This window comes from Culex pipiens, chromosome 2 (assembly GCF_016801865.2).
Source record: "Culex pipiens pallens isolate TS chromosome 2, TS_CPP_V2, whole genome shotgun sequence".
NCBI lineage: Eukaryota > Metazoa > Arthropoda > Insecta > Diptera > Culicidae > Culex > Culex pipiens.
This window is the reverse complement of record NC_068938.1, coordinates 187,545,630-187,689,477: the sequence shown is the minus strand read 5'-3', so window position 1 is coordinate 187,689,477 and position 143,848 is coordinate 187,545,630. Positions and strand designations below refer to the sequence as shown.

At 36.2% G+C, this 143,848-nt stretch overlaps 10 protein-coding genes across 18 annotated transcripts in view; 5 read left to right on the top strand and 5 right to left on the bottom strand.

Moving 5' to 3' along the window:
- Positions 1-2,488, top strand: part of LOC120430727 (ATP-dependent RNA helicase DDX42) — a 12,462-nt gene extending 9,974 nt beyond the window's left edge. The window contains exon 5 of the mRNA XM_052709086.1: positions 1,244-2,488. Within this exon, the coding sequence (XP_052565046.1) occupies positions 1,244-2,198 (955 nt within the window). The 3' untranslated portion in view covers positions 2,199-2,488. The remainder of the gene's footprint in view (positions 1-1,243) is intronic.
- A 5,492-nt stretch (positions 2,489-7,980) lies between these two features.
- On the bottom strand, positions 7,981-21,923 carry LOC120429994 (uncharacterized). 4 transcript variants are annotated; one of them, XM_039595089.2, is made up of 5 exons: positions 21,530-21,923; positions 16,734-17,596; positions 16,321-16,672; positions 12,339-12,514; positions 7,981-12,274 (listed from the first exon to the last, which is right to left on the bottom strand). In XM_039595089.2, the coding sequence occupies exons 2-5, from the start codon at positions 17,558-17,560 to the stop codon at positions 8,194-8,196; spliced, it is 5,436 nt and encodes a 1,811-aa protein (XP_039451023.1). In that variant the 5' UTR covers positions 17,561-17,596; positions 21,530-21,923; the 3' UTR covers positions 7,981-8,193. The 4 variants fall into 4 exon arrangements, with proteins under 4 accessions (XP_039451023.1, XP_039451022.1, XP_039451024.1 ...); XM_039595088.2 differs by lacking the exon at positions 21,530-21,923 and adding an exon at positions 17,820-17,972; XM_039595090.2 differs by lacking the exon at positions 21,530-21,923 and adding an exon at positions 17,710-17,835.
- A 5,685-nt stretch (positions 21,924-27,608) lies between these two features.
- LOC120429996 (histone PARylation factor 1-like) lies at positions 27,609-29,264 on the top strand. Its single transcript, XM_039595093.2, has 3 exons — positions 27,609-28,468; positions 28,529-29,024; positions 29,089-29,264. The coding sequence occupies exons 1-3, from the start codon at positions 27,702-27,704 to the stop codon at positions 29,140-29,142; spliced, it is 1,317 nt and encodes a 438-aa protein (XP_039451027.1). The 5' UTR covers positions 27,609-27,701; the 3' UTR covers positions 29,143-29,264.
- A 3,880-nt stretch (positions 29,265-33,144) lies between these two features.
- LOC120429997 (COP9 signalosome complex subunit 9-like) lies at positions 33,145-33,758 on the top strand. The gene is made up of 2 exons (XM_039595094.2): positions 33,145-33,573; positions 33,646-33,758. Exons 1-2 carry the CDS (start codon positions 33,432-33,434, stop codon positions 33,687-33,689), a joined length of 186 nt encoding a protein of 61 aa, XP_039451028.1. The 5' UTR covers positions 33,145-33,431; the 3' UTR covers positions 33,690-33,758.
- A 2,930-nt stretch (positions 33,759-36,688) lies between these two features.
- On the bottom strand, positions 36,689-73,344 carry LOC120429995 (transcription factor Dp-1-like). The gene is made up of 8 exons (XM_039595092.2): positions 72,569-73,344; positions 58,455-58,582; positions 49,479-49,545; positions 49,309-49,385; positions 43,592-44,532; positions 43,436-43,518; positions 43,280-43,363; positions 36,689-37,722 (listed from the first exon to the last, which is right to left on the bottom strand). Exons 1-8 carry the CDS (start codon positions 72,618-72,620, stop codon positions 37,544-37,546), a joined length of 1,611 nt encoding a protein of 536 aa, XP_039451026.1. The 5' UTR covers positions 72,621-73,344; the 3' UTR covers positions 36,689-37,543.
- A 3,479-nt stretch (positions 73,345-76,823) lies between these two features.
- LOC120430002 (F-box/SPRY domain-containing protein 1) lies at positions 76,824-94,792 on the top strand. The gene is made up of 4 exons (XM_039595100.2): positions 76,824-77,434; positions 88,522-88,688; positions 88,753-88,950; positions 94,441-94,792. Exons 1-4 carry the CDS (start codon positions 77,118-77,120, stop codon positions 94,533-94,535), a joined length of 777 nt encoding a protein of 258 aa, XP_039451034.1. The 5' UTR covers positions 76,824-77,117; the 3' UTR covers positions 94,536-94,792.
- A 9,865-nt stretch (positions 94,793-104,657) lies between these two features.
- On the bottom strand, positions 104,658-111,389 carry LOC120430001 (uncharacterized). The gene is made up of 2 exons (XM_039595099.2): positions 111,108-111,389; positions 104,658-105,455 (listed from the first exon to the last, which is right to left on the bottom strand). The coding sequence occupies exons 1-2, from the start codon at positions 111,148-111,150 to the stop codon at positions 104,968-104,970; spliced, it is 531 nt and encodes a 176-aa protein (XP_039451033.1). The 5' UTR covers positions 111,151-111,389; the 3' UTR covers positions 104,658-104,967.
- Positions 111,390-117,381: 5,992 nt separating this feature from the next.
- LOC120429999 (leucine-rich repeat-containing protein 40-like) lies at positions 117,382-118,558 on the bottom strand. The gene is made up of 2 exons (XM_039595097.2): positions 118,403-118,558; positions 117,382-118,336 (listed from the first exon to the last, which is right to left on the bottom strand). Exons 1-2 carry the CDS (start codon positions 118,420-118,422, stop codon positions 117,586-117,588), a joined length of 771 nt encoding a protein of 256 aa, XP_039451031.1. The 5' UTR covers positions 118,423-118,558; the 3' UTR covers positions 117,382-117,585.
- Positions 118,559-122,039: 3,481 nt separating this feature from the next.
- Positions 122,040-127,437, top strand: LOC120430000 (uncharacterized). Its single transcript, XM_039595098.2, has 2 exons — positions 122,040-122,807; positions 122,866-127,437. The coding sequence occupies exons 1-2, from the start codon at positions 122,610-122,612 to the stop codon at positions 123,229-123,231; spliced, it is 564 nt and encodes a 187-aa protein (XP_039451032.1). The 5' UTR covers positions 122,040-122,609; the 3' UTR covers positions 123,232-127,437.
- The window catches only part of LOC120429998 (transmembrane protein 164), a 117,258-nt gene continuing 97,143 nt past the window's right edge, over positions 123,734-143,848 (bottom strand). For 4 of the 6 annotated variants that reach the window (XM_052709092.1, XM_052709088.1, XM_052709089.1 and 1 more), the window contains 4 exons: positions 134,091-134,787; positions 133,838-134,036; positions 133,681-133,781; positions 123,734-129,075 (listed from right to left, as the gene is read on the bottom strand). In XM_052709092.1, the coding sequence (XP_052565052.1) occupies positions 128,680-129,075; positions 133,681-133,781; positions 133,838-134,036; positions 134,091-134,690 (1,296 nt within the window). In that variant the 5' untranslated portion in view covers positions 134,691-134,787 and the 3' untranslated portion in view covers positions 123,734-128,679. Of the gene's footprint in view, positions 129,076-133,680; positions 133,782-133,837; positions 134,037-134,090; positions 134,788-141,201; positions 141,381-143,848 lie in introns of those variants that run through there. The other 2 variants (XM_052709091.1, XM_039595095.2) reach the window with 2 other exon arrangements.

The following is a 143,848-nucleotide window of genomic DNA, read 5'->3' as shown; positions in this document are numbered from 1 at the left end:
CTTGTTTGTTACCTCTTTTTATTAACTATTGTTAATTTCTATATCTACTTCATAAATTACTATATTCCTTTTACTATTGATTCTTTACAAAGTATGTTTCCTTCACTCCTTCATTGTTTTGAAACTTCACCTTTTTCTTAAGCAAGTGAGGTTCGAGCCCTTGCTCAATTTATGGAATGATTAAAGGATTAACACAAATATTACTATTGTACTTTTGAAAAACTTTTCTAAGATGCTTAGGACCAAAATATTGTAACAAAACACCGCGACAAAAGAAATAGCAACAGATAAACACGACTCAACAATAGGAAAGATTTCAGGAGAAAACAATACACAGTAAAATAACAACTAGTTTTTGAATTCAAACTAAAAATAAAACAGTTTTTGCTTTAAAGAAAGTTGATAGGCACACTTTAAATTTGCTTTAAATGGTTAGGCGCTTATACTTACATCAAACCCTACGTAATGTACCACCCCCGGCCGAGTTAAAATGCGTAACCGGAAAAGAAGGTGTGCATGCCTGGCACGAACACTCAAAGCGTGTTCTAGCGTGCTGCTCGTACTGACTCAGAGCAAGGGTGAGATGTAGGTGTAAGGGCAGTGCGTGTTCGTCGGGAACCTAGTGCATAAGATCGGTCAAGGCCCGTTCTTACACTGAAAATTGCGAATTGCGAATTGCGAAAAATCAGATGTTTAAAAATTAAAAAAAAAATTGGATACAAAAATGTAAATCTCAAATTCTTAAATGCCACCACCTTAGATTACAGAAAATCTGGTAGTTTTGGAGGATTTTTTGAGTCATATTTTAGGTTAGATACATTTGAGAAATATAAAATATAAATTTCATGTTTAGAATTCGATATTGGACAATCAAGTACGAACTGTGGAATAATTTTTCAAATTCTTGATTTTGAGTTACCTACCTTCTGAATTTTTTTTTTATGAGATCTTTAGATTATTTTATTTTTGAATTTTCAATTATTTTTATTATTTTGAATATTTTTTTAAAAGTTTTTTAAAGAATGGCACGGGTTGGGTTTTAAGTCAGTAGGGTTTAAGGGATAGGGTTGCTGAAAAGTTCAACACATCGAAAAGCAATATTTTTTTAAGCTTATCTTGACGGCCAATAACATTCAATCCATGAACAAAATTTTCACAGAAAAAAAAACTGTTGACCGTTATGAGAATATAGGCATCAGAGTCACAGGAAAATTTTATAACTTCCATATTTTCCTTCTTCCAGCATTCGCATCATCCACGGCGACCTCGGCGAAGCGAACCAGGACGTAACCCAGCACGTGATCATGTTCAGCAACCCGGCGCACAAATGGAACTGGCTGCTGGCCAAAATGGTCGAACTCCTGTCGGACGGCAGCGTGCTGGTGTTTGTAACGAAGAAGGTCGAAGCGGAACAGGTCGCCAGCAGTCTCCGGCTTGCGGAGTACGATCCGGTTCTGCTGCACGGTGACATGGACCAGTCCGACCGAAACATGGTCATCACGCGGTTCAAGCGGCGCGAGTGTGACATCATGGTGGCGACGGACGTGGCCGCGCGTGGTTTGGATATTCCGCACATTAAAACCGTGGTAAACTATGACATTGCACGGGACATTGATACTCACACGCACCGAATTGGGCGAACTGGCCGTGCCGGCGAGAAAGGAACCGCGTTCACACTCATCACCGACAAGGACAAGGAGTTCGCAGGGCATTTGGTGCGCAACTTGGAGGGCGCCAGCCAGGAAGTTCCGGACGATTTGATGAAGCTGGCGATGCAGAGTTCATGGTTCCGTAACTCGCGCTTCAAGAACAACCACAAGGGCAAGAACTTGAACGTGGGCGGTGCCGGTCTTGGCTTCCGCAGCCGACCTCCCCCGACCCAGGTCAAGCACACTGGTCCGCTGCAGTCTTCCGCCGACGGTGGAGCAGCTTCGTCGTCCAAGGGCCCCGCCACGGATCGCTTCAGCGCCATGCGAGACACCTTCCGGGCCCAGTACAACAGCCAGTTCAAGGCGTCCTCGGATCGCACCTGGGAAAACACCCTCCCCGAGGGAGGAAACTTTGCGAAGCCGCCCCCGGGCATGGCCGGATTCGTGCCAGCCTCGAAACCAGACGAAGAGGATCGTGACCAGTTCCAGGGTGGTTCCGGCGGTGGTGAAGACGACAGACCGCGCAAGAAGAGAAGCCGCTGGAACTAGGAGGCAACTTGCCGGGCGCGTTCGTACAATTGTATTTCACTTTCTCTATGTCTGTGTTTCCTGCGCCACTAGGACGACGCCCCCTTTGAAATTTTGTCCCGAATTTCCCCCGGTTATTCAGCTTCCAATTGTATAACTTCTTTGTGTCACATTTAACATTACAGCGCAGAAAGTTTAGTAAAGAGTGGTGGGTGGAATTGTGTGCGTTCAAATGGGAATGTTTTAAATGTTGCGATTACGTATGAAATAAAGTCTTCATAGCCGGCATGCTTGGTCTTCGAAAAGCAGAAGCGAGTTTTGTTTGCTGAAATAGACTGCCGTTCTACGCATAATTGTCCCATGTTCAAAAAGATGCAACTGAGAAAAACGCGATTGAAATTTTTCGACCGATTTCTAGGTTTCTACGCATAATTGTCCCGTGGGTTCCTATTCGCCCTATGTGTCCCTAATCGCCCCAGTTAGCAGTTTATCACCCTTATTAGTGATCATCTTGTTATACAACAGGTAAACAAGGCATAATGCTTAGTAAAACTAATGATTCCGTGTAAGAAAATACTTGGTGGGACAATTATGCGTAGAAGTTCAACGATGGGACAAACAGACTTGGTGTTGTTTTTGATGAGTTTCCGAACAAAGTACCAGATTTTATGTGTTTTTCTTAAAGTACGCATCAGACTAAACTTAAAAATGGCATAAAGTCAAAATCGTCAAAAACTGACATGGGACAATTATGCGTAGAACGGCAGTAGAGCAAAAGAAAGTTTGATAACATGGTTTCTAACACAACAAGCAGAAGAAAAGAACGCTACCTATGTAAATGAACTACAATCTACTACAATCAGTATTTATCTTTATTTTGTTTTTAATATTCAGAACGGGATTGCAGTTATCAATAATAACTTATTATACAAATTTTTCAGCTTACAGGGTTGCTACGGATGGCGCGTTTCGCGCGAATTTTAATGTTTTGGTTGAGTACAAAAACATTGATTTCTTAGAAGTTAGTAATAAAAACAAGAACTCAAATATTTGTTTGTAAAAAAAGTATAAATATTCATCAAGAAAAGATTTTTTTAAATGTTTTGTTGAGGATTTCTTAAATAAATTTATTTCTAAACTCAACTCATTTTTTTAACTTCTGTTTTAAGTAATATTTTTTAACATTATTTATTAATTTTTTATACTAGATAAATTAAATTTTTATTTATGTGAATCATATTTCAAAATATTTTCCCGAAGGTACACATTAGGAATGGTTCACCCTTGCTTTTTGGCTTTAGAATGGATTTGGACCAGCTGGCAAGAGCCTTATGAAGGACGTCAAATAACATCATGAATTTATTGTATTTTTCGAATAAGAAGAAAAAATCTAAATTTATTGACAAAACCACCCAAATGTTGTTTATTTGGAGGTTCTTAAATAAGCTTTCTCGAAAGTAAGATTGTTTGAAAAACTTTGCTCTATATTTATAATGTTAGCAGGAGCTATTACAAAAGTAACCAAACAACAACGTAACCTTTAAATCATTAAGAGCCTTGGTGGTGGAAGTGTTAAATAAAAATCCACTTGAGGGCAGAATAAACCACCCTTTTCCTGCCTTATAAAAACTATCAAAAATCAAATTTCACACCTGGTAGGGGAACATCATCTAATTCCAGCGTGCCTCTAATGTTGGCAGGTCAGAACTTCTGAACTGAAATCGAGTGATAAACAGCTCAATAAGAAGTGAGCAAGCAAGTTTCTATCAAAAGTTTTGCAAAATTAGATGTTTAAATAGTGAAAATCAGTAAATTGGATGGAGTTAGGAGTACTTAACCTGCCAAACATACGAGAATTTCCCCTAGTTTCATGCAAATCGGAGCACATCGATACAACCTGTTACATATTGGTAAAAAACTTGTTCTTAAGCGAATTTCAGTTTATTTTTCCTTTAAAATTGTCAACAATTTTTTAATTGAAAGATTTGTTTTATTTTCATAAAAAATAGAAAAAAATAATTAGATTGATACGATCAACGTGAAAAAATACTTTAAATTTATTAACCTAAAAAAAATAAAAAAGGAGTTGTTTATATCAATGTTTATACCTGGAGCTATTTTTTAAAGGTCCAATAAACCAAATTTTTAGTTTTTGCTTTTTGGGTGTTTTTTAATACCTCTGACTCAAGACGGTTTCAAAAACTGGCAAAAAGCAAAAACTGGAAATTTGGTTTATTGGAACTTTTCAAAAAAACTCCAGACATGATTTTGTATTCAATATTCGATATCGAATCTGAAAATGCGGAAAAATAAAAGGACGTATTTTTTATTGCTCAGAATTTAGTAAAACAGAGAGATAAACCATAACAATAATCATCCTGGCAAAAAAACACACACACACACACACACACAAATCCAGCAAAAAATTGAAACTTCAAAAAATAAAGTTTTATTTTCAAAAATTGGAAGAGACCAAATAATCGGATACTTGAAATTTAAAAAAACAAGTATTCAACAAATAAAAAAAATCTAAGATTTGAAAATTCTGAAATTAAAAAAAAAAATTATAGGTCTATGAGTATTAAAATTTTGAAATTCAAAAACTCAAGAACCTAAAAAGTCAAAATTCAAAACATCTTAAATTAAAAATGTTAAAAATTCTGAAATAGTTAATTAATTAATTCTGAAATTCAAAAACTTTCAGAAATTAAAAAAATTCGTATAATCAAGTTGAGCATGTTTAATTATTCTCAAATGTGGGTCTCTAACCGAAAATATTTAATAGTAATAAAAGAAAATGCTCCAAAATTACCTAATACAGTCCAGACTGAAAGGTTTATATGGGACTTCGGATAATGGAATCACGGAAAACATCGCATTTTTTCAATTTCTTGTTTTTAACATCAAATTCGAGTTCTGCGACCCCGTTTCAGTCAAATTTGAGTTGCTGAATGCCTATTTTTTTGTTAAAAAATAAAATACCTTTTTTCAATATTAAATCACCGCCATCTTGGATTCAAAATTTCTAAATCATTTTAGCATAGTCTAAGAGTCTTACTTAAGTTCGACATAAAAAAATTAGGCAACGGAAAAAAAAGTTTCCGGTATCGAAAATTTTAATAATTCAAGACATTTTATCATTAAGCATTATTTTTTTAAATTTGTTATATTTTTGAGTGTTTGAATCGAAGATTTGATATTTATCAGTTTTTAAATTTTCAATTTTTATATTTTCATATTATAATCAAGATGATCATGATTTTTTTTTTATCTCACTTTAGCTATTGCACCCTTTTCACACTGCCGTTTCCATAACATATGGACTTTGTTTTATTAGGTTTTACGCCGACTCGATTTTTAGGTTAGAAATTTGACAGCTTGACTGCACTGTTTACATTTTTTGCACGAGTGTCTAGGTAAAAATGTGTGTGCGTGTGCGCTCGTGACGTCACGCTGTAAAACCTAATATGGTCCAATAAACAAATGTAAACATTGAATGTACCCGGATCAACCAATCAATTTTGACAGCACTGTTAAAACATTAGGTTTTACACCGTGACGTCATTTGACAGCAAGTGTGCACTGTTTACATGGTCTTCGTCGATTGTCGACGAATTCCCCCGAACAAAATCGACGACCGCATCGAACTGTGCTTAGTCCATGTCTGGGTCCATGTAAACAGTGCACTCCTTTCTAACCTCCAAATCGAGTTGGCGTAAACCCTTATTGTCTATTTTTGGATTTTTTTTTAAATGTCCAATAAACCAAATTTTCAGTTTTTGCTTTTTAAGTGTTTTTGAAACCGCCTTAAGTCAGGGATATTTAAAAATCACCCAAAAAGCAAAAACTGAATATTTGATTTATTGGACCTTTTAAAAGAAAAACTCCAGATTTACTCTTTTACCTCGGATCTGATGTCTGGATTCTCTCCTCTGCATCATTGGTCGCGACATAGTCTACAAATATTCCCAAACCGGGCTTCTCGGACAGATTGACAATGAAAAGCAGAGTGCTCTACCGAAGAATCAACAACCGCCTGGGCCAATGGTGGCCAGCTGATGTTTACATTAGGAACGAACAGTAAATACTCTTTGTTAACACTTCGAATTGGGCCAAATTACAATGTTTTGCTGTGTCCGGTGGTGGTTAGCGTGGTAGACTCTCACTCCAGTAAGGCCTGGGTTCGATCCCAGATAGACCCGGTGGAATTTTTCGAGACGAGATTTGCCTGATCACACCGGTTGAGGAAGTAAGACGTCGGTCCATTTGCGTAAAAGAGGTTTTGAGGGACTTACCACACATAATCTTCGGACGCTTAGAAATGAGCAGAAACTTGCAATAGAGACCACAAAAGAATCGGGGGTCGTTAGAGTGGATTGCTTTGCTTTTACATTGTTTCGCTAGAGTTTTATAAAAAACTAACTTAATCCACCTATGTGGTTGGAGCCTTCCTCACTTATTACCAACAATTGCTGATATGATGGAATTGTACAAAAATTTCATCTATTTTTAAGATCCAGAATAAAAAAGTACATAAATATCACTTAAGTGGCCATACCTCGAGACAGGGTTGCCAGATCTTCAATGTTTTGGACTCATTGGAAAGGTCTTTTGATAACCTAACCAACGATGGGTTAAATGGTGGATCCGGACATAGTTTACATACATTTTAGTGAGATCCGGCTTCAAAAAAGTACATAAATGTCACTTAAGTGGCCATATCTCGAGACAGTGTTGCCAGATCTTCAATGTTTTGGACTCGTTGGAAAGGTCTTTTGATAAACTAACCAACGATAGGTCGGATGGTGGATCCGGACATAGTTTTCATACATTTAAGTGAGATCCGGCTTTCAAAAAGTACATAAATATCACTTAAGTGGCCATACCTCGAGACAGGGTTGCCAGATCTTTAATGTTTTGAACTCGTTGGAAAGGTGTTTTGATAACCTAACCAACGATGGGTCGGATGGTGGATCCGGACATAGTTTACATACATTTAAGTGAGATCCGGCTTCCAAAAAGTACATCAATATCACTTAAGTGGGCATATCTCGAGACAGGGTTGCCAGATCATCAATGTTTTGGACTCGTTGGAAAAGTCTTTTGATAACCTAACCAACGATGGGTCGGATGATGGACCCGGACAAAGTTTACATACATTTAAGTGAGATCCGGATATATGTGAAAACACATTTTTATACATAACTTTTGAACTACTTATCGAAACTTCAATCTGTATAAAACTCGATCTATGGGACCCTAAACCAAGTCGAATGCAACAGGTTCGGGTCAAATCGGTTCAGCCAGTGCCGAGAAACATGAGCTAGTTTGTTGGTCACATACATACATACACACACATACACACACACATACACACACACATACACACACACATACACACAGACATTTGTTCAGTTTTCGATTCTGAGTCGATATGTATACATGAAGGTGGGTCTACGACGTTTTTATACAAAGTTCATTTTTAGAGCAGGATTATAGCCTTACCTCGGTGAGGAAGGCAAAAAGGAAGTTTTTGGATTCGACCAAGGGACTTATTTTAAAAACTTCATTGGTTTTATCCTATGTTATATAGGATAATGGAAAATAAATAAAACATTTGTATTTTTTTTTTCACTCATTCTTTATTTACCTTTTTTGCCTTTTTCACACAATTTCGACGTGACACAGTTTCTCAAACATTTGCAAAAATATAATCAGCTCAGATTTTGTACCATTTGTTGTGTTGCTTTAACGTTAATTTCTATCATTTTGATATTATTCTTGGTTTTAGAAAAGGCAAGTATTTTTCATTCTTGATTTTTTATTGTATTTCTGCACGTGTCGCCGACACTGCCCAGGGTCAAACTCTTAACATTACCTTAAATAAACTGCGTGATGAAATAGTACAATTAAATTTCGTAAAACTTTCGGGTAAAAAATACGTCATTAAAAATAGCTCTACCTTACAATTTAAGCGAAAATCTCTCTCTTACAATAAATTAAGAACACGCTCGCGTCACGTGCTACCACTTCCGGCTTGCTCCGTCCGACTACTTCCCACCACAAAGTACTCCTCCAGCAGCGCCATAATCTCCAGTTTGCTCTTCCCGTGCACGACCCGTCGCACAAAGCGATCCCGCATCGCCGCAAACTCCACCCCACCACCGCTAGCTTGATCGATACGAGTCAGCTGGTCAAACACGGTCTGCAGGACACGTGTCCGCTCCTCCTCCTGCTGGTCCTGCTCCTCCTTCCGCAGCGCCTCAAACACAAACTCCGCCATCGTGGTGAGCGAGAGTCGGGCGCAAACCATGGCCGACGAGTTTTCCTGCACGGCGTGGTCGAGGAATTCTGCGGAATGTCGCTCGGACAGTTCGTCCAGGACGGTGTGCTTCGTTTTGGCGTCCTTGGCCATCAGGGTGGACAGTTCGCGGGTGAGGAGGCGGGCCGTTTTGTGGTGTTGGAGGGTTTTGCCGGCGGACAGGTAGCGTTCGAGGATTGCGTCCAGGGAGTAGGTGGAGATTACGTGGGTGAGGACTTCGTCTTCCGAGGGGAAGTGAAGGCTGGTGTCGGGTTGGGGAGGGGGGACTTCTTGGGGGGCGGGTTTCTTGGGAGAGGGTGCAGGTTCGGACTTGGGGGAGATTTTACGCGGGGAGGTTCGCTTGGGCAGTTCTGCGGGGGTTGGTGGTGCTGGTTCTGGAACGGGTTCGTCTGCCTCTTTCATCTCGACGTCGTCGTCCGGCACGTCGGTGGTCACGTGCAGCGCCTCCATCTGGTCGGTCGTGTTGATGACAAAGTCTCCGTCGAGCGATTCCGGCGAAGAGCCAATTTCCTCTTCGTCGTCCTTGGCGGCCACTTCCGCTGCCGGAGCTTCCTCCACCTTGGTGAACTTGGCCAACTCGACCAGGCTGTCCGCTTTGCTCTTGCGACGCAGCAGGAATTTGGCCTTGTCCGAGGGGGACATTCCACCCGAGCCCGAACTCATCTGCAGGCAGCGAATTATCGACGGAGATCGTCCCAATTCCTCCTCCTGCCGGATGTACTCCTTGGTGATGCTGACCGGCGGGTCGTGGAAGCTGACCCGTTTGCGCTTGTTGGCCGGCGATTCGTCGTCGCCGCTGTCGTCGTGGTTGTACTTCCTCTTCAAGATACTCGCCGCAGGCGATGCTTGCGGCGAGGGTAGAACCTTCGTAAACACCAGATAATCCTTCTCCTTTTCCTTCTCCAGCAGCGGTTTGGGTTGTTCCGGCGATTGGGCGACCGTTGTTGCGGTGGCCGAGGCGCCACTCGTGGCCAACTTGCGCAGCATCAGGCTGCGATCGCTGGGCGTCGACGGTCCCTGCTTGGGCGTGGACGTGTTCGGCACCGGGGTTGAAGGTTTCGGCGAACCTTCGTGCTGCTGGTTACGGATCAGGTTGATGAGCTGGGCGCCGCGACCGCGGAGTTCGATCCGGTTCGCGCTGGGACTTCGCGGCGTCATCTGGGGTGTGGTGGCCGCACGGGCCTTGAGGTTGGCGACCGCGGCCGGGATGACCGGCGGGGAGTTGCGCGTGCGTCGGGTGACCGTCGGCGATGGCATCACGGCCTTTTCCCGGTCCATGATCCGGCTGGAGGCGCGCTTTTCACCACTACCTGACGTTGGTTGACTCGGTGCAGCTCCTCCGGAGCTCGCCGACGGCGTCGACGGTTGATGCTTCTCCTCCGGGATCGGCGAAATGTTCAACGTGCTGTTCAGCAGATCCGCCTCGCGCTCGTCTTGCCCCACGCCGTCCGGCGACGACACCAAACTCCGGTTCAACGCCTTCGCCAGCGGCTCCATCTGTTCGTCCAGGTTGTCCCGGATCGGCGACAGGTTCGGCGAAACCAGTGCCGCTTCCTCCTTGGGCTTCTCCGGCGATTCCGGCACGACCTCCATCGGTTCCGGCGCCGCCGGACTCAGCGATCGCTTCTTGGGACTCTTCGCTGCGCGAGCAGGCGAAGCCGACTTCTTGACCTCCTCCTCGACAACCGGTTCCTTTCGCGGACTGCGCGTTGCGCGCGCCGGCGAAACTTCCTTCTTGGGACTCTTGGACGACACCTTCGGCGTCTCCTCCACGACCTCCATCTGCGTCTGCGTCTCCGGAATCTCCGTGTTCGGCTCGGTGTCCATCTCGGCAAGCTTCTGCGCCGAACTCCTCAGATTTTTGCTCGGCGATTGAAGAGCCTCCTCCGCCGCCGGAGGCGGCGTATCCCCGGCCATCACCACATCCTGCTCTTCCTTGGGTTTGCGCGGGGTAAACTTCCGGGTTGGCGGCGCAGCCGCTCCAGGACTCGCCTGCGACGACTCAATAACCTCGTCAATCGATTCGTTGCTGGCTTTGGCCTTAACAGGCGAACTCGTGCTGGGGGCTTCCGTCGCTGCCGCAGGTTCCCGGTCGACGACGTTGTCAAAGTTGAGCGATTTACGCGGGGAGGTTCGCGGTTCGGCGGGACTCTTCGGACGATCCTTTTTCGGGGACGTTTCCTGTGTTAACGACGCGGTCAACTCCGGTGCCGATTCCTGCTTGATCGGACCGAGAGATTTTCGAGTGCTGCGACGGCTCGCGGACTGCGTCAGCTCGCGCTTCTTCGGTTCTACCGCCTTTCTCCGCGTTGGTGGACCGGACGGTTCTAAACTTTCCGACCTCCTCGTTCGAGCTAACCGTCCCGCTTGCAGATTCTGCCCCTCGATCGCGTCAATCTTGAGACGATCCAACTCGCGTGCCACCCTAGATCGTTTGTCACCGGTCGTCGTAGCCTTCTTCCCGTTGGTCCCACTACCCTCACCCTCCTTCTCGTCAACATCCCCGCCATTCGGGACGTTCCCATTGTTGTTCTCCTTGTCGATCTTCTCCGTCGTCGTCGTCACCCCCGTCGATCCCTCCTCCTTCGGCACCGACGCCTCCTGCTGCGCCTCCCCGTTCATGGCCGCCGAGCTGGCGTCGGTATCGTTCTTAGCGTTCGATTGCGCCATCTTGTTCGGCGTCCACGGCTTGATCACGAAGCTGTCCTGCGATTGGCTCATGTCGTTGTACAGCGCCGGGATGTCGTCCCGCTTTTCGCGCATTCGATCGCGCTGATGTTCCGTCAACTTGTCCGGCGTAAAGTTCCACACCTTGTTAATCACCACAAACTCGTCCTTCTTGCTACTCTTTGCCGGCTTGCCCGGCGTTTCCTTCCCCTCGCAAACGTCAACCAACTTCCGCAGTTCACCAACCTTCCACTGCTTCTGCATGGCCACGGGAAGTTCCAAAAACAGCCCCACCAACATCTTGCAGTTCCACTTGACCTCCTTCGGTTGACTCCGCACATCCGTGACAAACTTCGCGCTCACAAACCGATCCGCGAGCAGCTTGAACGTACTCCGAACCTCCTCCGCGATCGTTTCCCGCTCCACGCTAATCATCTCACTGACCACGTTCCGAATCGGCATAATCACCGCCAACAACCCCCTGTTCGACATCCTCTCCAGCAGCCTCCGGAACTCCGCAATGCTCTTCGCCACCTCGATCAAGCTCTCCTGCAGGACCACCCCCTTCCGCATCAGATCCTTAAACACCTCCAGCGTCTTGATCGGCGGATGCGCCATGTCAAAGTCCCCCGGCACCGACTCCAACACCACCCGAAAATACTCCAAAATCACCCCCAAATTCGCCCCGTACTTGGCCACGATCATCGCCTTGATCATCTCGCTGAACGCGCACGCAAACCGCGTACTCCCCTTCTGCCCTGCCGCCACGACCGCCCCGTAAACGGCCTGCCACTCCTCGCGCAGCTCGCCAACCTGCACGAAGCGATCGTACTCCAGCGGGAACAGCAGAAAACCGAGCGCGACCGGCAAAAAGTTCTGCTCAAACTGGTCACCCCCGCGGGGACATTTGTTGATCTGTTCGCGCAGCAGCGGCGCCATCGTGCGGTAGATCTGCGTCACAATCCACCGATAGCGGGCATCGCTCAAGAGTTTCGCGTCCAGATCGGCCAGGTACTGAACGGTTTTCTGCAGCAGGTCCCAGTAGCCGCGGGGTGTGCTCGTGTACCGTCGCAGGTCGAACCAGTGGGACAAGATTGTGCGGCAAGTCCTGCAAAAAAAAAGAAGCCTGTCGTTAGCGACCTCAAAATTCGTGTCTAAGAGGGACAACTCACTCTGGTGGAAAGGGCAATTCGGCGTTGAGAAGCAGCGGCATCATCAGCTTGTAGTTGTTCGTGAGCTGTTCCGGCGAGTCCTGGCCGATCGTGACGGCCATCAGGTTCGTTTCCGCCACCATGCGAACCGTGTCGAAGGTGATCTCTCGCATGGCGTCGTCTCGACGGAGGATACTCTTCAATTAAAAAAACAATTATTATTTAAATATCCCAAATTATTCACGACTTCAGAGGGGTTCGTTCCCATATTACGTAGCACAACAAAGGGAAGAAGGGGGTTTACATGTCGCGTAAATACATTTTAATATGAATACGGAGCTGGTTAGAAACGCATCCAAGAAGAGTTACTCATTCTTTTCATGACCATACATGTGCTTGTGATCCTTAATAAAATCAATAACTGAGAAACATAAAAAAAATAAGTTTTCCTTTTTTACAAATCAAAAAGTTACAAAATTAAAAAACTTAAAAATTATAAATACTTTAAAAAAAGTTCAAACAAATGATACAATCCAAATTTTGATTTTTGTCTCGATAATTTAAAAAGCTTACATATTTTAAAATTTTCTAAAAAAAACATACATTTTCACTCTTCATAAAAAAATCTTAAAATCTAAAATGCTAAATTTCTAAAATTTAAAAATTGTGGGATATTAACATTTATATATTGCTTACTTTTTCAAAAGGTCCTATGTATATAGGAAACCCATGACGCATTGATTGTTTTGAAAAAGTTCCCTAGATAATATAATATATATTTTAATTTTCATTTTACAAAATCCCAAAATCCCAAGAGATTTGTATGCCTAAAAATAACAAAAATTCTATATTTTTTGATTTTATAACTTTTTTTTCTTAATTTTAGAATGTAGAATTAAGATTTTAAGAATTTGACAATATATAATTTTGGAATTGAGAATTTTTGAACTTAGAATTTTAAAATTTCAGAATTAAGAATTTTAGAGTATTAGAATTTTAGAATTCAGAGATTTAGAATTTCAGAATTTATAAATTTAGAACTTTTAAAATTTTGATTAAAGTAAATTTGAATTTATGAAATTTTAAATAAAAAAGGAATTGAAAAATCTTGAATTTTATATTGTTGAATTTTAGAATTTTCAATTTCACAATTTAGAATTAAATTTTCAGAATTTTGAAATTCAGAATTTTATTTTAAAATTTAAAATTTTCAGAATTTTTTTATTTTAATTAAGAAGTTTAGAATCATCAAAGTCTACAATTTTTAATTTTTGATTTTTTTTTTTTTTCATTTATGTTTGTTTTACAATTTTAGTAATTTTCGAATTTCAGGATGTTATGTTCAGATTTTCAGAATTTTTGAATTTGAATTTTAAAATGCAAAAGCAAAGCAATCCACTTTAACGACCCCCGGGTCAAAACCTCTTTTACGCAAATGGACCGACGTTTTACTTCCCCATCCTATAGAAGGCCAGGAGGATAAGGCGGGAATCGAACCCGCGCCCCATATCAACTTAGGGATCGGCAGCCGAAGCCGCTTACCACCGCGCCACGAGGCCCTCCATGTTGAATTTTAAAACTTAGAATCTTAGAATGTTACATTTTTTTATTTTATGGATTTCTGATTTTTTACTTCAGAGCTTGGTGTTAAAAAATTAGAAAAAATTAGAAAAAAAAAGTTTTTCCTTATTTTTGTATTGAGAATTACAAAAAATCTATTTTTTTATTTCAGAATCCAGAACATATTTTTTGGAATTTGATATTTCAGTTTATTGATTTATTATTTAAGTTTTTTTTTAAATATTTACCTTTTAGGATGTTTTTGAAAACCTGCCCTGCCTTTGAGAATTTAAATTTTAGAATTTTGAATTTTTAAATTTTGACTTTTTGAATTTTGAAATTATAGAACTTTTATATTATATTATATTATTTGAAATTTTGAATTTTATTATTTTAGATTTTTTTAAATTTGGTTTGAGAATTTTGAATTTTAGAATTTTGAATTTAAGAATTTTCAGTTTTAGAATTTTAAATTTTCAATTTTAGTATTTTGATTTGAGAATTTTGAATTTTAATTCAAAAATATAAAAGTACAAAATTCTCGAATCAAAATTCAGAAATTCATAATTCTAAAATTCATAATTTTAAAATTCAAAGTTTAAAATTCAATACTCAAAATTAAAAATTCAAAATTCAAAAACCCAAAATTCTAAGATTCTAAACTTTAAATCAGGGGTGCTCAAAGTTTTTTGCGGGCCAAATTCACAAAATAGGGCAATAAATAAAATAACGTTATTTTTATTTAAAAGACAAGAAAATACATCTATCAGTTGATGTTCTCAGAAATTTCTGTTTTTTTTTTCTAATATTTTCATTAATCAAAAATAAGTTTTCAATCGGTATTTTGATTGTATCATTATAATTATTTTGAAAAAGTCTTTTAAGCTGAATGATCTTGTGTTTTCAATAAAATTTTAAAGTTTTTTTTTATATTTCGAAAATGGTGACATGTAATCAGAACAATTTATGTAACGGCGTTATTTTTTGTTTAAAATTTGTGTGAATAATGAAAAATCGGCCAGAATTTCAACAAGTTTATGAAAAAAGCTTTGTAAAATATTTTCAACAATCTTTTTCCGATTTCAACATTTTGTCAGCCTGAATCAGATGGTAATCAACGCATTTCGTTATCCAACTGTCATGAGTTCGAATCTCTAGGGAAGGTTTGTAAATAAGTTTGAGGGACAGTTCATAAGAGGGTTATTACGACTTTTGTATTAGGCCGATGCAAATATTTAAAAAAGTTTTTGTCCCTCGGCCCTGGCCAAGGTCAAGGGGGGGGCAAAAAAATAAAAAAATATAAAAATTTAAATAACAAGCCATAGTCTTCACATTTCAATGAAAAAAGTATTTTAAAATGCATTTTACACTAGTTCAGTTGTTTTGCAATCATTAGTTTTCAAAAAATCTAAGATCTGACAAAACAAAAATTGTATCGAAAAAAAAGATTTTGCATCGAAAATTTTCAAAAAATCTTAAGATTTTTTAACAAACCCAAACATGCTAAAAATGATTTTAAACGCAGTAGAATGTATTTTAATTTGATTTCAGCTGGTTGCACTTGAATTTTCATTGAAATTTTGAAGTTTATTGTAAAAATATTTTTTTTGCCCCCTGATTTTTCGGGCCAATTTCGGGGACAAAAACTTTTAAAAATATTTGTACCAGCCTTAATATAAAATACTTAAATTTTTGCAATTATTACAAATTTCTAAATATTTCCAAAAATGTTTGATGAAACTTTTGAGGATATTTACTAGTTTCACTCACATTGAAACGTGTGAAATTATTTTCGTTATTAAGATTTTTGAACAAAATATTTGTGTCCTAACATGGGGTTCAAAACATTAATTAAATAGTTTAAAAAAAACCTTACTTAAAAAAAATAATAACTTTACAAGTGGTCAACGGGCCATTTAACATGATCGTTCAATATTGGTCCGCTGGCTAAAAAAAATCACCTCGTGGGCCATGTTTGGCCCGCGGGCCATACTTTGATCAAAATTAATTCAAAATTCAAATTTCTCAAACCAAATTCAAAAAAATCTTAAATTATAAAATTCAAAATTTTTAATGTCAAAATTCTTAAAGTCAAAATTTAAAAATTCAAAATTCTAATTCTAAAATTTAAAATTCTAAAATTCAAGTAAAAAAAAGATCTCTTAGCTCTAAAATTCTTTAATTAAAAATTCAACAGCTCTAACAATCTTTAATGCTTTAAATTTTAGTTTTCTTTTGTCGAATTCTAGAGTTTTTTTTAAGGTCCCTTAAAAAACTCTAGAATTGCTTATATGACAAATCCTCAATCGCTTTTTCTCCGTTGCAAGTTGTTAAACGTGGGTCAATTTTGCGTAGAACGGCAGTGCAGTTGTTGACTTTTCTTCTATCAAGCTTTGCCTTTCTTACCACCCCCGAACCAACCCTCTCTACACTCCCAACTCACCAGCTTGACCAGCGCGCTCAGATTCTCCTGCATCCAGGCGAGCATCTCCGGCTTCGTGACGCTCTCCTCGCACTCGACCCGCGCGAGCAGATTGCGCCACAGGTTCCGGTTCAGCTCCAGGTACGGTTTGTCCTTCATCTGGGCGAGCAGGACGGTGCACTCGAGGCACGAGTTGAACAGCAGCTTCAGCTTCTCCGACACGAGCCGGGCCGGGATGGGCTTCAGCGGGATCAACAGGTTAAAGCTGGCCGCGCAGCCGTTGCTTTGTTGTAACAGCGATTCGGTGACCTTGTCGGCGGGCCCGAGCATGTGGATGAGGGCGATCGCCGAGAGTTGCTTGATCGAGTCGAAGCTGTTTGTAGATTGAGAAATTAGAATGATGGAGTTTGGGGTAAGCAGCTCTTCAAACTTACAACTTTCCCGGCGTGCCGTACTCCTGGTAGCTGTCGTCAAAGTAGTAACACAGCGGCGTTTTGAATGACGGTCCAAAGCAAAAGTAGATGAACGGCTCGAACACGGCGTCGGCGAACTTTTCCAACTCCTCGCCCAGTTGGTTCACCATGAACCACCAGATCTCAAACTTCCGCCGCGCGATCATCTCCGTCTTTGACTTGGAACTCTTGAGCGGAATGCAGATCAGTTTGACCCGCTTCGGGCTGTTGATCTGGCTGTACTTGGCAAAGATGAACGTCAGCACCTTCCAGCAATCAAACGACTGCTCCCGGACCTGCAGTTCCGCCGACCTGAACCCACTCTCGACGATGGCCAAGTACGCGTTGATGATGGCCGCCCCCTGGCAAATCTCCTTGTCCAAGATCCGCACCATAACCTCCCACTTCCGGTGCCATTCGGGATCGTTCCGACCCCGCGCCTGCTCGAGCAGGTTCGAGTACGTTGTGCTAATCTGCTGCCTCAGCGCTGGCCATGCCGCACTCTCCAGATATGTCGTCTGGGACAAGTGTGCACTGATCGCTTCCGACGCCTTCAGCGCCAAATCCCGCGTCAGCGCGTTCTCCCAGTCAAACAGCAGCCGCAGAACGTCATTCAACCAGAAACTCAGCTGGTCATCGTCAATTTTTACCTTTTCCGCCGCAGCATCCGGCCTGGTCGCCGTCTGGCACGTTTTGACCAACTGCTCCAGTGCCTTGTCAATCTGGGACCGATTTGCGCCCTGCAACGCCTTCCGCACCTTCTCGTACTGCTCGTGGCCCGGAAGCTGGCCGGCCGTCCCCGTCGTCATCGTGCTGTTCCGGGTGGCGCGAACCGATCGCAAATTCTAAAAACAAAACAAAAAGAGAAAATCTAGGTCACACAACAGTACACAACACAAACATTCTTACATAACGGGATTTAAAGGGCCAAAGCCAAGAGCAAAACAAAGAACATCACAGCCCAGCACAGCTGGAGGGGAAAGCGTCGAAATTTTCCCGCAAATTTGTCTGCCAAAACCAAAACACGACCACGACACCCCCCTGACGAAAAACAAAAACAAAACCAACCCCCGTCGACGATGTCGAAGCATGCTGCGGCGACGGTAACTTTTTCTTCATTTTCTTTTTTTATAGTGTGATGATTTTCTGCGTCTTTCCAATTTCCACGCTTGCTGTGTTGCTGTCGAGACTCTTGTGCGTTTGTTGTTTTTTTTTTCTTTTCTCTCTGCTGCAGCACGATGACTGTGGCAGCGCAAGTGTTGCCAGAATTTTGTTTGCGTATTTTGTTTTCATAGCAAAACTTTAAGCGAAGAATAATAAAGCATCCAGTTTTAATTAAATTACATAGAATATAATTGAACATTATGTTTAAGTCAAGATAAGTTAATGTATTATGCCAGCAATGGATGGCTTACATGGTACTGCCTGTCCTGTTCGGGTAGAATTGGTTTCAATTCCATTTAATCAGTTTCTAAGCGAACTGGACTAGACAATCATCACATAAATATGACGAAATCCAGACGATGTTTTGGGCTCTTTGGGAAGGTCTTTCAAATACCTTTCATAAAATGTATAACATGACGGTGTTTTTTTTTTTTTACAAAAAACATCCTTTTACGATCTTACAGATTTTCCCCAAAATGGCTTTTTCAGCATAACTGTCGAAGTACTTTTCTAAACTTCATAATTTTTAATAGGGACTTATGGGACCCCAAGACGGGCTGAATGAGACCAAAATGATTAAAATCGGTTCAGCAAAAGCTGAGATAATTTAGTGAGAATTTTTCGGTGTACACATCCACATCCAAATTTTATAGCCTTTCCCCAGTTTATTGTAGGATTTTTTCTCAGAAATAAACACAATTTTGTAAAATGTCCAATAAAAAAACATAAAAATTTCCTCATCTTTAAAAATAGCCTTTTGGTAAACAAAAATTTAAAAGAGCGAAAGAACCGTTTGAAAGAGCCGCTCAATTTATTGTTTTGTCCACCTCCAGTCCATTCCTCCAAGTTCCAAGTTCATAATTGGATTTAATTTCAAAACTTGGTCAAATTATGGCAACAAAAGGCCAGTAGGCTAATGAAATAAAAACTTGATTTAAGTTGACAAGAAGTGATACAAATAATGTGTGTTAACCTTTTTTGATCCATTCCTCCCTTGGCTAAAGTTCAAATTTCATTTCTCTCTTTTAATTTTGAAATTTATTTGAATTTATTTCTAGGCAATAAAAAAAATGGTTTACACTGACAACAATTTACAAATATTTCAAGCATATTTTTTTTTTCAGCTAAACATTTTTTTCAGGCATATATTTAACAGATTGCAAAATCTTATGAAAAATATGTGTCTTGTATGACATGAATCTTGATTATTGTTAAGAAAAAGACAGCTGCAAACTTTTTGAATACAGAATAAATTCAAATTTTCACAAATATAAACCTTCAAAAAATGTTCTTAACTATGTAAAAAAAATAAACAGCTTATGATAGAAACAATAGAAAAACTTGAGGAAATTCTTATATTGTTTTATATTTTTAAGAATTGCTCATTTTGGAATAACTTAAAAACTTACATGAATTCTTTTTTTAAAAAATACAAATAAGTGCAGCCCTGTTTAGAAAACAAGAACAATAATATTTAAGAACTGCTATTGTTACAATTTTCAAACAATGTGGAAGTTCGCAGGAATTGATTTTAAGAAATACAATTTGAATTGGTCCGCTTGAGAAAATGCGAAAACTCTTCTAAAAAAAAGTAATAAAAATAAAATCTTTAGCAAATTAGGCCGCTGCAAATATGTTTTGGAGTTTATGTCCCTAGACTCTGATCGGGGTCGAGGGGGGGTCTCAACATTTGAATGAAAAATGTGATTTAAAGTGCATTTTTCACCTGCCCAGTTGTTTTGCAATCATTAGATTTCAAAATATCCAAGTAATGAAGAGATTTTTTTTCGACGAATAAAAAACTTTTTGCGGTGCTGTACAATTGAAAATATTTTTGATCGATCCCAGACATGCTTAATATGATATTGAACGCTGGAACATGCATTTTTAATTGTTTTCAGTTGGTTAGACTTTTATTTCCTTTAAAATTTCGAAGTTTTTTGAAAAAATATTATTGTTGCCCCCTGATTTTTCGAACCGATTTTGAACGGGGTGGGGGGGGGGGGGGGGTAGAAACTTTAAAAAATATTTGCAACGGCCTTACTGCCGTTCTACGCATAATTGTCCCATGTTCAAAAAGATGCAACTGAGAAAAACGCGATTGAAATTTTTCGACCGATTTCTGTGTTTCTACGCATAATTGTCCCGTGGGTTCCTATTCGCCCTATGTGTCCCTAATCGCCCCAGTTAGCAGTTTATCACCCTTATTTGTGATCCTCTTGCTATACAACAGGTAAACAAGGCATAATGCTTAGTAAAACTAATGATTCCGTGTAAGAAAATACTTGGTGGGACAATTATGCGTAGAAGTTCAACGATGGGACAAACAGACTTGGTGTTGTTTTTGATGAGTTTCCGAACAAAGTACCAGATTTTATGTGTTTTTCTTAAAGTACACATCAGACTAAACTTAAAAATGGCATGAAGTCAAAATCGTCAAAAACTGACATGGGACTATTATGCGTAGAACGGCAGCTTACTGCTAATAAAAAAAATCGAAAAAAAAACTGGAAAAACATATTTCAATATTATAAAAAAACATGCACCTTCTTGATTCGCTTTCTGTATAATTGGGTCCTAAAATGAAGCTTAGATTGCTGATATTGTTTACAGCGATAAAGCTTATTTTTCTGAGTACAATGACCCTTTGGATGACCACAAAGAGTTTAAAATGGATTTTTAAATCAATTTGGAAAAATTGACAAAAATTGGGCTTTAGTACCCAATTCGGAGGACCTTCGCATTTTTTCCGAGAAACATTTCAGAATAATAGTTCAATAATTCAGAATAATTAGTTTAATAAGCTATATTTTTAGCAAACTTTATTGATGAAATCTAAGGAAATAGAAAATTCTGTTGTTACTTATCAAAGGAATTCACATATCAACGGTAACATTTCAAAAGGCATCATGTACATTTTGACACTTTCTGGGTTATTGCATATTCTAAAAGTATTCCTAATAAGCTACCTCTCCACCAAAATTGAGCAAAAGTTACTTCAGTAAAGTCTGTTTAATCATGATTTTAAATAAAGTAACATAAACAAAATCTCAGCCATCATCAGTCCCTGTTTATATAGCCCTGTCAACCTGTCAAACAAAAGACTACATAAACCTCGTGACGAAAAAAGCATCATGAACAAAGCGTCATGTACATTCGGCGAAGAAAAACGAATCATAACAAAGCGTCCCCCTCAATGACAGCAGGGTGATATAGACGTTGGTGATTTCAAAAGAAGTTATGTTTGTTTTTCTTAAATAAAACGACGGAAATAATGTTTTATTGAATTCAATGAAAGCAACGTTTTTCATCGTTCGTTATTATTAGAACATCTTATTTTGCTTTTATATTAAAATGGGAATTGAAAATGGATGCTCAACATTCAAATGCGTTTTTCTCAAAACGCATGGTTTGTACATGGTGCTTTTTGAAATGTTGGCGTCGATATGTTAAAAAAAATGAGAGAATTTTAAAGTTTAAAGAAAGAATTTCCATTGCCTTCCCCCAGAAAAAAAATATCAGCCAAGCCAATCCAAGACACAAACCCAGCGAAATCTTTTCTTGATGGCGAAACCAGCATGATTTCGATTGGCTTCTTCTTCTTTTTCACATACCTTCAGTGGCGGTGTTGCGACTTCTTGATTCTATTCTGTTCTTCCCCCAGCCACTAATGTTGTAATTATGCTGCGATTCCTTGAACTTTTGACGAGTCCTTGAAATATCACTCAACTGAACCTATAGTTCCGCCTCGGGTTGCTTTGATTTTTGGGGGCAAGAATTTGACACCGTCATAGAACTTTTTCTTCACTTTTCTTCTAGTAAACTTTCAACACTTCAATATGCGTGTAATTTCAACGTTTTCATATAAGCACACCCGCCTTTCACTAGTTAACAACGCCGTTCACCGTTTCCCGAGTAAATAACTAACAAATTACTCGAATTTAACGCAAAAATTTAACAAATTGTAGAGAGCATCTTCGGCGGACGCCCGAAAGGTGGAAGAAACAAGCACGAAAACACAAAACAGCGAGGGAAATCTTGGCGCGAAAAGTCCTCTCTCCGAGATCGCGCGAGCTGTCAAGTTGTCGGAGTGGGTGAGAAAACTGCAAGAAAGTGGGCGGGTTTGGCCGAAGAGGTCGAAATGGGTTCGAGGGGTCGCACGATGTGTTTGGTTGCGAAGCATTTGTTTAACTGCACTGAAATAAATATCATGATTGCTGCTATTAGTTTCGCATATAGTTTTTTGCAGAATGCCTTTGCATTTGACCGGTATATGCGTTGCACATGAACTGTGTGAGCACTGCATATAAATGGATAAGAAATTGAAATATGCTACTGCATATAAAATGTATGTTCTCGGCACATGCAAAGTATATGCAATGCTCACAAATTGAATGATTTGGGGATACACTCAAACCCCGATGGTTTGACACCAACTGTTGTCAAACGAACGGGGTCACTTTTTAGTTTGACACCCCATTTACACGGAGTTCACACACACTATCAAACGTTTGTTTTGATAGTGTGCGTGAGCGCCGTGTAAAAAGTGACAGTTCGTCACTTTTTAGTTTGACTTTGACCAACCAACGGGGTACAAACTAAAAAAGTGTCAAACGAAAAAGTGACCAACCACCGGGGGTTGAGTGTATGCACCCGCATATCCAGGTTTTTAAGCGAAGATGGCGTTCGAATGGTGAACGCCCGAAATGTCAAAATCGCGCAGTAGCACCAACATTAGAAAAAAAAATGTGGCTGTCATGCCATGGCACACTTTTTCCGTAATGTTGGTACCACTGCGTGATTTTGACATTTCGGGCGTTCACCATTCGAACGCCATCTTCGCTTAAAAACCTCGATAGCATGTAAGATTAACACTCTTGATTTTTAATTAATTTTCAATTGTATTTTAATAGTTATGCATTTTATTAGTATGGATTACTTCTCATGTGTTCTCATGTTGAACTGAGGTTTTATTTTTCTTTCGCAATTATAAAAAAAAAGTGTTGATCAAATTGTTAACTTTTATTAGGCTACAATGGCAGGACTTGGAGTGCTTCGGCGGTTCCTTGAACAGATCTGTTTGTTGCTTGGAGGAAATCGCTTCGAGTGTGACCGATTCCGGGCGTAGAGTCTTCTCGAGCGGCTGCCTCGTTGCTCTTTGTTTCCGGCCGGCTGCTTGAAGTGGTCCTTCAGATCTTCAAACACTCGATCTTTCTCGAGTCAAGGTTGACCGGCAGCGGTGGATAGCCTGGAAGATTGTACTTGTCCAGTTTTAGATCGATTGTTTTAACGATCTGTAAAAGGAAAACACTTTTAGCATCGTTATCACCACAAAACACACTTCTCTTCTACAAACCTGGTTCGGAACCACTCCGACGATGCGGTTCACCACCTTCGGATGCAATCTGCACGGCCCGCCGTTGTTGTGCAGTCCCGGAACCAGCGTCCAGTTGATAGTCATCTCCACTTCCTGAAAGGAAATCACAATCAGCATCCACGATCACGAAGCTGCTATCAAAGTAATCGACGTGGCAAAGCCGGAACTTACCGGTGTGGCCAAACAGGCTCTGATTGGTGAACTGGACCCTCTGGACCATCTTCGTGCTGGAACTTTGGCCGGAACCGTCTGCCATCTCGGTCCGCGGAGAATCAAGTTTGAGACACACGCGCAGTTTAACAAAAGACTAAATGAATCGCGGCTGTTGCTGCTGGCTGACATACACGTGTACACATTTTGGCTCACATTCATAAATGTTGTGAACCTTGCATATAAGTTTCATGTAAAAAAGCACACTGCAAAATTCTATCCAGATTTTTAAGCGAAAATGGCGTTCGAATGGTGAACGCCCGTAATGTCAAAATCACGCAGTGGTACCAACATTGCGAAAAAAGTGTGCCATGGCATGACGGCCACATTTTTTTTCTAATGTTGGTGCTACTGCGTGATTTTGACAGTTCGGACGTTCACCAATCGAACGCCATCTTCGCTTAAAAACCTGGATAGTATCTCGCATATAGATGTTATATGCGGAGCTCACGAATCATACTTGCCAAAGCAATAATTTTCATCTAGCATGAATAAAATTCGGTTATAAGCATACGCATATAAAATCTAAGAAAATTGCTTGTATATAATATTTGTTAAGCATATAGAGATTAATATGATGAGTCATAGGTTTTATTATGCTACATTGAAGATTGGATATGTGCAGTGTACATATATAATCAATCATGAGTTTAGTTTCAGTGTGGATAATAATAATAATTATTCTTATAATCTTGATTATAGGGTCCTAAATCCCTAGGTAAATTTTTATGTACAACGGTATAAAACACGATTAAAAACCATTTCTGATCACTTTTTTTTCATTTTAAAGCAAAAAAATAATTGACAAGACAACATTTTTTCGATGGATCATACCGCGGTCATCCCACATATTCGGAAAACTTTAGTGATTATTTCTTGGGTAATTTACTTAAATTATGTTTTTTTTCTGTCGACCCCGCAATAAGGTCCTAAAGGACTATGTGAGTTTTTATGAACAACATGATTAAAAACCAATGTTGATCACTTTTTTTATTTTGATGCAAAATATTATTTGACAAGACAATTTTTTTTTGATGGATCAACTATGGTCCCCTTGGAACGAGCTGCCAAGTAGGACTTATTATTGTCCGTTTCTCTCGAAGGTACTCGCCGCGCGGCCTTTCCGAATGTGCCGCAGACACTAGGTCTATTCCCGTACTTGCAGAATTGCAGAATTTCTGCAGCTTCTGCAGAATTCTGCAGCCAGCATAAGTCACTTTTTTGCAGCACGTTCCCGTACTTTTTAGCTTGCTCTCTTCATCTCTCTCTTTTGCAGAAGTTCTGCAAGTAGAGAAGCGGCAAAAAATTTGCCTGGGTAGCGCGTTGCAGTACTTTTTCTGCAACATTGTACACAGTTGAGTGGAGTTACTCAAATTGGGTATTATTTTTTTTATTATTTCAAAATATTTAAAAAAATTGGTTGATTAAAAAAAGTAATTGAAAGAAGTTTACCTATAGAACTGGGACATTGCAATGCAATGGGAATGCAGCACAATATTTTATTTGAAAAATTAGGATGTATTACTTATTAAGTAACTAGAAATTAATTATGCTTAGGTAGAAATCATATATTAGAAACAACTTAAAGAATTTACATTAGGTAACAATTTTACAAATGAGAGTGGCAGGTACGTTTAATAAACATGATTTGAAAAAAAGACAAACAAAGGTTTAATTTAGAAGGGACCAAAAATACATGTTTAGTAGCAGAATGTTTGAAAGATTATTCAGGATAACATAAATAAATTATGACTGGATGTCACATTAAATAACAACGGCGAAGCAGTAAAATTGACAAATAAAAAAATGATTACAAACTCAAAAATTTTGATACACATAAATTAAGCAATCTGGAAATTAAGAAATCCATGATTAAAAATATAAAAAAACTAATATTTCCACATCAAGAAACATTTAAAAAAACATTAAATCAGATATTTGAGAAATTTATAAATGCAATTTATAAATGCAAAAAAACAAAAAATCACAAATTCAAAGCTTAAAAAATCAAATAATTAAAAACCAAATATTTCAAAATGATTGAAGTTCAAAAAATCTTTATTTAAAAAATTCAAAATAAAAAAATGGTTGAAAAAATTCAAAATAAAATAACAAAGTTTTTTTTTAATATTTATGAGTTCAGAACACAACAAATTCAAAAGCTCAGTTGAAAATAATAAGATAGAAACATAAAGAAATTATAATTTCAAATACAAGTAAAATTAAAAAATTCTGCAAATCAACATTTTCAAAACTCAAATAAAAATAAAATAGGAACATTCAAAATTTTCATTCTTTAAATGCTCTAAATTTTAATTTCTAACCTAAAATATGACTTCAAAAAATGTGTATTTATTATGATTCAAGATGGCGTAGAAATTAAAAGTTCAAGAATTTATGAATTTAAGAATTTAAGAATTTAAGAATTTAAGAATTTAAGAATTTAAGAATTTAAGAATTTAAGAATTTAAGATTTTAAGAATTTATGAATTTTAATTTCGACAAATAACATTTTTTTCTTGGTTAATATAAGAATACAAATTGGTAGCACCGTTAAAGGTATAATTTATTATTTGCCAATTAAACTTACTTGTTATTTAACACACATATTTAGTATATTCTGAGGTATATTCAAAAACAATTGAAGATCAAAAATTATTCCTAAACAAATATTTATTTGAAATTATTAAACTCAAAAGAAATGTGTCTTTTAAAAGTGTTTTAAAACAATTTGTTTCTTTAGTACAATTTTTTGTTGGGGTACTAGCCGTGCTGTCACACTATGGCTTAAGTTATCAATGTTTTATCAGGTAAAAATATAAACACTAAAAAAATCGCTATATCATTTACAAAAATGAACTAAGCCTGAAATCGTTTACATAAAAAAATCGTTCTCAATAAAACCAGAAATTAAAAAACTATCCCAAAATCATTTATTATTACAACTTATAATAAAATGCTTAATTTCACCCAACTTGCAGATTTTATGTAAGCGTGTAGCGAGGCGTGTAGTGAACATCCATCACACCAAATTGCAGTAACTTTTCAACAAGAAAGAGAAGAGAGAGCTTGCAGAAAAGTACGGGAACGGTTTTGCTGCAACTTCTACCTCTCTCACTGCAGAAGTTCTGCCTGAGAGAAAAGTTACTTTTGTTGCAGAAAAGTACGGGAACGCTTTGCTGCCGTTTTTGTGCAGAATTGCAGAATTCTGCAGTACGGGAATAGACCTACTGTTACCAGCGATTTTCTGCACTTTTGGAGCAATAAAAAACATAGCCGGCAACAATGCCATGCAATTCGAAGAAGAAGATCAATTTGCTCTCACGGCCTTTCAAAAAACGTGTTTAAATGGGAAAATAGGCCATAAGATCGATGTCGCATCGCCCATTTCAAATGTGGCTCCGGATTTGATAAAACCATTTTGAAAATAAAACAAGTTATGCTAGAAAATCGATAATTACATTTTATGCTGCCAAATACACATTAATGTTGTTAGTGTTGTTAGAGATTCAATCCCTAACAACATTATTCTTAATTCAAAACAATACAGAATTTTTTTTGTGCAGGTGCTAACATAATCAGGCGGCTTAACCTCAGGGCATGCCCCGATAAGCGTATGCCTGGGCAACAGGTTCGCCAACGAGGGGGGAGCCTGCCCGACTAAGCCAATAACGCCCAAAGTGCCTCCATTCGACGGTACGGTACAGCTTATCGGGAAGGTCGCAGATTCCGGCACCAGTACGGATGCCATCGAGCCGGCCTAGAAGTCAGCTAAAACCAATAAGCAATCGACAGCCAGCTTTGGTCACTACGATTTTAATTTTTTTAAGATTGACAATCAAAATGTTTTTATTTTTTTTGTCTAAGCCTACTCTCTTGGCTTCTCCATAGGTTTTCCCATTGCGGCGGTATCTTTCTGCGGCGATTAATTGAAGCGCAGGATTCTAATTTTTCTTGACATTATTAATATAAATCGCTCAGAAATTTTATTAATTTTCTTTATGCCTTTTTTTAAATCCGACATCGACACCAATATTTCGACCAATCTGCCAACCCCAAAACCTTTGTTTATGTTTTGATTTTTTCCCTCTGGATTTTGACGCTTTCAAGTTTATTCACGTTGCCGGTGCCAGCTGCAATTTTTTTTGAGTGATTTTTATATTTTTGAACAGTTTTCAAACCAAAAAAATAAAAAGAAAATGAACAAGCAGGACTGCAAGTACGGCGCGTCCTGCTACCAGAAGAATCCGGCCCACAAGGAAAAGTACCGCCACCCGACGAAGGAAACCAGCCCCACTAAAGAACCGGAACCGGAAACTTCCTCGAAGCGCCGATCGGATTCCCCGGTGGACGACCCGACGGCGGACATCCTGGAGGACATTAAACGGTGCAAGCGTCCGGCGACGCCGGAAAAGGACGATGGCAATCGGGAGGAGGCGGAGCAAGGGTCGGAGTATTACGGGATAACCCGTCAGCGGTACACGTTGCCGGAGGTTCCGATGGACGTGGGGATGATGAGCGACATTTACGACCCGCAGATTGAGTTTTCCAAGAAGGAGGAGTATAAGGAGCTTTGCGCCGATCCGGTGGAGTTTATTCGGCACAAGTTTTTGGTGGCGATGCCGGCTTGTTTCAATTCGCTGTGGGAGTTTTGCACGGGGAAGAGCCAGGACAAACCGGGGGAGGTGTTTGAGAAGTTGGGATTGAGGTTGGTGGGGCCTTTTGATGTGCTGGCCAAGAAGTTTACCGATGCTAAAATGCACGAACCTGGAGATTATCTGCGACATTGGAGGTTTTACTACGATCCTCCGGAGTTCCAGACGGTGCTGGTCAAGAAGGGCTCCGGTGTCCATTATGGGTACTGGAGGGACCAGCCGGAGGATGCCAGCGGACTGGTGGCGCTGAACGATGTCAACAAAGGTTGCGAGATCAAAATGATTGGCGAGAATATCTTTGATGCTGTGATGTAAGTTTCATCTTTTCTCTAGGACAGATTTCTTAAAACTTACAAACTTCATATTCACAGCCACTTCCTGGAGCACGAGGTCGCAACGACCCCCTTCAACAAGGCCCAGATCGCCACCACCAAGAAATCGCTCGAAGAATTCGCCAAACAGCACGACATTCCCCTGAAATCAAACGAAAAAATCAAAGCTCGCGGCAAAAACGTCGTCTGCAAGACATTCCACAAGGCCGGCATCGTGGTCCCGTTCGACCGGAAGCAGGAACTCGGTTACCGCGAGCTGCTCGAGAGTGACGCCAGCCTGAAGAAGATCCTGGCCCGGTTCGACAAAATCGACAATGCCGCGGACAAGATTGAGTTCACCGCGGCCATGACGGAGCTGCAGCCGATCGTAACCGGGGCGTTTATTGCCGTCGACGAGTGTGACTTTGGGACGGCGCTGGAGCTGGCGACGGATTTGTTCTGCCACGGGACGGCCAACCTGCACGACGTGATGAAGCCGCTGTTTATAACAGCGTACTCGCAGTTGAAGCGGCCGCAGTTTATTGCGATTATAAAGGTGAGATTGAAAGATGCTCAAAATACTGAATTGATTAACGAACATTATATTAATTTCATTGCAGTCTCATCTGGAAGATCGTCGCAAAGGGATCGATCTGGATTTGTTAACGAAGTGAAAGCAGCATAACCCTACTGGCCTTATTTATGCACGATTGTAATCATCATTTTATCATTTGAAAATCATAAACTTATTGTATCTTTTAAGCGTTCAAAAGTAAATAACCTGAATTAATACAAATCCAAACATTTGTTTTATATTTCCACTCGAAATCAATTTCCTAGTCAACCTAATTCGAATTCTGAAACAGAGCTCGATTCTAATTGATTTTCGTTTCAGAATTCTAAAAAATGAATTGAATGTGTTTCTCTAATTAGGCTCAAGCTAAGTACGGAGCTCAGAAAAGTCAGAAGGAACGCGGTTTAGAAACGTTGCACATTCTGTTCGTGACCAATCCAAAAAAAGACAGTTATAATCTCACATTTAACACACAAAAAAAAACAATATTTTAATTTTCTAAAAAAAAAAAATCAAAAAAATCTCAAATTTTGTCTTAAATTTGTATGCTGATATTTTTTAATTATTCAATATTGAATCCTTAAATTCATCAATTCAAAATACTTATTTTCATTATTCATTCAATTTTTGAATTTGAATTTTCTATAACTATTGAGAGCGAGTTGTGGCGCTATAACCACGGTAAATAGTGTCCAGGGCATTCGTGGAATACAATGTCCCCATCCCAGAGGGTCCCGGAGTACCGAACCTTCTTAGCATGGTGCTCCCAACAAATACAACCAAAATCTCGGAGCGTATGGTGGTGTGTCCCCACGCTTCTTCCTCCCCTGTCGATTCAGAATTGTGTTGTTGTTCGAACACTCAGTGCACAAACTCAACGAATCATCTCTGCGATACGGCTTTACGCAGTAGGCCTGGCCGCTTTAACGCTTGTGTTGTTTCAATGCATTCCGATGCAATGGCGCACTACAAATGTTAATAAATGACAAGAAGAGTGCTAGGCGTCATCTAACCTAAGGCACTCTCCAGGATCCCTTCGAAAGATTGGCTGCGCTAGGGTCTGATTAGATTAGATTAGATTGAATTTTCTATAACTATTGAATGCATAAATTCTTATTTTTTTTATTTATGTAAAATGTTAGATCAAATTTCCAAATTTCTAAATCCTTTAAATCTAAAATTCTTGAATTTTTAAATTCTTCATTTCTTTAATTCTAAAACTTCTTAATTCTCCAATTTTAAGTCTAAAATTCTTAAATTCTTAAATCCTTAAATTGTAAAATTCATGAATTTTAAAATTCATGAAATTCTTAAATTTTGTAGTTCTTACATTCTACATTTTCTGTTTAATTCCTTATTCTTGAGTCCTCAAATCCAATCACAATAAAAAAAATCATGAATTACAATTTTATTTCTTAAAATGTTTAAATTCCTAAATTCTTGATTTCTAAAATTCTTAATGCCGAAAAAATCTAAATTTCCAAAATTCTTAAATCTCTAAATTGTTACATTAATCTTGAAATTTATGAATATTTCAAATTCTTTGATTCTATAATTCATAAAATTCTCATGTTTTTAAATTCTTGAATTCCTTAATATATTTTTTTTAGTTTTACGGTCTTTAATTCTTAAATGTAATAATTCTTAAATTTTTAAAATTCCTTAAATTTTTCCAGCAGTAAATTTTGAAATATATTATTTTATTTCATATTATATTTTGTGAAATGTTTTTTTTTATTTTCTGATTTATTTTTTTCTATTTCTCTTCTATATGTTTAAACTTTGAAAATTTTGAATTCTGAGAATTTAAAATTTCTTTATTTAAAAAAAATATGGAATTTATTTTTTTAAACTTAAAATTTGTGAATGTCTTTATTTCCAAATGTTTAAGTTTCTGAGTTAGGTTATAGAATTTGTTATTTAAGTATTTTTGTTTTCAAATTTAAATATTTTTATATTTAATTTATAAATTTTTGATTATTTGCTAGAAAATTAAGAGTTTATAGTTAAGGTTAATCTTAGTAGGGTTTATCCGACGTCGCTTTATTCCTTATTTCAACTTCATTCTGAGCAAAAAATAAAATCCGTCTTTTTGATTTTTGCTTTTTGAGATTCGGCTTCATGATGCAATTCTGGAACTTAAAAATTATTATTAATATAGAATACAAAAATATTAAAAAATGTGTGATTTAAATTAAAAAAAAAAACGTTTGTTTGTAAGGAGGATTCCCAGGAATTTTCAGCAAAAGTGATTAAAGTTGTAAGTACTTAAGTCGTTCTGAGAGAAAATAATAATATTATTTGAATATTATTATATAAATTGTTCTTTCCATGAATTGGTTCATAACCCTAGACAAAGCTAACATTAAGTTTAAGTTTGTTATATTATTTGTCACAACAACAAATGTTATTTTCCGCAATTCTGTCGTGAAATTACTTATTTTTCCTGTCATTCTCGAACGACGATAAGAGCTTTTCAAAACCAAAAGCTTGAGTGCGGAAAAATTCACTAGATTTACCGACGTTGGTTTTTCGGTTTTGTTTTAAGAGCGTAAAAACCGACGCCTTACTTTTCAAACGTTTTTTTTTTGAGACCTGAAAATAAGGCCGATGCAAATATTTAAAAAAGTTTTTGTCCCTCGGCCCAGACCGTGGTTAAGGGAGGGGGGGGGGTCAAAAAAATAAAAAAATATAAAAATTTAAATAACAAGCCATAGTCTTCACATTTAAATGAAAAAAGTGTTTTAAAATGCATTTTACACTAGTTCAGTTGTTTTGCAATTGGGTACTAAAGTCCTATGTCAATTTTTATGTACAACGGTAAAAAACACGATTAAAAACCATTTCTGATCACTTTTTTTCATTTTAATGCAAAAATTTTTTTTGACAAGACAACATTGTTTCGATGGATCAACTATGGTCCCCTTGGAACGAGCTGTCAAGTAGGAGCTTTTCTGTCAAGAAGGACCGCGAGGTTAATTTTTCAAAATTGATTTAAAAATCCATTTTAAACTCTTTGTGCTCGTACAAAGGGTCATTGTACTCAGAAAAATAAGCTTTATCGCTGTAAACAAGAATATCAGCAATCTAAACTTCATTTTAGGACCCAATTATTAGTTTTCAAAAAATCTAAGATCTGACAAAAACAAAAATTTAATCGAAAAAAATGATTTTGCATCGAAAATTTTCAAAAAATCTTAAGATTTTTTAATAAAAACATGCTAAAAATTATTTTAAACGCAGGAGAATGTATTTTAATTTGATTTCAGCTGGTTGCACTTTAATTTTCATTGAAATTTTGAAGTTTATTGTAATTTTTTTTTGCACCCTAATTTTTCGGGCCAATTTTGAAGGGGGTAGTGACAAAAACTTTTAAAAATATTTGTACCAGCCTAAGACTCCTAAAATCATTTTGTGGCAGGAAATAGTAGTTTATGCAGTAAATTACAAAAAAATGATTTTTTCAGAACGAATCGTGTAAATTGCGTTTTTTTTACCGTTGTACATACATGCGTAAGGACCCTAATAGGGCGCGACAAAATAACCCACTGAGAATTTTGGATCGAGCCTACATCGACTCAAGGCTCGAGCCAACATTCTCAGTGGGAAAAGTCTTTTGAGAGTTTCTCGAATCTTGAGTTAACCTCCCGCATAGTCAACAACCATACAGTCACCATTTGTCGAATGATTTTTCCTAAATGATCTTAATAATACACCAAATAGGGTGCAACTAGAGACCCTAAATAGGGAGACTGGTCTAAGTTTGCTAAATCGATCTGGCAACGTATGTTTTGAGCTTGGCAACACTGATAAATTTTGCTGGGCGTAAAGGCAAATGCTCGTTTGGATACGTCAAACTCGTGTCTGTTTGGGTACGTCAAATTCACTTCGACCAGTCTCCCTATTTAGGATCTCTAGGTGCAACCGTACATTTTCCAGCTGGTTAAAATGAGTTATCGTAACAATTCACAGTGTACGCGATATTTGACTTTTGCTTCAAGGCACATCACAAACGCTTACTGCTGCATGGGCCCATTTTCCTCGCAGCAATTTTGTTTACCGTTGATGTTCGAAAAAAAAAACTTCGCTTCAACAAACCAAAACAACCGCGATCCGTCAGCTGTCAAAAGTGCGTGCGCCCTCGACCGAAATCAAAACAAATCAATTTCCCACAACGCAGAGACGGTGCCCCGAACGATTCCGGAAGCGTAAAATTCGTGCCATTGCTCAACAGTGTTCTTCCCGTTTGAACCCGAACGCGCGCACGATCCGTCGTCAGCAACGGCATTCAAAATTGAGAACAACAAAGCGAAGCCGAGCGCGGGCAAGTCGTCTTCGAAGCCGGCCAGCAAACAGCAGCAGCAGCCGAATCAGCACCAGGTCGGAATCATGAAGCCGACGGTCGTGGCGGACGAGATGTTTCCGGAGGGGCCGGGACCGTTTATGGATTTGGAAGAGGCGGGTGGATCGACTGGGCTGCTGATGGATTTGGCCGCCAACGAGAAGGATGTCCACGCGGATTTTTACAATGGTGAGGAGGGGGTGGGGATAATTATGTAAAGAAGGAGTTTTTTAATGTTTCAAAATTCTTTTGCTTTTGCAGATTTTGAGGACCTTTTCGACGAGGATGAGGAAAACATGGTTTAAATTTAATTGGAAAGCAATGATAATTTAATTTGATGTGAAGAATGTTCTGAATAAATCGATATAACTTTACATTTATACTGTTCACTCTTGAGAATTTCCCTGGGATTGATTAATATCCGTATTTTGTATTTGCTTCAAACTTTGAAGATACTTGTAAGCTATTGTCCATACAAGTTTCTTTGCAAATTTGATGGGTGGTCGTATAAAATGCCTAGCTAATGATCAAAACTCTGTACCGTCAACTTAGACGAATTGAGACTTTTTTTTTGTTTTTTTTTTTTTTTTCATTTTCTTACTTTTAAATAACATTAAAAATTGAGTTTTGCGATCCCTTCTTAGAAATTCGAATTGTCATACGTCGTCGGTCCTACTGAAACTCGAGATTAAAAATAAAACAACGTTTTTTTTGTCTTGACTGTATTCAAATATTGTGCAGTAACAAGGCTGAAACTGCTGTTCCAATTCGTCCCATATTTCCCGATTCGCCCCAGATGACGATCATATCATGAGAAGTAATTTTCTGGGCGATTTGGAGTCTTCGGCAAAAGCGAAGTACGGAGATTGAAAAGAACTTGGTCAAGAAAAGCTGCGCATTCCATATAATTTTAAAGCATATTTTTAGAGAAATTTAGAAAGAAGTTAAAATTTTGTTATTCGACCATCCACAGTGAAATTTTGTCGAGATTTTTTTTTATCTTCAAAAAGATTTCTTACTTAAAATTTTTGAACTTTTAAATTTTGACACATAGACAATTTTGGGGGGAGGGGGGATTATGCAATAAAATAAAATTTCTTAAATAAAAGAACTGCAATTAAGAAATTATTAAATTCTAAAACTAGAAATACAGTACTTGTTCGGTAACTGGGCTGAGAACGTAGCCCAGTTACCGAATGCTGCTCGTTAACTGGGCTGAACGAAAAATAACGAGGGGACCACCGATGCATAATATTTTCCTGATGAAATAAAAAAAATAATAGTTTATCAAATTTGTTTACAATGCTAACTTTTCATATTTTTTTGTGACTTGAAATTAAATAAAAGTTTGAAAAAAAAAATTATTTACTGAACATGATTTTTGCATCCATTAACCCCTAGGTCATTTCGGTTTGTTTTGGTTTTTTGACGTTTGTCTGCTTTTTAACTGGGCTACGGCCCAGTTATCGAGCGCCCAGTTGAAAAGCAGCCCAGTTAAACAACGCCCAGTTAACGAACAACTACTGTACTAAAATTTTAAAATTGAAAATATGAAACTATAAATTATGAAATTGTTGAATGATTATGAAATTATGTAATTATAAAATTATGTAGTTATTATATTATGAAATTATGACTTTATAATGTTAGAAAATTATAAAATAAGGCTGGTACAATTATATTGAATGTTTTTTCATTATTTCTTAATTTTTACGTTTTTAAATATTGGAATTTTTAAGTGTTTTTTGTTTTAAATTTGAAAATTTGTTATCCTTAAATTTTTAAAATTCTTAATTTTTTCTTCCAGAGTTTTAATTTTTTTCATTTTGGAAAATCGAGTTTTTGCATGTTAGAATTTTGAGGTTTTCGTAAATTTGTATTTTCGAATTTCGTTATGTCAGATTTTTAAAACTTTTTAAATTTCTGGTTTTGATTTTTATTTTTTTTTTAGCTAAACTTTTTCGTTTGACACTTTTTTAGTTTGTACCTACCCCGTTGGTTGATCAAAGTCAAACTAAAAAGTGACGAACTGTCACTTCCTTCACGGCGCTCACGCACACTTTTAAACAAACGTTTGAAAGTGTGTGTGAACTCCGCGTAAAAATTGTGTCAAACGAACGGGGTCGTGCGACAACAGTTGGTGTCAAACCATCGGGGTTTGAGTGTATTGAATTATGGTGCGTTCGTTTGAACAGCCGGTGCGGCACTGGTGCCAGTGCCGAACGTCATTTGAATTCGCATGAAACTGAAAAAAATATCGAGTGCGGCACTAGAGTTTCAGTTCCAAGATGGCGGCAAAACTCGTGCGGAAATACAGTCGACTCTCTGGTTGTCAATATCCAAGGGACCGTCGATGAAGAGAATCATCAGTTTACAGAACGATGCAAAATGAAGACTCGATTGAAAATGTTTTTCTTGATACCCAGCTATGGGAGAGAATCATGGCAACGTCCAGCAAACAATAGGTCTATTCCCGTACTTGCAGAATTGCAGAATTTCTGCAGCTTCTGCAGAATTCTGCAGCCAGCATAAGTCACTTTTTTGCAGCACGTTCCCGTACTTTTCAACTCGTTCTCTTCGTCTCTCTCTTTATTAGAATTACATTTCTAAGACAAAAAAAGAAATAACTAAGAATAAAGATTTTGCTTATGCGATAAAAATAATATTTTTTTTTCTGCTTCTGTTTCTCTTCCGTCGTCAACCTGCTGTTTGCATCTTTCATAAGGGGTTGTTGTTCGGTCGCTACCGAGCGATATACATAAAGACTAAAAAAACATGACAATAAAAGAAACTTAAAAAACGAGAACAAAACGCACTTATAAATAAATATATAGATTTCTATTGATGCAGGGGGTTTAAAGAAAAATTATATTTTTGTTTGTTGAAGGTTGAAATAAAAGTTTTTTTTTCTGTTTGTTTTCATGTGCGAGTTAAACTACATTATTCTGAGTTACTCAGTGTTACAACTGCAGCAAGCTTTTTTCACTCTTTTTTCTTCGTTTTAGTTTTTTCAAGGGTTCTTTCCAATGTTTGCTGCTACAATTTTAAGCCCAATGAATATGTACAATTTCGTTCTTTTTTGTTTTGTTGGTAGAATATTGCCAATGGTGTTTCCCCCGCTCATCCCATTTGACGAGAAGCAGGAAAACAATTTGTCTTTTTATTAGTATTCTTAATGTTTGTAGCGTTCAATATTTTTTTAAAACAGAAACATTCAGTGGTGAAAATTAAAGAAAAATATGGGTTTGAAAAGCGCTTTTCTCTACACTGCAAAAGAAATAAACACGATATGACACGTACGATGTGGTATTTTTAATAGTTATTTTTCTTGTTTTGTTTTCTTCCTACGGCTATTGTTGGGGTTTTGTATTAGGTTGTGTGTGTGTTGAAATATGGTTAATGGGCGCGACAAATGCGAAAAAACTCTCTACTTTTGATTGATTGTTGACAGAAACTTAAGCCTGAGATGTTTGCTCTTAAAAAATTGGGATGTGTTCGATGCAGTTATTTTTTCTTTTCTTTTCTAACATTTAGTGTGTTGTTTGTTAAGTTTGATATAAAAATGGTTTTGTTTTGTTTTGTGTGAGTAACTTCTTGTTGATGGACTTTTCTCTGTTTTCGGCTTTTCGGTTGTAAAAAGTAACTTCTGTACTTTTGGGTGCATTTTCGTTATCAGCTACGGATCCTTTCAGGCCAATCGACACGGTTAAGCGCCGGTTCAAGATGAACCAATTAGAGAAAATTGTTTCCTTTTGTTTTGCACTTTGCACATTTACTACGTTTCGCATTCCTCTTATAACGATATTCATAACGGATTTGTTTTTGTGTGTTTTTCATTTCTTTTTTTTTCAGTGTATTGAGTTGCACTTGACGTGCAACATTTAATGATCTTTGCTTAAGAGTAACATTTGTGGTTTCCTTCTTCTTGTTTTGTAATTGAAACTGAAAATTCAACCCCTACAGCTCGTTGCGGCCGTAGAGTTCTCAATTTGTGTTGCTTAAACCTACCTTACTTCCGACTTCCAGCAACTTTTCGTGCGTGCGTGCGCGTGCATCTCTCCCATCCCACAACGACGTCAACCTAAGGCCAATAAAAGAAGTACGAACGAAATCCTTTCACGCACCACCACACGCAGATTGCAGATTGCGACATGCCGCTCTAACCGTCCTGGCCGTCCTCGGAGATCAGGTCGTCGTCGTTGAGCTCGCTAATGTTGTCCTGGTAGCTGGACACCAGGTCCGTGCTGTCCTGCACGCTGTCGTCGTAGTCCTGGCCCCCGTTGAACGACGACGCCATCTCCCAGTCCTCGGATTCGTTCTCCACGCCGAGACCGTACGCTGGATGGTTTGGAGTTAAAAAAAAAAGCATTACTTTACATTACAAAATGTTATGTTTCCGAAAAGAGTCCACCCAGCAAAAATCTGGTTCATCAAAACTAAACACATCCTGCCTTCTCGCTCGTTGAATGCTAACTGAACGCGCCTGTAACGAACGTCATTACGAAGCGATCGTCACTGAATGCACACGAAGTCGACACGAACGAATCCGAGCACAACACTCGAGCAGCCGCCCGTCTTGAAGCCACAAACTCGTTCTCTCTTGTTTTCGCGTGCGGTGCAGAATGGTGACGGCAATCATTTGAATGCAGTCAAGGGGAAGGTGATCGGATTTTTTTTCGAATTAAAGCAGGTATTAGACTATGACAACCAAACAAACTCGCACTTTTTCGTGTTTTTTTTCTTCTGAAGAACACCATTTTCACCGATAAGCAATACTCTGAGATTTCGGTCATTCGATTTTTTTTTGTATTTTTCAATCCGGCTGAAACTTTTTTGGTGCCTTCGGTATGCGTATGCTCAAAGAAGCCATTTTGCATCATTAGTTTGTCCATATAATTTTCCATACAAATTTGGCAGCTGTTCATTCAAAAATGATAAACGAAAATTCTAAAATCTGTATCTTTTGAAGGATTTTTTTGATCGATTTGGTATCTTCGGCAAAGTTGTAGGTATGGATATGGACTACAATAAAAAAAATGATACGGTGTGAAAAAAATTGATGATTTTTAATTTCACTTTTTGTCACTAAAACTTGATTTGCAAAAAAAAAAACAACATATTTTTATTTTTTTCATTTTCTGATATGTTTTAGGGGACATCAAACGCCAACTTTTCAGAAAGTTCGAAACGGGCAAAAAATTTGCCCGAGTTATGAATTGTTGAATCAATACCGATTTTTTCAAAAAATCGAAATACTGGTCGAAAAAAATTTCAACTTCATTTCATGATATAAAATCAAAGGAGAATGGGCGGATTTGGTCCAAGGATGTACACGAATGAGAGAAACTTTATTCGAAAGATCTTGCCGAGACACGAAAAAAAAGTCTTCTGGACGAACTCTGTAAACCAGGGGATGCCACCTCGGGAAAAAACCGGGAAAACCGGGGAAAAAACCGGGATTTTTATCAACCGGGAGAAAACCGGGAAAAACTCGGGAATTCGACTGAGAAACCGGGAAAATATTTTTAGTTTATATAAAAATTGACAAAAGCCTCTTTAATGTACTCAATATGTTCTTTTCTCAAATAGAATATTATTCCTGTTATTCTAAATGAAGACTTCGCGAAAACTATGTTTGAATTTGTGTAATAGATTGTGTATAGAATGCTTCTTGGTTATGGATGATTTTTCTTTTGTATCCTATGATATTTTTACATGTACATGTTACCCTGGGAGTACCACGAGCGGTTTCAGGTGGTCCGGAAGACAACCCCGTAATGGCGGACATATGTCCCAAACTAAATATTTAACAGACAAAAAATATCAAATTGATTTGAAGCAACAAACTAACAACCATATTTAGGGTGCAGTGAGTTACGGGTGAATTAAAAAATATTTAAATGATAAACCTATAATTTGCATTCGTTAAGCAATTTTAAGAATTAGAAGTAAAGTGCTCCGTTTTTGAGTTTGTTGTTTTTTTTCTACGAATATTTGTTTCAAATTTACAAATTGTGCCAACTACCATATAGGTATTCAAAACATTCGAAATGTTAGTAAAAATATCTTATGTTTGAACGAAGTTGACTTAATAGCTGTCGGCAACCATTGCTGGTACCAACCACTAGCGTTTTCCTTTTATCTACAAGGAGCTTATGTTTTAAAATTTGGATATTCTCAATTCGACCTTTCTTTGCTAAAATATTAGTTCTGCATAAAATTCAAATCAAGATTTTTTAAAATTTAAAGATCAAGATTTTTCTTTCAAATAGTCACACAAAATACACTCTTTTAAATATTTTTCGTGGCCTGTATCTCAGCAACAAAAGCATGGATCAAAAATGTTCAAAAATTAAAGCAGTTAAGAATTTTCTCAATCATTCTTTTTTAGAGATAAAATAGAATTATTCTTTATTGAAAACAGCTACAACTTCTGAAAAGTACTATTAAATAGAATGTTTAAATCTAAAAACAAAACAGTTCTTGAAAATCTTTTGAATGTATATTTTGAGCAGTTTAAAAAATCTCTGTTTCAAAAACAATTCGTCCGTCATCAGAAATTTACATTTAAAAAAATAATATGGGATATGTATGTAGAAATGAAAAAGTCAATGAAAATTTGGTTTACAAAAGGAATATCTCTGAAAATGTCAATAAAGACATTTTAAGAAGATAGTTTAAAAGAAATAAAGAAATACATTTTATTTTGAAGCTTTACTCAGAAAACTGATTTAAAGAAACGACGTTGTTTGGCCTATCCAGTACAAGTAAAAAAAAAATTTCAACAATATTTAATTTAGCATTGAAACACATTTTTAACGACATTTTAAATGCTTTAAAATTCAGGTCTTAATCAAGCATCAATTGAAAATTTTCACATCCGTGCAAAAAAATAAATAAAAAATATAAAAAAGCAATAGTCTCAACATTTGAATACAAAAAGTTTTTAAAATGCATTTTACACTAGTTCAGTTATTTGGCAATCATTAGTCTTCAAAAAATGTAAGATTTGAGGAAAACAAAAATGTCAAAGAAAAAAAAAAAAGATCGACCATTTTCAAAAATTCAAGAGACTACCCTAGTAACATTTTTAAACTTACTGGTTTTATCATGGTTCTGACAACCCTCATACGACCTAAATAGGCTTTTATGGCCTACTTAAAACCTAAAATGTTACTAGGGTATTAAATCAACCCAAACATGCTTAAAAATGATTCTAAACGCAAAAGAATGCACTTTAAACAGATTTCAGCTGAATGCACTCAAATTTCCATTTTGATGTTTTTTAAAAAAAATATTTTCAACTTCAACTTTCAAGGGGGGTACAAAAACTTTAAATAAAATTTGTATCAGCCTTATGTGTTGTTGAAAAAATCGCAGAAAGGTCATTTTTTTACGATTTTTAACATTTTGTGTTTTAGGTTTTATAGAACTTTTTTTTCAGTAAAAATTATTTTCGAAAAATTCCAAATTTTATTTTTTTCCCATCAATGTATGTATGAATTTACCAAAGATAATAAATCGATAAAAAAAAGTCTCAAGGTACTGATTTTTTTACATTTGTATAGCACTTTTCCTGCACTGCTGCCAAAGTGCATACATTTTTGTTTGGACTAATGAAGCGAAAAAAACGAAACTATTGGCACTACGCCCCCCGGGGCATGGCCTTCCTCTAACGTGGGATTTCTGCTCCAGCGCCTCTGACGAGACAGGAGAAACCGGGACCGACGTTTTACTTCACCATCCGATAGAAGCTCAGTGGATAAGGCGGGAATCGAACCCGCGTCTCATAGCATCATCGGGATCGGCAGCCGAAGCCGCTACCCCTGCGCCACGAGACCCACGGACTAATGAAGCGAAAAGACTTAAAAAAAAGTACTCACATAATATAAGCCAAAAAATAATAATTAATTAACAGGAATTGATAATTCTAAGAAGAATTCACAAAAACTTTTTTCAAAGAAAATTTATGAGCATTTATATAAATGTTGATATCAATGTATTTTTGCAAATCTTTTCTTGTAAATTCCATTTTCTGCTTTCTAATAATAATTCATGTTATTCTAAAAAATAAAAACTTTTTTTTTATTTTGAGTTTGTAAAATCTATAGCATGATGATGAAAAATCCCAATCATTAAGGAAATTAGAGGTTTGGATTGGAAACAGATAAAAACGGCTTCGTTTACAACTTACTTTCTTTGTTCTCAAGATATTTGAAAGGAATTCTTTAGAAATTCAAACTTTGAAACAAATTTATGCGTTAAAAAAGTATGTTAATAATAACGTTAGCCTGAAAAACATTGAAATTTGGTTTAAAAACATTCCGGAAAATTTCTTCTGGTATCGGGAGAAAACCGGGAAAAACCGGGAAATTGAAAATCGAAATCTAGTGGCCACCATGTGTAAACCCCGGGGTTCAAAAGTTACAAGTTGTTGAAGTTTGAGTAATTCGGGTTAAAATGTACAAAAAAAATGTATTTTTGCTATTTCTAAAATCACTTATAAAATCCTTATTTTATTATGGATTTCGATCATCTTGACTTCATTCGACGCGTATAAGTAATAACTATAACTTGTCTAAGGCTAGTATGGAGAACGGAAGGAAAGGGGGTCAAGAAACAGCTATACGAACAGCAGAACAAAGGAGAGGGAGCGTTTTCTTGGGGCTTTTCTTCACCCTCTCTGGCTTGCTTTCGCTGCCGCTGCTGCCCATTTGAAATTTTTCTTGACCGATTCCTTCCGATGTGCGTATACCGCTCTATATAGAGGAGAAAAGCAACTCGCGACAAAATTTTGAGGCTAGGAATTTTGACAGGTATGATTTTCATAAAGTATTCGCCTCCTTTTCTCTCCCACAGAAAACCTGGGAACGAGGTAGCTGTCAAACTAGGCCAAAATGTTAAAGTCACTTACAAAATGAACTTTGAGTGATTTGAGTTCATTTCTGACGTCATGATTTTCTCCCCTATCGAGAAATTTAAAGTGAGAGTGTGTGCGTGCCACATGGAGTTAAATTTTTCGAAATGCCATGGGAACCTTCACAGCAACTGCACAGAAAGTTTAACTCCATGTTGCACACACTCTCACTTTTAATTTCTCGATACCAGCCTATACGAGGAACCCATAATGTAGAATGAACTCAAAGAACTCTGTGTTTATTTTGTAAGTGCCTTTTGAGTTGTTTGACAGCTGACATCTGGTGCAACATTTGAAAAAAAAATTAAATACAAGACAATTTTTTTTTCGATGAATCAACTTTGGTCCCCTTGGAACGAGCTGTCAAGTAGGAACTTTTCTGTCAAGAAGGACCGCGAGGGTCGTGGTCGTACAAAGGGTCATTGTACTCAGAAAAATAAGCTTTATCGCTGTAAACAATAATATCAGCAATCTAAGCTTCATTTTAAGACCCAATTCTGAGACAACAGGTAACTATTTAACAAAGTGTTGGAAGGTAGCTGGAGAGGCCAGGTATTGTTTAACACTTCGAGTTTTGTGAAAAAGCAAAAATTTGCAGTTCAAACTGTCAAAATCCCTATCCGCCATTTTGTCGTGTTGCTCCAGACATTGCTCTTCTCAGAGAATATGCTTTTGAAATTTTTCCAAAAAAGTACATTCTAGAACATCCAAAAATGTATTACAAAAAATAAAATGTCCAGCCATACTGCGTTGTGTTTACCGCAGAGTGGATTCAAAGAACGGATCACATTTCACAGAATCTACAGCGGAGGAAGGACGCGTGGACATACCGTATCAAACGCTCCGATTTATGATTGTTTAGGTGTGTTGTGTGTAGTAAATAAAAAATCATTTAATATTTTTGCCTATTTATGATGTGTGTCATGTAACAAATTACCCTCGTAGTTTAGCAAGTGGAGATAAACAAAAATAACTTACCATCAATGTACTTTTCCAGCGATTTGGGCACCATCGATTTGATCTTGTTTCTATCTTCGATGGTGCACTCTCCCTTGTCCAAACCTAGGGAATAAACACAAAAAAAGCAAAATAATTAGAACTGTTGTTGAACCCGACAAACTTAGTAGAACTCACCAAGCAGCAGTCCCATCCGCTTGAGCACTTCCAGATCGTCGTGGATTTCGAACGTGTTGTCGAACTTGAACGAGAATTCCGACCTGCGAACGAAAAAAAGAAAAGAAAAACATTTCAGTTACAAAGTTTCCCACACCAAGAATCCCTCCCCCTTACTTGTCGTTCGAGATGCTGCAGTTGATGTGAGTTTTCTTCTCCGTGTTGACGATGATGAATGGCAACTGGATGGCGGAGTTGGAGTTGGGCACCAGGCCCCGGTCCTCGTTTTCCTGGTTGCGCGCGACCAGCGACTTGAACGCCACGTGCTGCAGGATGAGTTCGCGCAGCTGCTGCTGCTTCGTTTCGATCCGTTCGCGGGCCCGTTCGTTCTCCTTCTCCAGGTCGTCGCACTCCTCGACGCTGCTCGTGGGCAGTCCGTGCCAGCGGATTTCCTTCTTCTCCTTCGAGATGATGTTCATCGCCATCAGGACGTTGAGCGCGTCGTACACCCGCCGGCGGATGTTCTTCTGGTCGTACGAGGCCGGATCGGCGCCGGCGTGGCTCTGAGTTTCCTCCGCGACTAGCTCGTCCGCGACTTCGTTGTACGTGGTGGTGCCCTTTTCCTTCACCTTTTCGCACACCTTCATCGAAAAGTGCCTCAGCCCACGGCCGATTTTGTCCGTTTTCCTTCGGCGGGAGGCGGGCGTGTGAATTTGGCCACTGGCCGCGGCCTTTTTGCCGTAATTGTACTGTGGCTGGTGCTGATGATTACTACTGTGGTGCTGCTGGTGTTGCTGCTGCTGCTGATGATGATGAGATCCTTTTACGTGGTGGGCTGCGGCGGGAGAGGCAGGTGGCGGGAGTTGGGGCATGACAATCGTCGGACTGGGGGCGGAGGTCATCATGTTTGTGCTGTTGCTGACGAAGGTCGCCGGCGAGGACGTTGAAGAGGACGTCGAGGCCGGTGATGATGTCGCCATGCCGGCCATTTGAAGGCTCGACGTGGACGTTGACGGGGACACCGATGTGGACGGTGCCAGCATGGCGGTTAGATTTCGGCCGGAAATCGTGGAGCCCGTGAAGTGGCCACCGGTGTTGGACACCAGCTTGAACTGACTCTGTGGGACGGAGAGGAGGTTTTGAAAAGAATTTAATTTCAACACATTAGCATCGATAGATGAATAAAGAAAATTCTAATTAGTTTATAAGACCTTCGGATTTGTTTTTTTACCATCTTATAGTTAGCATTAGCATTTGAGGAAGCCCTATCCACGGATGGCTCCACAACGCTTATCCCACTGTTTGGTGTGGTTTTATTAAGGAGCTATTACACTACCTCAAACAAACAAACAAACTCGCGCTTTTTGTGTTTGACAGTTTGCCGAACCAGCAAACTCGCTTGCAAACTGACGTTGAACAAACAAATCTGGAGTTTTTTTTAAAAGGTCCTATAAACCAAATTTTTTTTTTGCTTTTTGGGTGTTTTTGAATACCCCTGACTCAAGGCGGTTCTAAAAACACCCAAAAAGCAAAAATTTAAAATTTGGTTTATTGGACCTTTTCAAAAAAAACTCCATAAATCAAGTTTTGTAAGACAGCTACCGAACGATGCACAATGGACCATCCATAAACCGCGTGGAGACTTTTTTGAAAACTTAGCAATTCCAGCTCAAATCAGGAACTTTAGTACCCGACCCTCTCCGATTTCAATGAAACTTTGTAGACATGTTAAAAAAAAAAACAATTACTAAACTGTTTTTTTGAAAAGTGGTTTAAACGTCAAAATATTAAAAAGCCGATAGTAGGAATCGAATTTCCAGACAATTTTACATAAAAGTCTCCATATTGACCAAGTCCAATCCTTGCAAAGTTACAGTGGTTTTAAAAATAAAAATGTCGAAAGAACTGCTTTTTTGGTGGGTTTGGCTTTTTCTATATGACAGACTTGATTTTTCAGTTTCGAAAATATTTTTACCGGAAAGCTCGTCCAATTTCCCATAAGTTTGCCTTTGACAGCATTTCAATTGAATGTAAGGGCTTACAGATATAAGCTTAATTACATTGCTTATAACTGAAAATAGAATATTTTTCTCAGTGTGGTAGAAACCAAGATAGTAAATTTGTAAATCAAATAAAGTAAATCAAAAAGCTGTCAAAGGCAAACTTATGGGAAATTGGACGAGCTTTTCGGTAAAAATATTTACGAGACTGAAAAACCAAGTCTGTCATATAGAAATTGCCAAAAACCACCAAAAAAGCCCGTTTTTTCAACATTTGCATTTTTAAAACCGCTGTATCTTCCCAAGGATTAGAAATAGGACAATGGTCAATATGAAGACTTTTATGTAAAATTGTCTGGAGAATCGATTTCCACTAGCGGTTTTCAAAAATTTTGACGTTTTGACCACCTTTAAAAAAAAAAAAGTTTTAGTAAATGATTTTTGTATTTTTTTAGGAGAGACATACCATCTTGCATTTTTCGTCAGTCTTTTGGTTATATTTTAGGCTATTTCCTCAAAAATTTTGAACGAAAAAAAAATCGTGACATCACCTTTAAATTTAAGTTTTAGACTTAAAAATCAAAAAATCTCATAGATGTGGCGTGTATTTTTGTTTCAGTGTATTTTTTTTCAGAAAGCCCGTCCAATTTCCTACAAGTTTGTCTTGGACCACTTTTTGATACGACGCAACGGCTTCGAGATACAGTAATTTTTAAATTACAAAATACAAAAATATTGAAATACCTTACGCCCTTCTCAAATGTTATTTTCGAGTACTATTGGCTCTATATACACAAAAATGTCTTATATAGGCCTAGGATAACATCTCTACAAAGTTTCATTGAATTCGGAGAGGGTCGGGTACAAAAGTACCAGACAAATTCCTGATTTGAGCTGGAATTGCTCCAAACAAAATACCGTAGTTTTATGAAAAAAATTTAAGTATTTTTAAAAAATACGGCATTTTGAGCAAATTTTAGCATTTTTAAAAAGTGAAAATGAAAAAAAATGATGTTTTGCTTTTAAGGTGTTTTTGAATGGCCATGAATGGTCAGGACCATGGTGGGGGTCGCGTTTTTTTATATTTTCTTGCTTTTAACATGAAATTCGAATTCTGCGATTCCATTTTAGTCAAATTTGAATGATTGATTGCCTCAAAAATTCACGAATGAATTTTCTCAATCTTGGATTCAAAAATTATGGATTAGGGGAAGGTGGGGCAAGACGACCATATAGGGCAAGAGGAACAATCGCTAGTATGGCCGTAATTTTTACAATTTTGATTATTTCCAGTATGAGGAATTGTTGCTAGCAATGCAACTAGCTGATTCTACTACCACATAACCACCAAAACGACGTAAACGCCACGGGGCATAATATTGAATGAAGTTTTTTTTCAAAACCTTTGTTTCCTTATAATATTTGGAAAGTACAAAATAAGGCTTAGGGTTCGTTTTAAGGCTCATTTTATCAAAATGCTATTATTCGTACACCCAAAGGAAAAATATATCTCAAAATCTGCAACAGTGGATTTGCTGCAGAAAATGTCACATTTTAAAACATTTTTTGCAGCAAGCCCCTAGATCATTTTTGCCCGCGTGTAAATATTTCAGCGATCTGCAGTTCTCACCAACACATATAAAGCTGTGTTGCTCTAACATATACAGCTGGCCGGTCCCCGAGCAACAATCCAAAGAGCAAAATATGTTGGTGCTCTTTCACTCTCTTATCATCAATCATCCATGGCGCGGTGGTAGCGTGTCGGATTAATAACCAAGAAGTTGGTGGTTCAATCCTCGTTCTGTTAAGGTTTTTTTTGTGAAATACAACCAAAAAGCCGTCGGTAATGTCGATAATTGTCGGTAACGGGCAATAATGTCATACCCCTATATCGCAAAAAATGCATGAGGACAGTTTTCATGCAGATTCTGATATACTTTCATGCCGCCATGCATCAAAATCATGCGACCGCCGTTTGGGTGTAGATCAGTAGTGTCCCTACCGATGACTTGCACGTATTATAAAGTATGATTCATGTTTTGGTTATTTTTGTAGAGAGTTTTTAAAAAATCTTATTTAGGTGGGGCAAGTGTACCATATGGATTTTAAGTATGGAATAAATACGAATTGCTGCAGCAACATATTTTATTGTGAAAAAAATACATAAAAGTTCTTAAAAACTGATAATCAGTTGTTTAAATACTTGTCCATGCACGATACAATAATATCATAATTACTATTTATCATCTAAGTCATATTTTCTTTTTCTTAAAAACGGTCAATGTAAAATATTATTTTTTAATCTAAAAATGAAAGAAACGTTTCAAATACATCCTAATCTGATGTATCTAAGTGATAATAGTTCAATTGTTAGTAAATTAGCATGTTTTTTCATGCTTTGTTCGTCTTGCCCGACTAGTTGAGTAGAACGTACGAAAAATAAAAAAAAAAATCATTTTTTTACATTAAAAAATAGATTTTTTTTTAAAACTTGTTCCATCAAAGTCTCAGTCAAGACCTGGAATAAGATGATTATAAAAAAATCCGACAGATTTTTTAACGTTTTCAATGGGTTATAACGAGCATTTCCTTAGCTTGTTACACTTGCCCCACTTTCCCCAACTGTAGAGTAGTTTAGGATAATCAAAAATAAGACAATGAAAAAAAAAGTTTTTTCGTGATTCGATTATCCGAAGTAAAATTATTCCGTGGCCTTCGGATAATTGAGTCTGGACTGTACTGCCGTTCTACGCATAATTGTCCCATGTCAGTTTTGGACGATTTTGACTTTATGACATTTTTAAGTTTAGTCTGATGTGTACTTTAAGAAAAACACATAAAATCTGGTACTTTGTTCGGAAATTCATCAAAAACAATACCAAGTCTGTTTGTCCCATCGTTGAACTTCTACGCATAATTGTCCCACCAAGTATTTTCTTACACGGAATCATTAGTTTTACTAAGCATTATGTCTTGTTTACCTGTTGTATAGCAAGAGAATCACAAATAAGGGCGATAAACTGCTAACTGGGGCGATTAGGGACACATAGGGCGAATAGGAACCCACGCGACAATTATGCGTAGAAACACAGAAATTGGTCGAAAAATTTCAATCGTGTTTTTCTCATTTGCACTTTTTTGAACATGGGACAATTATGCGTAGAACGGCAGTGTACTTTTTCGAAAAAAAATACGTAAAAAAAACTCTTATAAAATTAAAATGCATACAAAATTTTGCGTTATACCCACATTGCAATTCCTGAAAATTTTAATATTGTCGTAAAAATACGTTATTTCGTGATAAATTTTATATTTTGCATCAAAAATGTAATAAAGTGAAAAAGTTTACTAAATGTCACTAATTATAATAATTTGAGTATTTTCGAACAATTTAATTTAGCACGATTACCTTTAAGTGTTTAAATTCCCTGACCCAGCATAAATGTCGTGACTTTTCCATGTCAAATTAAATTCCCTATCAAAGCCAGGTTTTCCCTGACTTTCCCAGAACTCGACACCATTTCAAGGGACATAAACTAGGAAAAATGTTTTCATCGGCCTAACTTTATTTTATTCATTTTTATTAATCGCATGATAATTTAGAACATTGAATCATTAGAAATCGTGTTTGCCATTTCATTAGGGCGCATAACTATTTTAAACAAGAGTGTATCCCTTTCACACTTTATGAAAACTGTCATTTGAGTGAAAGGGATACACTTTTGTTTACTAAGTTGTGTGCCCTTTTGAAATGTTAGGCTCCAAATATTTTGTAAAGAGGACCGTTAATGAATTGAAACTAAAAATAAAAAATAAAATAAATTATAGTTCTACTTATTTCTAGTTTTCTAGATATGTTAACCGATATGTTAAAAAATCTCCAGAAAAACTTACCAACTGTGAGGGCGAGATTCGGACCAGGGGTTTCCCGCTGGCACTCTTGGCTGCGGGCGAGTTCAGTATCTGCAGCTCTGCAAAAGGAGGATTAAGTTGTGTGGTTTTAGTCGGCGACTAAACAAAACAAAAAAAAAACACGCTTTCGTTTTGCACAATTCGGAACTTACTGGGATTATTCATTGTGATAATTTTCTGTCCGGGCGCGAGCTTCTGCATCACAGGGGTGGCAAAATTCTGCGAAAACAAAATAAAGAACTAAAGTAACGTGAAAAAAACAGGTTCAACCCAAAAGATAGTGCACAAAACAACCAAACAGCCGAAAACTGCTGGCTGGCTGGTCTGTGTGTTAAGGTATAATGTAATAACTCGATAAAAGGTGAACCCGCAGCATCGTCGATAGAAGCAGAGAGGAGGTCAAAAGAGAGCGCGCGAAAACGATTTTTTTGGCGTTTGGACCCCCTCTTGTGAAGAGGTGATTCATGTGAGGTGGGGGGCACACACCATTTTGGTGACGTACATGAAGAATGGGACCCTTTAAAAAAAGCAAAGGGCTCTCCATTCAGAACAACACACCACACCATTCCCAGGATGAGAGTGAAAAGAGGGAATCATCAAATACTTTGAAAAAAGACAAGCGCGTGTTTGTAATTGTAAGAGCAAAAGGAAGAGTGAAGCAGTTTTGGAGGGAGAAGAAGCTCGAAAAGAATGCAACATTTCGTATGCAACGGCGTTTTAACCGAATGCAATGTGTTTGGTGTACGACGAGTAATCGCGCGCCAAACCCTGAATTTGCCCCACTTGGAAACCTGCAATAGAAGGTGGAATTGGTGTGTTTGAGAGTGACAAGTGACACACATACACCGTAGAACAAGCAGTAGTGCACAAGGTGTTTACCAAAGATTACATCAAGTCAATTGCATCATACAAATAATGACTCACAAATAAAGATTCGACTCAAGTTGATGACATATGAAATGCGATTGAAAAGGACTTTTGTTTAACTCAATTCAGAATTACTTTGTTCCAAAGTTCTGGAAGACAATAAAAAGTTTTTAGATCATCAAAATAAAGTGAGTTCGGCTTAGTAGGCCCAAAATAGGGAAAATTACCCTAATAAGATTTTCTGTAATCCAGGGTTGTTACGGAAAAGTCGAAAAAAAATCCGCACCAGATCCGCGCCGACCCCAAAATCCAATCCGCGCGAAATCCGCGCCATATAAAAAAAATGCGACAAGCATAGAAGAGAGAAACATAATGAATGAAACTTAAAAAAAAAAAAAAAAAAAAAAAAAAAACAGAAAGCATTTGTATCAGTACCGTTGATCAGTTGTGGATTCAAATCCCACCTGGAGCAGGAATGGAACCTTTTTTGCCATTTCTGAAACAATATTAGCATTTTTTGTAACACTTTAGATATCGTTGCTTTAAAAACAAATTCAGGAAAAAAAATAAATAAAAAAATAAAAAAAAATAAAACCATAAAATAAATTACCAAATTATACAATTTTATACTTGATAATTATCGCCAAAATTTTACTCTGGAAAATCGAAAAACGAAATTTCTATTATTTTCTTCTCTAAATTTCTCTAAACTAAAATATGACTTCGAAAATGATCCGAACTAAGAAGATGGCAAAAAATAATAATTTAATAATTTATTAATTTAAAAATATAAATATTAGATAATTTAATAACTTAATAATTTAACAATTAAATAATTTAATAATTCAATAATTAATTAATTAAACAATTGAAAAATTTTAAAATATTAAAATTAAATAATTAATTAATTCAATAATTAAATAACTAAATCATTATATAATTTAATAATTTCATAATTTATTAATTTAATGATTTGATAATTTAATAATTTAATAATTTACTAATTTACTAATTTACTAATTTACTAATTCACTAATTTACTAATTTACTAATTTACTAATTTAATAATTCATTAATTTAATAATTTAATAATTTAATAATTTAATAATTTAATAATCTAATAATTTAATAATTTAGTAATTTAATAATTTAATAATTTAATAATTTAATAATTTAATAATTTAATAATTTTATAATTTTATAATTTTATAATTTAATAATTTAATGATTTAATAATTTAATAATTTAATAATTTAATAATTTAATAATTTAATAATTTAATAATTTAATAATTTATTAATTTATTAATTTAATAATTTAATAATTTAATAATTTAATAATTTAATAATTTAATAATTTAATAATTTAATAATTTAATAATTTAATAATTTAATAATTTAATAATTTAATAATTTAATAATTTAATAATTTAATAATTTAATAATTTAATAATTTAATAATTTAATAATTTAATAATTTAATAATTTAATAATCTAATAATTTAATAATTTAATAATTTAGTAATTTAATAATTTAATAATTTAAAAATTTAATAATTTTATAATTTTATAATTTTATAATTTTATAATTTAATAATTTAATGATTTAATAATTTAATAATTTAATAATTTAATAATTTAATAATTTAATAATTTAATAATTTAATAATTTAATAATTTAATAATTTAATAATTTAATAATTTAATAATTTAATAATTTAATAATTTAATAATTTAATATTTGGCTCAAACTTTGTGGGGGCCTTCCCTATGGCCAAATAAGCTATTTTGCGTCATTGGTTCACCCATACAAGTCTCCATACAATTTTGGGCTGCTGTTCATACAAAAATGGTATGTAAATATTCAAACAGCTGTAACTTTTGAGTGAATTTTCTGATCAATTTGGTGTCTTCGGCAAAGTTGCAGGTATTGTTGAGGACTATTGAGAAAAAAAAATACACGGATAAAAAAATGCTGTTTTTTTAATCAACTTTTTTTTTCACTGGAGCTCAATTTCCCAGAATACGTATTTTTTGATTTTAGAGATTTTTTAATATGTTTTAGGGGATAAAAATCCGGAACTTTTGAGCCATAGAGATACATGGTCAAAATTCTGTCGTCGAGTTATGATTTTTTGAAAAAAAGTGATTTTTGGAAAAAATCAAAATTTCTTACAAAAACAAATTTGACGTTATTTTTTAACGTAAAATTGAATTTGCAATCGAAAAATACTTTACAGATTTTTTGATAAAGGGCTCCGTTTTCAAGAGATAGCCAGCAAAAGTTTGATTTTAGCGAAATATTTGCAGTTTTTCGATTTTTAAAAATAGTGGCCATGAATGACCATTTCTAAAAATATTTTTTTTGAAAAGTTCAGAAAGTTTGCTATAAAATTGTCTAAGAGACATTGAAGATTGGACCTCGGGTTGCTGAGATAGAACCGCTTTAACAAAAAAAAAAAAAAAACAGGAAAATTGAAACATTCGTGAAATTTTCCGATCTTTTTGAAATAAATATTTTGAAATTTTTTAAATCAAGACTAGCATTTAAAATGGGCGTAATATTCAATGTTTGCATAAAATTTCAATTTTTTTCAAAAATCACTATTTTTTCAAAAATGTATAACTCGGCGACAGATTTTTTGACCATGTTTCTCTATGGCTCAAAAGTTGCGGATTTTTATCCCCTAAAACATATCAAAAAATGCCCACCCGCAGTTGCTACTCCGTTATTGACCAGGACCTCCAGAAGTTACATCCTCGAGCTGTGGAAGATGAGTGGGCGCTATCTTTCCTCGCTTCGCAACTTCTCAAAGGCTCATCATGCTGATTATGCTCATGCTGATCAATACCGGCGCCGGCCACGACCAGTGGTAGAGTCACGGGGAAGTGGATGGGAATGTTAGTCCGATACTACTTTGGGAAATTGAGTTTCAGTGAAAAAAAAAAGTTGATTAAAGAATCTGCAAAAAAAAATTTCCGTGTACCTATTTTTTTTTTCAAAAGTCCTCAACAATACCTACAACTTTGCCCAAGACACCAAATTGATCAGAAAATTCACTCAAAAGTTACAGCTGTTTGAATATTTACGTACCATTTTTGTATGGACAGCAGCCAAAATTGTATGGAGACTTGTATGGGTGAACCAATGACACAAAATAGCTTCTTTGGTCATAGGGAAGGCCCTCACAAAGTTTGAGCCAAATAAAAAAAATACAAATAAAATCCATTTCCGGTTTTGGTAGAGAATTGTTCAAATTTAAAAAGCATTGGAAAGCAAAACTAGTAAAATTATAGAAAATTTTGAGGTTGGAAGTTTTAATTGAAAAATGTCATTCTTTTAGGGGTCAACTTTGGCTGTGTTTTTTACTAACATTTCCTATATTTTAAGTAAAAAGAAGCATGCAGTAATTTTGTGTAGTGTCCCAGACTATGCTTCTACGCTTTTTTTTACAATTGAAATGATAATGGTGCCATTCTATAGCAGAAAATAAGAAAAACAATTTAAAAAAATGGAAAAAGTTACTGAAAAACATGAAAAAATGGTGGTGGTGGTTAATTTATTTCAGGCAGCTTTAACAATGTTTGTCATTCGCTGCCTCGTGAAAAAATGAGATAGGAAAAATCTAATGAAAGGAGGTGGTAGAATAGGTCAAATACTACCAAAAACAAACATAAACTAAACAAGATAAGTTCAAATTAAAATCATAAAATTAAAACAAGAAAAACATAAACCAAGAGAAGTAAAGTATTTCGTAGAACAAAAGTTACTCAAAAAGACACGGGAAAAATAAAAAAAATTGGACAGTATAGGGTTAGAAACTCTGAAGTTCTTTTTTAAAGGGTACAAAATTTAAGAATTTAGAAGTTCTTTTTTTAAAGATCCACAATTTAAGAATTCTGCAGCAATTTTTTTAAGGTTCACAATTTAACGGTGCACATCAACCAGAGCGTTTGCAGCAAGATTTTTGATACAGATATTTTACTATCTTCAAAACTACGGGAACTATCGATTTAATTTTCTATTCATCCCCTAAAGTACTGCCTACAAAATAATTTACAGCAAAGTTAGAGTATTTTTACAGTCAGATTGTTGCAGGACTGGGTCCGTAAATTTGTCATTTTTGGAATAAGAAGACAACAACTTCCTTGGTTGCTGTGCACCCTAAAGAATTTAAGAATTTAAGTATTTAGGAATTTAAGAATTTAAGAACTTAAGAATTTAAGAATTTAGGAATTTAAGAATTTAAGAATTTAAGAATTAAAGAATTTAAAAAAATTGAGAATTTAAGAATTTGAGAATTTAAGAATTTAAGAATTTAAGGATTTAAGAATTTAAGAATTTAAGAATTTAAGAATTTAAGAATTTAAGAATTTAAGAATTTAAGAATTTAAGAATTTAAGAATTTAAGAATTTAAGAATTTAAGAATTTAAGAATTTAAGAATTTAAGAATTTAAGAATTTAAGAATTTAAGAATTTAAGAATTTAAGAATTTAAGAATTTAAAAATTTAAGAATTTAAGAATTTAAGAATTAAAGAATTTAAAAAAATTGAGAATTTAAGAATTTAAGAATTTAAGAAGTTAAGAATTTTAAAATTTAATAATTTATGAATTTAAAAATTTCCGTGTACCTATTTTTTTTTTCAAAAGTCCTCAACAATACCTACAACTTTGCCCAAGACACCAAATTGATCAGAAAATTCACTCAAAAGTTACAGCTGTTTGAATATTTACGTACCATTTTTGTATGGACAGCAGCCAAAATTGTATGGAGACTTGTATGGGTGAACCAATGACACAAAATAGCTTCTTTGGTCATAGGGAAGGCCCTCACAAAGTTTGAGCCAAATAAAAAAAATACAAATAAAATCCATTTCCGGTTTTGGTAGAGAATTGTTCAAATTTAAAAAGCATTGGAAAGCAAAACTAGTAAAATTATAGAAAATTTTGAGGTTGGAAGTTTTAATTGAAAAATGTCATTCTTTTAGGGGTCAACTTTGGCTGTGTTTTTTACTAACATTTCCTATATTTTAAGTAAAAAGAAGCATGCAGTAATTTTGTGTAGTGTCCCAGACTATGCTTCTACGCTTTTTTTTACAATTGAAATGATAATGGTGCCATTCTATAGCAGAAAATAAGAAAAACAATTTAAAAAAATGGAAAAAGTTACTGAAAAACATGAAAAAATGGTGGTGGTGGTTAATTTATTTCAGGCAGCTTTAACAATGTTTGTCATTCGCTGCCTCGTGAAAAAATGAGATAGGAAAAATCTAATGAAAGGAGGTGGTAGAATAGGTCAAATACTACCAAAAACAAACATAAACTAAACAAGATAAGTTCAAATTAAAATCATAAAATTAAAACAAGAAAAACATAAACCAAGAGAAGTAAAGTATTTCGTAGAACAAAAGTTACTCAAAAAGACACGGGAAAAATAAAAAAAATTGGACAGTATAGGGTTAGAAACTCTGAAGTTCTTTTTTAAAGGGTACAAAATTTAAGAATTTAGAAGTTCTTTTTTTAAAGATCCACAATTTAAGAATTCTGCAGCAATTTTTTTAAGGTTCACAATTTAACGGTGCACATCAACCAGAGCGTTTGCAGCAAGATTTTTGATACAGATATTTTACTATCTTCAAAACTACGGGAACTATCGATTTAATTTTCTATTCATCCCCTAAAGTACTGCCTACAAAATAATTTACAGCAAAGTTAGAGTATTTTTACAGTCAGATTGTTGCAGGACTGGGTCCGTAAATTTGTCATTTTTGGAATAAGAAGACAACAACTTCCTTGGTTGCTGTGCACCCTAAAGAATTTAAGAATTTAAGTATTTAGGAATTTAAGAATTTAAGAACTTAAGAATTTAAGAATTTAGGAATTTAAGAATTTAAGAATTTAAGAATTAAAGAATTTAAAAAAATTGAGAATTTAAGAATTTGAGAATTTAAGAATTTAAGAATTTAAGGATTTAAGAATTTAAGAATTTAAGAATTTAAGAATTTAAGAATTTAAGAATTTAAGAATTTAAGAATTTAAGAATTTAAGAATTTAAGAATTTAAGAATTTAAGAATTTAAGAATTTAAGAATTTAAGAATTTAAGAATTTAAGAATTTAAGAATTTAAGAATTTAAAAATTTAAGAATTTAAGAATTTAAGAATTAAAGAATTTAAAAAAATTGAGAATTTAAGAATTTAAGAATTTAAGAAGTTAAGAATTTTAAAATTTAATAATTTATGAATTTAAGGATTTAAGAATTTAAGAATTTAAGAATTTAAGAATTTAAGAATTAAAGAATTTTAGAATTTAAGAATTTAAGAATTTAAGAATTTAAGAATTTAAGAATTTAAGAATTTAAGAATTTAAGAATTTAAGAATTTAAGAATTTAAGAATTTAAGAATTTAAGAGTTTAAGAATTTAAGAATTTAAGAATTTTAGAATTTTAGAATTTAAGAATTTAAGAATTTAAGAATTTAAGAATTTAAGAATTTAAGAATTTAAGAATTTAAGGATTTAAGAATTGGAGAATTTAAGAATTGGAGAATTTAAGAATTTAAGAATTTTAGAATTTAAGAATTTAAGAATTTAAGAATTTAAGAATTAAAGAATTTAAAAATTTTGAGAATTTAAGAATTTAAGAAGTCAAGAATTTTAGAATTTAAGAATTTAATAATTTATGAATTTAAGAATTTAAGAATCTAAAAATCTAATAATACAATAATAGATCACCAAACTAAAAAAAAAATAAAAAGTTTTTTTTTATTTTAAGTTTCAACTTTTAATTTTGAATGTTGGAGCTTTCAATTTTGATAGTATTGATCTTTTAATTTTTTCCCCAAGAATGTTTGAACTCAGAAAAAAAATCTTCTTAGGGAATTCCCGAGAAATCCTCAAAATTTTAGGGAAATCGGACGCTGTATAGTTGAACTTCTGGTCTGTTATTTTTTTTTTAATTTTTGGCACCGACCAGTGATGATTTGCTTGCTGCTGAAACTGCATTACCAAGGTAGAAATGTGAAAAATTACGTGTGTGTGTGTGTGTGTGGTCCAATCCAATACCCGCTAACCGGTAGCGAAATTATGGGAAAGTATAGTTTGTATCAGACTTTGTATATGCCGAATGCTGATACAACTTATCTCAGTCCCGGGTATTAGGTGGTGATAGCCCTCGCGCTGCTTCCAACGACCCGTTTCAGAATGACAGAGCTCCTTGCGGTCCAATTCCGAGGTCGCTGGGCATTGTTCGGCCCCGCCTAAACATAGAAGCAAGCATCTGAAGGAAACTCGATCTATATTTAGACTTCCAATCCCGTCAGGCAAATCAGGGATCAGCGCGTATTTAATATGAGAAGATAACATGTTTCAACACTACGGATCAATTCACTGCTAGAGTGTAAACCTTCTGATGGCTGACTGCTTAGCGTCCCAGACCACCAATCCAGAGGTGTGAGTTCGAATCCCACCTGATTCATTTTCGTTTTTGTTCATATTCAAAGTTCAAATTCCTGGTTCCAAATTTCAAAGGTACCGGCCGGGATTTGATCCCTGAACCTTCTGCTTATGAGGCAGAAGCCGTAACCATTAAGCCACGGAGCCGGACTAGAAATGTGAAAAATTACGTCAACGTCAAATTAAAAACTTTCCCTTAAACGCACATGACTTGAAAAAAAAAAACGTCCCCTTTGGCTCAGCTCACCACCTGCCCAGCAGACGCCCTTAATCGATATTGTTTACTTGAGATCGCTCGACTCCCAGTCAGGTTGCCATAATTAAACTTTCCAAGCTCATTTTTTTTTGTTGTTGCTCGCTCGCTCCTGTTTTTACACGCAACCCTGAAACCGAAGAATTCCAGCCAAACAAGCAAAACACGAATCCCCGTGGTCTGGTGGTCACCTCCACGACATCGACATCGACGCTGCTGAGATGATTCTTCTTTCGCGAGGCTTTCATGATGGAAACGTGTGTCGATCGATGCGCGTACAACACCCTGACCAGCCTTTTGCTCTGCTCTTTCTATCTCTATACTAGCCAGCAACGGCAACGACAGCCGTGGCCGATTTTGTCATTCATGTTTATTGCCATTGGCCATTTCGAGTCGTGTGACGATGACGATGACGACCAATCAAAGCCTTCGGACGGTAATTAATTCCAGATGCCTTCGTAAATATTCCGCGCCAAATGTGGGACCGAGGCGAACCGGGTCTTGCTTCTAATCGGGATGGGTTGACCATGGTGGGAGGAGGTCGGAGGACTCACCTGTCCTGCTATAATTGCACTCGTTTCCTGGCCGGTCACTTCCTTCACGATCGTTTTGACGCTGGCCGAAGTCAACGGCCGGCCGGTGGTCGACGCCGTTTGCATTACCTGTAGAATTTGCTGCTGACCTACAAAAATAGAAGCCGCGGGAAAGGGAGAGAAAGAAACAGCAAAAAAAAATGGTTAGTTAGTCGCAATATGGTGGTGGCGTGTGTGCTTTCATAGGGTGAGAATAAGGGGGAGGGGGGGGGGGGGGGGAGAGAGAAAAAAACAAAGCACTTTGGCCAGAGTGCCTAGAACACAATTAGACACGTTAATTGTTCCAAGCGGAGGGAGTGTGCTGGAAGGAGAGAGCCTTTCCAGGTTTGAAACAGTTTAGCAGCGTATAAAGAAAGCGAATTAACCCTCTCCCGCCCATGGTTACTCCAGAGCACCAAAACTTTGAACTCAAATATCTCGGAACTGACACAACTTTTCATGGTGCTTTAAGTTGCAGGTGTTCATGTAGAATGTATACTAACATCTCCCCAAATTTCATCAAATTTGGTTAAGCACAAGCAATGTTACAGTGTGAAATGTAAACAAAAATGGGCCAATTTTAGGGAAATAAATAAGACCTGTTTTCGAAAGCCCGTAAAAATTACCAAACACAAAATTTTATGAAACAAAAAATGTTTTGCTATCATTTGAACCTTCGACAAGAACCCCTGTGAATAACATTGTGAGTTTGGACCGGTTTTGAGTGTTTTTCAACCTTTTTCATTTGGTGCACCAGAGCACCACCTAGGCATATGAGCAACTAAATATTCAGGAGCACTTTTTTCTAAATTACAGAAAAAGCTTATTTTTATCAAAACAAAAGTTTATAAACGTTTTGACTATTCATAAACAAGGCAAAACATTGTTATTAGACCAATAGTTTTATTATTTTCCTCATTTTTCATGAAAATGGTTGTTTGTGGGTTTTGAATGAGCCAATCTAAGTAACCTGAAAATGCAGAGATTTTAGAATTTGTAGTTAATACTTCAGAAATATGGTCTTACAGCAAAGAATAAGTTGTTTGTAACAAATTTCGAAGCGTTTTCAAACAAATGACCAATAGATTTGAAGAAAACGAGATTTTGTGGTTTAAAAAAAAGTTGCTCATCTTCCTGATGGTGCTCTGGTGCACCACTTCAAATTCTATTTTTTTGCCCCAATTCAATGTTTGTGGGTCAAAGTAAAGTATTTCCTGCATTATTGTACCAAAATTAAGCCATTTACTATTTTTACGATAAGCAAACAGCTCTGGGCGTTAGAGGGTTAACGAACCTAATATTAATACCTACTACAAACAAACAATAGTGTTGCAAGTTTTTCGAAAAAAAAAAAAAACATTTAATCCATTGCGCAAATATTTAACCACGTAATTTTAGCGGATCGCAGACTGGATTTCGCCATGTTGATGTGGTGACATTTCTAACTCAGGTTGCTTGGGAAATCAACTCCACCAGAGCAGATCTTCGTCACCATGATAGCCATCCATTGCCGGCCGCTCCCATATCCACCGTGCGCCAGGGTCAAGGAAAGTGATTGGGAAGACGGGAAGTGTTGATGCTTCGCTTTTTAAAGGGGGTACGGGAAAATTTCCACTCCCCCAAATAAATTTTGGTTGGAGTTGGACGGTTTTTAGGAAGGTATAAAGTCAAGGATACGCTCTAAGCAAGCGTTGCGCCCATGATTGATATTTTTAAGTGGTAAGATTTTATTCTGTTGAGACTGTTTTGATGGATGGTTTCAAGTTATTGTCTTTTCGACTACCTCTCCTGGGCAAATCAGCTACCTTAGGAATCAAGCCATTTCGTTGAAAAGGGGTTACAAATATGTAAAACAGCAAAAATGACGATGGTGTTGATACTTGAAACATTTTTGAAATCTGTTATTACACTGAAAAAATCTGGCATAGCAAATTCATATGCTTTTTCACGTGAGCTGCTCCAAAAATCAACACGATAATTTGCCATGCTTTTCCCTTGACATTAATGTATATTTTAATGTGATATTTTTGTTTTAATCATTTGAAATCAGCTTTTCAGCTGCCGTTCTACGCATAATTGTCCCATGTCGTTTTTGGTCGAATCTGACTTTTTGTCATGTTTAAGTTTATTTTTACGTATACCTTCAGAAAAAAACACATAAAATATAGTACTTTGTTCGAAAACGCATTAAAAACAACATCAAGTCTGTTTGTCCCATCGTTGTACTTCTACGCATAATTGTCCCACCAAGTATTTCCTTACACAAAATCATCTAGTTATCAGTTTTACGGATGCCACGATATCTCAACACTGCTTTCACCAAATCGGCTCAAAATTTCTAACGTGTATCTTATACGTATTTTGTGATCCTGTCATTACCCATTTAATTGAAATGTCAGAAAATTTGATTGTTTATAAGGCAGATAAGGAGTGACTTATTCTGCTCAAATATTTAAACGTTCCGTTTTCGGTTTATTTGCATCAATATTAGCTTCCGGAAGCATTCAAAGCTTAGTGACGATCCATAAACGTGAACACTTTTTTATTGCATTTATAGTTCTCAATTGCGCAAAATGCACAATTCGAAAATCTGGCTATTCCAATTTCCTTAAAAAATACCAGATATGGGCATTTGAAAACAACAGATTTTTTTTAATTACGACAATCGCAAAACTTTAGGGCGGTTCCAGTAAAGATTTTGCTGAAGTTGGGGATGGTTGCCAGTTTCAATAGTAATAAAGGGACTATCCACAAACCACGTGGACACTTTTTTGGAAATCTCAACCCCCCCCCCCCCCTATCACTATCACAATATCTGAAATCCGGCCTCCAAAATGTGTATGAATAACACATAAGTGCTAATAACTTTTGATTTGGTTGTCAGATCTTTGATGTTTTAGGTTCATTTGAAAGGTCTTTCGATTATCTAACCAACGATGAGTCGCATGATGGACCCGGAAATCATTTTTATTGAAATATCTGAGATCCAGCCTCCAAAAAGTGTATAAATAACACTTAAGTGCTGATAACATTTGGTGGGGTTGTCAGATATTTGATGTTTTAAACTCATTTGAAAGGTATTTCAATTATCTAACTAACAACTGGTTGCATATGAGATCCGGACACCATCTTCATTGAAATATCTGAGAACCGGCCTCCAAAAAGTGTATAAATAACACTTAAGTGCTAATAACTTTTGATAGGGTTGTCAGATCCACGATGTTTTGGGCTCATTGGAAAGGTCTTTTTAATACCTTTCTGAAAATGTATAACATGATAGGTTTTCTTGCAAAAACCACCCTTTTTACAATCTTCCGGACATACGTCAAAATCGTTTTTTTAGCATAACTTTTGAAGTGCTTAACTAAACTTGCTGATTTTAAATAGAGACCTATGGGACCCCAAGACGGATTGAATGAGACTAATACGGTCAAAATCCGTTAATCCAGTCCGAAGATAATCGAGTGACAATTTTTTTGTCCACCCACCTACACACATCCACACAGACATTTGCTCAGAACATGATTCTGAGTCGATATGTATACGCGAAGGTGGGTCTACGAGGTCAAATTAATAAGTTCATTTTTCGAGTGATTTTATAGCCTTTCCTCAGTAAGTTGAGGAAGGCAAAAATGATTGTAATATTCATCAGGAAATGATTTTTAGTCAAAAAAAAAGTGTAATATTGCATCAGGAACTGGTGAAATTTCAGCAGATTTGGTGAATATTCATCAGGTTCACATTTTTAAACATTTTTTAGGTAATATTACTCAAAAAAGAAGTAATATGAGTCATTTGCGGGAAGTGACGCCACGCGGATGCTGTGCAGGAATATTCGTGTTTTCGGCGTCATTTTGTTCTGATATTTCTAGTAATTATTTCCGAGTTAGATATGGGGAAGATGGGAAGCCGCTGTTGTTTTATTTGTGGTTATTTTTTCACAGTTTCCTGGAATTATTTTCAAATTAACTGTCAATATGTAAATTTTTCTACTCACTATATTATTTAAATTTTCATATTACAGTCGACTCTCTGGCTGTCGATCTTCTTTTTTTTTTTTTTTTTTTTTTTTTTGGGAGGGTGATCCAGCCGCACATCGTTGATGTCGAAACCTCTAAACTGGGCCCTCGTCTTGTCACGTCCGTCAGTAGTCTTGTCGTACATTACAACTAGAACCAGATCTGCCAATGAATTAGTACACTTCGACCAAATAAACACTGACGCTGTATGGATCTGACTCTAGAATAAATGCACAGTTGTGTGTTATTCATAAGTCCAAAATGTTCAATTATTCATATAAGTCCAAATATTCATTTGCGGATAACTGCCTAACTTGAATTGAATACAAGATTTAAAGCAACCTATCCGAAAGCTACTCTTATCTCAAATCCCCGACATTTTAATTGTTAACCAAAAAAAAACGTTTCTTTTAAAACCTGTCTGGCTTCTTTTAAAAAACAAAAAAAAAAACAAAATAACAGTTGATATTTTACAAGTCGTGAATTGAAAAAGAGACGACCATTTGTTCGTCAGAATTCCAGTAGATCCTCGATTCGCAACAATGGTCGATACAATCATAATCCGACAACCGTTAGTTCAACAGATCAACGAATTTAGTCCGATATCATTTCACTATTGATTGATCGAGACTCTATGGAAATTTTGACAAATCAGAATGGTTTTTATGCTACTTGAATGAAAATCACCGATTCTGATAGAATTACTAAATTCACTGTTACTAATTTTGTCCCTAAATAACTAAAGGCAAAGTATAAAAAGTTGATATTTATAGTTAAAATCCTAAATTCTACGAACACTATTTTTTTTAAACCCGCATCCTCACCTGACACCCACATTAAGATAGGGAAAAATCACATATGTAGCGGTTCATTGTACAAATGTGATATTTCCACTATCAGAGAACCTCCTTGTCTCGATGACAGCTTACCGGCCATCGATTAAGCCCTGAGACTACGCCAAAGTGGGTTCTCGCAGCATGAAGTGGTGTCCATGTGTAAAAATGGAAGCTTCAGCAATATACTGAACACTTCGATTTTAATTCCACATCGAATCAAATCATACTCTTTGCCAAACAAGCATCAAACCTATGACACTCATTATGACAAAGCCCAGGGGACTCTCTGGCTGTCGATCTTCTCGATATCAATATTGCTCCATCTATCGATGAATTCTTCAGTCCCTTCAAAATGCATACTTCGATTGACTTTATTCCTCGATATTTTCTCTTGCTTGAAGGATCTCTTCCTCGACGGTCCCTTGGATTCTGTTTGCTTTAAAAATCTCTTCCGGTCGGTGAACCTCGTTGGATAAATGTACGACTCGTGCTGAAAAAATCCTCTTTTTGTAACTTGTTGGATAAACTACTATTTCAATCGAGTCTTCATTTTGCATCGTTCTGTAAACTGATGATTCTCTTCCTCGACGGTCCCTTGGATATTGACAACCAGAGAGTCGACTGTATTCCTAATCCTATTCCTTTCCTGTAACATACCATCTCCTCATGCCATATATCAAATTGTGATCAAATTGCTTAAATTAACGAAACTTTCTAAAACAGCATAGAAACCATCTGGAGCATTTGTATTTTAAATTACTGCTATGGATACAATTACTGCACAATAGACCGCCTAAGAAAAATTAACATTAGCACTGGCAATAAAGGTCGCACAATTCCGGATGGCTGCACAACGCACAACGAACACGATAATAAAACCATCATCCTGGCACTGCTGCTCACACGATACTGACGCGCAATTAATTAGCACAATAGAGATATCCACGCGCGAGAGTGTGTTAGTTTGTAACAAAATTTACACGCAGACACAGGCAAATCGAGTAGACGAATTCGTCTGTCAAAATCAGCTGTGTCCTATGTTATACCACGAGCACGTGGTAAACAGCTGTCTTTTACAGGCGAATTCGTCTACTCGGTTTGCCTATGTCTGTGTAAAAATACTGTAAACAAAATCAGCTGCTTGGAATTCAGCCAATCACAAGCGATCAAAACCAAAACAATACTTTAAATACAAATACTAACACAGGATCATAGAGTTATATAAGACCGATCTCACGCACACTAGCACGCCATTTGTTTTGCTGGCCGGTACAAAATTTAACCTCAATCTTTTTCGTGTACGTACACGCAATGAATCTATGACATTTCCCCGAAACCCATATTACCGAAGGGACATTTCCCCGAATGCCACTTCCCCGAAAAGACACTTCCCCTAATAGTCATTTCCCCGAATTCCATTTACCCGAATTTCCCATTTCCCCTAATCGTCCACATCCCCGAATGCCATTTTCCCGAATGGGCCACAATCCCGAATGCCACTTACCCGATTAGTCATATCCCTGAATAGTCATTTCCCTGAACGCCATTTCCCCGAACGCGGTCAAGCAGAAATGCCCGGTGCCCCGGAGCGCGCGCGCTCCTGGGCACCGGGCATTTCCGCTTGACCGCGTTCGGGGAAATAGCATTTTATAAGAAAAAAATTGATGGCAGTTTTTATCACATCAAACTACATATAATATTTCTTGAAAGGTTCGTATTGGCCTTGAATGATCAACTTTATTTTTGGCTTCATTTAGAACAGACGTAGCATTTTAGGGGGAAGGGGTGTTGAAAGGTTTGGTACTATTCATTCAAATACAATGAGTATTGTTACAGACTTTTTTTATATATTCTCAAAACAAATACTTTTTTCTTATAGACATGATAATAATAATGCAATAGAAGTTTTGTTAGTTGTTATGATTCAAAAAACATACCGTGCGATTTTCGTAGTACCCCGTATCAGTAGAACCCCGTTCACACTGATCATTTTATTCACATTGCTGGATTGGTGTTTGGCAAAAAGTATAATCAACAAAAACTTCAAATAAAATTTGTACCAGCCTTATGTACCTATTTGTTCGATTTTTGCGTTCTTGAACAAAATTCAGAAAAAGACAAATTTCCTTGTCAATTTCTCAAAAACAACATCTAATCATGCGGTTGAATACAAATGTTAATTGAACAACAAAAAATCTAGTAATTGGGTCTAAAATTAAGCTTAAATTTGTGATATTATTGTTCACAAGAAAAATAAGCTTTACTAAGTACAATGTCCCCTTTGAACAACCGCAAAGGATTTAAAATGGATTTTAAAATGATTATTACACAGCAAAAAATCCAATGGTAAAATCGCATGCAAAAGCATGCACATCACCTTTGTGAGCAAAAGCATGTAATATTGTATGAGAAAACGTGTACACAAAAAGCATGTACCAAAGAAAAAATCAGGTCTGCTCACCCCAAAAATAACATGAAACCGGCGAGAGAAATATTCGGATTACCAAGTCCGCGCCCCAACCCTCGAAGCTATCTCTTCGCTATGTAAATAGGTGGATCTTCACCGCTGTACCTGTAGGTTCCACATACATCGTATATGTTGTACATGTCACAGTATATGTTGTACGGAAAACCTACTGTTACATTGGCATTGATCCGACCATTTTCAAAGCGGCGAGATAGCCGAGCGGGTTAAGGCGCGGACTTGGTAATCTGAATATGACTCTCGCTGGATTCATGTTATTTTTGGGGTGAGCAGACCTGATTTTTTTCGGTACATGCTTTTTGTGTACACTTTTTCTCATACAATATTACATGCTTTTGCTCACAAAGGTGATGTGCATGCTTTTGCATGCGATTTTTCACAGAATTTTTTTGCTGTGTAGGGGATATGCAAATTCGGGTAATTTTAAATTTAAATAAACGGCAATTGGCGTAAGTGTCACTTCGGGGAAATGGCATTCGGGGAAATGGCCGATTAGGGGAAATGGCATTCGGGGATATAGCCGATTAGGGGAAATGATATTCGGGGAAATGGCATTCGGGGATGTGGCTGATTAGGGGAAGTGGTATTCGGGGATGTGACCAATTAGGGGAAATGATTTTCGGGGAAATGGCATTCGGGGAAATGTCATTCGGGGAAATGAGCTAGACCCACACGCAATACATGCGCACGATCTATAGAGATCTCCACGGTTTCTCTCACGCACATCATGATTCTGTATTAGTATTTGTATTTAAAGTGTTGTTTTGGTTTTGATCGACTGTGATTGGCTCAATTCCAAGCAGCTGATTTTGTTTACACTATTTTTACGCAGACATACACAGCAAAAAATAATGTAAAAATGGAAGCTTTAAAATGGAATGTTTAAAAAAGGAATGTGTAATTTTACATCTGTTTTAGACAAATTGCTACTGAAAAATTAGCCTGACACATTTTACTCTCTAAATGTTTATTATTTCGACGGAAGGTGCAATTTTTCGTCTTCTAAGATGCAATATTGCACACAATAGTGTTCGGAAGACAGCAAATTTTACAACTGTCAAAAGTTGTTGTTGTGAATGTTGGAGGAAGTTGCTGGTCGTCGCGTCTGGGAGTTTGGGCCGCTCGGGCAAACAATAATCATGGCAGATTCCGCGGCCATCGTCGTGTGCGTGTGTGTACGTGTGTTTTGGTGCTCTCACCAACTTCCAGTTGGAGGAAGTTGCAGATTTCGGTCCAATTGAAAGTCGTCGCCGCATCCGTAGCCGGTTCCATCGCCGTCGTCATCGTTTGAAGTGTGTGCGCGTGTTTGGTGCTTCATCTGGTCAGGCCGGAGGAAGTTGCTGGTCGTCGCGTGCGGAAGTTAGGCGGCTCGGGCGACCAATATTCGCGGCAGATTCCGTCGTGACCTGAAGAGTGTGTTTTGTTGATTCTTCCGGTCCAGTGAGGGGAAGCTGCCGGTCGTCGCGTCCGGGTGTTTGGGCCAATTGGGTCGCTCCGGCGTTCAACATGGCAGATTCCGTTGCCGTCGTATGTGTTAGAAGTGGGTACGTGTGTGTGCGTGTTTTGGTGTTTCTTCTGGACCACTTGGAGGAAGTTGCCAGTCGTCGCGTCCGGGAGTTTGGGATGCTCGTGCGTCCAACATTCGTGGCAGATTCCGTTGATTGTCATAACAACCGGTGACAACTCGACGATCATTCTGTCCACCAAAAAACGAGGACAACGAGGCCTTAGATAAGTATTTTTTGTCTTATGAACATGACACTTTGTTAAAAATTTTGTAATTTTTTAGGTGAATATATCAAGTGTGATGATATCTCATGGAACTTGACTGCTGCTTGCAACATTTTGTTTGGGTAAGTAATTTTCTATATTTAGTTTTAGTTTTTTTAGTCACTTAATTGTTATCTGGGTAAATCGGAACAAAAAAATTCCACCCAATTTGCAAATTCTTACGATTTAAATAAATTATTTCAAAAATGATTTGGTAGATACTTGCTTGATAACTACTTTTTAAGATAATTATTTCTCGATATGGGATGAAAACGCGTTTAAGACGCGAACGCTAAAGTGCTGATATTCCAACATTAGGTGCGCGATGGAAATATATGCCGTTTAACTTACTTCAAATAGTTATACAGTCGACTCTCTGGCTGTCGATCTTCTCGATATCAATATTGCTCCATCTATCGATAAATTCTTCAGTCCCTTCAAACTGCATACTTCGATTGGCTTTATTCCTCGATATTTTCTCTTGCTTGAAGGATCTCTTCCTCGACGGTCCCTTGGATTCTGTTTGCTTTAAAAATCTCTTCCGGTTGTCAATATTGTCACTATTTCATGGCTTGCATAGACATTTTTCTTTGCGAAACGAAGCTTTGAAGGGTGTTTGACATTAGTTTGTTTTTGTTTGCTGGACGTTGCTATGATTCTCTCCCATAGCTGGGTACCAAGAAAAAAATATTTTCAATCGAGTCTTCATTTTGCATCGTTCTGTAAACTGATGATTCTCTTCCTCGACGGTCCCTTGGATATTGACAACCAGAGATTCGACTGTAATATGTTAAATCGATCAGTGATTCCAACAGTTGGTACCAACACCAAAAATATATAATATTACTGCAAAATAAACGAAAACCAATCAAACTTATAATTCTTGCTTGCTTTTTTGGTCGCATGAAATTTGAATTTTAGAATTTAAAAATTTTAGAATTTTAAAAATTTAGAATTTAAGACACAGTTTTTCTTGCCTGAGTTCTCCCCCACCCCGACCATTCTTTATGAAATACAAAAACTTAAAAAAAGGAAATACAAATTTGATTTTAGTAAAGTTGTGAAAACTTAAATTACCAATAGGATTGGTCTATCAATCATGTTTTGGTCTAATCTGATTTGCGGCTGAATTAAATTTTTTCAAAACATTGTTTTGTAATAAATGGCCATTTAAAAAACGGAGTTTAGAGGCCTGTACTGAGTTCCAGATTGCTCAACACATATTTTTTATGTTGCAAAAAAAAATAGCCGAAGAGCCATAAAAATCTATTAAAAATAAATTCAAACATTTCGGAAAATTGTTTCTGTTAGAACTTCTAAAAATTTATGTTTTTGCACTCAACGCAAAAAAAAAATAGTTCCTAATAATATTCTTTCGGCTAGGCACCACCCATCTTGTACCACGCCACTGGCCTCTTCCACACCAGCGCTTGTATGACTATTTTGATCGCTAGCATGTCCGCCGTTCCGCAACCCACGATGCTCGTCGACAGGAACGATACAAAAGTGGTTCCCGGATTTCGTTGGACATGCCCCAGCAAACCCCATTTAGTCGCTCATTTCGTTGAGCACTCCGATGACCACCGGTGCGGTCCCGGATCACAACTGTGTCGACCCAGCTGCACCCATGATGGCCAATGGAACCTGTACGAACGGGACCTAAATCTCCCACCACCACCGCTCCTGGACCAGATACGCAAGTCCTTGCTGAAAATACAATAGGACGGCGTTGGTGAGAGCAAAAATCAAAATAAAAGACTGTTTGGAATATGGCTTGTTTATGTTTTCCACAGGCAATGACAGTTCGATATCTATTCTTCCAACTCAACAGAAAATGACAAAAATTACATATTTTTAGGTACAATTTTCTACATTCATCGGTAATTTTCGTCATTTTCTTGGGTAAATTTATACCTTATATGTGGTAAATTTTCATCATATATGAGGTAATTTTACACATTTCTAGAGGTAAAATTAAAGCTTTTTTCTGACATAAAAGATGTACTACTTCCCAGATGTAATATTACCACGATTTTTTTTTCTGTGTAGGCAAATCGAGTAGACGAATTCGACTGTAGAAACCAGCTGTTTACCACGTGCTCGTGGTATAACAAAGGACACAGCTGATTTTGACAGACGAATCATTCTACTCGATTTGCCTATGTCTGCGTGTAAATTTTGTAACAAACTAACACGCTCTCGCGCGTGGATATCGCTATTAGGTTTTACAGCGTGACGTCACGAGCGCACACGCACACACATTTTTACTGCACAGAAAAAAAATCATGGTAATATTACATCTGGGAAGGGGTACATCTTTTATGTCAGAAAAAAGGTGTAATTTTACCTCTGGAAATGTGTAATTTTACCACTTTTCTGGTGTAATGTCACTTTTTCAGTCTAAATTGAGGTAAAATTACATCATAAAAGAGGTAATATTCAACCTTCCAAAATTACAGCTTCCAAATTTACATTATTTTTTCTGTGTGAGACACACGTGCAAAAAATGTTAACAGTGCAGCCAAGTTGTCAAATTTCTTAACCTAAGAACCGAGTCGGCGTAAACCCTAATAGACCGCCTAAGAAAAATGCACCAAAAACCATAGAAAAACATACAAATTAATGTATTCAGTGCAGTAGGCTTATGCTTTGGGATGTTCCCTTCAATGTTGTATAGAGAATTTGCAGCAAAGCTAAAAGACACATGTCGCCACCTATGAACAAATAGCGTAAACCTATGATTTTTCAAAAAATGTGTTTGTACCTTCAAAATTAATATTTTTATAAAACTTATGCCGGATTCGGATGAGAAAAATTATTTCCAACAATTTGGTGTGCAACTTTCCACTTTTTGTTTGATTTTTCTATGAGAAAATTGTAAATTTAGTAAAAGATAGTTATTTGAACTATTTGGCAACAAAGTCTGTCAAAAATCAATAAAAATTGTTAAATATACGTTAACACATCTGTTATCAACTATGTAACTGTTTATTTCTTTGATATATATGGGGAAACTATTTTTTTCGTGTTCTGAAATATGTTTTTTGAAGAAAAAGTTCACAAATTTTTGCGCGCCCAAAAATTGATGTTCATTATTTTAAAGCAAAAATTTTTTCTCGTCTTTTGCAACCAGTTTCATTAAGATTGATGCAGGGAATCATGAGAAATAAGCGAATTTGTTCTTCAATCCAGCAGAAAGAAATACGATTTTTGGCAAGTAACCTCATTTTGGCGCCACCTACATTTGAAACACAGTCGCGCTGCAAAACCTCAATACTTGGATGATGAAAATTTTTAGCTTAAAACTAAATATTTTTTATGCAATTAAAACAAATGTTTTTCGACTTCTTTTTCAGGGTGTGGGCAGGATGGGCCGCCTTAGAAAACAAGCCATTTCGTCTAATACAACGTTGAAGGGAGATAAGAATAACTTAAGGGATCTTTTTAACATAGGTTCCATGAAGCTAGACCACTTCTATGAAAATAGTCACTTACCAAAACAAACATGTTTTAAAATAGTGTTCATGTGTGGTAATAAGACTTTAATTTTTCAAATAAGCTTAAAAATAACTAATGTTAAACGTTATTTGTAAAGCTACCAGGAGTGAAATAATCCAAATTTCGTAACTTTTGTGTTAATAAGGCAGGAAAAGGGTGGTCCATTCTGCCCCCAAGTGGATTTTTATGTAACACTTCCACCACCAAGCCTCTAAATGATTTGAAGGTTACGTTGTTGTTTGTTTACCTTGGTAGTGACATCTAGGACAGTTATAAGCATTGAAAAAAATGTTTTCAAACAATCCAACTTTTCAGGAAACCTATATGAAAAACTCGAAATAAACAACATTAGGAGCCTAACATTTCAAAAGGGCACATAACTTTTGTAAACAATCGTATATCCCTTTAACTCAAATGACAATTTACATAAGGTGTGAAAGGGACACACTCTTGGTTAAAAAGTTGTGCCCTGATGAAACGGCAGTGTTCAGTTTTGTTCAATTTCAGTATGGTGATGTTATTTGACGTCCTTTATAAGACCCTTGCCTTACAGTTGGCCTAAATCCATTCTAAAGCAATATAATTTTCTGCGTGTAAATAAATCTGTCTAAATAGATAATTGCTGGCATTTCTGGTTCTCTGGAAACCGTAGCTAATAGTCAAAGGAATGATTTTGACTAAAAATATGCTCTGGCAACTCACGAACTTATATAAATAAGAATTAGAGTCGAAAACAAGTCGAGAAACGTTTTCCTCGCTTTTTCTAAAAGGGGTTTGGTTTTTACGACGTTTCGAAACTAACTCGAGGAAAAGGATGATGATGATGGTAGGATGTTAAAAATCTGACGATCTTTTAAAAAGTAATGAGTAATTAAGTAATATTTTTTGATGCTGGATTTTAGATATTTCTGGAGCAACATTTGAAAGGGATATATTATAACTTACTTAGTTTCTTTCATTTCAACTCAATTGTTTACAAAAACTAATTGAACTCCGATGATTCCCAAGATCATTCCGCTTAACTTCCCGAATCCCAAGCTTCCCACCAAACCATCAACCCGGACGCCAGGAGCGCAGCAATTAATTACGAGACTCTGCACATTCTTCAAGTTCTGAACAACGCTTATCATCTCGCTGCTTCTGCTGCTTGTCTCCTGCTCGGCTCGCTCTTCGATATCAAAAGATGTCGAAATCACGACCGCGAATCGACGGCAAAGGCCCTCGAAAAAAAAGGGGGGACAGAGAGGCAACAAGACCCTGCGGTAATCACCGAAATTTTGTTACAATCCTCCCTTTTTCTTCAATAATTCTTTTTTTTTCGGGATAGGATAACAGAATAATAAATGGAAGTGCCTTCCTCGGGAGAGGTGGCAAAGGCAAGTTGAAGAGAAAAAAAAGTCGGCGCGGCAAAAAAATAATCAAGAGGAAAATTTTCCTGCGTCGTAGCTGTCAAGGCCACGGCGCTAGAGGGTTCTAGGGGACACTTACCATTCGGATCCTGTATCACGATGCTGACCGGTTTGTTCTGGTGGTGGGCCATTCTTGGTCCTTCCCTCCGAGAGACGGCGGACACACTCGTTGTCGCGCGAGATTTTTCTTCTTTCTCGAAGTGGCCACCCGCGCGCCGTCAGGACCGGGGAAAATTTAGACCCGGACCGGAATCACTTCCCCGAGGCAAGGCAACTCTAAACGGGGCCAAACACTTGACCGGAACACTGTCCGCCGAGGGGACCGTTCAACCGCAGGAATTTCCCCCCAAATGCCGGCCAAACCCGCCGACCAAGAACCGCACTCGGAAACCGAAAAGTGATGTTCAAAATGGCGATCCGCAAACTCGCGCACTCCGCGTTGGACCGTTTTTTTCGTGGCACTTTTCCGGCGCCGTCCCGCGACCGATTTTCACCCTTCCAAGCGCACAAAATTCGCAAAATTCACCGCTTTCACCGGGCACCGCACAACTTCCAATCGGTCCACCCTGACCGGAGCAAATCCGCCCCAAAATCCGCCCTCTCAATGCAAAAATGTCCGTCAAACGATGCCACAGAAGCTCGCACACACAACTTTGCTGCTGCTTCGGCGGGTCTTTTTCTCGCGGTCTGAAGCAAAGAGGCCTGGCTGTGTGCGATGGCAACTCCCCCGCCGCCGCCGTTCCTCCTGCGCGCACAACACACTCCCTCACCGAGAGAGAGAGAGAAAAAAAAAGTCGCGGCGGAACGGTTCCACGAAGGTTTTTCGAACTGGCGCTGCTGCTGCGAAGGCGTTTTGTTGACAGAGAGCCGCGTTTGACAGCTGGGCTGCTGTCGTCGCGATTTTGGCGTTTGTGCGGTGAAGCGGCGCGCAAAAGGCGCGACTTTTTTTTCGGTGTTGTTGTTTGAGTTGAAAAGTTGGGGCGCCCATGCAGCGGAAGCGATGTGCACGGTTATTGGGAAAAAGAGAAAATTGGCTGGAGTTTTTTATAATAGCGATTATCCACGAAAAAAATCCCTTGTAAAAATGTATTGTAACATAACCTAACGACCTATTTAATAAATTGTAGGATTGTTTGGGGAATGAAAAATGTACGGTTGCACCCTATTTTTGTATTATCAAGATCATTTAGGAAAAATCATTCGACAAATGGTGACTGTATGGTTGTTGACTATGCGGGAGGTCAAATAAACCAAATTTTCAGTTTTTGCTTTTTGGGTGTTTTTTGATGCCCCTGACCCAAGGCGGTTTGAAAAACACCCAAAAAGTCGCTCTGGCACTAAATCCAACTGAGCGATTCCCACTCGCGCTTTTCCCCGCCTTTTTCTGACAATCTTACACACAAAGAAAAATTACTCTAAATTTAAAAAGATCGTTCGTTGGATTAAAAGTTCGCATTGGTGAATATTCGTAGAAAGTTCAAACTTTTCAATTTAATAGTTGGAAAGTTTTTGATACTACCATGCATTTATGGAACAAAATCGTTGTATTGGTAAAAGTATTTTAATTTTAATTGGAAAAGAAACCTTTTATGGCAAGAATACACAACATTTAGCACTACAGGGATAATTTCAGAAAAATGTGCTTGGTTTTTTACATTCATTTAAAAAAAAAATGTAAACAGTATGTTAGAAAAACACTTTTTTTGTATTTAACGCTACTCCACTAGCTTCTGCTTCATACGGTACGTCACCGGTCACTTCCGAATACCACAGGCTGGACGGTTCCGGATGGAGTTGGCCATTGATTCGTGATTGATTGTTCCCGATCCTGGAAGCGCATCCGGAACATGGAGTTGATGAGGCCCTCGGAACGGAGTTCGATTTTGAGCACGTAATCCTACTTCGAGAATGACACAGATTTTTTTGGCTCGCTGTCCAGATCGCGACGTGATTGTTTGTGGGCGGGAAGTTGCTAAAAGAGATGGAAAGTAAGTGAAGTTGGCTAGCCACTGCACACATTCTCAATACTCACCGGTGCTGTAAACCGCCGGCACCGAGTGCAACATCCTGGCTGCTGCCGCGGTCGGCTTTGCTTTGCGTCCTAGACTCACCACCGGACCCACCAAAGTGTTTGTTTACATTTGCGACTTAGGCGTACACGGTTACACGAGAACGTCAAAATGAAAGAAATGTTACAGTCGAATTAAAAGTAAAAACTTTTAAATCAGTGAGCAATGAGATTTTCAAAAACTGTAGCAGTAAAAGTTTTCATTTTCAAAACAAGAAAAAAACTTTTAATGTAGCAAATTTTAACAACTTTTTAATTCAAAAGTAAGTTACTTTTGTCATTACCGTAATATTTTTTTGTGTGCACACAAAGAAAAAATACTCTAAATTTAAAAGTTTGCGTTGGTAAATATTCGTAGAAAGTTTAAACTTTTCAATTTAAAAGTTGGAAAGTTTTTGATACTATCATGCATTTGTGGAACAAAATCGTTGCATCGGTTAAAGTGTTTTACTTTAAATTGGAAAAGAAACCTTTTATAGCAAGAATAAACAACATTTAATACTACAGTGATAATTTCAGAAAAATGAGCTTGATTCTAGGCTTGATTTTATATTTATTTTTAAAAGTTTTAAACAGTATGTTAAAAAAGACATTTTGTTATTGTATTTAACGCTTCTGGCCAAAATCCGAGTCCAAGCTGTACCGATTCTTAGGGTACGCTACCGGTCACTTCTGAAGACCCCAAGCTGGATGGTCTGGTCATGTTGCCGGCCTTCATCAGGACAGGTTTGGAGAAGTTGACTGTAGATTTGGCAAGGGTAATCGACGTTTTCCGGCTGGAAAGTGAAGTGCCTGAAAGAGGAGTTCCCGATTCTGGAAGCGCATCCGGAACATTGGGTTGATGAGGCCCTCGGAACGGAATTCGATTTCGAGCACTTCATCCTCCTTCGAGAATGACACAGATTTTTTCGGCACGCTGTCCAGGTTCATTCGGCTGGAGCTGCGCCGTCGCGAGATGAGCATTTGTGGGCGGTTAGTTGCTAAAAGAGATGGAAGTAATTGAAGTTGGCAAGCCACTGCACACATTCTCATTACTCACCGGTGTTGTAAACCGCCGGCACCGAGTGCAACAGCTGCTTTGGCCACCTCCGATTATCCCGCTTCTCGTCATCCTCCTCTTCGTCGGCTTCTTCTCCTCACCGTGAATATCACCTGTCTCGAACTTGGCCAAAAATCGGATGTTTATCTTCTTCAACGCAATCTCGTTGTCCATCACGCAGAAAAATAAGGCATATTTGAATCAACAAAACATTTTGCTTTTTCAAAACAACAAAAGACTTTTTTAGAATCGAGAAAAACAAGGTTTGTTTCAACGCAAAATCGGCGTTGATTATATTCAACAAAAATTTTGTTGATTCAAACCTCGTACAGGCTGATTCTACAAAACTTTTTTCTGCGTGATGCAACGCTTCGGCAGCGTCATCACCTCCACCGAATACAACCGGTGCGAATCCACATTCCTACCTCCCATCCTACAAAAACAAACATAATCAATCACAAACCCCACAAAACACCCAAGTTTCCTTCTTACCCATTCTGGTCGTGGAACAGCTGCAGTTCCTGCAGGAAGCTCGCCTTGTCCTTTTTGAGCACTTGAACCTCGTCCCGTAGCCGCACCACCCTCCTTTGAAGGCGTTCTGCTGCAGCTGTTTGGCTCACGAAGGTTTCCGCGGCCGATTCCTGGCTGCTACCACGGTCGGATTTGCTTTGCGTCCTAGAATCACCAGCACCACCAGACCCACCAAAGTGTTTGTTTACATTTGGAACATCAAAATGAAAGAAATTCTACAGAGATTTTCAAAAACTTAACCATTAAAACTTTTCATTTTTTAAACAGGAAAAAAACTTTCCCTCGACCTATTTTTAGCAACTTTTTAAATCAAAAATAAGTTACTTTTGTCATTACGGTAATATTTTTTTGTGTGTGTGTTAAATGTTGTCATATCACGGCCCTTCTTGACAGAAAAGGTCCTACGTGGTCCTACTTGACAGCTCGTTCCAAGGGGGCCATCAATCGAAAAAATGTTGTCTTGTCAATTATTTTTTTTGCATTAAAATTAAATAAAAGTGATTAGAAATGGTTATTAAGACGCTTTTTTATCGTTGCACATAAAAATTGATTTTGGGTTGGGTACCACCGAGGGTACCACTCTAATCTCTGCCCATGAAGCAAAATTACCGCAATAAAACATATGATTTCGAATTTCGAACATGGTTACCTCTTTTGCGTTCACTCACATTGCGACCGTGTTTGACAGCAGGCAGAAAAATTTTCACCCACAGCTGTCAAAACAAAAAAATTGCGAAAATCCAAACGAAAAAAGGAACTCCGTTCCGAGTTAAATAATTTCAATTAAATCGTGATCAAAGCGGGATTTGTGCAAATGTTAAGTTGAGAAGCCGTGGCGTTCTTTTTCGGGTGGTGTTTGCGTGTGCGTTTGTGTGTACTGACGTGACGGTCCAAAGGAGCAGGGGGAATTCGTAAATAAACAAACTCGCTTTTGTTCTGTTCCGTCGAATCCGGAACTGACCCGAGCTCTGACCTGCCGCTGCCCGCGCGATGGATGACGACCTCACCGAGTACGCGCCGGACATTCCGGACAACGTGCTGGAGCTGATCTTTTCCTACCTGAAGCTGCAAGATCTGCGGAATTGTGCGCTGGTGTGTAAAAGTTGGCACCGGTTCCTCAGCGACGAGAACAACGAGGTGTGGCGGGCGCAGTGCATGCAAAAGCTGTCCCCGGACGCGTTCAAGACGGACCTGCTGTCGGTGGTGCCGACGTACAAGGCCAAGCTGCGGGCGTTCTTCCACGCGTGGAATCCGTACGACTGCAGCCGGCATGTTTACATCAAACCGAACGGATTCACGCTGCATCGGTAAGTGGTGGGGCCTCCGGAAGGGGGAACGTTGAATCAGTCATTTGTCTTGTGGGGGTGAACTTTGCCCAAGTTGAAAAAATAGTTTCAATGGTTGAAAACGTAACAACATAGGAAAATGTATATAAATCGTTGCCGTTTCGTTTGAGAATCAATTATTTTACCTAAAAAAATAATTTGATGTTTCTCTTGAGATTTATTTTCGACAGAGCTGTCGATTATCTTAAAAAATTGGAATATTTCGTTTTAATACATTTTTGGATTGTCGAATTGATCCACATAAACGAAATGGTACATCAAAATATAAAATATCGCATAACGTAGTTTATCGCTTTTTGGGACGCATGTTTGGCAGGTTAAGAACTCGGTGTTATTCTGTTCAACATGAAGTTTCTCACTATTTTTTGCTTGATATGGGCTGTAAACGCTGTTTAGAAGCAGTAATCGAAGCCAAAGTGCTGATATGCCAACATCAGGATGGAAATACAAGCCGTTCCACTAATATATTTGATTTGATTTATCATTAAAGAACATGCTTCCAACTGCATAAAGGACCAAACATCAATTTTAAAATTTCAATGAGGTTCATCCGACTTGCTATCAGCATAGGAAAAATTCACTATACTCTACTTATTCATGAATAATTGAAAGAGAACTTTTCGAAAAAAAAAATCTATTCAAAACAAACAATTCAGTTTAAGAGGTCAACAATAGGCAAGTTGTCACTTTTTCAACTAGTGAGCTTTTGTTTCTGTCTACTCTACAAATCTGGAGTTTTTTTTTTTTTGAAAAGGTCCAATAAACCAAATTTACAGTTTTTACATTTTTTTTGGTGTTTTTTAATACCCCTGACTAAAGGCGGTTTTAAAACATTTGCCTTATCTTTTTCGATTTTGTTGCGAATCTATTTATTTGAATAATTCTTTTTCTGTCCTTTAAATAATCATTACTATAATCTAAGCTTGTTTTTTATCCCTATTTATTAACTATTGTCTAATTTTACATCTACTACATCCAGCTAATCATTTCTATTCTTTAAAATACAATCATTCTCTTACTATTGATCTGGGTGCTAAATAGTGGTTCGCAAAACGGCCTCAATTTTGAACTGTCAAAGCGGAACCAATTTACTGTTCGCCAAAATTAGAGAGTATTGTTATCGTGCATTAAAATTGTTTTTTTTTGCAATAATGAAAAATGTGTGGCTTTTGAGGACCTGGAGTTGAAGTCAAGAAATCTTAAGAAAGTTGAAAACGATAATAAATAATTATGAATGGAAGTTGTTTATGGTGTTGCTGCGGTTGTTTCCATCCAGAAACCGTCTTTATTGTTTGGTTCCGTTTGAATTCGGTTTAGTAAAAATCATCTCTCTTTGTTGGATCAGCTTCGATAGAATTAGTGATGTTTTTTCGCTGGAGCAGGAAAAGTTGCAAGATTCCAAAATCAGCCAGGGAATTTATCCACAATATTGCAAAATGACACTCTCGCCGCAGTTTTTCGTCACCCGTAAAAAAGAAAAACCTGTTCAAACCGATCAAAACTTGAAAACACCCAATTTTCCAGCAAAAAATGACAAGACAATATAAAAAACAAACTTCTGATTATAAAACAGCTCATTTACTAGTAAGAAAAAAGTCATGCTTGTGCTTGAACAGCCTCCTGCTTTGTAGATGTAAACAAAGTGGGATCATTCGAAATTCACGTTTCGCATTCTTTCTATTCATCACCCAGCTATTGGTTCTTGATTTTTATATAAATTATATTTTTTTTTTGATTTTTTTGATGGTATTTTTTATGACTTTACAGATTTTTTATAAATTTTTGTTCATCAAACAAGAGTTAACATCTTACTTAAAACAACAATAATTTTTATGATGAAAACTAATACAAAACGTTACTTAATCCACCTTAAGGTGGTTGGTGCCTTTCTTACATTCATGTTGTATTTCAGGTTCAGGGTTGTTACGGACGGCGCGGATCGCGCGGACGGCGCGGATGGCAATTTTGATAAATAAATTAATTGAGAGAGATAGAATTACTTTCAAGTTATTAAGAAAAATATTATCAGGAATTACGATAATTTGTTTTTTTCCTTTGAGTGCAAGAATTTCATAATTTTTATTAATTGAATTTTCTTCTGAAAATGTTTGTTCGTATTTTCTTAGTACGAAACGTCGAAAAATGAAGATGAAGATTATGTAGAAATTATGTTTTATATGCTTCTTGTCATTTCTTAAAATCTCCGGCTCTGAATATTTAATTTCTTTTGAGTTTTGAGTAATGATTTTTAACCTTATTTATTTTTAATTTGATACTGGATTTATTAAATTTTTAATTTTGTAAATCAAATATTACAAACTTTTCCCGAAGATATAGACATTACAATGTGTAACAAAACTATTATTGGGGCTTGTTCTGGTGGGCGCCAAATATGAGCTTGATTGGACGTAACAGAAGCTGGCCTCCACTTTTGAATTTTGGAATGGAATTTAATCGGTAGAAATATTTTTTTTCGAAATTCAAACATTCTTGGCGAAAATAATACGATCAGAACATTCCAAATTCAAAGCTTCAGAAATTCAAAAATTCGAAAAAAAATGTTTTAAAGTTTTTATTATAACAAAAAAAAAAAAAATCAAAATGCATATTATTTTTTTTCGAAATTTCTTAAATCGTAATTTAAAAAAAACTGAAATTTCGAAATTAAAAATTTTAGCAATCTGAAATTCAGAATAAAAAAAATGGGGTGATCGAAAATTCGAAGATATAAAAAAATCTAAATTAAAAAGTCAAAATTTAAAAACTAAAAAATATCAAATTCAAAACAATATAGAAAAAAATTCTTAAATTCTTAAATTCCTAAATTCTTAAATTCTTAAATTCTTAAATTATTAAATTATTAAATTATTAAATTCTTAAATTCTTAAATTCTTAAATTCTTAAATTCTTAAATTCTTAAATTCTTAAATTCTTAAATTCTTAAATTCTTAAATTCTTAAATTCTTAAATTCTTAAATTCTTAAATTCTTAAATTCTTAAATTCTTAAATTCTTAAATTCTTAAATTCTTAAATTCTTAAATTCTTAAATTCTTAAATTCTTAAATTCTTAAATTCTTAAATTCTTAAATTCTTAAATTCTTAAATTCTTAAATTCTTAAATTCTTAAATTCTTAAATTCTTAAATTCTTAAATTCTTAAATTCTTAAATTCTTAAATTCTTAAATACTTAAATTCTTAAATTCTTAAATTCTTAAATTCTTAAATTCTTAAATTCTTAAATTCTTAAATTCTTAAATTCTTAAATTCTTAAATTCTTAAATTCTTAAATTCTTAAATTCTTAAATTCTTAAATTCTTAAATTCTTAAATTCTTAAATTCTTAAATTCTTAAATTCTTAAATTCTTAAATTCTTAAATTCTTAAATTCTTAAATTCTTAAATTCTTAAATTCTTAAATTCTTAAATTCTTAAATTCTTAAATTCTTAAATTCTTAAATTCTTAAATTCTTAAATTCTTAAATTCTTAAATTCTTAAATTCTTAAATTCTTAAATTCTTAAATTCTTAAATTCTTAAATTCTTAAATTCTTAAATTCTTAAATTCTTAAATTCTTAAATTCTTAAATTCTTAAATTCTTAAATTCTTAAATTCTTAAATTCTTAAATTCTTAAATTCTTAAATTCTTAAATTCTTAAATTCTTAAATTCTTAAATTCTTAAATTCTTAAATTCTTAAATTCTTAAATTCTTAAATTCTTAAATTCTTAAATTCTTAAATTCTTAAATTCTTAAATTCTTAAATTCTTAAATTCTTAAATTCTTAAATTCTTAAATTCTTAAATTCTTAAATTCTTAAATTCTTAAATTCTTAAATTCTTAAATTCTTAAATTCTTAAATTCTTAAATTCTTAAATTCTTAAATTCTTAAATTCTTAAATTCTTAAATTCTTAAATTCTTAAATTCTTAAATTCTTAAATTCTTAAATTCTTAAATTCTTAAATTCTTATATTCTTAAATTCTTAAATTCTTAAATTCTTAAATTCTTAAATTCTTAAATTCTTAAATTTTTAAATTCTTAAATTCTTAAATTCTTAAATTCTTAAATTCTTAAATTCTTAAATTCTTAAATTCTTAAATTCTTAAATTCTTAAATTCTTAAATTCTTAAATTCTTAAATTCTTAAATTCTTAAATTCTTAAATTCTTAAATTCTTAAATTCTTACATTCTTAAATTCTTAAATTCTTAAATTCTTAAATTCTTAAATTCTTAAATTCTTAAATTCTTAAATTCTTAAATTCTTAAATTCTTAAATCTTAAATTCTTAAATTCTTAAATTCTTAAATTCTTAAATCTTAAATTCTTAAATTCTTAAATTCTTAAATTCTTAAATTCTTAAATTCTTAAATTCTTAAATTCTTAAATTCTTAAATTCTTAAATTCTTAAATTCTTAAATTCTTAAATTCTTAAATTCTTAAATTCTTAAATTCTTAAATTCTTAAATTCTTAAATTCTTAAATTCTTAAATTCTTAAATTCTTAAATTCTTAAATTCTTAAATTCTTAAATTCTTAAATTCTTAAATTCTTAAATTCTTAAATTCTTAAATTCTTAAATTCTTAAATTCTTAAATTCTTAAATTCTTAAATTCTTAAATTCTTAAATTCTTAAATTCTTAAATTCTTAAATTCTTAAATTCTTAAATTCTTAAATTCTTAAATTCTTAAATTCTTAAATTCTTAAATTCTTAAATTCTTAAATTCTTAAATTCTTAAATTCTTAAATTCTTAAATTCTTAAATTCTTAAATTCTTAAATTCTTAAATTCTTAAATTCTTAAATTCTTAAATTCTTAAATTCTTAAATTCTTAAATTCTTAAATTCTTAAATTCTTAAATTCTTAAATTCTTAAATTCTTAAATTCTTAAATTCTTAAATTCTTAAATTCTTAAATTCTTAAATTCTTAAATTCTTAAATTCTTAAATTCTTAAATTCTTAAATTCTTAAATTCTTAAATTCTTAAATTCTTAAATTCTTAAATTCTTAAATTCTTAAATTCTTAAATTCTTAAATTCTTAAATTCTTAAATTCTTAAATTCTTAAATTCTTAAATTCTTAAATTCTTAAATTCTTAAATTCTTAAATTCTTATATTCTTATATTCTTAAATTCTTAAATTCTTAAATTCTTAAATTCTTAAATTCTTAAATTCTTAAATTCTTAAATTCTTAAATTCTTAAATTCTTAAATTCTTAAATTCTTAAATTCTTAAATTCTTAAATTCTTAAATTCTTAAATTCTTAAATTCTTAAATTCTTAAATTCTTAAATTCTTAAATTCTTAAATTCTTGAATTCCACAATTTTTGAAGTCCTATTTTATGTAAGAAATTTTGAAATTATGATAAGACATTATTATAAATATTGGAAATTAAATTTCTTTCGGAGTGAAATTATAGCGAGGATTTTGGATTACAAACTGTATAAAAATTCTAAGATTTTGAATATTTAGACTTTCGAAATTTAAAATTTTATCATATTATAATTTTAGATTTTGATTTAATTTTGAGGTTATATTTTTGAAGTTAAATTTTTAGGTTTTTAAATATTGTATTTTCTATTTTGAAGATTTTTTTTTCATGACCCTTGCCTTGACCGTCTCTTGAGGATTTTTTTTTAAATGGATTTATTGCTTTCATTCTTTTGGAGCCTTTAAACATAAAACGAGTTTTTTTAATCAAATACTTTCTGAATTAGTTTTTCTTCATTAAAATATTTGGATTTGGAGCGGATTTTCTTTCGACTCTCCCGTAACAACCCTGCAGGTTGTATTTACAAATTAATTTAAGAGTTTTTTTTATTTTCATCTATTTTTTTTCATTTTTATAATTAATGATAATTAATTCTGGCAATTTTCAATTTCTTTTTTTAACAGCTCTCCAAAATAATGGTGAAAAGGGAGGGAGTTAATTGAATTTAAAAGTGCTGATATGCCAACATTAGGTACAGGATGGAATTGCATGCTGTCTCCCTAGTCTTATTAAACAATGTCTCATGAGTTGTATATTTCAGTAAAAAGTTCGTGTAAATCTTTGTCGAGACAAAATGATGTATTCAGCAACATAATTAATACAGACTTTTTCCAGAAGAGACGCAGACACTGCTTAAGCAATGTGACAACCGGGCGATACGTATGCTGCGCGACTCTCGCGCGTAAGCAAAAAGACCCGGCCTTTGAGGTTAGGCAAAAATCACCCTTTTTAGTAGCAAAAAAACTTTTTCATGGCATAACTTTAAAAGTACTTCACTAAACAGAATAAAATTTAATAGGGTCTTAGAGGACCCCAAAAGGAACAGAATAAGGCAGATCCGGCCAAAATCGGTTCAACCAGTTCTGAGATAATCGAGTGGAAAAAAATATGTCTACACACATCCCCACGGACATTTGTTCAGAATTAGATTCTGAGTCGATAGGTATACGTGATCCGTCTTATTCTGTTCCTTTTAGGGTCCCCCAAGACCCTATTAAATTTTATTCTGTTTAGTGAAATACTTTTAAAGTTATGCCATGAAAAAGTTTTTTGTAGCTACTAAAAAGGGTGATTTTTGCCTAACCTCAAAGGCCGGGTCTTTTTGCTTACGCGCGAGAGTCGCGCAGCATACGTATCGTCCGGTTGCCACATTGCTTAAGCAGTGTCTGCGTCTCTTCTGGAAAAAGTCTGTATTAATTATGTTGCTGAATGCATCATTTTGTGTCGATGAAGAGTTACACGAACTTTTTACTGAAATATTCAACTCATAAGACATTGTTTACTAAGACTAGGGGGACAACATGCAATTCCATCGTGCACCTAATGTTGACATATCAGCAATTTTAAATTCAATTCCTTTCTCCTTTATTTTGGAGAGTTGGTTAAAAAAGAATTGAAAATTGCTGTTCTGGTAAAAACAATAATTATAAAAAAAATAATGAAAAAAAAAATAAAAATAAAAAAAAACTCTTAAATTAACATGAATGTGAGGAAGGCACCAACCACCTTAAGGTGGATTAAATAACGTTTTTTCATTAAATTTGATCGATATTTGTATGTTTAGTTATTTTCAAATGTTGAGGTTGCTTTGAAAAAAAAAATAATCGGTAGATTGGAAAATTCCACAATTATTTGATTTTTTAAATTAAAAAAAAAACAGACACTAGCAATGCTTGAAAAGGGATCTATCACTGAACGGGACTGCTTGATATTCGATAGAACTTTCTGTCAGCGATCATTTCCCAAAACGATAGTTGATCGCTGACACACAACGCCTATCATGACCGTCTTTGCTTGGCGACGGTCGATGAACGTAAACACGAAGACGAAACGAACGAAAAATGAGCACCACTCAAGCAGCCGCCCGAACGAGACAACGTGCTCTTTCTCTCGTTTTTGTCTCTCTCTTCCTAGAGTATGCTGCGTGGTGACAGAAATCATATGATTGCTGCTGATTGGAGAGATGATCGGAATCTCGGTAGAATGCAGGGTGACCACTCAAATTCCATTTTCAAATTCCCGACTTTTTCCCGACTTTTCCAGAATGCTCAAATAATAGGCATTTCTTATCTAAAGAATGATTTCAAACAAAAAACTTTCTATAAGAACAGTCAATATTAACCAGCGAAAAAAAAATCACAATAATTAAAAAAAAAAAAACAAATATAGGCATTTTTTCGTAAATACAAAAACTAAACAATAAATAAAAAAACACTTCAAAAATGGAATTTCATTATTATGATTCAGAGTAGAAACACAAACAATTAGTCTTTGAAAAAATAATCGAAAGTTCAACAATACTTATAACTTCCATGTTATTTTTTAAATTGGAAAACGTATAGTTTTTGATACTTCGTTTCAACTGAAAATGACATAACTTAACTTAACTTAACTTAAAATAGCGTTTCTATTTTTTCAAAACTTCATCATCCTTTTAAATCAAAGAATGATTGAAACATAATTGCTGTTATTATTCATTCAAAGTATTTAGAAAAATGTCAAGGTTTTCATAAAATTTAATATTAATTTTGTTATTTTTGATATTAAATTTTCTAATCAATTTTAATTTATCTAGTGGTCAGTATTTAACTGTTTTTTTTTTCAATGAAAATTAAGTTTGATATGATTTTATGTTTTCCCACTTATTTTAAGCAAAATAATTGAAGAAACAATTTTTTTAAACAATTTTGCAATAACTCTAAAAATTTCTTGGACTATTTTTTTTGCAATTTCAATATTTTCTTTATGTTTCCAAAACGTAAAAAAGTTTTTCAATTTTGGATTTTATTCGATATTTAGGTTTTCCGAAAACTGAAAATCAAGCTTTATCTATGGTAGGTAATTTAGCCATACTCACAAAAAAAGTTCAAGGGCAACATTTGAAAAAAATATATATTTTAAATTACTAAATGAATTTAGTTAAACAATTAAAAATATTCACCAAAAAAACCATTGCCAAACTCAAGTTGGAATCTGTTACCAAATATCCAATTATGTGACAAAATGAAATAGAATCATAATTCTAAGCTGGCCATTATGCTCTATTTTTATATTAGTTTTTCATTAACTTTACCTCTTGTTTGATGAACAAAAATTAAAGCGATCATTTGATTCATAAAAAATATTATGAAAATCTGTGTCAAAGACTTAAGATTTTGAATGCCTTTAACAGCTTTTCTATACTCAAATATATTGAAATAGTGAAAAGAACCTTAAATTTAAAGTAAGTTACTAAAGCAGAAATGAGTGAATTCAATTTTAAAATTTTAAAAAATATTACAAAATTATTCAAGAGTTAAAAAATAATTTTCAATCAAGTATGCTCAGAATTCCCGACTTTTCCCGACTTTTTGACAAAAAATCATAAATTCCCGACTTTTTCCCGATTTTTGGCGGATTTTGGCGAATTCCCGACTTTTTCCCGACTTTCCCGATTTCCCGACTTGAGTGGCCACCCTATAGAATGTCAAACGACCGCTCTCTATGCGATTTTTCTCCTGGAGGGAAGTCAATGATTGTGTGAGTGACTTTGCGTAGCACTCATTCCTTTGTGTGTGAAACGAACGAAAGCAGAATGTAAAAATCAGGTTGTCGTGGTGAAGACGATTGGAGTGTTCTGTCAGCTATCACAAACAATGTAGAAATTTTGCAAGCCCTGGAAACTAGTGTGGTTGCCAAGGTATCGTTAGTTAAAATTTATTTTTTCATTTAAAAAAAAACCATCTAAGTAAATGTGTCGAAAACCTTACAAAACCATATACATATGAATTTAGTATAGTAGTCTTATAGGATAATGAAACAACTTAAGATTACAGATTATAAGCTAATTACATTGCTCATAAAAAAAAGTAAATCTTTCCCTGTTCCTGAGGGGAACACCCTTGAAGAGTATCGGGGCCGGCATTTACAAAGCGGATTCAGTGGCAGCTTTCAATTTAACTAATGTTAACATGTTAAGGTTAATGTTAACATTCCATAGGTCGCCTTCCTAAGGTGTCGTTGATATGGTCCAGCTTGTGACGATGCACTACCTTTCCTTTACTCAGCAATCGAATCCAGAAAGAAACGATCACCAGTTGTGTTGGTCCGAGCCGGGATTTGAACCCCGATCTACCGCTTACAAGGCGGAAGCGTTACCACTAGGCTACGTGACTCGGTTGCTCATAACTGAATACATAATATTGAATAGTAAATTAGCTTAAATAAAAAAAAAAAAACGAGTCATTTTGAAAAGTGGTCAAAGACAATCTTATGGGTAATTGGACGAGCTTTCCGGTAAAAATATTTTCGAGACTGAAAAATCAAGTCTGTCGTATAAAAATTGCCAAAAACTATTAAAAAATCTATTTTTTCAACATTTTTATTTTTTAAACCGTTAAAACTTCAGAAGGATTGGACTTAGGACTTTTATGTAAAATTGTCTACAGAACCGATTTCCGTATTCGGTTCTTCAAAATTTTGACGTTTAGAACACTTTTCAAAAAAACCGTTTCAGTAAATGATGTTTGTATTTATTTAGATGAGTTGCTCCATCCTGCATTTTTCGTGAGTCTTTTTGTAACATCTGAGGCTATTTTCACAAAAAAAAAAATCATCGAAAAAAATCGTAGGCTCACCTTCAAATTTGACTTTTAAACTTAAAAATCAAAAAATCTCATAAATGTGTACTGTTTTTTTCTTTCAGTGTATTTTTTTCGGAAAGCCCGTCAAATTTCCTACAAGTTTGTCTTTGACCACATTTTGATACGATGCCACGGCTAATATTTCTGTATCTCGAGATACAGCAATATTTAAATTACGAAATACAAAAAGATTTAAAACACTTACGCCCATCTCAAATGTCATTATCGAGTGAAACTGGCTACATATGCACACAAATTATATAAGCGTAGGATAACATGTCTACAATGTTTCATTGAAATAGAAGAATTAGAAATGCTCTTTCATAAAAAAATAGTTGCTATTGAGAAAAAAACATTTTTTCTGAAAAAAAATGTTGCCGAGGGTAAAATAACCATATTAATTCGAATCACATAAAATGACATAAGGCTGATGCAATTTTTTTCAAAGTTTTTTCCCTCGACTCCGGCCGGGGCCGGGGGTATTTTACACTAGTTCAGTTGATTTGCAACATTAGTTTAAAAAAAAAAAAAAAACACTTGATGAGATTATAAAAATCCAATCAAAAAAACAAATTAAATGATTTTTAAATCAACCCAAACATGCTAAACATGATTCTTAACTGATTGCACTTTAAAATTTCCTTTGAAATTTAGAAGTTTTTTGAAATTATCTTTTTGCTGCTCGATTTTTCGGGACAAGTTTGAAGGGAGAGTTGTCACAGGCCCAGTCACGAAATATTCTAGCAGAGCTGGTTCTGCCAGAATCCTGCTAGAACGGTGGAACAGTTCTGCTAGAATGCTGTAAGAATATCCAGCTCTGTGAGAACTCTGCTAGAATCTTGCTAGAACGTCGTGACTGGGGGATATCACACAACAGACGATATAGCAAAATTTGTATACGATACAGATTATTGAAAGTTAAAAAAAATTCCCTTCCAGAAACCCGGTGGCACAGAGCACGGACGGTTCGCGGGGCAAAATCGGCTTCCAGCACGGGAGGCACGCGTGGGAGGTGAGGTGGGAGGGCCCGCTGGGGACGGTCGCCGTGGTCGGCATTGCCACCAAGGACGCCGCAATCCAGTGCCACGGGTACTATGCTTTATTAGGTGAGTGAATTGATTTGTTTTTTTTTTGTTAAGAAAAATTAAGTTTTGAAATTTTCTCTTCTAGGGGCGGACGACCAGAGCTGGGGCTGGAACCTGGTGGACAACCTGCTGCTGCACAATGGTGACGCGCACGGGATTTACCCGCTGCTAAACAACGCGCCAAAGTACAAGGTTGGCGAACGAATTCGGGTTATTCTGGACTGCGACGACAACACGTTGTCGTTCGAAAAGAACTACGAGTTTTTGGGAGTGGCGTTTACGGGTAAGTTTTTTTTATTTCTACATTCTACAATCCACGTGAATTCTGACGGAGCAAGGTCCCCGAAATAATCCGCGCGGTCACGTGTCCCGGCGGCAGCTCGTTACGTTTTACGGATGCATCAAGTTCAGAGAGCGTTGTCCAACCTTGACCTTCTTCTCTGGCCGGTGAATTTTTTTTTTCTCTGGCCAATGTTCTCTCACTCACGTTGGTCAGAACCTTTGATCGTTATTTTTGGCTGCAACTGTTACATGCCACATTCAAACGGTGCCAAAAAAAAAAGTGCGATGTAAATCATCCCTGCCACGTTGATTACGCTAATTGGCTTGGCTTATCTCTTGCTTTCCCTCACGCTTGGTTTATGGAAATAACGCCGACGAAAGTGACACCTCGTTTTTTTGTTTGTGCTGGGAAATATGGGAAGGTTGCAGTTTTCAGGTACTTGTTCGGAATATTTAAAACAAAAACAAATATTTTATTTTCCGAAATTACCAACCTTTTCCGAGGGCTTTGGATAACCGAGTCAGATATTTATTTCCATTTTCTGATGTTCAATTTTGGTAATTAAAGTTGTCAATTAATTCGGTTAACCAAATAAGCAAAATTATCATGAAAAACATATTTGGATACCATAATAACAAAAACGAAATAATAACCTTCTGTTCAGCTTAAATTTGAATTGGTTGAACTTTTCATAGTGATTTGGTCACAGGACTAATTGAGAAACATTTTTCATGAGATATTCGACTTTGGAGATGTCCCTGTATTTTTTTGTAAACAAGCGCCGTTTTTCAGTCGCAAAATTTCAATAAAGCCATATAACATTATTTCCTTTTTTTCAAATCATTTGCAATCCCGAGGAAAATTGTTCCCTGCATAATTCCCTAAAAAACATAATTGAAAATACAAATTGAAAAACCAAAACAAAAATTATTCACATCGAACTGAAATGTAACCAATATTTCTTTCCTGAATGATTTGAACAACAACAAGAAGAAACGAAAATACAGTTAAGACAAATGTTTTTTGGATATGTTTAACTGCCGTTCTACGCATAATTGTCCAATGTCAGTTTTGGATGATTTTGACTTTTTGATATTTTTAAGTTTAGTTTGATGTGTACTTTAAGAAAAACACATAAAATTTGGTACTTTGTTCAGAAATTCATTAAAAACAACATCAAGTCTGTTTATCCCATCGTTAAACTTCTACGCATAATTGTCCCACCAAGTATTTTCTTACAAGGAATCATTATTTTTACCCATGGGACAATTATGCGTAGAAACGCAGAAATCGGTCGAAAAATTTCAATTTGCGATTTCTTAGTTGCACTTTTTTGAAGATGGGACAATTATGCGTAGAACGGCAATTAAGGTGACTAAAAATGCCACATTGAAAAATTTCAAAAAAAATCCAGACTTTTCGAAAAAGTCAAGAGTTAATGTAAAATGTGTGAACATGAGACATTTTTATATTTTTTCTAAAAAAAAAAAATCAATTTTATACACATAAAAGCTTTCTGTACTGCCCACCATCGAAAAAACGGCTAATATCCACTTTTTGGAAAAAACGAGATATTAGCACCACTTGATAGAGGATGTTCCAACGCATCTTTTGACCCTTGAATTTCACTGAAATAATGTAAAGACTTGGCTGCCGATGCGAAAAACCAAACGGCTAATATGACACTCTTATGGGAAATTGCCTTGACGGAGATTTAGTGACAAACACTAAAACGCGTTTTTCTCGGAATACTTGATTTGGCATAATAGCCGGATTTTCAATTATGGGCAGTGTAGAAGTCATGATAAAGTTTGACAACATTATTATTCCTAGAAAATCGCCCAAAAACTTTGCAGATTGAACTAACTGGGAAAATTAGGTTTGCCGAGTGCACAGTGTTCGGAATGGCAAAATTAAGTGGAATAAATTGATAACTCCTTTATTCGACGTCCTAGCCAAATGGTGTCTTCGGAAGAGTTGTTGTACTTGATAAGGGCTATCTTTTAAAGTTATTGACATACAGGGTGACGACCTTCCAGGGTGTCAACCAAAAACTAACTTTCTTGGATGACGTTGTAGGGCTTTGGTGTGTTCGGCAAAGTTGTAGAAAAGAAAATTTCATGAAAGTTTGTCCAAGGCACGACATTTGTAGCTCTTAATCTACTCGAGATATACGCCATTTTTGCAAAATTGGTCCAAAAAAAAAAATAAAAAAAAAAAAACCGTCAAATTTAAATCGAGATATCTAAAAATAGACACGGATAGACACGGAGATATTTTCAGGGAATGTAGTTGAAAGTGTGTACTTTCAGGTGTATCGTTCGGTTTTGCGCCAAAATGCGCCATTTTGAAAACATAGCAACTTGAAAATAGGCTCAAAATCACATAAAAATGGTTATAACTCTTCAATAAAGGCTCAAAACATTTTGCTGTCTTCGGCAAAGATGTGTAATTTTATGTCATAAACAACTCTTCAGAACATAGTAGGCCGCTAAAATGCTAACATTTTGAGTTATCACCAAAAAAGTGCTTTTTTGGACCAATTTTGCAAAAATGGCGTATAGGGGAAATCTACCCTTTCCAATCAAACACCTATCTTCGTCATATGGAGAGTTTGATGCTAGATTAAAGCTCCAAAAATACTATTTGGGCTATAAACTTACCAGCAACAGCACCGCCTCGAGTAAGCACGCAAATGTATGCCACTTACTGGCCAAAAAGATCACATTTAATGCACTTTTGATCATAATTTGTATTTTGCGAGACCACTTCTCATCATTTTGTTGGCACACACAGTGACACACACGAGAATCCCTCAAACGCTTAATGAATATCGCCAAAATTAACTTTTCACTTTCGCTTACTTTTTCACGGCGCTTAAGATATGAAATTGCTTCCAACTACCGGCAACATGTTCTTTTGATCATTAGTAAGGCACTCACTTGAATAATAATCCCGAAAAATGTAATAAATTAGCAAGCGCCATCAAAAAAACAAACGCGCCAAGTCGTTTGACGTTTCAATTTTCACTTTGCATTCCACTCGAAGGCTGAAGAAAACCGAGCGAGAGACGAAGGCAAAAAAGAACAAAGGCTGGCCGTCAACACCACCAGCAGCACAGCCAGCGATGCCAGGAAACTTTCCCTATAAATGTCACTTTTCGTGAGTGTTCGTTTGAACTGTCAGCGCAAATGGCAACACTCCTCAGAGTGTTGGAAGAAAAAAGAACTAAGCCGATATTAGAAAAATGGGCGTGGCCCAATGCATTCGCCTCGATTAGAATACCCTTGGGAATTTTTTTTTGTTAAATGCTTGGTAAAGAAATAGAATAACTTTTAGTGAAAGTGAAAATAAACAGAAATGTTCACAAAAACTTGCTCTACTCGTTGGTGTACTTGGTTTTAGTAAAATTCAAGGGAGACTCTAGATTATTCAGCATCATTCATACACGACCGCTTATTAGGATTAAAATGGGTAGATTTCCCCTATCTCGAGTAGATTAAGAGCTACAAATTTCGTGCCTTGGACAAACTTTCATGAAATTTTCTTTTCTACAACTTTGCCGAAGACACCAAAGCCCTACAGCGTCATCCAAGAAAGTTAGTTTTTGGTTGACACCCTGGAAGGTCGTCACCCTGTATGTCAATAACTTTAAAAGATAGCCCTTATCAAGTACAACAACTCTTTCGAAGACACCATTTGGCTAGGACGTCGAATAAAGGAGTTATCAATTTATTCCACTTGATTTTGCCATTCCGAACACTGTGGAGTGTTAACAAAAATCTGAATGTTAACATTAGTTTAATTTTGTAATCTCTGGAGTAAAAATATTTTCCAAATTTTAAAATCAGTGCGACCATTTGAAAAGATAAAAAAATCTCATTCAGCAGTGATCCACGTCAAACCAGCAGGATCCAGATCAAAAGGTCTCCGATGTGGCTAAAACTTGGCATAAGAGTTCTTTGGCCAAAATGAGTAAAGCCGCATTTTTGATTGACGATTAGGGTGGTCTTATCCCAAATAGGGTGGTTCAAAAATAGGGTTTCGCAATTTTCACAAAAAATTAATATTCAAAAATTTATATCTTCGGATCGGAGAGTAAATTTCAGATCGTCGCATTTTGAATTACAATTTTTAACTAAAGTTCAATTTCAAAAATCAATAGTTTTTAATTTTGGATTTTTTTTTCAATGTGTTTTAAGGGAACAAAAAACCGCATGGCTCGAAACATAGAAAAATATGGGAAAAATATTGCCACCGAGTAATGATTTTAAAGAAAAACTGTGTTTTTTGGAAAAATAGAAATTTTACTCGAAAAAAATCCAAAATGTCGCCTTTTTGCCTTCCTCACCTCACTTAGGCAAGTCTATAAAATCACTCAAAAAATGAACTTTTTAAATAAGCCTCCAAGCTTTACGAATTCATATTGGCTCAGAATCAAATTCAAAAAAGTTACTTTTTGCGTTTATCTTTGTTTTGTCGTTCGTGTCTGTCGCGCGTGCCGATGAACGGCCATGATCAACGACGACCAACTTATTTTTTCGTAAAATCGCGATAACTCGTGACGTTTATTAGCAAACTCCTTATGTTTATATGCCAAAATTTTTGCCTGCTCTACAACTTTGTAGAACATTGTTACACTCTTAAAAATAACCCTGCAAAGTTAGAAAAAAACACGGAATTTTAAAATGAAAAATTTTATTCTAAATGAAAAAATGACCCTTCTAAGTCAATGTAGATTTGAAAAGTACATTAAATTTCCCTTAATATGACATGTTCCAAAATGTTATACAGTTGAGTAACGGAAAATGGAAGCGTTTTTAAAACTTTTTTAGTGTTTTTTTTCGATGAAAATAAGTTTTTCGGAATACCGAGTACGCCATCAAATCGGGCGTACAATTTTACATAAAAGTCCCTTTGACACCAAATTTCTAACTCATCAACGTTTCAGGCTGCAAATTATTGAAAAACACCTCTTTTTCCGCATGTTCAAAAATGAAAGGGGTCGCACCGCCCCTCCGTGCCGAGATATCAAAATACGGACCTCAGATTCGTGATCAGGGACAAAAGTTACAAAAATCACAAAGTCGGCCGATTTCGTAGAGAATTGCTCAGTTGTAATCGTTTGGTATTGAAAAGGAAAAGTTGATAGGAACAAGGACGTCTATGTGAAGTGTTTAGAATCGTCGTTTACACCTCTTTACTTTTGGGTTTGGACGGACGGATCGTATCTATTCAATTGTTCAAGCCAAATATTACAGTGAGACAGTTAAAAATAGCAACCAAAAGAAATTTATTCTCAAATTGAAATATTTTACATTAATTTCTAAATCTATATAAAACAAGAATTATGTTTATTTTCTAAACCTAGGAAGAATGTATTTATTTTTTTTAATAAATGCTTAAAAAAATGCAAATTATCAATTTTTTTAGTTGTAAATCAAAATCATCAAACATTAAGATGTACCTTCCTATTTATTTGTTTCCCAGATTTACCCGACAAGGTGTTCTACCCGACGGTGGCAGCCGTTTACGGCAACACGGAGATTTCGATGGTTTACCTTGGTCCACCGTTGGACGGATAAGCCGCCGGAGCATGTACTTAGTCAAGTAGGATACCAAAAAAAGTGAAAAGTCAAGAAGAAGAAGATATGAGGCTAAATCGAAACATCTTCGTCCGCGTCCAATTGACACTTTTTTGAACCACACTCTCAGACAAACACGGAAAAATTATTGCAACCCACTATCAACTATTTAGCAGCAGCAACGTCCACCAATTAATCTCTGCTCGAACGGTGTTTCGATTCGTTCTCGTTGCCCTCCCCTCCCCCAAGAAAAAGAAACAGTTCTGAAAACTATTACTATTAATATATACAAAAATTGTGGTGGTATATCAGAGTGGAAAGTAAGTCAAACACAATCCTTCTTTTACCAGTGCGGGCTGATATTATTACTGCAGAATTATTATTATTACACGTTTTTTGATATTATAAAGTAATAGCGAAAACAGAAATCTGAAGGACGGGGTCGCGCGTTTTTTTGTATAGGAGTTTAAGGACGAGCTTTGTTAGAAACGCGCCATACAAAAGCAAGTATTAGCACTCTCTGGTCATTTTCCGAATAGTTTAAACATGAATAGGCTTAAGTTGTTCGTTCGCCGTGTAAATGTCGATGTATCATTTTTTTGATCAGTATAGATAGTGACGATGTTAGATTTTACTAGGAACTTAAGTTGAAACATTTGAGGCTGCGCTTAATTTTAGTAATTTATTTATGATTTTACCCTACCATTTAATCAACATTCCACAAACGTGTATTCTTCTCAATTGTACTTCATACCAAAGAATATCGGTAATGCATTTATTAAAAAGCTTTATTTTGTTGCCATGCGAAAACCAAACTTTTTATCATTTCAATGCAGCTGGAAAAAGGTGAGCTAGCAATGAAATCCAGGAATCTGTACGCTAAAAGATTATTTATCTCTATACCAGCAAACAGCAACAACCGACGACAAAAACTGACTAGGAAAACTCAAAAAATTGCAATTCTGCAACTCAAGAGAAATTAATACTGAAATATATATATCTGACAATGCGCGCTAACAACTACACAGATGCAAAATTACAACACAAAACACACACTCTCTCTATAAAACACTGAAACGACAAGAACAACACAAACACAATTACACACCATTGGCGTCGATTGTCAGTTTGGTTTTAATATAAAAAGTCAAGAAAAAAAGTCTGTTTTGTTTTAGTGTACTAGAAAGTCCGAAAGCCGGCCAAATCTTCTGGCAACTTTTGCTCAAGCTTTGACAATCAATTTCCGTCTTGTAAAGCTGTATCTGTGACATAAACGAACATTGTGCAACTGTAACGGTGGTGATTTTTTTCCTCTTTTTCGCAGAGGTGCTGACAATGGGTGTATGTAGCTTGATCATCATTGAATCAATCATTGTTAATCGATAGAATTATCGTCGATAATATTATCGTCTAACGATAACGATAATGGTTATCGTTATCGTCGGGACGTCTATCGGCGTCTTATCTTATCTTATCTTAATAATCATGATATTAATTTTCAATTCATTCAGGAGCGGCCGTGGCTGACTGGTTACGGTGTTCGCTTTGTAAGCGAATGGTTCTGGGTTCGATTCCCATCTGCTCCCAACGAGAAAGTTAAGTACACAAAATTTGAAATGATGAATATGAACGAAAAATCAAAGTCGCTTGAGACGAGGTTCGATCCCCCGTCCATTGGGTTGGTAAACAAAAATGCTATCCACTAGGCCATGACGACTTGGTGAGCGTGGACTGGAATTAGGAATACTGTTACAGAGAGCGAGTTGTGGCGCTATAACCACGGCAAATAGAGTCCAGGGCATTCGTGGAAATACAATGTCCCACCCCAGAGGGTCCCGGAGTACCAAACCTTCTTAGCATGGTGCTCCCAACGAATACAACCAAAATCACGGAGCGTATGGTGGTGTGTCCCCACGCTTCTTCCTCCCCTGTCGATTCAGAATTGTGTTGTTGTTCGAACACTCCGTGCTCAAACTCAACCCAATTACGAATCATCTCTGCGATACGGCTTTACGCAGTAGGCCTGGCCGCTTTAACGCTTGTGATGTTTCAATGCATTCTAATGCAATGGCGCACTACAAATGTTAATAAATGACAAGAATAGTGCTAGGCGTCATCTAACCTAAGGCACTCTCCAGGATCCCTTCGAAAGATTGGCTGCGCTAGGGTCTGATTAGATTAGATTAGATTAGATGATATTAATTTTCAATTCATTCGCTTAGAAAATAATTTTTGATAATGCAGTTAATATCAAAGTAAAAGTAATATTTGTTTCACAAAATATCGTATTTTTTCGAAACTAATAAAATTTCACCTCCGTGTACGCACGAGAGCAAGCAGCAGTCAAGTGCTCAGTGCTCCATCGTTTTTTCGATTTTTTTCGCCGTAGTTTACCGTGATTAGTCGCGAGTTTGCTCCTGCAGCATGCCAAAGGCCGGCAGTGGCCGTGGCAGTTCGAGTGCGGCCTCGAAAAACCCGCGAAGTTCGTCTACCGGCCGTGTGCAAAAAGGTAAACAAACCAACGCCGTGTCGGCCGCCATCGCGCAGGGGAGCTTGAGCGCAGATGGAATCGATAAAAAGTTACTACATCCCGGGTATGTTCCGAGATCACCAGTGCGAACCCGTTCCGGTACTTCCGGTGCCACGACCAGTGGCACATCAACATCCACCAACATCCCCATCAGGAACGAGTTCCACATGCTGAGCGACGACGAAGAAAACAACAACACCGACGGTAGCAGCACTACCGACGACGACGACGACGATGATGGTCGTGCACGGAAAAAAGTGCCGACGTCAAAAAAGAACAATTCTCTGACGGAACGAAGACCACCACCAATTGGGTCCTAAAATGAAGCATAGATTGCTGATATTATTGTTTACAGCGATAAAGCTTATTTTTCTGAGTACAATGACCCTTTGTACGACCACAAAGAGTTTAAAATGGATTTTTAAATCAATTTTGAAAAATTAACCTCACGGTCCTTCTTGACAGAAAAGCTCCTACTTGACAGCTCGTTCCAAGGGGACCATAGTTGATCCATCGAAAAAATGTTGTCTTGTCAAAAAAAAAAATTTGCATTAAAATGAAAAATAGTGATCAGAAATGGTTTTTAATCGTGTTTTTTACCGTTGTACATAAAAATTGACATAGGGCTTTAGTACCCAATTGGGTACTAAAGCCCTATGTCAATTTTTATGTACAACGGTAAAAAACACGATTAAAAACCATTTCTGATCACTTTTTTTCATTTTAATGCAAACAATTTTTTTGACTAGACAACATTTTTTCGATGGATCAACTATGGTCCCCTTGGAACGAGCTGTCAAGTAGGAGCTTTTCTGTCAAGAAGGACCGCGAGGTTAATTTTTCAAAATTGATTTAAAAATCCATTTTAAACTCTTTGTGGTCGTACAAAGGGTCATTGTACTCAGAAAAATAAGCTGTAAACAATAATATCAGCAATCTAAGCTTCATTTTAGGACCCAATTTTTGTTTTGGACACGTTGGCGGACGATGTAGACGAGTTGCTGGAAGGCCTCGGATATTGTCTGAAAATCGGTAAGTCGGCAGTGCAAGTGATCACACTGAATAAAAAGAACTTCGACCTGGTGTTTGAAGAATTGTAGCGTAGCAACTTCAACTTCTACACATTCAACCCCGAGAGGCCCCCTGTTAAGGTCGTCTTGCAGGGCTATCAAGACCGTCCGATCTCTGACCTAAAGAAGCACCTTTCGGACGCCGGAATAAAACCGCAGGAGATAAAAGTGCTCTCGCGAAAGACAACAGTCACGGGTACGCATACCCTGTACCTGTTGTACTTCGATCGCGGCACCGTCAAGATCCAAGATCTGCGGCGGACTAAGACGTTGGACGGTTTTTGGGTAAACTTGCGATTTCACACCAAAAACCCGACGGACGTAGCGCAATGCCACCGTTGCCAGAAATTTGGCCACGGCTCGCGGAACTGCAACCTCCGGCCCCGCTGCGTGAAGTGCGATGAATCACACCTCTCGGAGGCGTGCGCACTGCCACGAAAGGCGGACTTGGGGGACAAGGCAGAACAAACCAAGCCGCGCGTAAAGTGCGCGAACTGTGACGGCAACCATACCGGCAATTACCGCGGATGCGTCGCGCGCAAGGCCTACTTCGAGAAGCAGGAAAAGAGGAAAAAGAAAGCAGATCAGTCGCCAGCCAGCGACAAGTTAAGACGTGTTTTGCTCGTGTTGTCATCTCGCGTGCTTGGAAGTTTTTGACAGATGGAGGTGGAGGAATCCTCCGAGGAGGAAGATTTTCGTCCCGTCCGCGGGAATCGGAAGCGGAAGAAGTCCAGCGAAGTCACTGGAATTGGCATCGAAGGAGAAAAAGTTGAGAAGACCCTGCTCAACAACAACAAGTTCAGCCCGCTAGCGGATAACAAAAACAACAACAATGCCAGCCCAGCAGGAGGAGGGGACGCCCCGGCGGTTCCACCACCCGGCCAGTCGGCAGGTAAACAAAAGCAACCACCTTTGCACTATGGGGTTTCAGGCGGCCATAAATCGAAAAACCGACATACTCTAATTATTTTTTTGGTATTTTTTTTTCGAAAATAAACATTCTAACTAAGAAAAATCCAGAGTTTGAAAGTTGTAGGTTCAAAATTCACTGAATTGCAGACCTTCAAAGGCGAAAATGGTAAGAAAAAACATGTTTTTTGACAAAAAAATGATTATTTTTCATAGTTGTATTGTGTAGCAGTTTATGTATTTTTTCCTGCATCATTATATATATTCAGAAAGGTAATTGATTCAACTTTTTAATAACATTTTATAAAACACACTTTTACAGGCTAAAAAAAATAATAAAAATCAAAAAAGGTGGATTTTTATTCAACATTTATTTTTTTTCAACTTTGCTAATAGAGTACTTTTTTTGTGTGCATTTGTGCGGTCTGAAAAATTTGCAGCTTAAAATTTGAACCATGTCCTAACTTGTCTACAAATTTCAAAGTGCACTTATGTGCACTTTTTGAGTTATGCCATTTTGAACATTTTGATTCATGCATGAAAATTAATGATTTCGCGTATACGCTTGGTTGAAATCACATTATTTACCTGCGGAAGCAGAAATGACGTACCTGCTATGTATGTTTTGAAAATGGTTTGATATTCATGACTTTGTTGGTACTTAGGTACGTTTAATAAAATTAGAAATTCCTATTCTAAGTATTTTACAGAAACGATTCGTCGAATATTCATATCAGTTCGTTGTTGTGTTCTTTTGAAAGTATGGATAATAATACCGTAGTGTCCCTGTACGATATAACGAAGCACTATTTTGAAAACGTGAGAACTACTTTCGAGTATATTTGTAAGAATTACAACATTGCAGAACCATCACATGTAGAGGGTGACGAGCGGGAATTCCCGGGAAAAAATTCCCGGGAAATCGACCATTTTTGGACCTCTCGATTCTCGGGAAATTCGGTCGAGACTCCCGGGAAATTTTCAACTTATAAATATCGAAGCAAAATTATATAAACTAATCAGAAAATTATTTGAAAAATTCCTTATTTTTAGAAACGTTGAATGTTCAATGTTCAAGTACAAATAAACCAACGCTTCTCTTATCTTCTTATTCAGGAAGTGTAAAGCTTAACATGTGAAAAATTCCAATGACTTTAATTGTGAGAAGCCAAAAAAAAATGTAGACCTCAAAATTTACCTTAAATCATACTTAGTAGTTACACCCCAGAAATGAAATCTAAAGTTGTTTGATATTATTTTTATTAATTATTCCTTAGAGGGAAATCTTCTCTCGAGCAAAGCAATCCTCATAATCTGTTTCTTTTTTTAAATTCCCCAAGATAATTTCGCTGTAACAAGGTTATTTCTTTTTTATGTAAATACCTCATTTTGTGTTACACGTCAATTTTAATATTCAATCATATTTTGAAAAAAAAAAAAAAAACTCTGGCAATCTTTGTAAAGTTAAGAACCACCAATTGTGAACATTTTGATTTTCCTGATATCTTTACAATATTCTTCAATAAATATTTAAAGTTGGTCTTAAAAATAAAAAAATAAATAAAACAAGTTTAAATTGTTATTTTGAGTCCTTTTTTATCATACTGCAAAAATCCAGATACTGGGAAATTATATATTAGCTATTTTACTTCACAAAAATCAGATAAGAAGTTCATGCAACAATTTAGTGAAACTTTTTATTCGTTAACATTTTAAACTACAATTTTAAGTCTCAAAAAGCTTAATAAAAGATTTTGTATTTGAAGATTCAGAAAAAAATCAATATGTAGATATTGTTCCTCAAAATACTGAAATTAACGTTTCATAGAATAAGTATGAATTAATTGTAACTAAATTCATTGAAAAGAAGCAAAATTACTATCGTAATCTGGGGCGAATCGGGACTACAGTCTGAATAGGGACAGCAGTTTTAAAGCACTTAAAGCTTTTAAATTTGGAAATGGATGTACACATTTTGTTGGTCTGAGTCTATTCTAACCGAAACCAACCAGAAAAGTCAAAATATTTGGCTCCAACATGGTTAAAACTGCAGCCCCAAATCGCCCCATGTGTCCCGATTGACCCCAGTTTACGGTACTCTTCCTTTTATATTAAAGCCACTATTGGCAAAGTAAAAAAACTCCCGGGTCCCGGGAATTCCCGGGAAATGGCCAAATTCCACTCTCGATTCCCGGGAAATTGAAAATCTCGAGAATCGTCACCCTCTAATCACATGATCAACTCAGGGAAAAACCACCGAGGAAAAACTACGCATGTTGTTCTGTAGCTTCAAAACGAGGTATACAAAAGCCCATAGAAGAAGTTCATATTTTAAGTAATCTAACGACAATCGGTTACATAGTGATTTTGATTTAGAAGAATTTATCGTGGAAAACGTGAATTTGCAAGTGGATCAACAAAAAACGTGGACGAGAATCCATACAATGTTCCATAAAATAAACCGTCTAAAATTCTAAAACACCGCAAAAATCAAATTTTGATTGGAGGGGGAGGGGGGGGGGGGGGTCTTCAAAGAGAGGTGGATTTTAACTCAAGAAGAAGGGGAGGGAGATTGAACGTAAATCAGAAACTTTAACATAGCATAAACCGCCATTCCGTGCATCAAATAGACAGAGCAAGAATATTAAAATTCACCACATTAATGCATGTGGCCTCAAATATATGAAAAAATCGAAAATTAAACTTATTTTCTGGAAAAATATCAAAATTCATTTGTTTTCATTATACTAAGTACAAACAATACAAAAAAGTCTCAAAAAAGCAAAAAAATATTTTTGGCCGCTCGCTTATATGGAAATACCCCATAGTGCTTTGGTGGTGAAGAACACCACGGATTTTTACAAGCTCGTGGCGATAGTGGAAAGTTGTAAATTAGGTTTCAAACCGATTAACAAACTAACCCGATTTGGAACCAAGGTGACCTGCTTCTCTGTCAAAGATTTTGACAAGTTGCAAGAGCTACTCAAGAAGAAGAAAGTGGAATTCTACACCCACGATCGGCGGAGCGAACGAAATCATTGGGTGGTTCTTCGTGGTTTTCCTGATGAACTGAAACCGGAAGAGGTCAAGTACCTTCTGAAGAGGGATCTCAAGCTGGACGCGCTGGAGGTGCATATCATCAAGCGGAAGGAAAAATCCACCGTGAACGAAACTCCGTACATTGTGGTCTTCCCCAAGGGATACACAAATCTGAAGAAGCTCTCTGCAATGAAAGTTGTGGCAAGCACTATCATCCGGTGGGAGGCCTACCGGAACAAGCGGCCGAACGTGACCCAGTGCAGGAACTGCTTGCAGCTGGGTCATGGAACCAGGAACTGTCACCTGAAAGGCAGGTGCAACAACTGTAGGGGTCCCCACAAGACGGACGAGTGCAAAGTTCAAGAAGCCGAGCCGAAGCGGTGTGCCAACTGCTCTGGAGCCCACGAAGCCACGGACCGCAGCTGCCCTAAGCGTGCGGACTTCATCCGGAGGCGCCAGCAGGCGTCGAAACCAAAACCGCCGGCAAGGAAGGCGGAGAAGCAGAGTCCAGCAGTTCCGGCGTTTACGCCGGCGGAGTTCCCTCCGCTGCCGGGCGCAGTTCCGGACGGAAAATCCAAGAATCGCCCTCGTCCCGCAGGAAGCAGCCAAGGTGGCCCCCGAAACTGTGGAGCCACGGAGAAGGAAGTCGGGGAGGCACTCTACAGTTCGGCTGAGCTGTGGGGGATTTTCTCCGAGTACATCGGCAGGTTCAAGACCTGCAAGACTCGCTTGGACCAAGTAACCCTCGTCAGTTACATGATCTCCAAGTATGGAATTTGAGGAGTTTTTTTTGTTGTTATTATATATTGTTTTACTGATCCTCGGTCCCAACCTGGTCACAGCACCTAAAAGGACTTAATAAAAATAAGTTAAGAAAAAAAAAAGAAAGCAGCAGCGTCCCTCTCTCCTCAGCGGAGTACGAGCGCAGCCGTTCCTGCAGTTGGGCAGCGTACGGTTCCAGCGAACAACCCAGCAATCCCTCCTGGATGGGGGCGGTCGTTTGCAAGCGTGGTGTCACCGGGGAAGATCTCTTTACCCTGCCGGAGTTCTTTGCTCTCGCGGGGGAGATGATGACGCGGTTTCGGAGCTGCCGTAACAAGGCGGAGCAATTTCTGGACCTCGGGGAGCTAATGATCAAGCACATCTATAATTGATTATTTTTGTCTGTGATCTAGTTTTAAGCTTTCTCTCTATCTATCCTTTTCTCATTGCTCTTTCTGTAAGTTTTTTGAAAACTTTTTCTTACTCTTGCCTATTTCATAGTTATAAGTAATAATTTTTCGATTGAATTACGATGTAAAACACAGCTGAAAGGAACACCAAAACTCTGTTGTGTACCTAAATGAACTCATTGTAACTTGATTATTCACAAATAAAACCGAATTGAAATTGAAATTAATAAAATTTTCATAATTTGCAACATGGGTATCAACGAAGCGAAATTTGCTATGCTTTTTCACTTTTATTAGAGTTTTTTTGTAAATCCCAAAAAATTTCACAAAATACCGTATTTTTTTGATAATATTAAAATTTTCAAAAAGTACCGTATTTTTTTTGAAAATACTCAAATTTACACAAAATACCGTATTTGTTGAAAATACTAAAATTTTCAGTAAATATCGTATTTGTCCAAATTATTAAAATTTTTATAATTTGCATCATGGATGAAAGCAAGGCAAAATTTGATATCTTTTTCACTTTTATTCGAGTGTTTTTTTTTTTGTTAAATACTAACATTTTCACAAAATACCGTATTTTTCGGAAATACTCAAACAGTGAAAATGCATGCAACATTTTCAAACCGTTCGAAAGTCTTATTGAAAATTATGAAAATTTGAGTACTTTCAGCAGTACATTGTGAAAATTTGAGTATTTTTGAAAAAATACGTCATTTTGTGAAAATTCCCAATTTACTAGAACCAAAAATACTAGTACAGTAAAAAGGCATTTCAAATTTCGCTTCGTTTGATACCCACATTGCAAATTATGTAAAAATACGGTACTTTGTGATTTTTTTAATTTATAAAAAAACTCTAATAATAATACTAACAGTGAACCGCACGCAAAATATTGAATCGTTTGATACCCATATTGATAATATTTTTAAAAAATAGTATTTTTGAGAAAATCTGGTATGCTGTTTTTTTTTTATTTTTACTTTGAAACTTATCATATTATCAAAAAAATGTAAGAGAAAGTTTGAAAATTCAACATATTTGGTTGGATTAAGTCAATTTCTAAGCCAACTCACACGAAATCGGGAAAAGTTGCCCCGACCCCTCTTCGATTTGCGTGAATTTTTTCTAAAGGGTAACTTTTGTCCCTGATCACGAATCCGAGGTCCGTTTTTTGATATCTCGTGACGGAGGGGCGGTACGACCCCTTCCAGTTTTGAATATGCAAAAAATCAAATATATATCATGTAAACAATATATTATGTGTGGATTTCTTTCTTAAATAAAAAAAAAACTTTATCATGATTGCATAAAATGTTTATTGTTTCATGTGTTCTTTTTTCTCATTTGCAAATGTTTATATAAACAGTCAAACAACACGGTTTATGATTTTAGCTGTACAGTTCATTGTTGAAGTTTCAACGACTTTTTATTTGCCACCGCTAGTAAGTGCTCCCACCAGGAGCTTCATATTTCCAGCAGATTGTTTCCCATTAAAAATTCAACTCTGCCGTTTCTCTGTTGGAAAGTCTTAATTTTAAAAAACGTAAAACAAAACTTCTTCTGTACACTTTAAGAGCTGATGTCGAGGAGCAGAAAGTTGATGATTGTGAGGTTTCCCCGATCGCTGCGCGAATCGCTCAGCCCAGCCTCTCTGAGCGATCCTCGCCGATCAAAAGGAGGGTGCGCGATTAGGTTTGATCTTCACCTTAAGCGTCGTACAGCAGCTGTAGCCGGTTCGGGTCCGTTTCTTCGCTGGTTTTCATCTCGGAATCGCGACCCAAATCCCGTCCGTCCTGGTCCGCACCGCCGGGTCGAGGCCGGCGGAACTTGCCCAGCGCCATGTGGCCACTGGAGTGACTCGCGATCAACGAGTTGCGTTTGTTGTCCGAAGCGGCACCGGCGGAACTTGCGCCGGAACTGTCCCGGATCACTTCCACGTACTCGAGCAGGTCGTTGTCCGCGTAGGACCGACTGTCTTGACTTTCCAGCAGGTCGTGGCGGGACTTTGGGGTCAACCAGGGCAGCTCTATGGTGTTGCGTGGTGGGGCCAACGGTGGCGTTGAACTGCGCTTCCGCAGGTAGTTGAAGCAGCACGTCCGGAAGTGGCGCGTTCCGCAGGCGGAGGCACACTCGCGGCCACACGAGTCGCAGGACAGGGCCGCCGAGAAGGCGCAGGTCGCCCACAGCGCGCAATCTGGGGGAGACAGATATTAACAGTTGTGAATTTATGGTTTGGTAGGTTAATTGATTCGGTAGTTGGGGATAGATAAGGTTTGGATTTATAGCATCATGGTGAATTACCCATAAAGTATCAATGATGAATAAGCGTGGGGGATTTGGGAATAATTGACCTATGTCACCGGTGACGGGAAGCGGACAGTTTTTGCCAACATCAAAGAAACGTTATCGACGTCAGTTGCAATCGCTGCAAACATAGGAGATCGAAAGCCTTCTACGAATTTTGTTAAATATTCAAGGACAGTTTTGTAGACACTTTTCTTGCCAGATTGACTCCTTTGAGCCGTTAAGATTGATATCTCAGTCTATTCCGAGAAAATTGATTAAATTCTGTTTTAAAATAAGCATGTCAAACATTCTGATGTATTCTTTGTTGTACCGTCGTAATTTAACTTTATGAATAAAATAAACATATCAAACATGAGCAGTTCTCTCAGATTTCGGTCATTCGATTTTTTTTTGTATTTTTTAATCCAACTGAATTTTGTTTTGGTGCCTTCGGTATGCCCAAAGAAGCCATTTTGCATCATTAGTTTGTTCATATAATTTTCCATACAAATTTGGCAGCTGACCATACAAAAATTATGTATGAAAATTCAAAAATCTGTACCTTTTGAAGGAATTTTTTGATCGATTTGGTGTCTTCGGCAAAGTTGTAGGTATGGATATGGACTACACTGAAAAAATTATGCACGGTAAAAAAAAATGATGATTTTTAATTTAACTTTTTGTCACACTATTTTTATTTTTTTTTAATTTTTTGATATGTTTTAGAGGACATCAAATGTCAACTTTTCAGAAATTTCCAGGTTGTGCAAAAAATCTTTGAGCGAGTTATGAATTTTTGAATCAATACTGATTTTTTCAAAAAATCGAAAAATTGGTCGCAAAAATTTTTCAACTTCATTTTTCGATGTAAAATCAAATTTGCAATCAAAAAGTACTCTAGTGAAATTTTGATAAAGTGCACCGTTTTCAAGTTAAATCCATTTTTAGGTGACTTTTTTGAAAATAGTCGCAGTTTTTAATTTTTTTAAATTAGTGCACATGTTTGCCCACTTTTGAAAAAAATATTTTTGAAAAGCTGAGAAAATTCTCTATATTTTTCATTTTTGAACTTTGTTGATACGACCCTTAGTTGCTGAGATATTGCCATGCAAAGGTTTAAAAATAGGAAAATTGATGTTTTCTAAGTCCCACCCAAACAACACTCCATTTTCCAATGTCGATATCTCAGCAACTATTCGTCCAATTTTCAATGTTAAAATATGAAACAATTTTCCGATCTTTTCGAATTTTTTTTTTCTTTTTGAAAAAAAAATTGATTTTACATAAAAAAATGCAGTTGAAAAATTTTTGCGACCAATTTTTCGATTTTTTGAAAAAATCAGTATTGATTCAAAAATTCATAACTCGCTCAAAGATTTTTTGCACAACCTGGAAATTTCTGAAAAGTTGGCATTTGATGTCCTCTAAAACATATAAAAAAAAATAATGTTTTTTTTGCAAACCAAGTTTTAGTGACAAAAAGTTAAATAAAAAATCATATTTTTTATTACCGTGCATCATTTTTTCCAGTGTAGTCCGTATCTATACCTACAACTTTGTCAAAGACACTGAATCGATAAAAAAATTCCTTCAAAAGATACAGATTTTTGAATTTTCATACATAATTTTTGTATGGCCAGCTGCCAAATTTGTATGGAAAATTATATGGACAAACTAATGATGCAAAATGGCTTCTTTGGGCATACCGAAGGCACCAAAAAAGTTTCAGCCGGATTAAAAAATACAAAAATTAAAATTGAAGAAAAAAGACCGATTTCGACCGATTTGTAAAAATAGTCAAATTTAATTGTAAATTATTTTATAGACTGTACTTAACGATAGTTCCCGTAATTTTAAAGATGCTAAAATGAGTGTAACATAAATCTTGGTGCAACAAATTCTGGTTGATGTGCACCGTTAAAGTGCACAAGATGTATATTTTTTGAAATTTTTGGCCAAAAATGCCAATAACTTGAAAACCGTACACTTACGTTATGAGCTGGGTGCTGAATAGTGGTTCGCAAAACGGCCTCAATTTTGAACTGTCAAAGTGGAACCAATTTGCTATTCGCCAAAAATAGAGAGTATTGTTATCGATCATTAAATTTTTTTTTCAAGGATGACATTTTTTTGGCTTTTGAGTACCTGAAGTTGAAGTCAAGAAATCTTTAAAAAGTTGAAGGCGAGATCGTCATTTTTTATAATTATTAATTGAAGTTGTTTATGGAGTCGATGCGGTTGTATCCATCCAGAAGCTGCCTGTCTTAATTCTGATTTGATTCTGTTTGAAAACCTACAACGCACACAATTTTGCAGCAAAAAATATCAGAAACTAGCCAAAATGAAACACAAACAACTGATTATAAAACAGCTCATTTATCAGTAAGAAAAAAGTCATGCTTGTCCTTGAACAGCTTCCCAATGGAGCATTTCCATTCGAGCAGTTTTTGCTTTTTTCTACAATGTATTTCTTATGGAGCTGTCAAAAACTGCTCGACTGCGGGTGCTCCATTTGTAGATGTAAACAAAGTGGGATCATTCCAAAATCACGTTACGCATTCGCTCTATTCATCCACCCAGGTTATGAGTAACTCTTTCTCAATAAACATTCAAACCTACGATTATTTTTACTCGAAAAGAAGAAGTGTTAGATTCTTTCCAGGAATATTTTTTTTCTCAAACTAATCGCTACGCTTGTGTTGCTTTTTTAGTGTCCTAAAACGTTAAAAATGGCATAGAAAGTAATTTCCAAACGAAACTTTTGAAGAGCTTGAAACTAGAACTGCCATAATTTTTAGGAAAGTTATTTTTTTTTGCGCAGATTTTATTTCCATTTTAGCAATTCTGTTATTTAAGATTGGTGGGATTTGTTCAAAATATTTTTAAAAAGTTACATGAAACAAAAAAAGTAAATTGATTGATATAACTTTGAGATAAAAAATCAACTTTTTGGGTACATTTCCGTTTCGCAAAAAAAAAAAAAAAAAAAATGGATCGAAATTAACAGGCAGAAATAGGTAAATTGCAGAAATTTAAGCCTCATCCATGCAGGATAACCACATGATTTAGGAGGTTCTACATTTTTTACATTTAATAGGTGTTAAACAAAATCGGTGCAAATTGGACATTTTCAAGGTCAATATTACTTTTTTAAATTTTTAGTCTGAAATCACTATTTCTGGCCCACTTTGAAAGGGGGGGGGGGGGGGTTACATAGGGGTTTTTGGTGCCCTCTCCCCGTGCCATACCTTCACACTTAGGAGACCCAGGAGGTGGAATATTGTCGCAGTAAGAACGATACACGTCTGTGGATCCGTTTTACCAACCGCAAGGCGTTTTAAGGTGTTACGTCGATTCCGTTTTTTAAAGGAGTTGTGAAGTTGCCTTGTAATTTGAATAATTTGTGATTGGTATGCCACTGAAATTGCTAGCCCGAGTCATATCAATTTTTTTTTATATTTAATCTGTGATACACATAGTATTTACCAAAAGGCCAAAAAAATACAATTCCTTATTTTGTTTTTGAAAAGGCTGGTACAAATATTTGTTTTTGTCACCCCCCCCCCCTTCAAAATTGGCCCGAAAAATCAGGGGGCAAAAAAAATATTTTTAAAATAAACTTCAAAATTTCAATGAAAATTCAAGTGCAACCAGCTTAAATCAAATTAAAATACATTCTTCTGCGTTTAAAATTATTTTTAGCATGTTTGGGTTTATTAAAAAATCTTAAGATTTTTTGAAAATTTTCGATGCAAAATCTTTTTTTTCGATACAATTTTTGTTTTTGTCAGATCTTAGATTTTTTGAAAACTAATGATTGCAAAACAACTGAACTAGTGTAAAATGCATTTTAAAACACTTTTTTTATTTAAATGTAAAGACTATGGCTTGTTATTTAAATTTTTATATTTTTTTTATTTTTTGCCCCCCCCCTTGACCTCGGCCAGGGCCGAGGGACAAACACTTTTTTAAATATTTGCATCGGCCTAAGCTATGGGAATCCCATTTTTGATAGGTAACTAAAAAAATAAAAACAAACTCTAGAACTGTAGACATTTTCCCGAAGCTTTCACCATAGTATTTTTTTTTGTAAAAATAATGTTTTGAACCTAATTTTTTGATAGCAATAGCGGTTATATAAATCTAATCACGTATTCGTACATTTACTTTATTTTGCACTGACTATAAATATCGCAACAAACTTTTCGAATGAAAAGCATATTTGAAAAACCCTGGTGATCGTTTTTTTACTGTACAGTTTTATAGATTTGGTTAGAGCGTCCAATTTCCCGGGGTTACAAATTTCCCGGGAAACGAGAAATTTTCAACCAATTTCCCGGGAAATCCCGGGAATTCCCGGGAAATTTTAAATTTATTCAAAGTTGATCTGATCTTGATTCTGATCAATATTTTGCTTAAAAAAATGTATACGACAGCGATTTTAATGGTTGAAATAAGTCTGACGATCAATTGACAACTTGACTACATATAAAAATCAAACAACTGCAAGAAAGTTTTTTTTTTCTAATTTTATAAGTACGATAAATAAAAAAAATATCTAAGGTATTTTTTGATGAGAATTTTTTTTATCACCGATTTTTTTTTACAGTGAGTAAAATGAATCCATACTCCACAACCATAAAATTTATTTTAAACTTGTCTCCGTGATCAGTTTGAGAGAGTGTGCTTTGACACATAAAGTTAAAATTGAAATAAAAAAAAACATGGAGAAATTATGTTTTTCATGACAAATTACTTTTCTAAAACAAATCATACTGGTTTCAGCTCTTGAGCAAAACGGCAAAGCTTTTAAGTTTTTCCTATAAATCTAACTTCTTGTGTTTGCCTTTCTTATGGTTTTATTATGTCACATGATTTTCAGGATTATAACTGACTTCGGTTGAAATCTTTTCCACAGCACATAAACATGATTTGAATTCTACGATAAATTAACATCATTTTATCATCAGTCTTCCATTTTTTCTATTAACCCTTTAACACCCATTTTTGCACTTGGGCTACATAATTCTTTCACTTTAAATGATAATTTCTTTAAAACTAGGTATTAAATGAATTGAAGTAATTTTTCAATTCGATTTTCATCTCATTTGATCATGGTTAACAAAAACGACAAAAAAAAAAATCGCAATTTTACTTTGGCGGTAAGGGGTTAATATACTTTTTAATTGAATAACACCAAAATCGAATAGTTGATTTCCATTAGACAAGATCTATTTAAAGTTGCTTCAGAAATTAATATTATCAGAATTAAATCTTGATATCAACATTTCTGATCATCTGATTATAACTCTATAAGAACTAAACATCACATGTTGATATTTTTCATTTATTTTTTTCAAGGCATTTTCAAAAAAATGGTTCCAAAAGTTAAGAAAATGTATACTTCCGCTTGAATTTCTGGAAATCCCGGGAATTCCCGGGACGGGAAATTGTACGCTCTAGATTTGGTATTTGAACAAACTTTGTCACTTGACTCTCGAAGGGTCGATAATTTCCGATTTGTACCATACAATTGAAGAAAATTCAAACCATCACTTACATATTAAAACAAAGGATAAACACGCAGTCCTTTGGCTGACCATTTTGATTAGTTTTCAGTCCTTCGTTGGAACGTTCACCCGGGCACACACTTTGTCTCGAACAAAAATCACTCTAAAAATCTCTATCGACACTGCAACTGCTGCATTCCTGATGGGTTGAACAAAATTTCCTCTTCAACACTTTAGTCGGCACATCTTCTCTTCCAGGATCAGAACTATTCCTCTTTTCGATCGAACCTGTTGCTTCCGGTGGCACCGTTATCGGCAGACTGTGCTGACTGCCAGCCTGGGCCACGCCATTTATATGTGAAATTTTCGAATCTGGCGCGCGCGATTTTCCCTTCTGCCGGTGTGGCAAGAGCCTCCTGCCAGCTTCTGCTGGGAAAAGTGACGCACTTTTCCGGCAGCATGGCGGAGCAGGCTGTCAGTGTGCGCGCCAACTGACCCTTGGCGTTTGGGGTGCTGGTTTGATATAATATTTTGAGGTGGAAAAGAATGTGAAAAATAGTTAAATTAAATTACATTATTTGCAAAAATCTAGTTTTAATCGCTACTGTAATTTTTGCTATGACTAAAAAAGCCATTTTGCTTATTAGGTATACATTTGAAGATGACTTTATAAATGTGATACGAACATAAGGATTTAACAAAAATTTCTTTTTGGTTTGTTCCAGCTGCCGTACTGGGCCCAAATCTCAAATCGACAATTAATGATTAAAAAATCAGTTATTTATTAAACCATGAATTTTACATAAGTTATTATTTGTATTTAGCAAAAAACTTTTTTTTACAGTTGTTGTACAAAAGTTTAAGGTATTACAAGGTTATTACCAAGGTATATCATCGAACTGTTGTCCTCTGGAACTTGAGGTTAGTTATGAATCTATTAAAACCATTTCTTGATGACCCTTTCTGTCGCTCCATTCAACATTCCAAATTTGTAAGATTTGCCATATATTGTTGCAACAATTAAGCAAACACACAAGTTCCCACACGCCACCCAGATCACAATCGAATTAAATCAGAAACCCCTCACAACAAAACGCCAAATTCAATTATCGAGCGCCCTGCCAACTTGAGGGGACCGTCTCCGATTTGGAACCACAAAATGTTCCTGCTTTCGATTAACGACTCGGAAAGGATTGTGCGAGCTCATTGTTTTACGCACTTTCGTTTGATCCCCATTCAACCAGACCCGGACGAATTTAAATCAGCCAAACGGGAAGCCAAGCTCGGGGACATGTTAGTTATGGTTTTTCTTATCAAACGTTGGTGGGGAGCACTTTTTGGCCTTTGATCTAAATTTGCATCACAACCTGACGGATGATGGTGGAGTCCATCTCAACACACGATGCAGCGGAAGCTTTCAAGGGCGACGACTTGCAAAGATAAAAAATCTGAAGGAAAGTTTTGCTCCTACTAGACTCAATAAAAATGGTAATTTCTTCCGGGGTCCGTAATTTTACTCTCTAGTAAATTATTTTTCCCGTTCACGTACAACTTTGTGCGCACTTACCTGGTTCTTTGGATTTGATTTTTGCAGGAAAAGTTGTTGATCGATATTTATTCCAGTAGGTTATGGGTAGCAGTTTGGTGGATTCTAAATTGTCTTATATTTTTATTTGAATTGTGAACAAAAATATCTCAAGTTTGATAATACAAATTTCTCATTAGACTAAATTAAATCCACATTTTCAAGTAAGGATTCTCAACTCTGACCGAAACCAACATTTGCGCATGAATTTAGAATACACGCCACTGATGTTTAAAATTATCGCATAGGAGCAGTTCTCTCAGATTTCGGTCATTCAATCTTTTTTTTGTATTTTTTAATCCGACTGAAACTTTTTTGGTGCCTTCAGTATGCCCAAAGAAGCCATTTTGCATCATTAGTTTGTCCATATAATTTTCCATACAATTTTGGCAGCTGTCCATACAAAAATGATGTATGAAAATTGAAAAATCTGTATCTCTTGAAGGAATTTTTTGATCGGTTTGGTGTCTTAGGCAAAGTTGTAGGTATGGATATGGACTACACTGAAAAAAAATGATACAGGGTAAAATTTTTTTTTGTGATTTTTTATTTAACTTTTTGTCACTAAAACTTGATTTGCAAAAAAACACTATTTTTATTTTTTGATATGTTTTAGAGGACATCAAATGCCAACTTTTCAGAAATTTCCAGGTCGTGCAAAAAATCTTTGAGCGAGTTATGAATTTTTGAATCAATACTGATTTTTTCAAAAAATCGAAAAATTGGTCGCAAAAATGTTTCAACTTCATTTTTTGATGTAAAATCAAATTTGCAATCAACTTTAAAGTACCTTAGTAAAATTTTGATAAAGTGCACCGTTTTCAAGTTAAATCCATAATTAGGTGACTTTTTTGAAAGTAGTCAAAGTTTTTCATTTTTTAAAATTAGTGCACATGTTTGCCCACCTTTGAAAAAAATATTTTTGAAAAGCTGAGAAAATCCTCTATATTTTGCATTTTTGAACTTTGTTGATACGACCCTTAGTTGCTGAGATATTGCCATGCAAAGGTTTCAAACAGCCGGTCCCTAAGATGACAGTTTTCGTGAGTTGCGCATATACACCGACAGATGGCCAGTGGGCCTCGTCGGAGTCCACCCATTAAATACGCAACTCGAAATTTGCATGGGAAACTTTTTTTTCGTGACGGTTTTCGCGGCATGCTCACTTCAACTGTTCTAGACTTAAGTTTGGACGTGGCGTATCTCTTAACAAGTTTTTTAAGAAAATGATTCCAGACTGCATATTTTGTCGTTTTAAACCGAAACAAAACAAAAACTATGTTTATTTAAACTATTCGCCATTTTCAAAAGTTTGGCTAGATAATATCGAAGGCCGCCATCTTAGGCCCACTGGGCCCACAAAACGGGGTACGCTCAATTTGTATGGGAGCTGTCAACATGCTCCCGGGCTGGTTTAAAAACAGGAAAATTGATGTTTTCTAAGTCCCACCCAAACAACCCACCATTTTCTATCGTCAATATCTCAACAACTAATGGTCCGATTTTCAATGTTAAAATATGAAACATTCGTGAAATTTTCCGATCTTTTCGAAAAAAATATTTTCAAATTTTTAACCAAGAATAACATTTGAAAAGGGCGTAATATTGAATTTAATTGAATAGTATTGACCAATTTTTCGATTTTTTGAAGAAATCAGTATTGATTAAAAAATTCATAACTCGCTCAAAGATTTTTTTTTTTTTTTGGCTGTAGACCCATTGACCGTTACTCCCGGGACTCTACAGAAGACCCAGAACATCACCACACATCGGTAGACTAGTCCCTTAATCTCCCTGAGGCTATCTGAATATGATCTTAGGTCGAAATCCACCGACCTCTGCCATGCTACGGCGGTCGACCCATTGACCGTAATTCCCAGGACTCTACAGAAGACCCAGAACATCATCACTCATCGGTAGACTAGTCCCTGAACCTCCCTGAGGCTATCCGGATATGATCTGAGGTCTAAAACTACCGACCTCTGCCGTGTTACGGCGGTAGACCCATCGGACGTACCTCCCGGGACTCTACAGAAGACCCAGAACATCACCACATATCGGTAGACTAGTCCCTGAACCTCCCTGAGTCTATCTGGATATGATCTAAGGTCAAAAACCATCGACCTCTGCCTTGTTACGGCGGTAGACCCATCGGTCGTACCTCCCGGGACTCTACAGAAGACCCAGAACATGACCACATACCGGTAGACTAGTCCCTGACCTCCCTGAGGCTATCCGGATATGATCTGAGGTCTAAAACTACCGACCTCTGCCGTGTTACGGCGGTAGACCCTTCAGGCGTAGCTCTCGGGACTCCACAGAAGACCCAGAACATTTCCACATATCGGTAGACTAGTCTCGAACCTCCCTGAGGCTATCTGGATATGATCTGAGGTCAAAAAACACCGACCTCTGCCGTGTTACGGCGGTAGACCCATTGGTTGTACCTCCCGGGACACTACAGAAGACCCAGAACATCACCACATACCGGTAGACTAGTCCCTGAACCTCCCTGAGGCTATCCGGATATGATCTGAGGTCTAAAACTACCGACCTCTGCCGTGTTACGGCGGTAGACCCATCGGACGTACCTCCCGGGACTCTACAGAAGACCCAGAACACCCAGAACCACATATCGGTAGACTAGTCCCTGAACCTCCCTGAGGCTATCCGGATATGATCTGTGGTCAAAAACCACAGTCAAATCGCCTACCTCATACTTGTACGGCGTTGAACACATAGGCCTTAACTTGACGAAGTTTCGGATGACCTAGAACATCGTAAACCATGTAAATTTGGTGTAGCTGTATAGCTGACTTCATAACGATTCCAAAACAGTATAAATTTGTATAGTTTAGTTGATTTTTTATAAAAATATAGCTCATGTCTTCCATATAGCCAAAATCCCATAAGCCCTGTACCTCGCTTATGCAACTCTTGCGACAAAACCGAATCAGGTGGAATGACTCGTATATGCAAAGTTGCATATGCGAGGCGCTCTTATACGAGGTTTAACTGTAAAATTAAATTTGCAATCAAAAAGTATTTTTGGCGAAATTTTCCGATCTTGCCGAATACAATATTTTGATTTTTTTTAAATCAAAACTAACATTTCAAAAGGGCGTAATTTTTTTTGATTTTGAGCACATTCCAGGAAATGAAAATAGTAAACAGATTTTTTTAAACAATAATGGGTCATTCTCCGCCAACTCACACAGCAGTTGCCCCGACCCCTCTTCGATTTGCGTGAAACTTTGCTCTGAGGGGTTATTTTGGTTCCTGATCACGAATCCGAGTTTCATTTTTCGATATTTCGTGACGGTGGGGCGGTGCGACCCCTTTCATTTTTCTGGTTTTTTTTACTAAGACACGTTTTTTTGTGATCTGTAGCTCGCAACCGTGAAGAGATAGAAATTTGGTGTCAAAGGGACTTTTGTGTAAAATTAGACGTCCGATTTGATGGCGTAGTTTTACAATCGCTGCCATTTCCCGTTACTCAACTGTCAAAAATCGTGAGACATGTCATTATATGGGAAATTTAATGTTCTTTTCGAATCTGAAATAACCCAGAAAGGTCATTTTTTTCATTTAGAACAAATCAAAAATTTTAATACGCATACTTAAGGGATTTGCATGTAATCTTCACGAGTTATCAGAGTTTTACAAAAAAGTTTTTTGAAAAAGTTATGATTTTGACCATTTTTGACCAGTTCTTTGAATTTTTAGCCCCTAGAAATCAATCGTGTGCTTTTGAAAATATTTTTTTTCGGAAAGTTCAGCTAATTTTGCCTTTGGACGATTGTTGTGACTCGTGCATTGCGAGAATCAGTTTTTTTTTTTCAAAAAAAATATTTTTGTGATGAGTGAGAGTATCCGGTTTGTTTTTTTTTATTTTCGAAAAATCCCCACTTACAAGCAATGAAATCCTATCAAAGTCACCCCGTTTTACGGTATCTAATGATTAAAAAAAAAGTTTTTTTTTCAAAAAAATTGGAAACATTTACAAATATTGTTTGCTTTGTTGCGTCGTTGCTGTCTTTTTTAATTTCTAAAACATATAAAAAATCAATGGTTTTGTGCAAATTAATCAAAAATTAAAATTCCAAAAAGCAGAATTCTTGGAGGGTTACTCATTTCTAAAGTTACCATAACATGAGATAGGGTTGGCAGATTTTCAAACATTTAGATTCGTTGGAATTTCTTTTTACAGAACTTACGTTGGGTCGGATCATGGATTCGGGCATAGTATCGATACAGATAAGTACATAAATATCACTTTAGTAGCCATAGCTTACCACTGGGTTGCTAGATCTTCAAATTTTGAGATTTTTTGGGATGGTCTTTTCAATATCAAACCAACGATATATTATATGAGAGTTTTTGAAATGATTTCTGGCCACTTATCAAACAAGTGGAAACATGCGAAAATACAAAACAACTTCAAAGAATTCAATATCGATGTAGGGGATCCTAATCAGAGTCAATTAGTTTTGGTTAAATCGTTCCAGCCAGTGATGAGAAACTGAATAGCAATTTTGGTCACACGCAGAACAACTTACGCACCATAGATAGACAGACATTTGTTCAATTTTAATTCTGAGTTGATAGGTATGCATTAAAGTGAGTCTACGAGCTTTTGTGAAAAGTTCCTTTTTTAGAGCAGGTTTACTACCTTACCTCAGTGAGAAAGGCTAAACAACACATTATTTCTTTCAAACTTTCCAATAAAAGGTCATAAAAACAGTTATTTGTCAAATATTATTCATTACGAATCACTAAAGTAACATCAATTGCACTAGAATATTTGTGTCAACATATGCTTCGTCGACCAAACGGCTTGATCACGCCACTACGCTCGAATCACTATCACTAGAACGAATCTCAAATTCCTGGAAAAAATATTACACTGTTTAACAATGTTGTCACCAACCGCCTCAACTCCTTCAATATGTCACCCGCCAAAGCCGGGGAAACGCTCGCTGAAGCTCAAAGTAGTCCAACCGCTGGATCGGATTCCCGGTCACGTTCAACATGCGCAGCGACGGGAACGTCCACCGTCGCAGCTCGATCTCCCTCAACTGATTGCCGGCCAGGTCCAACCGCTCCAGGTAGTACAGGATAAGGTCGGAATCGCCGGGCCGAACCTCGAGCAGCCGATTGTGGGCAAAGTTTAGGTTTCGCGCGTACGGCATGAACGAGAACAGTTCAAAGTTCAGCAGGTGGATCAGGTTTTCGGCCATGTCCAGCTCTTCGAGCTGGTTTAGGTACTTGAAGCTGGCGACGCTGGTCACCAGGTTGTTGCTCATCTTAAGCTTCCGCAAACTGTAACTTCGGTCCGGGTTGATGTAGATCCTGCTGATCCAGTTGTTGGACACGTCCAGCTCCAGGACGGTGTCGGGCATGTCCAGGCCCTGCATTCGGACGGCGTTCATGCGGAGGTACCGCACGCGGCTCATCCGTCGGAACAGGCCACCGGAGAACACACTGATGACGCTGTCCGTGTCGGCAAAGTCGTAGTGCTGACCGATGCGGAGCTTCTCGTATTGATCGTCGGGGAAGCGGATACCGCGCAGGTCGGTTCGGGAGGTTATGTAGATCTTCTGCAGCGTGCACCAATCATCCTCGACCACCTGACAGACGTAACGCTCGTAACGGGCGCTGCTCAGGACCACCAGGGATAGTAGCAGGATCGCACTGTGGAACGCGAAAGATACCTGATTAGTTCCGGGATCCTCAACGATCCTCAGACACCAAACTTACATTCTAAGCTGAGCGCCCATCGTGCTGGTCTAGACACCTCGGCAGAACTGAGTGGAGTGATCGACAAGTCGCGCAAAAAAGTGCGCCCAGTTGTTGACTCAGAGTCCCTAGCAAATTCTAAGCATTTTGTTATGTAAACTATCCCGCGCGCTGCACGCAACCGTGTTTGATACGGATCAGATCATCATCTGGGATCAATTATGATCGAACGACGAGGGGTCCCCCAACGCGTTGATCGCTTCCATCGCAAGTGGGGTTCGATGGACCCCTTGGCGCCATAATTAGTGGATTCCGCAAATTGTGCGCACAATTGCGCATAGATCATTCCATTAGCTCCCACTTAAGATCGAAATGCACTAATTGACGAATCATTAACAGCTGGGAATGTAAATGACAAAGGGGCACCCGCTCGGGTTAGGCGAAAATTACGTGCTAAACTTTATGAGGGTAGCAGATGCTATTGTAGACGCCAGGTCAGACCACTGCTGGACGTTTGAACCCGAAGTCCAGAGTAGGCGCTGGGACCACACAACGTGAAGTTCATGCGGGAATTTTTAAATTCTTTTTGATTGAACAAGAACGTGAATTGAGTGCCAAGATCGCAGTGTTGATCATTGGCAGAGACATTCGCCGACAGGATGACGGAAAGTAGGAACTATGAACTCGGCAGGTGTGATCACACCTCATCATCGGCGTAAAGTGTAACGAATGCAAATCGATTCACTTCTCGCCGCCAAGTCTGAGTTAATCGGAGGAGTGATTGCATTTTGTCATGAACCAGAACATTGCATCAACGCGATCGCAGCGTGAACTTTGTTGTAGGATAATATTAGGCGGTAGATCGGGGTTCAAATCCCGGCTCGGACCAACACAACTGGTGATCTTTTCCCTTCTGGAATCGATTGCTTAGTAAAGGGAAGGTAGTGTATCGTCACAAACTGGACCTTATCACGACACCTTAGGGAGGCGACCTATGGAATGTTAACATTAACCTAAACATGTTAACATTAGTTGAGTGAAAAACTGCCACTGAATCCGCTTTGTAAATGCCGGCCCCGATACTCTTCACGGGTGTTCCCCTCAGGAACTGGGAAAGATTTACTTTAATATTAGGATTAGATGTTATTGTTTCATCTCGAAAGTTAAGTTTCGTCCGATTACGTGACTTGCGTGTCTTTGCTTAATATGTTGAATGGAATATTTTCTACGATAATGTTCTTCTTGATTACACAATTTTCTCTGGGTAATCATACTGAAATCAATCGATTAGAATCATTTTTAGCATGTTTGGGTTAGCTTAAAAATCTGTTGAATTTTATTGAATTTTCGATGTAGAAAACCACAAAAAGTTTTTTTTAGCAATGTTTTTTTTGACGAATTTTTTTTTTGAAAATTTATGATTTCATATCAACTGTACGGGTGTATGCATTTTTCATTGTTTTTTTTAAATTACAATTATTATATTTTTTATTCGTGTATTTTCAAGATTTTGATGAAAATTGATTTTTAATGAAATAATATTACTTACATTAATACATACGTTTATTTTTTAAATAAAGCAATTTTCATCAAAATATTAAAATAAACATTATTTTGTTGCACTAAAGGCGGTTAATTCAAAATACATTTCTTCGTATTGGCGCTAACGAAATATAGTCAAATTAATCAATGTAAATTATAGATTTTTCATGTAAATTGATGTTATAAAACAATACAAAAGGTTTGGAAACTTATAAAATGCTGGCAGGAGCTGAAACAGTGGTGTAAGTGATAAAATTGAGTTTTCATAGGGGTAATTCTCTACCAACTCACACAGCAGTTGCCCCGACCCCTCTTCGATTTGCGTGGAACTTTGTCTAAAGGGGTATCTTTTGTCCCTGATCTCGAATCCGAGGTCCGTTTTTTGATATCTCTTTTATTTTTGAACATGCGAAAAAGAGGTTTTATTCAGTAATTTGCAGCCTGAACCGGTGATGAGATAGAAATTTGGTGTCAAAGGAACTTTTATGTAAAATTAGACGCCCGATTTGATGGCGTACTGAGAATTCCGAAAAAACGTATTATTCATCGAAAAAAACACTAAAAAAAAATTAAAAAATTCTCCCATTTTCCGTTACATTTTTCAAAAAAAATCATATCTCCGGAACGGTTGAACCAATTTTAGTGCGCCACATTTCAAAAGAAATGTTATTAGTTGAGCTTCTAAGGAAAAAAATGTTGAGGTTCGAAAAAACTAGCTGATTTTTTGAACATAAAAGCTGGTTTCTGGAGTTTTTTTTTGAAAAGGTCCAATAAACCAAATTTTCAGTTTTTGCTTTTTGGGTGTTTTTGAAACCGCCTTGAGTCAGGGGTATTGGGGTAAACCACAAGGTTTGGTAGAGCATTTTAACAGAATGCATTACTGTGAATGCAAAGAGACGAGTTGTTCCCTTTAATTCCGCTATATATTTTAATATCTCGACAGATACGTATTTTGTCTACTACTTGCAGACTTCATCAATGTGCTGTTCTCTACTCGAAAAAAAAAGTTGCGTAAATCGAGATTCATTTAAAAAAAAAAGATGACTTAAAAAAGGATACATATACCATATGGTATACACGAGAATGCCTAGTCTTTAAAAAAATATTACCTAAATAATTTATAAATTAAATAAACTGCGAAAAATATCATTTTTCAGATTTTGAATTTTTAGATACGTATAAAATGACACAATTGCAATCAGGCCTAATTTTGTAAAAGGTAAAAGATCAATGAAAAATAGCCCAATAATAAAAATGAGAATATCCATCACTGTCTCGATGTCTCATATAATTGACCTTAAGTAAATATTTTTGAAATTCCTTTTTCAAGTTTTGCTTTGATTCACTTTATATTCCCTTTTTCAATTAAATATTTTCTGTTCAGTAATGGAAAAAATGAATTCTTGATTTGAAATTTGATACAAAATTGGCAGATTAAACCTTTGAAGTTATTTTCTTACAATCTGGTGATATTTACTAAACAGGTATTCCGAGTCAAACCAGAAGGATCTAAATCAAAAGTACAATCATCCCACATATTCGGAACACCCACAAATTCGGAACACTTTTGAGATTTTCTGGCAGCTTTTCTGGCGACCTTACTATTTTTACGACCTTTATTTGGACATTCTCTTGCTATTTCACTAGTAAAAGTAGTACTTTCAAAACAAAAAACTGCACTTCAAGACTATTTTATCCTGAGCAGCAAAACACTGCCTCCAAGTTGCCTGTTTCATGGTTGTGGGATGTTATTGTGCCTCCCACAATTGTGGAACACCTGATTTTAACAGATATTTTCACAAAAAAAGTTATCAGATCATTCATAAAACATTACTAAGTTGTAGTTTTATTAATTATTGTGTGTGAAGTCATTATTTTATAGAAAATATATACTCCTGAAGAGAATCAATGTTTGTTTACATCCGTAAGAAAAAAATCTTCCGAATTTGTGGATTTCAAGGGTCGAAGTTTTCTTCAAAAACTTGATATAAAAGTTAAAATTTACAGTTGTTTGATACATCATTCGAAAGATCGCAAGAAAAGCTGTCAAATGAAGGTAAAAGCGAATCATTAAGTTCAATTATCGATTTGCTACGATTTTTGATTATTGACCGTTCCGAATATGAAGGATGTACCCCAAATTAGCTCAAATTTTGCATAGGAATTTCTTGACCAAAACAACTTTGACGGTTTTGGTCAATATCTGCAAACACCACATATAAAAATTAAATTAGGTAAAAAAACCCATGCAAAATTTCACTGAAATCAATTGAATAATATTGTTTCGAACAGTTAAGCATCAGAAAACTCTATATTTTAGTTAGTTTTTTTGTTTATTTTACACTCTCTAAAATATATTAAAACTTTATTAGGAATCTTGGCCGCAATATCATCTCCATATAAACAAAATTAAACTGGGATCATTCGGGATAAAAACATTACAATCTGAATTGACTCCAACTCTAAATCTTGAACCGCTGAGGTCATCCTTATAAGAAAGATTGTGAGATGCATCGATCAGGTTCGGCTCAATTTGCGTCTTTCACACGCAATCTCGTTGTTTTGGCCAAACCTCGAGGAATGCCAAGTAAAATATTCGCCCAAAATTGGGTCAACCAGCGTGACCCCTCCGCGGGAAGGCGGCCTTTATAAGGCGACCCCGCCTCTGCCGAAACCAGTCTCGACGATGAGGATCCTGCTTGTTGGACTGTGTTGGACGCTTTTGGGAGGAGGAGCTTTGCGGTTCTGTGAGGCCGCCGGTTGGTTCTTCCCGGACTACCAGCCCATCGTGGAGTTTGGAGTGTGGAACAAAAACGACTTGATTTGCTACCAGAAGCGGATCCTCGCGGGGACGCAGAGTCCGCAGGTGGTGGACTTTCGGAATGTAGGTACAAAAAAGATTGGTTGGTGCATTCGTTTGATGGATCTTGTTTGTATGACAGCCTCTGGGGACCAGCATCAACCACGTTCGGATCGAGTCACCCCAGGACAAGTGGGCTGGATTTCGAGTTGCGCAAGTTTGGGGAGCACTGGCGACCACGTACATCCAGCTGGAGATTTACGCGTCGCAGATTGTAGGTCCGTTCCTGAATGACGTCAACATCGAGATCAGGTGCTCACCCACCTTGGCGCGGTTGTCGATCGAGACGGTGCTGCAGATGCTGCGAAGGCCGATTGGAGTTTTGGTGAAGAGAAACTCGACCGAACTGTCAAACTCGATCTTTGGAGACGTGGTGAGGGATGGTCAGGTGAGGGTTTACCAACCTCCGCGTTTCAATGACAGTTCATCGGAGCAAACGCAAGAATAAAACAGGTGAAATTATCTGAGTGTGTTTTTGTTTTTCAGTAACGTTTTATTATCACTAGATCATGTTGGTTGACCACGCACAGTCTCAAAATGGCCAATCCTAAACGGGGTTTCCCTCACTACCAAGACTCGTTCGCTTAAACTTTTTTGGGATGAGATTTACAAATGATGATTTCCTAAGCCAATTGATATTTGCCACTGGAGCAGGGCTTTTTTATCATAAGTTTCTAGGCGTTGAATTATTGCATATTGACTTTGTTCCACTGGTGTGAGTGTGTGTGTGTGTGTGCTCATATCTTTTCCAGCAAATTTTAGTGATTTTTTTTTATTGGCAAACTGCCACAACTGATTGCGCGCACGCTTGTAGAATACTGAAATTGGTGATTTCTTGTTCTTCCCTCGAGTGGCCACCAAACTAGCAACACTGGTGTCATGTGCTAGCAGAGTTGCCAATCGAGGGTGGCACCCAAATTAGAGCACTCCGTCTGGCGTGAATGTGTAGCTTAAACGCTTGTTTGTGTTCTTGGTTAGGAATAATTTATTAGGTTGAAGGTTATATATAAAAAAGCGAAACTCAACGAGGTGAGGTTTAGCTAAGCTACGCACTCGAAATTTTTGTAATAAGCATACACGACGACGACGACGTCGTCGTCGTTCTTTTAGTAATACCGATTTTATTATTCTCACTTGAAGGCACACTGAATTGATCGTGTTTTCCATTGCCGAGCATATTTTTTTTTCTCTGTGATTTCGGGGTGTTTTCAATTTAGTGTGTATGAGCGTCTTGACCCAAGTGTTGCACACTTTGTGATTGTTTTTTTTCTCTCTTTGTTAGGATATACAGTGGAATGCTGCTCTAAAACCTAAAGATTGCCGATTTGAGTTTGGCTAATAGCTTTCCCGTTTTGTGGTTTTCTTAAAATGTTAACTAATCTAACTTATAAATTTGAGAAGAACTTTGATCAAGAAAGTTAAAAGTGGTTTCAAATATAGTTGTTTGTTATCTTGTTGCTACTTTTTGGGTTTTTTATTTGTCTAACTGATTCCTTCTAAACAAGGTTCAACTACTGTTTGCACTACTCTCACTCGCGTAAAATGATTTGAAATTGTCAATGTAATGAACTGTTATTTCGAAAGATTTTTTTCCCGTTTCATGTAACATGGCCTTTTGGCCCATAAGTTAAGGGACCTTATTGTGTTTTGTGAGCTTCTTTGATATTGATTAAATAAGAAGATAAATTAAAAGAATGTTGTACAGATTTTTGTCTTGAATACGTAAAAAAACTAAAAAAAAATTAAAAGTAAACATAATGTTCGAATAAATAAATTAAAACAAAAAACAAAGCAAAAATCTACTAAAGTAGCAACATTAAAAAGTATTTCACTGCTCTCTGAAAACATCGGAAATCATTTCAATTTTTTTTAATTTGGTAACAATTTTTGTTTTTGTTTAAACAAGCTTTATTTTGGATGATACAATTTTAATTAAGTATTTAAAATAATTTGAATGTTTTATTTAAGAACAATCGACCAATATTCCAAAATTATTATTAAATAGAAACAAAATAGTAAAATAAAACTCGAAATCAGCTGATTTATATATAAAAAATATTTTATTCCTGGCAGCTTTTTTCTGTATCTTGAGAAGGAACTCTGATTTTTTTTATCACTTTTTGGTACAAATAGTATAAAGTTGAACATTTTAGCACTTAAATGGATACTGATAAGTTCTTTTCAATAATTTTATTTTGGACAGTGAAAAATTTGCCTTTCGTCATTCGAGAAAGACAAATAAGTTGTTTTGCAACGGAAATACAAAAAAAAATCATATTTGCAATAAAAAATTACTGAACTTTGTTTTGATAAAGTATATGTATAACATTCACTTAAAAATCGTGTCCATGTAAGTATGAACTGCATAGTTCATTATAGCATTCGTTTGTGCTCTGAAAGTTTCGACTTTCCAGCATATGTATTGAAAAACAATGTTTTTCGACACTGTTTTGTTTTTGAGTTGATTAAAAATGTTTTTTTTAACGAATTAAACACACGGATGCCAAATTGAAGTGGAGATACACTGAAGTTCCCTGAAGTATAATTTTTAAAGGTTTTTTTTCAAAGTTGCAAAAAGTTTTGTATATGCAACACCAAACTGTTTTTTTTTCAGCACTCGTAATATTTATCCAACTCGGAAGAATCGTGCCTAAAAATCTTGTTGCATTGAATACTAGGTTAAATTTGGATTATTGTTTCATTTTTTTTTCAAAACACTGCTTTTTTTGAAAACAAAAATAAAATGAAAAAAATCACAATATTGTTACTGAAGCAAAATATCATAAAATTCATAGAAATATGTTCATACTTTACATCTTTGAATTCACAAAAATGCTTCAGAAAAAAATGATTTTTATAGTATTATTCATAAATACTTTGGACCTTTTGTCCATTCGATTTTTTGTCTTTCGAGCTTTTGTCCTTTCCGACTTTTGAAGTTAAAAAAAGTGTTATTTTGGAAAATAGAAAATTTGAATAGTTTAATATTACCCCTTTTTTGATTTAACTTGTGGAATAAGTAAAATTACACGTAGAAATATGTAAATTTACACACAATAAAATTGTTCAACATTCCAGATCTATGTAATATTATCATATTGTGTTTTTTCAGGTTTTAAATTTAAACACGAGATCTTAAAACTGATGAAAGATATATATTTCTAAATCTAAATCATTTAAATTATGAGGGAGATTTTTAACGTAGAATTATTTATTTCCCTTATTCACAGTAAAATAATCATTGTAATATGAAGACATATTTTGTAACAGAAAAAAGTGTTATATTTCTTTAGAAATGTGGCAATTTTATAAAAAAATGAATTCTAAACTGTAGCTGTATTTTTAAAATAAATTAAAACATAATTACATAAAAAAGGTAATAATTAACCATCAAATTTTCATCCATCCTAAATTGCATTTTATTTTTTGATTTGACGTTACATGGCTGTTTGGCTGATACTTCAAACAGCTCAATTTTATCGTTTCTTTTTCTTCTCTCCGATGTATTTCAGAAACCAGAGGTCCAACCTTGATTGTCTCTTAAGCAATTTGTTAGTGGAAATTTTCCCAACCTTTCGAATTTTTTTTCCAGTACTCATGAACACTATTTTAAAAAATCTAAAAAGCTAGAATTAAACTTATTAAACTTTAAGTATCTCAGTATTGGAAAAGGTGCATTGTATAAAAGAAATCGTTTATAGTAGTTTATGCAACAAATTGCAAAAAGAGGATTTTTTCAGCACGAGTCGTACATTTATCAAACGAGGTGAACCTCGGTGAACCTCGTTGGATAAATACGAAGAGTGCTGAAAAAATCAAGTTTTGCAACGAGTTCCATACAACATTTTATGCAATTTCAAAAAACACACACTGAGTGAAATTTTATGTCAAATTTTCATGTATTTTGTCAATAAATCGTTTAAATAAAAAAAAATGTTGAAAAGTGTTACTTTTCGAAACAAGTGCTGAAAAGTTTAACTTTTCAGCACCCATTTGAGTGCTGAAAAGTAGAACTTTTCAGCATTTATTTTGAATAATGTTGCTATTCGATTCTGTTATTTTTGGTACAGAAAAGTAGGCTATTTCGTCGTTCAAGAATGACAGGAAAAGTAAGTAGTTTCACGACGGAATTGCAAAAAATACCTTTCGATTGTAAATTTTGTCAAACAATATTTTTTTCAAGCAAAATTTAAATTTTTCCAAAATTAAAAAAAATTGAATCTGAGAAAAAAAAATAGAAAAATTTAAAACCGGAATATTTCCGGTTTGTTTTCTTTTTCTGAACAGCCCTCATCAATACCTACAACTTTGCCAAAGACACAAAACCGATCAGAAAAAAAATTAAGTAAAAAATTAAAAATAACGAGTTAGAATTTATATTTTTCCAAAAAACTTTTTTTTTTCAAAAACATAATTTAGCGGCAAAATGTTTGTTCCCACTTATATATGTATATTTTATTAACATGAGTTTAAAAAAAAGTTAATCGGCAATTTTTTGTTCCGTGTAATATTTATTTTCTGAATAGTCTTCATTAGTAACTACAATTTTGCCGAAGACATCAATGCGATCAGAAAATTCCTTCACAAGATACAGATTTTCGGATATTTACGTACCTTTTTTGTATGGACAGCTGCCAAAATTGTATGACTGAACCAATAACACAAATGGCTTCTTTGGGCGTAGGAAAGGCCCCCACAAAGTTTGAGCCACATAAAAAAATACAAATAAAATCCATTTCCGGTTTTGGTGGAGAAATGATCAATAGTTCTAAGTGAAAACATTAAAAAAACAAAAGGAATTCTTTAACAAGCCTTTGAACTGGGAAAATAAGCTTTAAAAAAATATAATAAAAAGTAAAAATTATCATTAACTAATCAAATTGATTTTATTAACACAAAACCAATCAAGGAACTACAGTTGTCACTCGTTATAACCTAGAATCGCACACGTTTCGCTCCCGTATTTTTCAATTTTCGCTCCGACGGAAATAATTGAACAATCACCGATCGGAACCGCTCACCTCTTAATGCTATCACAATCTTGTTTTTTTTTTCTTCTTCTTCCTACTGAACAACAAACGGGAAGGGGAAGGAGGAAAATTATCTACTTACTTGGAACTGCAAGAGAGTGAGAAAAAGTGGGGTTAAAAATGCTTATTTTCCCTCGTCGGTCGGTTTGTTTTGGGGGGAGTCCGCGCTGCGCAAATAGGTAATGATTGATATATCACAAAACACAGATCTGATTCTGGCTTCTTTTTTTTGCTGTTGACTGCTTGTCCTAACCTTTCTTGCGTTTGCTTTTCCTTTCCTTTTTTAACTCTAGGTAATCGATTTTTCTTTTATTTGTTTGCTTGCACTTAAGCTGTATGTGAGTTTATTTTGATGTGTTTTTTTTATTTATCTCCATTGCTGGTACTTTTAAGAATTATTGAAATGTTGAAACGTTCCTACAGTCGCTCTCTTTTTAAAATCTACTTTATGGCTACAGTGTGTGTGAATGTGTTTTTTGGTTTATTTTCAAATTCAAGTGTTTAATGGTATTTTTTTGTTCGTTAATTTATTACAGTAAAAAGGCAATCAACAAGTTTTTTTTAAATTTCACTTCGTCGTTCGCCCTCACGTCGCTAAATTATCAGCTCAGTTTAGTTGAGTATTGTGGTATTTTGCTGGTAGTTCAATTTGAAGCTTTGTTTTTCTTTGTTTGCAGTGAGTTTGATAGTTTGTGAAGGGAAAAAGTGTTGGTTGGGATTATCTTAAAATTCGCAGTAGGGATTCTTCAGGATGATAAAACGATCGCGTATATCTACACATCTCTCCCACCGCCCGTAACAACTCCCCTCTCCGCCAAGAAGATGGTCCACAGTCAGGTTCGCAGGTTCGCTTCCGCCGCGGGCCACTAGTCAATCTTGCTGGTTTTGATGATGATGTTGTTCTCCTGCATCGTAACGGATTTCGCCGGCGACGACGACCGGGACGAGGGCCGTGACGAGGGTCGGGAAATGTAGTGACCGCCGGACGTTCCGCTCGTCACCAGCGGGGACGTCGTCGCGATATTGCTGGCCGATGGCGAGTCCGACACGCTGGATCCACCCGCCCCGCCGCCACCATTTTTGATGAAAGGCGGATTGGTGATGATGGGCGGGGGCAGCGGACTGAACAGAACCGTGACCAGCTTGCACAGCAGCGTGCTCAGGACGGCCTCGTGCGTGACGGCGATGGCACGGTAGTGGGGACCCTCGAACGGGTCCTTGATCGCCGGGCAGAGCATGTGGTTCAGGTTGACCTGGGTGGGCTGTGGGGATGGGAAATAGTTGGTTTAGAAATTTTGATGTTTTGGTCAACTTTTTCTATTTCAGTAAGTGGGTAATTCTCTACCAACTCACACGAAATCGGGAAAAGTTGCCCCGACCCCTCTTCGATTTGCGTGAAACTTTGTTCTTAAGGGTAACTTTTGTCCCTGCTCACGATTCCGAGGTCCGTTTTTTGATATCTCGTGACGGAGGGGCGGTACGACCCCTTCCATTTTTGAACATGCGAAAGCAAACCCCTTATGTCTATGTATCAAAATTTTTGTAATTGTCTGCTCTACAACTTTGTAGAACATTGTTACACTCTAAAAAATAACCATGCAAAGTTAGAAAAAACACGAAATTTTAAAATGAAAAATTTTGTTCTAAATGAAAAAATGACCCTTCTGGGTCAATGTAGGGTCAATGTCAATGTCGAGTAACGGAAAATGGGAGAATATTAAAAAAAAATAGTGTTTTTTTCGATGAAAAATACGTTTTTTCGGAATTCTGAGTACGCCATCAAATCGGGCGTCTAATTTTACATAGAAGTCTCTTTTACACCAAATTTCTATCTCATCACCGTTTCAGGCTGCAAATTATTGAAAAATACCTCTTTTTTCGCTTGTTCAAAAATGGAAGGGGTCGTACCGCACCTCCGTCACAAGATATAAAAAACGGACCTCGGATTCGTGATCAGGGACAAAAGTTACCCCTTAGGAAAAAGTTTCACGCAAATCGAAGAGGGGTCGGGGCAACTGCTGTGTGAGTTGGCGGAGAATTATCCAAGTACTATACTTTCACAAATCAAAACTTAGAATTAAAATTAGAGCATTTAAACGTAAAGTTTTTATGAATGAAAAATTATAATACAAAAAAAAAGATTAAATGGGCTTTGTTGTCAAACTCACAGATCTATTTTGTGAGATGATTTGCACCCTTTAGTGACGCATAAGTCCATGAAAATGTGCGATATTTGACACGTTAAATTAGATCGAAAACGTGTTCTACATTTGTGTGCTGCTTTTTCGATTTTAATTTGGATGGAACGTTCTGTTTTTAAATTATATCCCTAAATTTTGTTTTGGTGATTTAAAATATTGGTATATTTAAGTCCCGGAGTTTGTATCGCCTAAGGAGCGATCAGTACCGTCAACTGGATCGAATCGGGACTACAGCCTGAATGAGGACAACAGTTATAAGGTACTTTGTGATTTTGTCTCAGTTTTTAGTGAAACCAATCTAAGATATTTAAAAACATGACCAAAACAATTCGAAACAACCGTTTCGATTTGCTCCAGATGACGGTAATGAACGGTAAGCAAACCTGGAAATTCTTGTCGGGTTTGGCTCTCTGGCCACTAAAACGTTTAATTTCAACATCACTAGCGTAAAGGCCAGATGCTCATGGTATGACGGAAGGAAAATATGTATTATAAATCGAGATGGCCCATGGGAGTTTTATACGTATAGTTGTGTTTCGCCTTCCTTAGGCTTTATTATCGATTTAAAACGGTGAAAAACAACTTTCTACGTATAAATCTTTCATGGATCATATCGATTTATAATATTTCCTTTCCGCCATAACGTGTATTGCTTGTTTTGGTTTACATAACATTGGAATTTAAGGCTCTTTGAAGTTCTGTGCAGGCCTTCAAAATCTGACAAGATAGACGTTGCACGTCGCGACGCCCGAGACGCCATTTGAATAAGCTGAGGCTGGTTTAAGAAATTTTTATGAAAAAAACTATCCCTAAACTAATTCAGATCCAACTTGGAACTTTTTATTTACTTATACGTTATAACCTCAAATTTATTAAGAGATATACCAATGATTTAATTATTTAATATTTGCTGACTATAAGGCTGACAAAGTGACTATCAAATGATTTGGTTTTTTTAAATATAATTTTTCAACGATACAATTGTTTAAGCAATGCTGAAAAAACTTTTTTCAAAACAATGTCAATAGTCAATGTGTGGCCCAACCCAGTACATGATTTAAAAATATAAATCATAAGCAATTCTCTACGAAATCGGTCTTTTTTTAGAATTTTAATTTTTGTATTTTTTATTCCGACTGAAACTTTTTTAATGCCTTCGGTATGCCCAAAGAAGCCATCGTGCATCATAAGTTTGTCCATATAATTTTCCATACAAATTTGGCAGCTGTCCATACAAAAACGATGAATGAAAATACAAAAATCTGTATCTTTTTTGATCAATTTGGTGTCTTCGGCAAAGTTGTAGGTATGGATACGGACTAAACTGAAAAATATGATACACGGTAAAAAAAATTGGTGATTTTATATTTAACTTTTTGCAACTGAAGCTTGATTTGCAAAAAAAAAAAACACTATTTTTATTTTTTTATTTTTTGATATGTTTTAGAGGACATCAAATGCCAACTTTTCAGAAATTTCCAGGTTGTGCAAAAAATCTTTGACTGAGTTATGAATTTTTGAATCAATACTGATTTTTTTCAAAAAATCGAAATAGTGTTCGCAATAATTTGTCAACTTCATTTTTCGATGTAAAATAAAATTTGCAATCAAAAAGTACTTTAGTGAAATTTTGTAGTATTTCATTTTTTTTAATTACTGCCAGGGATGGAATAATCGCAAAAAAATCAATTTCGCTAGCGAACTTTCTTCACCCGCGAAAAAGAGATGAGGCAAATCACGCAAAAGAAAATCGCTCACGAAATTCTTCAAGAAAATCAATTTGCTGATGATGTTTTGTCAATTTCTTGTCAGCACCACTTAAAAGTATTTGTTTCACTTTATTTACACACATTGCCCATCTACAAAATGTGACAAAATGTGGCAAGTGGCAAGTGTAATAGTGAATAAGATGTTCCGCCGAATAATCAAGATGATATTTTTTTTAGATTCCTTTTACCGATCTTTCGTGCGCGAGAGAAGAGAGCCATGCTCCCTTCGGATTTTTTCTCTTGATGAACATCCAATGATTTTCTTTTGATGATGATTATTCCATTGCTGATTACTGCACATGTTTGCCCACCTTTGAAAAAAATATTATATATAAATAATTCTCTATATTTTGCTTTTTTGAACTTTGTTGATACGACCCTTAGTTGCTGACGTATTGCCATGCAAAGGTTTAAAAACATGATAATGGATGTTTTCTTAGTCTCACTCAAACAACCCAACATTTTCTAACGTCGATATTTCAGCAACTAATGGTCTGATTTACAATGTTAAAATTTGAAACATTCGTGAAATTTTCCGATCTTTTCGAAAACAATATTTTCAAAAATTTAAAATCAAGACTAACATTTCAAAAGTGCCAAATATTTAATATTACGTCCTTTAAAAATATTAGTCTTGGTTTAAAAATTTTGAAAATATTTGAATAATATTTGGACAACAAAATTTCTATCCTATCAATGTCACTCCGATTCATGGTATATGAGGACAGTAAAAATATTTTTAATGTCATCAAAACAAGTTATTCATTCAAAAAATGTATTTCAAATAATAATTACAACGGCAAAACATTTTTTTAACAATCATCTCTGGAACGGCTGAACCAATTTAAGCTGGCCACGTTTCAAAAGAATGGAGATTAGTTGGGCTTTTACGAAAAATACTAAAACACTAACATAGATGAATCGAACATAAAGCATCATGCTTCTCCAGCAATATGTACTGGGAACTCATTTCGATGGGGAAGCATGGTACTTTTAGTTCCATTGATATCTGGATTTTTTGTGTGTTTGTGTTGGTTTTTCATATGTTTGTAGGACCTATTCAAAAAAAAAAAAAAGAAAAAAATCCAAAAATACAGTCATGCTCCGATTTTGCATTGCCCCGGGTTTGATTCATTCAGCTGCCTCGGTTAAGCACGGCTCAGTTTTTAACTGAAGCACAGAGCGAAAAAATACTCAAAATTTCAGTTTTTTCACAATATGGGTATCTAATGATCGGGATTTTTTCATACATTTCGAATATAATAACAAAATTTCTTGAAATATTAAAAATTTTCACAAAATTACGTATTTTCGAAAAATTACTCAAAATTTCAGTTTTCTACAATATGGGTATGAAATGATCGGTTTTTTCATACATTTTCATACAACATGTTTTTTAATACTCAATTTTTTTACAAAACTACAGTTTTTTCGAAAAAATACTCAAAGTTTCAGTTTTTACAATATGGGTATCAAAAGTTCTGATTTTTTCATACATTTCGAATGCAATACCAACATTTTTTGAAAATACTCAAAATTTTCACAAAACTACTTATTTTCGAAAAAAATACACAAACTTTCAAAAGTTGTTACATTTGAAATGTAGAAAAAAATCGGTCATTTGATACTCATATTGTGAAAAACTTAAATTTTGTGTATTTTTTTCGGAAATACGTTGTTTTGTAAAAAAATTGAGTAGTTGGTTAATTTACTTGTAATTTTAGATAATTCAACAAAATAAATCACTGTTCACCAATTTGAAGCCAGCTAATTTGAATTGTTGAATTTTAGTTGGAACTCCTTTCCGTGTAGGCATCCATTAAGTCGTGAAGTTATGAATATTTTATGAAAATATTCATAAATTAATCGATATTATTGTAAATAAATTTCTACTCACGATAGCCACGATCTGCAGAAAGACAAAGTGGTAGAAAATGCTCGCCGAGTAGGCGATCGTATTCCAGGTGTAGTCGTTCACGGCCTCCATGTTGTAGACACCTAAAAAAGCAAGACAAGATTATTCATCGATCTCAAAATCCTGAACGCAACCGTACCTCCCGTCCGCAGCAGATAGATCGGTATGATGACCATCAGCGCGTGCTGAATCCAGTAGATGGCGGCCTCCAGCGGCAGCTGCCGGCTGTCCGTCTCGGGGAACATGAACGCCAGCAGCGGCCCGTTCAGGTACATCATCTGTATCCGGAAGAGAGCCGTGGTGCTCTTCTTCGGCTTGTTACAGGCCAGCAGGTAGATCTGTGGGGATTGAGGATTAGTTTTGAGGTTATGTGGAAGGAGGGGTTTACGAACCTGTAACATGGTGGTGATGTGGCAAGGATTTAAAATGTAGATAACAGTCCTAGTTGCAAACTTAAAGCCTAGTTCGACGCCGATCGTCAGGGTCATGGTGATGAGCAGTGCTTGCTTGGCCCAGCTGGGTGCTTCCCCGTCCAGGGCCGCCGAGTTGGCCGCCACAGGGTGATGGCTGGCGGCACACCGGTGACAGCTGCAGTACTCCACCGAGGAGGATCGCCGGTGGTGGTGCTGCTGCAGCAGCAACTCCCGGTGGTCCGGTTCCAGGTGGTGCCCGCTGGGTCCTACCCGTTGGTAGTGATGCTGCAGGTTGTGATTGCTACTGCTGGCCAGGTGGCTGATGCTACTGCTGCGGAACCCCAACGTGCCCCCGCCCGTTCCGGGCTGGAGGTTTGGAGTGGAGATGAACGGGGTGTTCCGCCGGAACGTGATCGGTTTGAGCCGGGCGATGGCCAGTTTGAAGGCGATCGCCGCTAGGGGGAGTAGGATCATACTCTCCACCAGCTTCTGACTCGGCGTCAGGAAGCCGGCACATTCCGGACCGGTGTTCCGGGGCACGGAAGCGTTGACCCCGTCGTACGCCCAGCCCAGATACATTCCGGTTTTGGGTGGTTTGGGTCGTTCAAACCCGTCCTAGCAGCAACAATTGGACCAATTTTCGACTGTTGAACGCGCCGTTGAACACCGGAGGAACCTGCCAGGGGAGAAACAAGGAGAAGAAGGAAACCATCAGTAATTGACTGCGGCTGTAACATGTAACAGAACGTCCCACGTGCGCGCAAATAAATTAGATTATTGACAAATAGGTTTGTGTCGCGTGGCGTGGCAGGGTCGGTTTTATTTCCGGCGGGAATCGACCCCCAACTACCCTCCGAGTAGTGTCGGAGGAGCAAATTGGATTATTATTGATTGGGGGTGATGTTTTAAAGTTTCGCGCAGTTCGATACAGTGGGCTTTCTACCGTCCTCCATCGTGATGGTGTTTGTTTTATGGGCGCCAAAGTTTTCCACTTTCAAGAGTGGGGGAGGAAAATGTTTCGAGGTATTTGGGAAACTTTTTGTGGGAGGCTGTGTAGTTGTTTGGTTAGCCCAGTTTTCCCCGGCCGCAAAGTTAATGGAGTGGGTGATCTATTGAAACAATGTTATCGTTTCTTTGGAGTGCTTTTAGATGGGCTCTTGCGATTGTTATTTCCTTAGAGTTTCTTGATTTGAGGGTATTGGGCAGGCGTACTACCTATTATTACATATCATGATCAAATGCAATCGTCATCTTATGTGTATAATGACAAACATTGTTACCTGGCGTAACGAAAAATATTCGTTACCAAACTTTTTTATTTTAAACAAACAAAACTTCAATGATTGAATAAAATCATAAATCACTTATTTCACCTACACACCCTTTTGAAACCTCACTCCAGCAGAAAAAGACGATGCTGATTAGGCGCAATAATGATTTTGCCGGACGCCGACTGATCATGACCCTGGCAGGCAAGTCGCACTGCAATTTGCAAGTACGGGCTTGAATCGGCTGTGTTTGCAAACAAATTGATAATACGATGATGATGATGATGGGCAGAGTGAGGGCATCATCCTCCCAATAAGGTAATAATCTTGGAAAGGTCGACCTTAGGAGAGTTGGATTAGAAGGAACAGTAGGAGAAATTGGGGCAAGACGACCTATGGGGCAAAAGGAACAATTAAAGCGGCATAATATTTTTGCAAACTTTTCGAGGCAATTTGTTCGTTTTGTTCCAATCTACAATTCTTTTCAAAGATATTGCTAAAATATTATGCCGTTTTAGAGAAATCGAAGAAATACAAAGCGTAACGCCTGTGCACTATGCGAGGTAACTGTAATTTATTTGTCAGGGTGGTCACTTAGGAATTCAGGGAAAAGTGGAAAATTCGCTATATTCGTAAAAACTCGGGAAAAAGTAAGGAATTTGAGCAATTCTCTACGAAATCGGTCTTTTTTCTTCAATTTTAATTTTTGTATTTTTCAATCCGACTGAAACTTTTTTGGTGCCTTCGGTATGCCCAAAGAAGTCATTTTGCATCATTAGTTTGTCCATATAATCTATATCTATATATATAAAAAATTTCGATGGTTTTGTTCGAACGCGAATCAGTTCACTACGGAGTGTCGGATCGAGGTGCTCTTTGTTGCGTTGGGTTTGTATAAGTCCAAGGAAGGTTCTTACGCCAAAAAGTTACAACTTTGGCCACTCTGGAACCGATTCCGGAAATACTGCAGATTGTATGGGAAAAGTTACGTAAAATCAATTTTTGATCACAGGAGGCTGAATAAGCAAAAAAGTTAAAAACGTGAACAAACGAAAAAAAGGCAGAACGAAGTTTGTCGGGTAAGGCTTGTTTTCCATAAAAATTTGGCCGCTGTCCATACAAAAATGATGTATGAAATTCAAAAATCTGTATCTTTTGAAGGGATTTTTTGATCGAGTTGGTGTCTTCGGTAAAGTTGTAGGTATGGATACGGACTACACTGGAAAAAAATAATACACGGTAAAAAAAATTGGTGATTTTTTTAATTTAACTTTTTATCACTAAAACTTGATTTGCAAAAAAACACTATTTTTATTTTTTTTATTTTTTGATATGTTTTAGAGGAAATAAAATGCCAACTTTTTAGAAATTTCCAGGTTGTGCAAAAAATCTTTGACCGAGTTATGCATTTTTTAATCAATACTGATTTAAAAAAAAAAACGAAATTTTGGTCGCAAAAATTTTTCAACTTCATTTTTTGATGTAAAATTGAATTTGCAATCAAAAAGTACTGTAGTGAAATTTTGATAAAGTGTACCGTTTTCAAGTTATAGCCATTTTTATGTAACTTTTTTCAAAAAAGTCGTTGTTTTTCATTTTTTTAAATTAGTGCACATGTTTGCCCACTTTTGAAAACAATATTTTTTTCTTCGGACTTTGTTGATACGACCTTTAGTTGCTGAGATATTGCAATGCAAAGGTTTAAAAACAAAAAAATTGATGTTTTCTAAGTCTCACCCGAGATCTCACCCAAACAGCCCATCATTTTTCAATGTCGATATCTCAGCAAGTAATGGTCCGATTTTCAATGTTAAAATATGAAACATTTGTGAAATTTTCCGATCTTTTCGAAAACAATATTTTCAAAGTTTTCAAATCAAGACTAACATTTCAAAAAGGCCCAACATTCAATATTACGCCCTTTTAAAATGTTAGTCTTGATTTGAAAATTTTGAAAATATTGTTTTCGAAAAGATCGGAAAATTTCACAAATATTTCATATTTGAAAAATGGTGGGCTGTTTGGGTGAGACTTAGAAAACATCAATTTTCCTGTTTTTAAACCTTTGCATTGCAATATCTCAGCAACTAAAGGTCGTATCAACAAAGTCCGAAGAAGCAAAATATAGAGAATTTTCTCAGCTTTTCAAAAATAAAAAAAGTCACTGAAATATGGATTTAACTTGAAAACGGTGCACTTTATCAAAATTTCACTAAAGTACTTTTTGATTGCAAATTCGATTTTACATTGAAAAATGAAATTGAAAAATTTTTGCGACCAATATTTCGAATTTTTGAAAAAAAAATGTATTTCTGAAAAGTTGGCATTTGATGTCCTCTAAAACATATCCAAAAATAAAAAAAATAAAAATTGTGTTTTTTTGCAAATCAAGTTTTAGTGACAAAAAGTTAAATAAAAAATCACCAAAAAAATATTTACTGTGCATCATTTTTGTTCAGTGTAGTCCATATCCATACCTACAACTTTGCCAAAGACACCAAATCGATCAAAAATTTCCTTCAAAAGATACAGATTTTTGAATTTTCACATATCATTTTTGTATGGACAGCTGCCAAATTTGTATGGAAAATTCGACGCCAACATTTCAAAAAGCATCATGTACAAACCATGCGTTTTGAGAAAAACGCATTTGAATGTTGAGCATCCATTTTCAATTCCCATTTTAATATAAAAGTCAAATAAGATGTTCTAATAATAACAAACGATGGAAAACGTTGCTTCCATTGATACCAGAACATCCAAATTCAATAAAACATTATTTCCGTCGTTTTATTTAAGAAAAACAAACATAACTCCTTTTTAAATCACCAACGTCTATATCACCCTGCTGGCATAGAAGGGAGCGCTTTGTTATGATTCGTTTTTCTTCGCCGAATGTACATGGCGCTTTGTTCATGATGCTTTTTTTTCGTCACGAGGTTTATGTAGTCTTTTGTTTGACAGGTTGACAGGGCTATATAAACAGGGACTGCTGATGGCAGAGATTTTGTTTATGTTACTTTATTTAAAATCATGATTAAACAGACTTTACTGAAGTAACTTTTGCTCATTTTTGGTGGAGAGGTAGCTTATTAGGAGTACTTTAAGAATATGCAATAACCCAGAAAGTGTCAAAATGTACATGATGCCTTTTGAAATGTTACCGTCGAATTATGTGGACAAACTAATGATGCAAAATGGCTTTTTTGGGCATACCGAAGGCACCAAAAAAGTTTCAGAAAAAATCGAATGACCGAAATCTCAGAGAATTGCTCACATGCTGTTTTCCAGATTTTAAAAAGGATGATTTTTTTTATGAATTTATTTTAAAAGTTGTCCGATGGTTAATATTGACTATTTTATAAGGTCAACGCTAATTTTATTTCAAGTTTTGGTCTTACCTTTCAAAATTTTCTCAAAAAATCAGGGTAAAAAATATTGCTATAAATATAAAATTTGATTGTAAAACATTTAGAACAAATTGCATAACATTTATTTTTATTATTAATCAAATAGAGACTCTTTAAACTTTTTACACATTTCAAATTTGTGGACAATAGATAAAAATGACGATCAAAAGCTGAAGAAAAAAAAATTCTCATAAATTTATTTATAGTTTGCAAACTTGTGACAGTTGTATACAGTCCAGACTCAATTATCCGAAAGCCTTGGAAAAATGTCGCTTCGGAGAAACAAATCTTCGTATAATCGAATGACGACAAAAATTTTTTTTCGTTGGATTTTGATGGTTGAGCTCTAGTATGACCTAGTATAAGTGATTTAGATTTTTTTTTTATTCAAGAAGGCAGCCAAAATGGCGATGATGAATTAAAAAAAGTATTTTGTAATTTAATAGACAATCAACTATTCAATGTTGACTAAAATATGATTGTGGAACTCAAATTTGATGTTAAAAGTAAGAAAATATAAAACTTCGGATAATCGAGTCTGGTTTGTAACTGTAATGACCTGGGTGCTGAATAATGGTTCGCAAAACGGCCTCAATTTGGAACTGTCAAAGTGGAACCAATTTATTGATCGCCAAAAGAGTATTGTTATCGATTATTAATCTTTTTTTCAAGAATAATTAATGTGTGGCTTTTGAGGACCTGGAGTTTAAGTCATGAAGAGCTCCAGGAATCAGCCAGGGAATTTATCTGCGACATCGCAGAATGAAACTCTCGCGCAGTTCTTCGTCACCCGTTTAAAAAATCTCTTCTAACCGATCGAAAAGCGACCATTTTCCAGCAAAAAATGTCAAAAACTAAAAAAAAACATACTACTGATTATAAAAACAGCTCATTTGCCAGTAAGAAAAAAGTCATGCTTGTGCTTGAACAGCCTCCTATTTTGTAGATGTAAACAAAGTGAGATCATTCGAAAATCACGTTACGCATTCTCTCTATTCATTACCTAGGTAATCACATATAAAACAAATTGAAAAAATGAGGCTTGATTTATTTACACAGTATTTATTTTATGTTATCAGCTCCTCGACCTTAACCGTAGCTGAGAGACAAAATTTTTTAATTAAATTTATACCAGCCTAAACCGTTTTTGATTTGAAAGCATTTCTTTACTATTAAAAGTTCAGGAATAAAAAAAAAAAAAATTCAAAATGGGATTGGAGTGTTGTCAGTTGTATAACTTTACTTATTCTAATGATATTTTAGGACCAAAATCTAAATAAGATTTCTTTTTCAAAAGTGTTATAACGATTCACGTGAAAAAAATATGAAGCTAATTTCGAAGAAAATAGCAATTTTCTAGTCGAATTCAAATATCAACAGATTTGAACGTATAAATTGTTCAAAGCAATTTAAAATTCTAACATGAAAGAAAATTCCAGGGTATGATTGTCTACAAAGATGTACTTTTCGTGAGTATATATGTACGATTTCGCAATCGTCTTTTTTTCTTTTTTTTTAGATTTAAATTTACTCAACCACCCAGCGCCAGATTAATGATAACAATTACCACGATAATGCGCTGCAATCACGGCGGGGCTGTTTGTTCTACCTCACGAAAACAAATTGCTCAGCACTTTTCAATCCCGCACTACCCTCTCAGATATTGATTAGCTTGTGCGCATATTGTAAAAATACCCCTTTAAGACGTTCTAGAGCGAGCGAGGCAACAAAAAACCCGCAATAAATTCTTGGCACACTTCTGGGTCATCCCCCTCGGGGCCACTGAGCTGCGGTACTTGCTTTTCCAGCGATGATTTATTCAATCCACTTGATCAAAATGCCCCCAAACTGCTAGTATGTTCTGAAGTGCAGAGTTCCAAAAAACTGTGTGCAAAACCCCGCTGAAGAGTGCGTTTTAGTAATGGCCCATTAATCATCAGCTGCACCTCAACACTGTACTGTCCCTTTTCAAACTGTCCGTTGAAGTGATGCTCTCACCAAGATAGGGTATGATTTGCACTTTGGGTGATGAGACCACTGGGAATTTTCATCAGAGTTTACACCCGGTTGCGATTAAAGGTCGACTTTTAATTTTTTTTTGCTGATAGGATTGAATTGCAAGTGTTGTAACTTTGGCAAAATCCAAACCTTTGATTTCCTGTAGCCTTAAACCGATTCGATATTGTTTAATGAGCTTTTTAATGCAACTGAATGTACCCGCCGAGCTCATTAGCCTGGTGTGACAATTTTCCAACCCTCCAACGAGTCTTCAGGGCACATTTTTCACCTATCACACCTCATCAATTTCCGTTCATGACAACCGGGGTTGTGTTTTTCATTCTGGCACGATCCTTTCAGGTCGGATAAAATATGCATTAATGGTGCGTTGTTCCTCCCACTTCTTTTGTTTACCTTACCTGACCCAATTTTCGTGTCAACGGGGTTGATAAATGTTGGACTAGCTTTTTTTGTTGTCCCCAAACACAAAGCAAGTTGACGGGTTGTCAATAACCCTACGCACGACGACGTTCACTTTCGACGATGACCGTTGGCGTTGTTGTGGACGTCGCGACGCTTCAAGCGATACTGCCAGTGGTAATGAAAACAGTACGACGCGCGGTTATCAGCTTGAGTTACTGCTGGTTGGGTGCAGTTAGGGTGGTTCTGTGGTTTCTAATAAAAATAACTGACTGGTTTCATGATCTTTTGCAATTTTCATGAATTTTTCATATTAGTTTTTTTTTCATTCCTAAAGAAAAAAAACAAAAAAATATAATTTGAGACTTGAAATAGAACCACCCTAGCAGAAACCTGGTAAGTGCTAATTTGTGACATGTGAGAATGCACGGCGGCAGTCAAGCAGAGTACGTTCTTCTTGAGAGTCGACTCTCATCGCCCCTCCTCTCTCTGTCTCTGGGCTGAAGACGACAGAGTGCAGTAACTCAGTTGCTCAGTTAAGTAGTCTAGGCTAGTAAATATTTACTAGTGGTGTTTTAATTTGTGTCGTATGTGACGTACCCCCGGAGGGATTACCCCGTGACACAGCGGAGGAAATTTATGGTTTGTGGGATTCTTTAATTTTAAGTCAAATGGTTGTTCACACTGATATAGTAAATTGAATTTTTTACCCAATTTTATTATAAGTCAAAATAATATCAAACATATTAAAATCCTACTCTTCTTTTGTTTTGTTTTGAAATGCAGTTTGTTAGGTTTCTGTATGTTGTTCGAGTGACGCACTTAAAATTCCATAAAATTAAATTAGTTAATTAGCAAAACCTTTCAAACTAGTGCTAATTGACTAAATTGGAACTAAGAACCAGTTTGATTGAGTTGAAATAAGTCAGTTTGCATTTTGTTTTGTAACAATAAAAGTAAATCTTCCCCTGATGCTGAGAGGAACACTGTTGAAGAGTATCGTGGCCGGCATTTACAAATCGGATAGTACTTTTTGACTACAAAATATTATACATATCTTAAAAATAAGACTTCTTTCAACTTTAAAAAAATCATGATGTATTTGAAAAATTGACAATCAGCGATGGAATAATCATCATCAAAATAAAATCTTTGGAAGTCCATCTAGAGAAAATATCCAAAGTGAGCATGGCTTTCCTCTATCGCGCACGATAGATCGGTAAAAGGAATCTAAAAAAAATCATCATGATGATTATTCGGCGAAACATCTTTTTCACTACTACACTTGCACACATATCGAAAAATGAGCTGTCACATTTTGTAGATGGGCAATATGTGTAAACCATATGAAATGATTAATTTTAAGTGGTGCTGACAAGGAAATTCACGAAAATCATCAGCAGATTGATTTTCTTGAAGAATTTCGGGAGCGATTTTCTTTTGCGTGATTTGCCTCCTCTCTCTTTTGCGGGTGAAGAAAGTTCGCAAGCGATATTGATTTTTTTTGCGATTATTCCATCCCTGTTGACAATATTGCCAAATCAATTTTGACCAACTTGTGCTATCCCAAGTAACATTTTTAAACCAACTAGCCACCACCTAGTTTTATTGAGGTTTTATGGTAGCATCTTGATTGCTTGTAAGTTTTATGTTGGCTTCACAGCAACCAATAAGCATGAGCTGATTTAAATGTTCTAAGAAGGTTTTATGCCTCGGACATACAGTATGTAAAAAAAGTATTTACACCCCTTGGGCACTATGCACATTTTGTGATGAAACATCTAAACAATTTAATGTTGACAGAAACCTAGTACTACATTTTGTTCAAAAACTCATGCCAAACATTTTGCTACAAAAAGCTCATGAAAAGATGATTTCTATAAAAAGTTATATAACAAATACTATTACAAAAATAAAAAAGGTGCAAAAAAAGTTTGTACACCTTTCGCAAAATTAACATAAATAATGTTATTTGTTGACAAATCACCATAAATCCTGTCTCCCAACTCCAAATAGGCATCCTTGACTGATTTAAAAAATAATTTGGATTGAATATAAAGTTTACTACTTGGTTTACTAACTACTTAGTATAAAAGTTTATATAAATCTGGAAATTCTGTATAAAACTTATCTAAACTTTATTTTGCAAACTTTTAATTCAACTATATGTCAATATATTACCATAGAATTGCTAAATAAACATTTTGGAGTGGGTATAACACCGTTTTGGGGGTATTTGTATCGATGGAATAGATTTTTCGTTGGAATTTCGTACCAACCCGGAATTACGTCGTCGGAAAATCCGCCGGCATCTGAACCGGTCCACAATTCATAAGTCAACCTATGTGGCATCAGAAAGGGCATAAAATTTCCGATCTTTTGATACCCATACATCCAGGTTTTCTATAAAACCCACGTTTTTAAATACCTAAGCAAAAACGTTGTTATGGTTTCGTTTGAGCAACCTGCCAAAAATGTATGGAATTTCGTAATTTTTGTTCTCGTGGATCAAACTTACTTTTTGCCCAGGTATTTAAAAACGAAGGTTTTAAAGAAAAGCTAGATGTTTGGGTATCAAAAGATCGGAAATTTTATGCCCTTTCCGATGCCACATAGGTTGACTTGTGAATCGTGGACCGGT

Bases quoted from the DNA above. Each gene is read 5' to 3' on its own strand.
- LOC120430002 (XM_039595100.2), top strand. From the start codon at position 77,118: ATGGATGACGACCTCACCGAGTACGCGCCGGACATTCCGGACAACGTG. The intron at 77,435-88,521 runs GTAAGTGGTGGG...ATTCCCTTCCAG, and splicing joins AACGGATTCACGCTGCATCG to AAACCCGGTGGCACAGAGCA. The intron at 88,689-88,752 runs GTGAGTGAATTG...TTTCTCTTCTAG, and splicing joins CGGGTACTATGCTTTATTAG to GGGCGGACGACCAGAGCTGG.
- LOC120429996 (XM_039595093.2), top strand. From the start codon at position 27,702: ATGAACAAGCAGGACTGCAAGTACGGCGCGTCCTGCTACCAGAAGAAT. The intron at 28,469-28,528 runs GTAAGTTTCATC...TCATATTCACAG, and splicing joins AATATCTTTGATGCTGTGAT to CCACTTCCTGGAGCACGAGG. The intron at 29,025-29,088 runs GTGAGATTGAAA...ATTTCATTGCAG, and splicing joins AGTTTATTGCGATTATAAAG to TCTCATCTGGAAGATCGTCG.
- LOC120430001 (XM_039595099.2), bottom strand. From the start codon at position 111,150: ATGGTCAGCCAAAGGACTGCGTGTTTATCCTTTGTTTTAATAT. The intron at 105,456-111,107 runs GTAAGTGATGGT...TGTCTCCCCCAG, and splicing joins TTTATCCTTTGTTTTAATAT to ATTGCGCGCTGTGGGCGACC.
- LOC120429994 (XM_039595088.2), bottom strand. From the start codon at position 17,870: ATGAAGAAAAAGTTACCGTCGCCGCAGCATGCTTCGACATCGTCGACG. The intron at 17,597-17,819 runs GTTGGTTTTGTT...TTTTGTTTTTAG, and splicing joins CTTCGACATCGTCGACGGGG to AATTTGCGATCGGTTCGCGC. The intron at 12,275-12,338 runs GTGAGTTGTCCC...TTTTTTTTGCAG, and splicing joins GAATTGCCCTTTCCACCAGA to GACTTGCCGCACAATCTTGT.
- LOC120430000 (XM_039595098.2), top strand. From the start codon at position 122,610: ATGAGGATCCTGCTTGTTGGACTGTGTTGGACGCTTTTGGGAGGAGGA. The intron at 122,808-122,865 runs GTAGGTACAAAA...TTTGTATGACAG, and splicing joins AGGTGGTGGACTTTCGGAAT to CCTCTGGGGACCAGCATCAA.
- LOC120429995 (XM_039595092.2), bottom strand. From the start codon at position 72,620: ATGGCCCACCACCAGAACAAACCGGTCAGCATCGTGATACAGGATCCG. The intron at 49,386-49,478 runs GTAAGTTCCGAA...CTCCTTTTGCAG, and splicing joins TATCACAATGAATAATCCCA to AGCTGCAGATACTGAACTCG. The intron at 43,519-43,591 runs GTAAGGGGGAGG...TTTCGTTCGCAG, and splicing joins TGCAGCATCTCGAACGACAA to GTCGGAATTCTCGTTCAAGT.
- LOC120429999 (XM_039595097.2), bottom strand. From the start codon at position 118,422: ATGGGCGCTCAGCTTAGAAT. The intron at 118,337-118,402 runs GTAAGTTTGGTG...CGCGTTCCACAG, and splicing joins ATGGGCGCTCAGCTTAGAAT to TGCGATCCTGCTACTATCCC.
- LOC120429997 (XM_039595094.2), top strand. From the start codon at position 33,432: ATGAAGCCGACGGTCGTGGCGGACGAGATGTTTCCGGAGGGGCCGGGA. The intron at 33,574-33,645 runs GTGAGGAGGGGG...TTGCTTTTGCAG, and splicing joins CCACGCGGATTTTTACAATG to ATTTTGAGGACCTTTTCGAC.